Source organism: Akebia trifoliata, chromosome 8 (genome assembly GCF_017979445.1).
Source record: "Akebia trifoliata isolate Shusen 1 chromosome 8, ASM1797944v1, whole genome shotgun sequence".
Taxonomy (NCBI): domain Eukaryota; kingdom Viridiplantae; phylum Streptophyta; class Magnoliopsida; order Ranunculales; family Lardizabalaceae; genus Akebia; species Akebia trifoliata.
In genome coordinates this window covers 1,738,557-1,882,735 of record NC_141382.1, presented here as the reverse complement: position 1 = coordinate 1,882,735, position 144,179 = coordinate 1,738,557, and the positions used below count along the sequence as shown (strand labels likewise).

At 34.8% G+C, this 144,179-nt stretch overlaps 8 protein-coding genes and 1 pseudogene across 14 annotated transcripts in view; 6 read left to right on the top strand and 3 right to left on the bottom strand.

Annotated features, from left to right (window-relative positions):
• Positions 1-5,206, top strand: part of BGAL8 (beta-galactosidase 8) — an 8,191-nt gene extending 2,985 nt beyond the window's left edge. The window contains exons 11-19 of the mRNA XM_086451975.1: positions 644-808; positions 1,624-1,829; positions 1,925-2,034; positions 2,667-2,776; positions 2,972-3,085; positions 3,320-3,418; positions 3,571-3,782; positions 3,866-4,202; positions 4,930-5,206. Coding sequence (XP_086308101.1) covers positions 644-808; positions 1,624-1,829; positions 1,925-2,034; positions 2,667-2,776; positions 2,972-3,085; positions 3,320-3,418; positions 3,571-3,782; positions 3,866-4,202; positions 4,930-5,037 — 1,461 coding nt within the window. The 3' untranslated portion in view covers positions 5,038-5,206. The remainder of the gene's footprint in view (positions 1-643; positions 809-1,623; positions 1,830-1,924; positions 2,035-2,666; positions 2,777-2,971; positions 3,086-3,319; positions 3,419-3,570; positions 3,783-3,865; positions 4,203-4,929) is intronic.
• A 3,319-nt stretch (positions 5,207-8,525) lies between these two features.
• Positions 8,526-35,565, bottom strand: LOC147395364 (protein transport protein SEC24 C-like). The gene is made up of 25 exons (XM_086451974.1): positions 35,311-35,565; positions 33,642-34,464; positions 32,757-33,014; positions 32,472-32,546; positions 32,253-32,351; positions 31,812-31,923; positions 30,374-30,501; positions 22,622-22,741; positions 21,102-21,182; positions 20,266-20,343; positions 20,055-20,147; positions 19,857-19,911; positions 19,121-19,197; positions 17,343-17,414; positions 17,084-17,167; positions 16,431-16,550; positions 16,236-16,304; positions 15,206-15,283; positions 14,920-15,058; positions 12,193-12,357; positions 11,275-11,420; positions 10,981-11,160; positions 9,412-9,500; positions 9,280-9,311; positions 8,526-8,976 (listed from the first exon to the last, which is right to left on the bottom strand). Exons 2-25 carry the CDS (start codon positions 34,404-34,406, stop codon positions 8,861-8,863), a joined length of 3,231 nt encoding a protein of 1,076 aa, XP_086308100.1. The 5' UTR covers positions 34,407-34,464; positions 35,311-35,565; the 3' UTR covers positions 8,526-8,860.
• A 12,678-nt stretch (positions 35,566-48,243) lies between these two features.
• On the top strand, positions 48,244-50,980 carry CCR1 (CRINKLY4 related 1). The gene has a single exon (XM_086451793.1). The coding sequence runs from the start codon at positions 48,358-48,360 to the stop codon at positions 50,662-50,664; it is 2,307 nt and encodes a 768-aa protein (XP_086307919.1). The 5' UTR covers positions 48,244-48,357; the 3' UTR covers positions 50,665-50,980.
• Positions 50,981-59,622: 8,642 nt separating this feature from the next.
• Positions 59,623-73,923, top strand: LOC147395362 (serine/threonine-protein kinase GRIK1-like). Of its 3 annotated transcripts, XM_086451374.1 has the most exons (14): positions 59,623-59,778; positions 59,989-60,133; positions 60,322-60,493; positions 61,073-61,435; positions 62,335-62,409; positions 62,494-62,538; positions 62,935-63,009; positions 63,875-63,962; positions 64,105-64,229; positions 68,347-68,442; positions 72,231-72,297; positions 72,399-72,514; positions 72,631-72,709; positions 73,524-73,923. In XM_086451374.1, exons 4-14 carry the CDS (start codon positions 61,109-61,111, stop codon positions 73,670-73,672), a joined length of 1,242 nt encoding a protein of 413 aa, XP_086307500.1. In that variant the 5' UTR covers positions 59,623-59,778; positions 59,989-60,133; positions 60,322-60,493; positions 61,073-61,108; the 3' UTR covers positions 73,673-73,923. The 3 variants fall into 3 exon arrangements, with proteins under 3 accessions (XP_086307500.1, XP_086307502.1, XP_086307501.1); XM_086451375.1 differs by having other exon boundaries at positions 59,670-60,133; positions 60,368-60,493; XM_086451376.1 differs by lacking the exon at positions 68,347-68,442 and having other exon boundaries at positions 59,667-60,133.
• Positions 73,924-76,161: 2,238 nt separating this feature from the next.
• LOC147395361 (F-box/kelch-repeat protein At5g60570-like) lies at positions 76,162-78,726 on the top strand. Its single transcript, XM_086451378.1, has one exon. It carries the CDS (start codon positions 77,150-77,152, stop codon positions 78,248-78,250), a length of 1,101 nt encoding a protein of 366 aa, XP_086307504.1. The 5' UTR covers positions 76,162-77,149; the 3' UTR covers positions 78,251-78,726.
• Positions 78,727-100,157: 21,431 nt separating this feature from the next.
• Positions 100,158-104,143, bottom strand: LOC147395360 (patatin-like protein 6). The gene is made up of 3 exons (XM_086450414.1): positions 102,351-104,143; positions 100,316-100,613; positions 100,158-100,241 (listed from the first exon to the last, which is right to left on the bottom strand). Exons 1-2 carry the CDS (start codon positions 103,461-103,463, stop codon positions 100,344-100,346), a joined length of 1,383 nt encoding a protein of 460 aa, XP_086306540.1. The 5' UTR covers positions 103,464-104,143; the 3' UTR covers positions 100,158-100,241; positions 100,316-100,343.
• A 6,457-nt stretch (positions 104,144-110,600) lies between these two features.
• LOC147395359 (uncharacterized) lies at positions 110,601-115,873 on the bottom strand. Of its 4 annotated transcripts, XM_086451282.1 has the most exons (8): positions 115,517-115,871; positions 115,319-115,421; positions 115,087-115,111; positions 114,725-114,845; positions 111,671-111,749; positions 111,411-111,485; positions 111,250-111,320; positions 110,605-110,883 (listed from the first exon to the last, which is right to left on the bottom strand). In XM_086451282.1, coding segments are annotated over exons 4-8 (348 nt in total). In that variant the 5' UTR covers positions 115,087-115,111; positions 115,319-115,421; positions 115,517-115,871; the 3' UTR covers positions 110,605-110,881. The 4 variants fall into 4 exon arrangements, 2 of the variants coding, with proteins under 2 accessions (XP_086307410.1, XP_086307408.1); XM_086451284.1 differs by lacking the exon at positions 115,319-115,421 and having other exon boundaries at positions 110,601-110,883; positions 115,517-115,872; XR_015180754.1 differs by having other exon boundaries at positions 110,612-110,883; positions 111,250-111,485; positions 114,725-114,835; positions 115,517-115,870.
• Positions 115,874-125,469: 9,596 nt separating this feature from the next.
• On the top strand, positions 125,470-128,696 carry LOC147395358 (uncharacterized; annotated as a pseudogene). The gene is made up of 8 exons (XR_015180692.1): positions 125,470-125,656; positions 125,751-125,979; positions 126,184-126,574; positions 126,655-126,792; positions 127,523-127,681; positions 127,750-127,900; positions 127,978-128,154; positions 128,305-128,696. The product of XR_015180692.1 is annotated as an uncharacterized LOC147395358 (transcript).
• A 3,628-nt stretch (positions 128,697-132,324) lies between these two features.
• Positions 132,325-138,297, top strand: LOC147395357 (putative disease resistance protein At4g27220). The gene is made up of 2 exons (XM_086449762.1): positions 132,325-132,432; positions 134,982-138,297. Exon 2 carries the CDS (start codon positions 135,137-135,139, stop codon positions 138,290-138,292), a length of 3,156 nt encoding a protein of 1,051 aa, XP_086305888.1. The 5' UTR covers positions 132,325-132,432; positions 134,982-135,136; the 3' UTR covers positions 138,293-138,297.
• Positions 138,298-144,179: the final 5,882 nt, after the last annotated feature.

The window sequence follows — 144,179 nt, the reverse complement described above, 5'->3', positions numbered from 1 at the left end:
ATAAGCCTCAATATCTACGGACAGTAATTTTATATCATGTGTTGGATGCAACTGTCACGGCAATCTAATTATCACAGGAGAATTAAGGATTTGTTGGGTTGTGTTGATGTGTGATTTTCAATGGGAAAAGTATTAGGTCATGTAGTTCTCCTTTACACTTGTATCTTTTAATATGTGATAGCCCAGATCTTACTTTTTTTCTTCTTGTCCTTTCTTTCCATTAGATCCTTTTCCCTCATCCTTCTAGTCTGATTGTTTGGAGAGTTTCGTGCGTTAAACCTTTAGTTTATCTCTTCTCATCATACATAATTTTAGTCCCTTCTCGTAATTTATCTTTACAGGCAGGTTACTTTCAGGGTGAATTCTGGACTAGGAAATGAGAACAATCTACAATGTTTCTTTCCCAGTTTCCTATAATACCCCTTTTCATTGTTTTGATAGGCCCATGATTTGATACACCCGGAGTTATTTTGGTAAGGTATGACACGACTCCAACCCATTCGACCAGGGAACTAGAATGTCATCGAGAAGCAAGTGACAGTGATAGCCCTGTGCAATTATTTGTCTTTTAGTGTACACTAGTGCCTTGAAATGTTGTAATGGCTTGAGTTTCAATAATAACATGGATCAATTTCTATCTCAGGCTCATGTCTATAAAACAGAATCAGGAGTATGTTCTGCTTTTCTTGCCAACTTTGGCACTCAATCTGATGCAACTGTGAATTTCAATGGCAATTCATACCATTTACCAGCATGGTCTGTGAGCATCCTGCCCGACTGCAAAAATGTTGCATTCAATTCTGCAAAGGTTTGCCTCAATAACTTTCGATCAGCTCTAGTACTTTACCACAAAATTCCATGATGTCAAAGGCATTTGTCTGATGAAGAAGCTAAGGTTCATATAGTTTTACCCAAAAATTATTTTTTCTCGAAAATTCTCCATCCCCATCATTTTCAACTGTTTTGTTTGTAACATTTGAGTTTTGAATGGAGAGAATTTTCTTGGGCCCACCCAAATAAAAAAAAAGTGTATTTTCTTTGAAAACCTCCAATTATTTTTCGGTTGCGACCAAATAGCAAAAAAATGCTTCTTAAGGAAAAAATTCTAAATAAAAACTTTCTTGTCCTAAAATTTTTTCGAAGCAACTGTACATGGTCTTAATGGCATGGCTATCAATCTCCATGCATGCATGCTTTTGCATGATATAATAACAACATGAAGCTACCTCTGGAAATGGATCACTATGCAGGTAATTGTGTCACTCATGGAGTTGTTACCTTATGAGTAGGGTACTTCGGTATTTTGATATTATTGTTCTTTTGTGGGTGGATAAGATGCATAATATGTTCCCTTACCCTCAATTTCAAGCATTCGTAAATGACAACACGCCATATACAAATGTGTCCACATCTGTTTGTGAAATGCATTTGTGACACATGTTTACACGGTACCAAATAGGCCCTTATTGGTTTGTGAAGACCTCTTGTATTAAATAATAAGATCTGATATGAGAATTCATACTTAAAAGATTTGGTAAGTAACGTTTTAACATGAGTATTTCAAATAATTTGTTTTAAATACTTAGGTGCCAAGGAGGAAATGAGATACTTGTTCTGTGACAGGTTAACTCCCAGGTTATAAATGCAAAATTCAGACATCAGCCCTCGGGAGAAATTACTGACTCTTCTGGAGCGTTCCAAACGTCAGACTGGGATTGGGTTAACGAACCTGTGGGTATCTCAAAGAGTAATGCATTTATGAAACATGGATTGGTGGAGCAAATAAATACAACAGCTGATGTTAGTGATTACTTGTGGTATTCATTAAGGTATAGAAGGCTATCGTCAAACATGGTTGTTACTTTTTTTCCTTACTGCGTTGTTATGTTTGATATCAATTGTTTCTTGATTAATCAATTGGCAGCACTGAAATCCGAGAAGACGAGCCTTTCCTTCAAGATGGAACTCAACCTGTTCTTCACGTGGAATCACTTGGACACGCCCTTCATGCATTTATCAATGGGAAGCTTGCAGGTAATGCTAAAATAACAATGCAGAGGAACCTAGTTAAATACTATAACTAAATGAGTCACGATCTCTCTAAATCTATGGGAAACTGCAACCTCAAATCTTTGGATGAATAACAATTACTCTGTTTAGAAGAAAGTCAATGATAATCGATGAACTGTTTTTCATTACTGAGACACTTAGCAGTTAGAGTTTTGATAGGATTTTAATATGTTTTTTCCTTATAGGTCATGTTGTAGTGTCATTTTTTGCAACATATTGTGTAGTTTCATCAATCAAAATATCATTAGCATACATGTAACCCACAATACCTTGTTACCTACTTTAGTAATGATCAAGCTCAAGCCTGTATCGATTATGCAAGCTAAAAAATCAGCCTTTTACAAGTGGTTGATATGAATGGGCAGTCTTTCCTTCATAAGTTCACTGGCACCAAGAGTCTCTGACTAAACCATACTAATTCTAGGATTCTATTTTTTTAGCTTAAATATATAATAGCTAGTTGGCTATGTCAGTAATTGTACGAAGAGTTCTTGCACTCCAAATACTATGGTAAAAATTTTCAGGGCTTGGTTTTAGACATTTAGTGATTAAAACCATACTAATCTTTGTCTTTTATTTTTAACGGAATTTTGTAGGGAGTGGATCAGGAAATAGTGGGAATTCTAAGGTGACCCTGGAGAAGCCCATTACGCTCATACCAGGAAAGAACACTATCGATCTCTTGAGCTTAACAGTGGGATTGCAGGTTTGTCCTCCTCCACAAAATTAAGATTTTTTAAATGTTTCTCTAGGACAGTAACCATAATTGTATCCATGCATGCATCTTAAGGCTCCTTATCCTCTACCTTTGTTGTACCGGTTCTTTATCGACCTTAATTTGTAATCCAATTGAAGAATAAAATCCAAAATCTATTGTCTAACGCGGTCTTGTTTTTTCCAGAACTATGGAGCCTTCTATGAAAAAACAGGTGCCGGAATCACTGGTCCTGTCAATCTAAAAGGCTTAAAAAATGGCACCACTATTGATCTATCCTCAGACCAGTGGACATATCAGGTCTATTTTCCTATCCCTCACAATCACTAAATCAATCGACTCAATAACTTCAATTTGTTGAAGAGGATTTTAAGATTTCTAAACTGTATTATTGGACTTCGTACACATATGTTATACAAACATGTTTAACTCATGATACTCAAAGATTTAGAAAGTGAAGAAACGTATTCAGGTTGGGCTAAAAGAAGGCTATAATCCTCGATTCCTCTCTTATCTTTAGTTCTGAAAATGCAGGTTGGGCTGAAAGGTGAAGAATTAGGTCTGTCTGCTGGAAGTTCTTCGCAGTGGAACTCACTTTCTACCCCCAAGAACCAACCCTTGACATGGTATAAGGTAAATAAGCGCTCAGTTGGTACATTAGTCATGATTTTACATGATTATTTGCATCTTATGCGTATATCAGGACACATGATCAAGAGTAATTACTGTATCTTTAACTGGGAATGTTAGGTACTAACACTATTATACCATATTCGTTACTTTAGACAAGCTTCGATGCCCCTGGTGGCAATGATCCAATTGCAATAGACTTCACTGGAATGGGAAAAGGTGAGGCATGGGTCAACGGACAGAGTATTGGTCGTTACTGGCCTACTTATGCCTCTCCCCAAAGTGGTTGCACTGATTCCTGCAATTACAAAGGACCTTATAGTTCAAACAAATGCCTCAAGAACTGTGGCAAGCCATCTCAAAAACTGTAAGAATTAGAGTTTTTTGCTTTAGGAAATTCCCCAATGTTTCATCAAATTATTGTGGTTATAATCTCATTTGATGTTGCAGGTACCATGTTCCGCGTTCGTGGGTCAAACCAAGCGGTAACACTCTGGTCTTGTTTGAGGAGAAAGGTGGGGATCCCGCATTGATAAGTTTTGCTACAAAACAGGCAGAAAGCTTGTGCTTGAGAGTGTCGGAGTTACATCCAACCCCTGTAGATATGTGGGATTCAGAAGTTAAAACGGGACAGAAATCGGGTCCAATGCTTCAGATGGAATGCCCATTTCCTAATCAGATTATCTCTTCAATCAAATTTGCGAGTTTTGGAACTCCTCAGGGGGGCTGTGGGACTTTCAGCCATGGTCGGTGCAGTAGCAGAATGTCTCTTAGCATTGTACAAGAGGTAACATCTACTTAGAATGAACTTTTATCACCTTTTCATTTTCTTAGCGTTTGGAACAGTTTTTGGAAACGGATTCTAGCTTCCAGCCCTTGAACTGGGTTTGGTAAACTTGACGTCTGGATTCCATAGAAGCCAGAATCCAAAAGCAGCCAGAAGCTACCCCATGCCAGCTATTGGAGTCTGGCTTCTGCTGGAAACAGGATAGATGTTAAACAAAACGAGTTATTTTACGAAAATGTGCATTATATTTAACTTAATGAACAAAATGCTCTGAAATGACCTAAATGTCCACGGAAACTGCTTTTCACCAGAAGCACCATATAGCTTCTGAAAGCTTAAAACCCCCAAAAAAGCACTTCTCTGAACACACTCACCAAACAGTGGATGTCACAATCACAATTCTTAATGAAGCGATTCCATAGAAGCACTCAGCTAACCTGGACCTTAGCTACTCAGGTCATTGGGAATCACTTTCATGTAAGACCCTTTGAAACGTGGTCGGTTTCCATGCTGACCCACATCTTAGCCGCCTTTTTTCTGTTTTTTTGTTTTTGGCATTTCCACTTCTAGCTCCCCAAAACTGGATGACCTTTGTTTTCTAAATTTTGAGGTTTTGAACATGAACCTGGTTCTGGTTGAGTTCCTTCAAACCAGGACCAATGTTCAAACAGCTTCTTAATATTTTGGTATTGTTTTAATTTTTTACTTATGTGTGAAAATTCAACAGGCTTGCATCGGATCAAAGAGTTGCAATCTTGGAGTATCTATTGATACATTTGGAGATCCATGTAAAGGAGTCACAAAGAGTCTGGCAGTAGAAGCTATTTGTACATGAGAGAGCTTGTTGGTAAGCTTTTGGCCCTGGGGCTTTAAGCAAAGCAATGCCCCTAGAGGTGTATAACTAAATAAATTTCATGAAATAAAAGGAGTACCCCCCTCCCCCTGGATCCAAAATGAAAAGAATTAGTTTAGAACTCGTTGGATTCAGCAGTGAGTTTCCTTTTCAATGTGATCGGACTAGGGGTGTTGATGTGGGCCCTGTGGGCTTATTTTCAATTTCTGATTGGGTCGTGCCTATTAAAAAATTAACGAAACCCAAGTTCGGACCTGACCCATCGACACACCTAGTTCTTGCTAGCTTTTAGTGCGTAGTCTTGACCTTAGCTATTTGGTTCATCTGTTGGCATGGTAGAAATTTGGGTTTGTGGTTCTTCATTCTAAAACGAACTCAGTTTCTTAGGGGTAGGAAAAAATAATTTGTTTCTACTGTGATTCATTAGGTCAATTTGCTAGTTCTGTTTTCTTATGTACATAGCTCAAGCATGTAAGTGTGTTAATCAAACTATAATTATCAAATATTCATATTCAAAAAAGCATGTGAAAAAAAAAAAGTAGACTAGACAGAATGAATAAGGTTTCTGGTAGGATTTTGCTAGAAAATAAAAATTGTAAGAGGGAGAGAGGACGAAGAAAAGAGCAAGAGAAAAGCCCTTAATTATTTGTCATTTTGATTTGTCGAAGTAAACATAATGTGTTGCAATTTAGTGCAGTTTTTGATACATTATTTATAAGAGTCATGCTGGATTGACCTCAAGCAGGAACTTCATATGGCATTTCTTGTCATGAAAGTGGATAGGAATCATAATAGATACTTTTTCACTCCCATCTCGATGAAAAGCATCTATGGTTCTCACACACTTTCACGTGAAGAAGTGCGATATGGTTCCAGCATGAAGTCCTTGAAGCATTATTCTATTTATAATGTCAAAAGTCTCTTTTTGTTGTTATTAATAAGAAAGACTAGTTAATCTATTTTAATATTGACCACCACCACCACCACCACCACGCCAATATGACAAAACCTCACTTCACCTCTTTACAGAGAACCTGTTCCGTAATGCAAATATATTGGGGCATTATTGCAGGTACACCTAGCAGGGTCTGAATCGCATAATATATCAACTTGTTATATTTGATTAAGTATCTGAATTATAATACCACACAAATCTGATCCGAACTTGACCTCGCCTTTTCAGAAAGATCTCATCTTCAACTCTCTAGTTTAAAACCCACCCATTATTTTTCTCCCAGAAGCCTGTCATTTTCGAACTTTTAGACCACTAGAATAGATTTTTTTTTTTTTTTTTTTTTTTTTTTTTTTGAGACCTCAGTTTTCAATCTTTAACCAAAAAATAAGCTCACCCAAAAGTCCATCAACTTCAACTTCTACAGAAAAAAAATATTATATTATCAAAAGATTTGAAGGGAAAGAAAGAGAATTTTATAGTTTAGGGAGGAGAAAAAATCAAGGGTTATGACTGAAGGTTGAAGACTAAGGCACTTGAGTCATTTTCTCTAGTCTCTCTCTCTCTCTGCTATGTCACCAGTTTGAAAACACAGCTTATCTCAAATATTCAATAACACCTGGAGGAGAGGGGCATGGAGAGAGAAAGAAGATAGCATGTTTCCATCAAGAATATCCTTATAGGAAATTGAAGATGGGACTCAATACTTCTGCAATATCCTGTGCTATTTTTATTTTTATTTTATTTTTTCCCTTTCAAATCACAGTACATTTTAAAAGAAAAATTTGGAACTTAGGCAGTGTTTGTTTGTGCTATTTTTCAACGTTTATTGTTGAAAAAAATTAAATTCAGTAATTTTTATTAAAATAGCGTATTTGTTTACTTTATATTTTCAACGCTTATTACTGAAAATAAGTGAAAAAAATTCAGTACTATTTTGATGCTGAAAAAAAGTGACACGGACAAGTATGCCCTTCATTTTTTTTTAACATGGACAAGTATGCCCTTATTCTTAAAAGGATATTACCTCTTATATCCTATAAATAAGTATATAAGCACCCCACAAATTAATAAACCCACACCATAACTAAATTATTTTATCTTATGAGTTAAATTTTTTGGAATAAGTTGATTTTTGGTGAGGATGATCTCCTCATTAGTATATAAGCACCCCACAAATTAATAAACCTACACCATGACTAAATTATTTTGTCTTATATGGGTTAAAAGTTTTGGAATAAGTTGATTTTTGATGAGAATGATCTCTACAATGAGGAGATAATCCTCACAAAAAATTAGCACATCCTGAAACTTCTAACCCTATCAAAACAAATTCGAGAATCGTAAATCGTCATTTAAAAAAAAAAAATGATTTTTGACGAGTTAAAAATTTAAAAATGGACTGATTTTTAGTGAGGATGATCTCTAGATCATAGAGACCATCCCCACTAAAAATTTACTCATTCCAAAAACTTTAACCCATATAAAATAAAAAAAATTGACTATGGTGTGGATTACCTTTATTAATTCATAGAGTGCTTTTATAATTACACATCCTTTATTTCCATCGAAAATTATTCATCCAAAATAAAGTTCTTCTAATGTTGATTTCAAATTTTGGTGATTTGTATGACATTATTATTTTTAATTTGAAATTTGCGGACTTTTTTAAATAAAAATTATTATTTATAAATTGAAGATTTGAGTATCATTTATTATTTAAAAATGAATTGTATTTTAATTTTATAAGAAATAATATATTTTATTATGTTTGATAATAAATGGGCATTTGAAACATGCAAACAATATATAATATGATTGTAAGGGTAACAGAGACAATTTACCAACTTTAGCAATGTGTAATAAACATGATTCAGCATCTAAACAAACAACTTTTTTAACACTTAAATTCAGCGCTTATAAGTTTTAACACTTAATGCTATTCAACACTTAATTTTTTCAGTTTAACAAACAGCACCTTAATCTTCACGCACACATGTACCGATAGATTAGGTACGGATTGGATCAGGGTCCAATCTATTAAGGATAGGATTAGACTCGGAACAAATAAAAAAAATAAATCAGGTTTGAAACTTACTGGGTCGAGTTTCTATAAGGACTTAACATTACGATCCAAATCAAATCCAATAACAATCAGATCAAAATAAATCTGATTTGATATACACTATAAATATACTCTCTATATTTAGACGAAATATATAAAATAATTTATATACTCCCTCACATTTTAATGGATTGGAACATGGATTCAATCGAAAACTGATCCAATAGGTTATCAAAACCCAAATCCTTGATCCAGATACCAAGTTATAATTCAAGTCTGATCAGATCCATTGACGGTCCCAGTCTGACCCTTTTAAAACCTTTTTAGCAAGAATAGGGGCCCACATTTTGGAACCTCACTTGTAAGCATTTTCTCCACTTCCCCATAAAACTCTGGACTAAATCCAGCCTTGGTGCTGAAAATTTGATGGTAATCTGAATTCAGAGCCGCTAATTAACAAATAACCAAAACACGGCTCTTTCTGTTACTCAAGACTTTCTATCTTACAAAAATTAAAATAGCAAATCGGGAATTAAGCAACATACTTGATATCTATTATTATTACTTTTACAGTATAATACTGGGAGCACCGCCAACTCAACAACACTATTAAGTCCTATAACATCAAATATCTCAATGAGTCAGGCAGAAGAATTACTACCTTTAAAGAACGAATGAACAAGCCCAACGTTTTCGTTCTCCATCTTCTTTCCCATTTTTATAGATCAAATTGTAAATAAAACTCTGATATTGATACTTGACACCAAAATTTCACCGATGGGGAACCTTCAACTGTTCACTCCCATTTTGGCTTGGATCTGCCGGTGGACATGTATAAGGAACTCAACATACGAATGACTTGCAGGAGTCTTGTCTTCAATCATGTATGACAAAAATAACATTCCTGCACCAAAGTACGAGATCACGTGAGCAGAATTATCAGAAAACACAGTAAATGAAATGGGAAAGTCTTTGTGAAGATGACTCTTCCTCCAGGCAAACGGTTAAAATGAGGAAGGTCAAGACACCCAACCAACAGGTCTAACTAAGGGTATCTATCTTAGTCAACCAAACTGGAACCACTGGGCTGAAATATATTTATATTGACCCAAGGAAGATTTTAGTTTCAGTAAGCCATTGTATTTGTGTTGTATTGTTGACCATAGCGTTCCAGAAAAGAAAAAAATGAATATAAAGCTGAACTAACCCGACGGATCTCCTCTCTTGCACAATTGTAAACTGAGGAAAAAAAAAATCTAATCAATCAAAGAGAACAATGCATTTATACCATCACATGCACTGAAACTCTTATAAAGTTAGGTTAGAATGTCGGACATACCGAAGGTAGGAACATCTCTGGCGTCTTATCTCATTGACCAAATCATTTAGTTGCTTTGATAACTTGTTATCATATTGCTGCAAGACAAACTGAATAGACCAAAATACATATGTTACTGAAAAAATAGACTGTGCATCCTAATGAAAACAATCCATTCCTTAAAATGTTATAAACTACACGCATTATTCCAAACTAAATCTATTGAAATTGATTTAGTTTCCAGAGGTATGTTGAACCAACAACAGTTGTATTGTGTTGTTGGGTGCAAAAAAAAAACAGCTGGCAGAAACCATTTTCGGCTGAACAGAACCAAGGGAGCAATGTTAACAGTAGGGAAATTTTACAGATGTGAGCTTTGACATTCAAGCCTCTCCAGCTAAGTTTTACTGATTTATTTCAACTGAATCTAGAAATGAAGGGGTAATTCAGGGATTCTAACAGGTATGATAAGGTAAGAGCAGTAAGGGTACTCATATTTAATGTTTTATAGCATTCCCACACGTGCAAACCTGGTATTGGCTTCCATTGATGCCACATCAATCCTAGGCAATAAGCAACCGGTATAGCTTGTACTCCAACAACTCCTTCGTAGGGGGAACAAAAAGTAACGACAGAACCACTGTAGTGCTTGCGTTTCTAGAACTGACATGACATCCAACAAATCCAGGAATCTAATTGGGTCCAGTTTTGCTAGGATCACTCCATTTCATTAGAGCATGAAGGTTTCATCCCTAAACTTTTAAGTATTATCTCCAAATAAGTTATTACAGCCAAAACAACAATCTCCACTATGATCATTCACAAGTAAACTAGAAGAAAAATAAAATTGTGAGAATGTTTAAATATCAGTAGTATTTGCTTACTACTGCATCCAGCCGATAACTTAGAAACCAAAACAACTCAGGTAATGATAATTCACAAATAAAGCTATTGCTGATTATGAAAACTCACCAATGGCATTAAGAGTACATATTCTAGCCAAGAATTCATAATCTAATAATTTCAAGCTGAATTAGTTTATTTATTTTCTTGATAAGTAAGCCGGGGTCAAATCAATGGACTCAATGGTAAATGAGGAAAGGGCAAAACCCCAAACAGTGGTAAGCATAGTAAAAAATTCCGATTCAGCAATAATTTGGCAGGGGTCAGTTCATTTTAGTTCAGATAGATCCGGGAATGTCTTGTAAAAAAATTGGGAAATTTGTGGGGATCATACAAATGATATCTTTGGGTTTCTTCCCCAAAACCCATGAACTTCAATCTCCCTAAAAAAACCAATCCTGTTATTTAGATTTGAAGGTTAAAGAAGGCAGAATCTTGAGGTTTAAGGAGGCTGGAGGCAATTAATCAGCACTTTGCCGGTTAATTCATTGATTCACATATTTAAGTTGATTGATCCCTTACTCGGAGACCTTCTCCAAATTTCTGGGGGAAAATCGCTGAATTTTGTGACATGATAGTTAGGGGGGAGGAGGAAAAGCAATTTCAACAGTATCATTGAAGAAGAAAAATAAGATTATAATTGTCAACTAGACATTCAATGCTATAAATCATGGTAGTGTAATATACCTGGGAAGGAATTTCGTCAATGGAAGGAGTACCAAATAGTTGACGTATTATATCAGGGCTCACCTCATGCCCAACATAAATCAAACCATCCTCACCGGTTTCTAAGAAAAAGATTCCATCATCTGTTAGATTCTCACTGGAAAGTGGAACAGTAGGGGGAATAAGAGATCCACCACCATCCTGTAGAGTCCAGAGAAATATCACATGTGAATTATCCAATCATCGTTGAAACGTAATAGTTGGAAATTAAATAGTAAAAAATTTAAAAAGGACTAACCAAGCAAGTATCTGTACCTTCGGAAGAAGATTATGGACAGCCATCATCCTTGGATAGACCAGAGGCACAGCCAATGGAGTAGGAAGGGAGGTGACACGATTGATCCAATAGGACCGATCATCTATTCGTCCATCAGTCCGCAGCGCTATACTCTTAACCAATGCTGAAATAGATGCAGGAAAAAACAAAAAAATAAAAATGTAACGGATCCAGAATTTCTTACCAGAACAAGGGTGAGAAAAAGAAAACAGAGATCAGTTTCCAAGTAGCTATTCAGAGTTAATGACCTTTCTACTCAGCGAGTACTTGTCTTTGAAAATCAAATGACTTTTGGCAATTCTAACATGTTTGAACAGAATGTTAGTCCCCACCCACACCCTTTTTCCCCACATTGTAACAGATTGGTCGAAGATTTCCTATCAGGAAGCCAGATATTGAGAGCTTTTATTTATTTATATTTTGATAAATAAAATTATATTTTATTGAGAAAGATGGTTGAGTTGACCAGCTACAGTAATAAAGAAACAAAAAGGGCCAGCTATACAAAAAAACAGTCCCATCTACCCACAATATCTTTAAAGAGAAGCCCTCTAAATTCTTTGAAAACCTTACACCAGAAAAACAGAATACTTAAAATTGGCATAATGAACTCATTCATTGACTCACCTTTCCCCTCAAAGAAACGATGGTTGCACTCCATTTATCATTTAGAAAAAAATCAGAATAGAATGGTAGAGGAAAATGTATGGGTCAATAATAAAAAAATCAACAGACTTTTTCTTTTTTCTATCAGTAACAAAGATACTATTAAAATAGAATAGAGGAGAGAGAACTTCGAAAGCTCTTCCCATGCCACAGGTATTAAGTTCCACCATTGCTGCCTCATTGAGTCCAAATAATTTAAAGATAGGATCATGAGAAAAGGAGAAAAATACCTAGGGTATATAGAGGCAAAAGCTTAAGCGCCTCGGGAAGAATTAGCTGTCCAGAAGATGATACCGTGGCACAAAATTTACGATATGAGTGCAGAATGTTGACACAGAGGTTAGTTATTTGATCCAGGACTTGGATACGAGGGGAGGTAGGAATGTCGTTTGCCACTGCACAAGAGAAAAAAAATGCAAAAATATAAATAAGTTTATTAACTCTGGGAAATTGCATACATAAAACAGATCCGGCGAGATGATATTAAAATCACCGGGCATTAAGAACTACCTTTAGAGTTTAGGCATAACAGCATAACAAGGGACAACAGTGGATAGATACTACTGCCTTTTTGCAGGTCACACAAACCAGATACGAGACCAACTAATACTCAGTTTTTAATGTCAAGTCAGATCTGCCCCATGAAACCATTGCCACCATAGAGATGCAACAGTCCAGGTTCAGCAAAGTTTAAGGTTCGAGATACCAATTGACCCAGTACCATTGCTACAATAGAGATGTAACAGTTCAGGTTCACTAAAGGTTAAGGTCGGTGTAACCCAAACCCCAAACCGATTCAATGGGGTTGGGTTACCAGGTTTAACCCAACCCATTGCCAGCACTAGGCATGACATAAAGAGTGAAGTTTCTGGGATATATTTCAATTTGAAGACTAAATCAATGTTTTAAAAGGATCTAGAAACTTCATCTTGAGGCTCACACAGTCGCTCTAGAGCGAGGCTCCCGAAAAAGGCCTCAAGACATTTTTCCCCTCAAACAGATAGGTGAATGTCACAGAAGATTTTTTTTTTCTTTTTTTCTTTTTGTATCGACAACAATCTCATTTGGTTTGATGGAGAAGATAGATCCACCTTCTTATATTTCTACACATAGTGTCCGACTTCAATCATTGATGATAATAGGAACTGAACCAAAGGAAAAGTTCAATTCAGAGGGAAAGAAGAGGTAGACATTGGAACAAAAATATCATTTTCACCTTATTTGAAGAGGGTCTGAATAAGCTAGTTGCATCTTAGGGGCGAAGAATGCCTTTTTGGCACCTTTTTTTACTAAGGCATAAACCTCTTAGGGATATGTCATTTGTTTTCTCTCTATTTCTGTATTATGATTACAGAATAATCCTTATAAATCCATCCACATTCTAAGAATTAATTTACATAAAGGTCCTTAGGTAAGGAAGTATATATTACATCTTTTTACCTTAATCTCTACAAACTCTACTTGATTTGCAACTCCAACAATCTATGCTTCTTCTTCAGTTTCCTCTTCCATTACTTTTACTTCCTTCCAAGTTCTATTTTTCCTACTCTCTAAATCTACACCATTTTCCTTTAAAAAAAAAAGTCAATGCCATCTCTTCTACTAGTTTTGAAGAGGCATTATGCTTTTTCATTTACACTAGTTGTTAACAGTAACACTAAGCACTGATCTTTGTTTGAGGCAATAAATCTTGAAAAGTTGTCAGTATAAGAATATGGATGTAGTTCAATTTTAGTTTGATTTTAATGAGTTTGTAATTTTGATTAGGAAATTAAATTTTGGAACATGAAATTGTGAATTTTCTTCTTTTGTTTTACTTTCTTTCCCCCCTTTTTCTGAGATCTACTTATCTGTATATGCAAGTAATTACTTTCATTTTTTGATGAATACAATAATTTACTTTACCTGGGACTTAGGTTTCAGAAGGTCCTTGAATGATTGGGAAGTGCCGGAGGTCTCAAAGTTATTGGAAAGCCTTGATAATGTTCCAATTGGAGACGATACTAGGTTTTGGGTTACTAAAAACAAAGGTTTATTCTCTGTGAAAGTTTTATGAAGATTTGAATAGGAGTGGTAATGCTTCCTTCCCCCGCATAGTTGTATGGGGCCCCAGGGTGCCATTTAAGGTGGCTTTCGTTGTGTGGACAGCGGTTAAGGAAAGAATTCTTAAGCTAGATCAGTTGAGAAGAAAGGGATTCTGCAGCCCGAGTTATTGTCATTTGTGCTTGCGTAACAAGGAGTCGGTTAGTCATGTTCTTGTGCATTGTCCTGTGGAATCACTTCTTTTCCTTGTTCAGAGTGGAGCGTTGTATTCCGAGTTCTTTGAGAGATGTTTTTAGGGAATGGTCGCAATTGGGGATGAGTTATCGTCATTCCAAGAGGAGGCTTTGGAGTTTAACTCCGTTTGCGATTATGTGGGGTCTTTGGAAGGAGAGAAATGCTAGAACTTTTGAAGGGAAGGCCCAATCAAGAGTTATACTTTTCAATCCTTGGGTTTCTTTTTTTTGGTGTAAGATCTTCAAGGAGTTGAGAGGTTTTCTTTGAGGACTTTCTAGTTCGTTGGGATAGTATTTGTAATCTTTCAATGCCGTAACTTCTTTTGGAGCCGTGGTTCTTTTATTGTTTTTTTTTTCCTTTTGTAGGTCATCTTGATCTACCGCTTGCTCTTTTTGTTTCCGTTATCTATCAAAAAATAATAATAATTTACTTATTTACAATGCATGCTCAATTAGGCTTTATGACTTGCACCTTGCCTCAAGGCTTTGGCTAGTTAAACATCTCACTTCATGCCTGGACATTTAAAACACTGGTCTAAATGACAGAGACATTGATAAAAATAAATTTCTTAGATCAAACCATGATTTTTTTTAACAACTTGAAATACTTATATTGAGAACATCTTTGAACTAACCCTCTGCACTAAAACAGGTGATATTATAAAGTACAGAATCAGTCACCTTGCTTCAAGAAACCAGCAAATTGAGTATCCAAATCAGCTGAACGGAAGAGATTACTGAGCACAGCAGTGCAAGGAAGTGATAATGTGGTAACTCGGATTCTTCGTTGACCATACACTGTTGTGTAAAGAAGCGCGCACTGGACAATGAAATAAACAGTAAAATACAATTTGAAAGAGCTTTCTTTGAAGATCACAAAACTGGTAGTTTCAACAGAACATCAGAATGAATTATAGTAAATGCAAAGAAAATGGTTGATGATTGCAAAAAACATTTCTAGTTGTACCTGAAAAGCGCATTCGGAGCCCTCTAGAAACTTATCATCATGTTTGAAGGTTACCATTATAGTTTTGTCACAGTCAATCTGCAGTACAGCACACAAGCTATCTTATAGATGAAACCAAGTGTTCAACATTGTGAAGAATTTGTACAAATATAATCACAAAAATGTTTCGAATATGATTAGATGCATCTGCGAGATCAGAGATCCTATTCATCAACTGTATAGCAGGTCCAGAATTATTGTATTAACCATGGGAACACACTTGAATTAGAAGAAAACATGGCTTTATACAGAATTGAATGGAGAAACAGGATTCAGTCGGCCGACCCCAAATTTTTGGGATAAGGTAGAAACTAGTCAAACTTCCAAAAAAGTTATGTTAAATTTATACTTGAGTGGCTATTCAACTGCACTGTTGCTAGAAGCCACAAAATGGGGGGAAATTGCAATTGATTCCATTAAACAGCATTAAACATGAGTCTTATTTCTGCTGGGTAGGTAAGATAGGTTTAAGCCCCAACAGGATACATTAAAAGAAACCACAAAGATTTACATCCCCTGGCATCTTCTTGTATGATAGTTGTAAATAGGACAGGCACATAAAAGGAAGAAAACAAGATATCATTAATATTTTTTTTTGATCAGTAAGATATCATTAATATTGGTGAAAAAAATAGAAAAGAGACCTATATTCCCATGTTCTGCATGTATTCTTAATTTTTTTAATATTTAGTTATGCAAGTTTCCAACGTTTTAGATTAGGTGTCACATGACATTTTTTTATAGGTAAGTGTCACATGACATATGTATGCATAACCCAAAAAAAACCACCAAATCCCATGGATTTCACAAGAATATGAATCTATTTATGTCCCCACTTATTGCATCCCTTTGCTTTTAAACAGGTTTCATGTACTTGATAATTGTTAAATGCTCTATTCTTATGGCTAAAGTTGATTTAACTGTTGTACATGTACAATTTTAAGTGCTTCCAGTCATGCATTGAGACTATTACTATAACAGGAATACTGACCGCAGGAAGATCGACATCAGTAGGAATGCGTTTGCAAAAGCTTCCATAGTACTCCTGAACTTGAAGACCCTTCAAAAGAAAATAAATTTATCAGACAAAAGAATCATAATAACCTACATCTAAATTATTAAACAGAAGTCAAAACACATAGTAGTGATAAAAGTTAAAAATAGGATTTGTTAACAATGATCTAACCTGGCTACATCTAACGCGCATTACTGCCTCAAGACCTTGAGGTCTTGTGACGTTCCATCTAAGGTCATTGTAAAGCTTGGCTGAATCAGAAATAGCTGAAAAGGGGTGGTAGTAACATACCTTCAACAGGAAAAACAAACAAGTAGGTCACATATAACAGAACGAAACATCTGTTAATGAACTACCAGAGAATTTACCACACTGGAATGGTTATGATTTGTTGTAAGCATGCACTTGCTTCTAAAGATCGTCTATTTTGGAAGAGCTACTGGTCACAAAATCTCTTTAAAGAATAGTCAAATATAACAAAACAGAAATACATAGGTACGTGAAAACAGAATTGTCAACTTAAGAAACCACTGAGCAACAAAAATAAAAATATATTAGGGGCAATGATGACCATGGAGATTTTCCACTCATAATTCCCAGAATCTTGATAGCGTTGGACTCTTCAACAAATAGATAATAACGCTATGATGAAAATTATCAACTTGTTATTAGAAAATAATTTGTGGATAACTAAAAATTTTCTGATGCAAGCATTCTTAGAGCCTAATTCAGAGAAAGAAAACTATCTAAAACTTCCATGCTCTTAAAACTTCATTCTTTTTCAATAGATCAGAAAGTATGGAGTAGAATAGCAGTAAGAATACCTGACCCCCAGTAGTTCTTGGGATGACAGAAATGGAAGCAATGTCCACGTATGTCTGGGTGGTAATGAAAATATCCACACAAACCTGTAGAATTGTTGTAGTTAGTTTACAGTCAACTTAAATAAGGTATAAACACCATCCGTAGGTTTCACAAATGATACAACTCGTTGGGGTACTCAAGAAATCAAACATCATATAAGAACAGTATTCAGAACAATATTTTCTTCCTATGTACGAGGATACTAAATTTCTGTCTCACCTGATACTCGGCAAATTCTATTGCCATAGCTTTTAGAGTCTTATCTGCAGGTTGGAGTAACTTGTGGGCCTCCTGAGATCAAACAGTGCAGCACATTTTTAATAAGAAATCACGAAATCTTGGCAGCAAAGTTAGTGATGAAAGGCATTTTGTTATTTGATCAAAATCACAAATATGGACTTTCTATCAGAAAAAATCTTGGACTTTTGTTGATCGTTAGTAAACTAGCCACAATATTTATTTAGTTAGAAGTTAAATGCACCATGCCAACAAAACATACCTCTAAACTTTTTGCGATCTGATCTAGGGCCAAAATAAGCTAAATGCATAGACCAGTAAGAATAAAGATCTTACATACTAGCATTCAGAACTAAGGACTACAATCATGTATCGTTTGTTTGTTTCAGCTTTTCCAAAAACCTCAACACCCCACCATTTGGAACATAACGGTACATTCACTTTAAATCATTAATTTTAGTTTATATTCATAAAAAATATAGATAACTTTTTTTAAATGTTTAAACTGACGGTTAGAATTAAAAATCACATTTTCAAAATCAATATGCATCAGAAACAAACATAGAAACCTCGGAAACATTCTGAAATACACACAATAACCTTGAAATAATGCATTTGATGCACATATCATAAAAGTCTTTTTTATTTGATTAAATGCATCTAGTTATGAGATTTTTCTCACAGTTAATTTAGTATCAAAACATTGCATTCCAAATATTTCAATGCCAAAGCATTCAAGTTTCAGCAAAAGATTTTTCTTGTAGTACCAATATGTATCGGGCAACGCAATTAAGAGCAAAAGGCACACTTAAGAGCAGAGTCCTGGCATCTAAGGTGCAAATTAGGCGCTCGTCTGAGTGAAGCAAGGGGGCAATAAAATTATAAAAAATCAAAAAATTAAATAGAGAAAGATAGGTTTTAAATTTTTGCAGTTATGACAGCATAAATATGAGTTGTATAAACAAGTTAAAGCACCAAATCATAATAATCAATAGCACACAAGTAAAAACTAACAATATGATCAAAATTGAACAAAAAATCATACAAGGAAGGAACACTTAGGAACTATAAATTAAATTAAATTTTAAAGATTAAAAATATAAACACAAAGTCACAACCAAAAAGCAAAAAAACAAAAGCATGATACATGTTATTATGTGTGTATGTCTAGATCTATCTATACGTATATACATGTGTGTGTGTAGCGGGATACATGTTATTATGACGTACCAGCCAATAAACAACAAAAAAAGCAGGATGCATTGCAATACTTTTGAAATTTCAAAATGTTTCATTCAGATATGTCCAAAAACAGGAATGTTTGGCCGAAACATTTCGAAACGGAACAAAACTTTGAACTATGTTCTGAATTAAAGATCGAAAGAATGTCTCAATAACACAAATATCTTTTGTTAAATCATTAATTAAGAAACTAATATTTTATGCTAAGTTCTTATACACAAACTAAGATAAGACAGTCTACATGATTGATGGAGTAAAATGCCATAGAATAAACTCAACAAGAATGTGGTCGATTGGATGAAAGACAAAGAAAGACAAAATAAAAAATGAGCACCTTTGAGAGAATCTGGGAGCAGAAACATTTGGGTTAATGTAATAGAAAGAAGGATGATATGGTTTGAGCATGTACAATGATGACTGACGTCAAACCAACATCAACAATGTTGATCTTGCATGTTGTTATGATCAAAACACAAGCAATTAAAAAGCTAATGGGAACAAGAAAAATGAGCCCTCACCTTCTCTCCAGCAGAGGCATTTGTTCTTCCATCAATTTCTCTAGCAGAAAGAGCTCCAAATCCAACTGACGGCAAGACTGCAGATCAATTGAACCAATCAGCACAATATCAAATTTTACCTCTAATACAATAAGTTAGCTATCTTCAATTATCATTTGAGATGAAACAAAAGAAAACTTAAACAAGATCATAAAACAAAAGGATGAATTAAATGAAAGACTTTTTATTGGTAAAGTAAACATTAGATTAAAGGACGAAAACAGAGAAGTAAGAAACTAAACCAACCTATCTTTCATGAATTTTGAGCTGACTTATACTAGAAAACAAAAAAAGACGGTACCACAAGAATGGGATAAACATATGATTAGAAGTTCCAAAAATCAAAGTGGTATATTAAAATCTACGATTGAAAGCAATTTCCTTTAACACAACCGCACAGCTCTCTATAAATTATAGACAATATTTGCACACAGTTGAGAATAAACACCAAGCTTCAGCCAAATGATCATTATTTTTCTTAAAGCCTTATCATAGATAACTTCATTTATCATTAGAAGTTTCTTTTATCAATAATTGTAGGACTAACCTGACTAACATAGTTGGGCAAGAGTTGTTCTTTCAATAACAAGAAAGCTTTATAGAAAAAGAATAGAGGAAAATGTAAGGAATAGAAGCAGCTAAGCACAATACTAAAAAAAACAGAAGTTACATGAGCTAAAAAAATAATGCAACTTGCCTGACTGAAATACAAGAAGTTTTCCTCCTGTGTTTTTCATTGCCAAAAAAGCAGCCTGAAATAGTGTGTACAAAATCAAATAAAAAATGATCAGAGCTACTAAGTGTGTAATGCTGATTGCAAAGATCCAATAGTAAACCACTGAAAGATAAATAACAAATAAAAATAAGGAAAATGCCTAAATGCACTAAAGCATGCCTTCGTAGCAGCACCAAATGCAGATTCAGTAACTCTATTACTCTGAAACATGGTTGGAATGTTCTCCAGCAGTTGCTCCAGATGTTGACGGCACTAAATCCTCATAAAAGAAAGTGAAATTACTACAAATATGAAATTGGAGAATTTCTGCTACATAAATATACTTTTTGAAAGGCATTAGGAATGTGAACTGCAATGTTAAGTTGCTAACCTCAGCAAGTTGAACAATAACATCAGTTTGAAGAGGAGTGTAAACATCTTGTACATCAGGGACAATAAGCATCAAGGGCTGCAAAGGTAACATCAAATGGTGAATTCTAGCTCTCTCTCTCTCTCTCTCTTACTTTTTTTATTTTTTTTGAGATGACACAAAACAATACAATGGTAAATTAGCAAGGCATTTACAGGGTAATAAGGATATTCAAGGAGTGATTTTGAAGGTTTGTTGGGGTATGATCGGTACAAAGGTTTCTAATGAAGGCAAGCAATTTTCTCCAGATTTCTCAGGGTTTTCCAACCATATATTTCTCCCCATTGATTGTCAACAGCATCTAATTGAGCACTTATGGCACTCTATTGTGAGTTCAGCCCTAGTTTGAATTTCAAACTCCAAACAAGCCACTCTATAATATTCTAACAACAATATTGTCACCAACAGATTGGTTAGTCACGAATCAACAGGCATTTTTTGCCTTTACTATGACGAAAAGTCAGCTTTCCACGAATACTATTATAATTAAGTAGGTTCAGTTTGTGAAAGGAGGAAAAAAAAAATATCTCATTGAACTTTTTTGATAAGTAGATATCTTCATTAAACTCGAGCATTATAAAATAATTTAGTTAAATAAATAATATTAAATTCAAATGTTAAGCTATCTTACCAAGAATCTTCTATGCTACAACTCCACAACAAAGACAATAGAGATGACATTTCATTAATATAAAAAGCCTTCAAAAATCATTATCCTTAAAATAAATTCTTAGGAAGATGTTCCCAAATCAACATCCCTAAGAAACCCAGTGCTACGGTCTAAACTCAGTATTTACCTGTTGCAGTACTCTTTTCAAATTGTAAAAATGAATGGTCGAGTCAAATGTTGCAATGCCAACCATTGTCCGGGGACCTTCCTGCAGAGACAAGTCATTCAATCCGTAAATTAATTAAACTTACATGTTGACTTGTAGTCTTGCTCTCCTTTAACATTACAAGAAATGCAACAAAATGTTATGGAAAATCATATATACATAACACAATGAAAAATAACTAAACAACATTTCATTGCATGAATGCATAGAACAATATATAATGAAGTAATGGAATACTGTAGTGGGTGTAAAGGAATATGTTCAAAACCATTTTGGGTTTAAGGGAGTATGTTCAAAACCATAGGTTCTGCAGCTGCTCACAAGAAAATTAAATTAGGCCAGAACCTTACATAAAAGAAGGTATTGGATAAGACTAGTGGGTGTAAAGGAATATGTTCAAAACCATTTTGGGTTTAAGGGAGCATGTCCAAAACCATTGGCTCGGCACCAGCTCACAAGAAAATTAAATTAGGCCAGAACCATACAAAATCTCAGAAGGTATTGGATAAGACTGTGATGTTGCTGCCTGATTGATGCTTCACCAAATTCAACCATTGACTAGCACATGTATGCATTTTTTCCCCATGAACCCAGCAATCTTAAGAAACCAAGTACCCATTTTCAGTTGATGCTACAAGTTGAACACTGAGCGTACAATAGGGAAAAAGGAGCAAAAGGATGATAGTTTCAAAGGCTTTTTCTTTGAGGATTTTATTTATAGGTGGGAGTTGGTTTGTAAAGGGAGAGATTAAAAGTCATCGATTTGAAGGAGTGAGTCTCTAGAGAATCTAATAGTGTCAGTTTTGGGCTTGTTCTTCTTTAGGTGTAAAGTGTTTTATGGAGTTTAGGGGGATCTTCCTTGAATACTTTTTGGTGAGGTGGGATCAAATTTGTTGTCTTGCAGCCTCTTGAGTTGTTTTCATTTATATTATTTCTTTTGGCCGATCAACTCAACCGCTTTAATGAAATGATACTTTACCTATCAAAAAATTAGAAGTCATCGTCTTTGTTGTACTTGTTTCTCTTTGAGTACATCTTCCTCTTTTTCATAAAATTTCCACTTATCGGGAAAAGAAAAAAAAAAGTATAATTTCAGGTGTACACCTGAAATGTGTTTTTACCTTCATGACTTTGGAAATGGTAATAAACATTCATCACATTCTTTCTCAACAAGCAGCAAAAGAAATATGCATTCTAGAAAGATATATTGAGATGAAATACAAGCTGCTCTGAGTCAGACACAGAAATGCCCTTCTTTATAATGGAGTTTTTTACTTGACCAAAAAATACAGTACAAGAGACTACGGAAGAGAACCCCTTCCCCCCTCGTACTATATATTTCTACATATGCCAAGAGAATCAGACACACACTCTAAGCAAAAAAATAAAATGTCATCACAACCTGTAACTTTTTTTCTTCTTTTTTTTTTTTTTTGATAAATACATATAACTTCTTCGAATAGAGTTGATTTCAAACTTACGGGAAGATCCACAATAACTTGGCTGATTGCACTGCATGCTGCTGCAGTTGCACCCGTTTGTATAGCATTCATGGATACATCAACAAGGAAGAAAAAGACTGCTGGCATTGGATCACGGACCTGGAATTAATTGGAGGCTTTCAGTAAATCCAATGTCTTGTAAAAAAAATTGATGAATAATGTCTTATAAATTGAATAACAAGCAAATAATTTTTACAAGTTACAACCACTGCCATCATGTAAAAAACCAGCAAAGAATTTTATTGCGTGTGTGTCTGTGGTATAGAGCACCTTCACCAACTAGTCTTGCAAAGCCAATGGGAGATTTATGTCAATTATGATTAAAATACTAAATATCAGACCTACCACAGATCTAATGGTTGAAGCTACTCCCAACTCTGAATTGGAAGTAATGCCATGGTAAATACTAAGTAAGCATATCAGTTTCGAGCAGTGTTCTTCCTTTCCTTCACACCTTTGTTTATAGAGTGATTTCTCCCCTTTTGTTAAGTCTTTTTCTTTATTTTTTTCTCTTTTTTATTCTTCCTTCTTGTACCTTCAGGGACCACCTCAGCTTCCTTTTCCTTCTGGTTCTAATACATTTATGCTTATCAAAAACAAAAACAAAAAAATAGCCCACAAGAAAAAAAAGTGCACTCCACTTCCTCGCATGTGTGTCATAATTTCCCTTTCCATTGCTTATGCATTTAAATAGTTTTCCAATTAAACCAAGTTCAGCATGCCTCTTCCCCTACCCATCTGCTATAGTCAACTTCAAGTATAATAGCCAACAATGCCATATTAGTGTTGTCAAATTCAGCTCCAAAGAAGATGATCATTAAATTTTTATAGTTAGCCTTCAAGGCATCAATTAACATTTTTTGGGTAACTGAAGTAGGTCTGGAAGAGTGAAAGCCATTACAAGGTAAAGATACAGACTCATAAGTATTTCTTCACAAAGACGTACACAATACACCACATCATCAAAGCCATGCCCCAAAAAAATAGGATCGGCGGAATGAATCATGTTCTTTCAATCAACTCTATTTAGAGTCGTTTTTTATTGCAAATGTGTTCATATCTGCTTTCACACAATCCATGTTCTTTTGGGTGTTCCCCTTTTTTCTTTAAGAACCTTCAACCTGCACATGACCAAAACGTCTCACTTGACTTTTTCTTAAGTTTACCATTTATTACGGCTACTCTTGCATTTCACCAGACACCTCTTGATGCAGGACCGTGAATGTTAACCTAGGATGATCAATCTGAGATAATAATGAATTAACATGAGCAATGCAAATATAAATCATGGGCTCTTACATTCATGGCCATGTAAAAGAATCCAAGAGATAATCAAAACAATCCTAAGGTTCATCACAATCCCATAGTAATAGCTATTCAAGTACTAACAATAAATTCTAATGATAAGGTTCCTTGACCCAGATTTCAGAGGAGGTGACGGGCTTGGATCAGACAGAAGGGTATTTAGATGGGTATTGGGATGATAGAGGTTTCGAGGTTCCAAACTTAGACCAGGGGGAGGAATTACTAGTCCAAACTGAGATGGAGACAGTAGAATGGCTAGTTAGCCAAGCCTTGAATATAGCGAAAGAATTTGGAATAGTACCTGAGACAGAAGACAAGGATTGTTCGCTTATCTTAAGAGTAGTTATTGGAGATTCAAAGGATAAAGCTCTTCTTGAGTCAGAATTGCAGGAGATGAGTAAGGATAGTGGAGTGGATGTTGATAATTTGGGTTTCGATGTGTTAGATGGTCAAGAAATTCAAACCTTCAGGGATGGGCCATCGAATGAGGTGGTCGTGGTGGCTCCCATGGAATCGGTGAAGAGGTTAACTAGGCCAAAATTGGCCAAGGTGGTGGAACAACAATAGAGTTGTTAGGTGGTTTAAGTCTGGGTTCGTTTTAGGTTGCTATGACGATTAAGATTCTGTCTTGGAACGTTAGAGGGTTGGGGGATAGAAGGAAGAGGGCGGCAGTAAACGCGGTTATCAGATCGAAAAGGCCTACCTTAGTTACTATTCAAGAGTCAAAGCTTTCGGTATGCGAGGACAATGTGATAAAGGATCTTTGGAGGGGGAATATTGGTTGGGTCGCTCTTCCGGCAATTGGGAGTGCGGACGGAATTATTATGATGTGGAACAAAGAGTCCATTCAAGTGATCGACAATCTAGTGGGGGCTTTTTCTATTTCGATTCTTTGCAGGTGCGTGAATGAAGATTTTCAATGGGTTTTTTCAGGGGTTTATGGTCCCACAGCGTGTCGGGAGAGAATACAATTTTGGGAAGAGTTAGAGGACATAGCGGGGTATTGGGATAAGCCTTGGGTTCTGGGGGGAGATTTCAACGTCATCAGATTCACCACCGAGAAAAGTGGGGGGCAGAGAATAACTAAGGGGATGAGAGAATTCAACGCTTTTGTGAATAGGTTTGCCTTAATGGATTTACCCTTGCTTGGCAGAAGATTTACGTGGTCTAACAATCAAATTGAACCCAGGATGTCCAGACTAGATAGATTCTTGGTGAGTGTGGAGTGGGAGGGAAAGTTTAGTAATGTGATTCACACGGCAATCCCGAGTATAGTCTCGGATCACACTCCTATAATAATTGAGGCGGGGCTTTGCCGATCTAGAAAAACTCCATTTCGATTTGAGAATATGTGGCTTATTCACCCAAATTTTGCAGACTTAGTCAAAGAATGGTGGAGTGAATGTTCAATGGTGGGGTACCCAGGTGTTGTTTTTAAGAATAAGCTCAAATACTTAAGAGAGAAATTGAAAAGATGGAATAAGGAAGAAGTGGGGAAGGTAGAGTTAAGAAAGGGGGAGATACTGAAGGAGATTGAGGATTTAGATTATAAGGAGGAATTGGGTGAGCTAGATCTTGATGAGAGAGTGAAAAGAACTGAGCTTAAGGTGGAGTATCAAAGAGTGGCTCTGATGGAGGAGATAAGCTGGCGCCAAAAATCTAGGATCCAATGGCTCAAAGAGGGGGACAATAATACTAAGTTTTTCATAAGGTGGCCAATTACAATAGAAAGAATAATCAAATGGTCAAGTTGAAGATTAATGGGTTGATGGTGGAAGGGGAAGAGGATATTAGGGAGGGAGTAGTGAGTTTCTATAAAAAGCTTTATAAGGAGAAAGAGGAGAGGAGACCTCGGCCGGACAACCTTGAATTTGAATCATTGACTGTTGAAGAAAGGACGTGGTTGGAAAGGCAGATTGGGGAGGAGGAAGTGAGATTAGTAGTGGCCTCAATGGGGGGGAACAAAGCTCCGGGACCAGATGGTTTTACAATGGAATTTTTCAAGTTTTGTTGGGGGATTATATCCGAGGATTTCATGAAGGTGGTTTGGGAGTTACAGGAAAAAGGTTGCCTAGACTATGGCCTAAATAGTACCTTTGTGGCTTTGATCCCAAAGCAAGTGGGAGCGTCTGATCTGAGTGACTTCAGGCCCATTAGTCTAGTGGGATCGGTGTACAAAATTATATCCAAGGTGTTGGCCAACAGATTAAAAGAGGTGTTGAAGAAGTTAATCGGGTCTGAGCAAGGGGCCTTCATTAGGGGAAGACAAATTCTGGATGGTGTGTTAATGGCAAATGAATGTTTAGACTCCAGAATCAAAGACAAGAAGGCGGGGCTAGTAGGAAAAATCGATATGCAAAAGGTCTATGATCATGTGAGTTGGGATTTTTTGGAGTACATGTTGGGTAGGATGGGATTTGGATCTAGGTGGATTAGGTGGGTTATGAAGTGTATCACGTCAGTTTCCTTTTCTATTTTAGTCAATGGCAACCCGGCAAGGTACTTTCGAAGCACCAGGGGGTTGAGGCAGGGGGACCCTTTATCCCCATTTTTATTTCTGATTGTGACTGAGGCCTTGGGTAAATTGTTCAGGAGGGGGGTGGAGATAGGGAGGTTATCTGGTTTTAGAGTGTCTAGAGAGGGTCCGTTGTTATCGCATCTGCAATTCGCAGATGATACCTTAGTTTTCTTAGATCCTTCTAGACAACAACTGAGAGTTCTCCAAGTTTTATTATGTTGCTTTGAAGCAATTTCAGGTTTACACGTCAATCTGCAGAAAAGCAAGTTGTTTGGTGTTGGGGAGGTGCAGGATCTTCCGGTTCTAGCTACAATTTTGGGGTGCAGGAGTGATATTCTTCCATCGTCCTATTTGGGATTACCTCTAGGGGCTCCGTATTGCAGTAAAAACATTTGGGAGGGAGTTGTCGAGAAAATGGAAAAGAAATTAAGTACTTGGAAGGCCAAATACCTATCAAAAGGGGGTAAGGTGACATTGATTAAGAGTACTTTAACGAGCATTCCAATTTATTTCTTATCGATGTTTTCGTTGCCCCAATCAGTAGAGGTTAGGATTGAAAGACTGATGAAGAATTTTCTGTGGAATGACAATAATGATGGTAAAAAGTATCATTTGGTGAATTGGAAGATAGTTTGCACTCCAAAGAAGAAAGGAGGTTTGGGGATTCGGGGGCTAAGACTTACTAATAAAGCTCTCCTGGGCAAGTGGCTTTGGAGATTCGGGGAAGAAAGAGATAATTTGTGGAGGAAAGTGGTTAAGGCAAAATATGGAGAGAAGAGATTTGGGTGGTATAGTGAAGAGCCCACCGGGATTTATGGTTGTAGTGTGTGGAGGGGTATAATGAAGGGTGTCGAGAAGTTTGAAAGGGAAGTCAGATACAAAGTGGGGATGGGGGACAAGGTTAGATTTTGGGAGGATCTATGGTGCGGAACTTCAACTCTATCTACTCAATTCCCATCCTTGTACGCTTGCTCGCTGAAAAAAAATAACTCAGTGAGGCAATGTCTGATTCGGGATGGAAACACGGACTCTTGGAATCTAGGATTTAGGAGGAATTTCAACGATTGGGAGTTGACAAATGTTACATCTCTGCTAGATCTCATCAGTTCAATTCAATTCAGAGATAACGAGCCAGATAGAAGGGAATGGATCAAGGCCAAGGATAAGAAGTTCTCTGTTAAGTCATTCTATTATTGTTTGTTGCCGGCGGGTGAGGTATCTTTCTATCCATCCATTGTTTGGTCTGCTCCTATTCCTTCGAAGGTGTCCTTCTTTCTTTGGCTTGCCTCTTTAGGAAGAATCCTCACCTTGGATAATTTGATCTATCGAGGGTGGATAACCCCAAATTTTTGTTTTCTTTGCTCTCGGGATGGAGAGTCTATTAACCACATTCTTATTCATTGTCCTTTTTCTCGAGGTATTTGGATGTTTTTCTTATCCCGTTTTCAGGTGGATTGGGTACTTCCTTCATCTTTTTGGGCGCTTTTGGAGGGTTGGAATTTAAATATCTTCGATTCTAGGAAGAGATATCTTTGGACTATCCTACCGTTCGCAATTGCTTGGGGTCTTTGGAGAGAACGCAATAACAGGGTGTTCCATAGCAAGGAGAGCTCGTCTCACACGGTGACCTTAGAGATCTTGGGTTTGCTTTTCCTTTGGTCTAAGTTGAGCAAAAACTTTGAGGGAACTTGTTTCCAAGACTTTGTTTTTAATTGGGATAGCATTTGTGATTTGTAGTCCCTTGTAGGGCTTGTTCTTTTTGTACTTCTTATGTCTTTTCCTTTCTTGTTGGCTAGTATCTATTGTAGTTTGGGGGCTACCTCAGCCTCCCTTCTTTCTTTTTATTTATAAAATTTATATTTATCAAAAAAAGTAAATTCTAATGGAAAACAAGTCTTCCTCTAGCTTAAGGATTCAGTTAGATATTCAAAATAGATTTCTAGACTCAATTTCAATGTAAAAAATAGCCAAATAAGTAGTGTTAATTTATTGGACGGCAAGTTAACAAAGTTTGGAGAAGTTGTAGGCTAAAAAACAGAAGATGATTAGGTCTTTGGGTGGTTTGGAACGATGTGGTTCAAGTGTGGAAAGGTTAGGTTGGGTTTTTATGGGTATTAATTCGGTTTCAATGGATGAAGGAATTTCGATGGGGTTTTAGGTTATAAAATGGTTTGGCTAGAGTTTATTATCTTTTAGAGATCTAAATGAAAATTTTAAGAGAGAAACTGAGAAAGAAGATGTTAAGAAAACAATAAATACCAACTCCATAAAGAAATCGATAGAGAGAAAACGAATGTTACCTTGGACTCAATCCAAAATAGCATCACACCATGAAGGGGAATATCAAAGCTCCAATCTCAATTTTAGTCATCATTATAGTTTATTAAACCTAATACAATCTGTTAGGATTATGCCTTCATCAACCTTAGCAGTTTTTCAAAGTTGAAATCGTAATCTTTTCACGGGCAGGAAGAAGAGTCTTTGGCCCTTACTCCCCTTTGCTATTTGTTGGGGTGCGTGGAAGGAAAGAAATAGGAAAATTTTCTCCAGGGTCGAAAGTCCTGACCCCGATGTATTCTTGTTGATTCTTGGTCTTCTTTTTCATTCATCCAAGTTGGATTGGACATTGAGAGGGTATTTTTTTAGGATTTCATGTTTAGATGGGATGCCATTTTTGTGTGTGTAAAGTTGTCTTTCCTTTTTCTCGTATCTTCTTTTTTTTGGCCGATCCCCTCGACTGCCTTTTTAATGATATTGCTTTACTTATCAAAAAAAAATCAAGAATCCTAATTAAATTAAAATTCCAAATAAATAAACTAATCTCATAACTTTCTCTCTTCTAATTTTCCAACCCTAACAAACTTAAATAAAAGACAAACTAAAATTACTAAACTGCCCCTAAATATTATATTAAGACCATAGGCCAATAAAACATCAAAATAAACCCAAAAACATAAAATTAAAATCCTAAAACAACTCAAAACTAAAAATAATAATTAATCTAAAATAATCCCGAAGAATAAAACGATAAATCCAAACCCAATTAAGTGAAAACCTAAATAATTACAAATCTTTCATCAGAACAGTTGACTTGATTTGCGTTCCGCATTACCTCTCCTTCCTTCTGTCCTTGCCACCCACCACCTTAAGCTAAGAAGTTGTTGTCAACAGCTTCAAAGTCAATATAAAGAAGGGATTGATCAAGAGGCTTCCAATCATCTGATTCATCAAGAAGCAACTCATCAACTTCACAACTGATCTTGAGGAGTGGAGGGCTTAAAAAAAAACCACATCCTCCAATGTACCCTCTCATATCATCTACTTTCTTTCCCTACATGACCATTTAAGTCCCCTCATACAAGTTCCTTCTTTCCATTTGGAATTCCTTGAATGAGTTCGGCCATGTCTTCTAATAAATCGTCCTTTTCTCCAAATCCAACTTGGGGATGAAAAAAAGCTAATTATGCTCATTATAGTATTAAGTAATAACTGCTTACCTATTATCATAATACTAGCAAACTTTTTCTTCAAATCTCTAGCTACTATTAAACCAACACGGTCTTTATTTTTAACTTTTCCTATATTGCCAAGATAGCAGCCATAATTTCCTAAGCTTTTGCCCCTTTTCCGTGTGTCTCTTTTAAACATGCTATGCTATTTTTCCTTCTTTTCATTGTATCTACAAACTCTAAGTTCTTGTCTATTAAGTTTCCACATTCCAATATTTCCAAGTTTCTAGGTGCACATATTTTGAAAGTAGCTTTATAATACTCTTAAGAGAGAATGAGATAGAGATGCAAATTTTCCTACCTACCACTCTGTAATCAAATGCATAAACAGAACAGTCAAAGGAAGGAAGATACAGGGCTAAGCCCGCACTTGTTAAATGAAATTCACAAAATGCTCACCATGTATTCCTTTGTAGCAATAAACTCAACTGTTCCTCTGCATAACTCGGGCCTTTCATCAGCATCTCTACGCCTACCATCTGGTCCTAAATTGCAGTGATAGTCACGAGGAGTATCATCGGTAAATCCTGCATAAGAAAAGTTGTACAATTCATAAGCAAAAAACTAAAGGAGGAATTGAAAAGTATTTTTGTTTATCAGGAATTGAAAAGTATAAATATGAAAAGACAGAGAGTCTATAAATAAAGTTGTAATGTATATATCTTAAATTCCTAATTAAAAAGGAACTGATCTTCATCAAATTCACAGGAATTATGGACCCGCTGATATAATCCTGGGCTTGCACAATGGTAGTATTTCTTCGAGCCTTGGGTCCGCTCTGCTACAGCTCCCCTTGCTTGAAACAACTCACAGAAATTATAACTATTGACAAGTTCATGATACAACTTGGAATGGGCTATCTTAGGACTCTAACTTTAGAAGCAAGTTCAATGACACTGTAATACCACTTATGGTTGGCCTCGCTGATCAAATATCCAATGTAACCATCTCCCCAAGTGAGGAGAATCATTGAAGCTGGGATAACACTAGAGACAAAGCTTTCTCAATCAAATCCTCGGTGCATATAACTTCCTATTATCTTCTACCATTGGGAGCAAAAAATCCTTTTCATGGTATCTTTTTTCGTACAAACTGTTACCTGGAACAAAATTCTAACCTTGGATAGTATTATGGCTCACGGTATCATTTTAGTTAACTTTTATTCATTGTAAAAATCTTCCAATGAGTAGATCAACCATGTTCAAATCCCATTGCAATGGTGCTGGATTATGTGATCTAATTTCATGTCAGTGTTTTACTATTATTCTTACCTGTTACCCACCTTTCTCAATTCACTTTCTTTCAGAGTTGGCAATCTCAAACTTTTTGGGAGATGGGGAAAATACTATGGTACTTATTGTTGTTTTTTTGCTTGTTGGGTTTGTGGAAGAGAGCAACAACCAAGTCTTCAAACAAAAGGAGAAATATGAAAGAGAAGTAATTACAAATGTTTAGGGACTTTTATTGTTTATTTAGTGCAAATTGTTTGAAGAATTTAAAGAGAGAGAGGGGGGGGGGGGGGGGGGCGGCGGCTTGAAGATTGCTTAGATGGGATGAGAATTGTAAGGTAGATAGATGATCGTTTGTAGTATCTGTCTTGTGATGAATCATCTTGACCAACACTCTTAACTTATTAATATATATCAAATTCTATACCTTTAAACAAAATTATAAGGTAATTTTTAAACCAAATAGGTAGAAAACGAAAAATAATACTTCGGGAAAAATATGCAATCAACAAAAACAGAGTGGGGTTTCATTAACTCTATAAACTTTCATTTTATTTTTTTGTTTAAAAGAACAAGAAGAAACAACATCATAAACCATTAATACCCACCGCATAAATTACAAACGAATTTCCTTCCTTGATCAATGAACTTCATAAAAGGATTTATGTACCCTTTACAACGAGAGCAACGAACAGGTCCGCTTTCTCCAAAATCCACAACCTATTATGAGAATTATCTAAAAAGTTTAGTCAATCACTAAGACAAAATATGGATGAAAATAAAGATAAAATTGAAAATAAATTTACTTCCACAATTTTAAAAATTAATAGCTTCATAAATTTAAATCTAGGTCAAGGATGCTTGCATTTGAAAGGAAAAAAGAAATTAGAGCATCAAAAAAACTAGTTTCTGTGGTGCTATTGTAGACAACAATTTTTTGGTATAGAAATGTGGTTTTCAGATAAATGGTTGGAATAAGTAGAGCCCAAAGTTAAGAAGGGGAAAAGATATAACAAACAAGAATCATAAGACACAAATATATTTATTACTTGGATTGGTTCCTCTGATGGATGGGGAAGAGCCAACGGTTGGACCATTAAAGCCAACTGCATGCTTGATGTTGACAAAAGGTCACCAGTGCATGGAATCTGAAAGAGAAAAGGGAGAGAAAAAAATGGAAGAATTCAAATAAGAGTCCAATGATCCAAAGATGTGTTATAAGAATAATAAAAATAGCTGAAACAACAATATGTGAATCTCTGACGCACCTGATTAATAGTACACCTCATGTAACGTGGACTGCAGTTCCCAGTGTCCTTGACAATGTAATCAATTGTGGCAGGCTTTATAAAAAAAATAAAGAGAGAGAAAGATAGAGGTGAATATTTCATTCAGATAAGCAGTACAATAGACAAAGGAAAGCTTTATGTTTTTCGCCAAATATCATTACCCAAATGCTTGACATCGTAGGGCATATTCTTCTAAAAGTGATGTAAACTTAAACCATTTTGTGTATTCAATTCACAGAAAAGAAAATTTAAAAAAAAAATTACCGGTGGAATGTTGGCTTGACCACCCTGCCGAGTTTCAAAAACCACCTCAGAAGAAGTAGGAAATGGGCGCGGGATTTGATTGGGATCAATTTTGGATGGCATCGCTGCTGAAGCTCCGACTAATGGCATGTGACCCATTCCAGGAGGTAGGTGACCCATTGCAGGAGGTACCCCAGGCATAGATTGACTAGGCGGAGGGAATGGCGGCATGCCATACATCCTTGGTGGTGGCATAGTACCCGGAATTGGTGGAGGTCCCTAAGAGCAAGTATGAAAGATAATCAGCACCACAATATATTTCTTTAAAAATTTTACTATTATAAAGAGAGAAGGCGGAGTAGAAGTGGTTCAATGCGAAAATTTGTGTGGCCATAAATACCCCCACTTCTATAGTTAAATTTAACATAATCAAGGTCATTTTGGTTTTTTTTTTTTTTTTTTTTTAAATTGCAACCTACGACCGTATAATCACGTTGCTCAATTTTCAAAATTACGAAAGTATCCTTTTCACTATTTAATCTTCAAAAACCCTTCAATCAATATTTTAAATTACAATTAAACCCTTTTGATACATGTGTGTTTGCACATGCCACCTTCTAGTCCAGGACAATAGAATCAGAGAAGTTCTTCACATTAAAGTGAAAATCAACAGAAGACTTATGTTTGATTTGATTACAATGAAAGTTGCATTGTAAATTTGGCTCCTGGGTCCAAAAGGCTCAATTTTCATGAATACAATGCAATTAGTTCCAAGTGCCCTGATCTTTCTAAGTTTTCCGTCGAAGTAATCACGTAGAAGAAAACAATAAACATCTCCAATTAAGAATCAGCTTAACGAAATCGAATTGAAATATCAAATCATATCAGAAAAGAAAGACAACACACCTGCAGTGATTGCATCTGACCCATCTGAGAACCAAAGGGAGAAGCCGGTGTAGGTGGCATGTCTTGACTTGACGCAGAAAATGGTGGTAGAGGTTGCGAGGCTTGACCCAATGGAGCACCAAATGGTGGACTTCCCGGAAAAGGGCGAATTGTTTGACCAAACTGACCCCTAGGCACAGCCACAGGAGGAGGTCCAACAGGTGGATGCTGAGTATTGGTGATAGATGAGGGGGGACCGCCTGGAAAAGTCCCACTCGGAAGCACAGGAGGCCCATTAGTCAATGGACCTTGTGCATTTGATGGTGGGTTAGAAGAAAATGCACCAGGACCTGGCCATGCACCTAAATTTGGAGGCTGAGAAAATGGAGGCCCTGACGGGCGTCCAGATGCCAAATTCTGTGACAATGTGGGCTGTGGAGGGCCAGCTGTTGGTGGGGCCATTCTTGGGAAGCCAGATGGTGGGGGCCCTGGGCGGGAGACTGGTGAAGCACTAGGAAACAAAGACGGAGGGAGTGATTGAGGGGGAACTGACGAGGGCACCGAAGGGGGTGCTGAAAATGGAGAGGACATGTAAGGTTGGGGTGCAAAGGGCGGGGGTCTGGTAACAAATGAGCCAGGTGCCATGGATGGAGGGCCTGGAGGACGATTGATTTGTAGGTTTTGCATGTTATCAGCTAGATTATCAGGTGCTCTTTGATAATTAGGGTTGTAATTTGGGGGTGGATGACCCGGTCTTGGTACCCCAGGGGGTACATGAGAAGCCATGGAGAATCAATAAACAGACCTGAATTCTTTTATCCTCCGATACAACTTCGGGTAAACTCTGCAAAAAAAAATGATGGAAACCTTTGTAGATCAGATAAAAGAAATAACATAATGTTAATAACTTCTGAAGCAAGATGAATATGTGTTGTCCACGTGATTTGACCAAAACTATAATCATCTACCCAAAAAGCAATAAAATTGTATATGGGCTTTGATCCTTTGATATGTATCTATGACGAACTGTTGCAAACCATTACAGAAACAATTCGATCTATTGGGGGGGAAAGGACACTGATTTTCAACCATTTCTAGAAATTCAGATAAATTTCTAAATTGCTGCAAAATTAATAACAAAGCATTAGTTATACATTCCTCTCATACCACAGAAAGATATATATTTTACAGGAGTAAATGGATTCAAAATAGGAGGAGCGTGGTACCAGAAATCTCTAGAGCAAACCAAATATTAACAACAAAAATCAACAAAATTGGGGTAAAATGATAACCATTCAAACTCCTCAAATTCAGCAGTAAAACCTAATACAGCTTCTGCAACTTTTAGAAAATAGGGAAAGAATGAAATATTTATAGAAATTCAATTAGAAACCAATAATTCATCTAAAACCTACTGAAAATCAATTATTTTACAATTTAATAGAATATAATATGTGAAAAACTGAGCTGATCCGATCCTAGAACTGATGATTTCATTGTTGAAAGGAACAAAAAATATATATATATCGATAATCATCACGAAATAACAATATTTGACGGATTCAAATTTAAATCTGCTCCTCGACAAACCAATCAAAATCTTACACAGGAATAACGAATTGATAACCTATACAAAGAAAATGTTTCAGATCCGTCCTTTAACATCAAAAAATTGACGAATTTAACTTACCAGATATTAAATCTTGAGTAATAATGGATGCTACAAGGGGAGATCTGATAACCAATCTCGACTGTAGAATCGATCAACAGCTTTGATGTGAATTGCAGATGGATTCAGGTTTGAGTTACAGTGATCGTAAATCTTGCGCTTTATCACCAAAAACTTCCCCTCTCTCTCTCTCTTTCTCTCTCTCTCTTCTCAAATCGCGAAGTGGGTCTTCTGTTGGCCTCGCGGGGAGAGCTCCAAAAAGGCTGATCGAAACTCATATGGCTCTGACGCAGCTGTTCGGTTTCGAAACTCGACTAACCTAATTGACTCTACCAAGTTAAATCGGGCGCCTTGAGTCTGAGTCTGACTAATCCTTATGCTGGTGTGTTTGCCATGTTGATGCTGCCCATGGTTTCAAAGTCTCGGTTAGGCGTCTCTAATTATACAAGAGATCGAGTTGTCTCGGATGAGTCATATTGTCTTAAACGGGATAAACCATTTGACTCCATTTATAATTATTTATTTTTATATAAATAATTATAATTTTTATATCTCATCTCATAAGGATAGTAACGTTGGAGAATGATATATATAATAATATCAATTAGAAGATTTTACATTATAAAATTTTAATAAATTATAATATTTATGTTAGGTTAATTTTCTTATCTTGATTAATGTAATCTTTATAAATATCTTATCATGATTCATGTAATGTTTATCCAAGTATTATCAATAAAATTAGATTTCTACCATGAATATGAAAATTATACAAAATTTAATCATTTTAATCAAAAATTTCAAGATCCCATTTGACTTGGTTGAGATTTTAAAACTAACATTTGAACTATCTCGATTGTCGAATAAGACATTGTGTGAGATGATTCACTGTGAAAATCTGTCACGTTCGTAAGTAATATCAAGGTGAGTCACCCAAACGAGATTTGAAACCATGATGTTACCTAGTGATTCTATTCGACCATTTGGACTTGAATATGTTGTTCTAGAATGAACTTGATTCATAAAGAGTGTTTGGGTCATTAGTCTTAGTGAATGAGATGCAGTGAGATGGATAGGGCAATAATATTGACAACACTAGCCAATTCATGGCACAGGTGAGAGAAAATGTAGCAAGTTGAACTTGGTCGGGCATGTTTAGACCAAGATAAGGCTTGGTCAATTCATGCCCATGGAGACTTGGTATTGGGGTGGGCAAAGTTAGAGACTACCTTGAGCCTCGTTCTCTAACAAACCTAGGTTCCATATGTTTAGGGTTGAAACCTATACGGGTTGGCTAGGTCACTAGGCTCATCTCCAATGACAAAGACCTTAGCTCAAGCTCAAGTCAAGTTGCATCGAGCCTGAGCTCAACTCAAGCTTCAGCTTCTAAACTTAGGTTATTAAGCCAAGTTAGGTGTTTCTGGACGCGTTAGGTTGGCTGAACAAACCTAATGTTATATGGCAATAGACTCATAAAAATGCTAAAAATTCTTACAATAATTATATTTAGCAAGAAAAAAAAAACTTTAAAAGTAAAAAAAAATGTGTAATTGATGTAAAACACTTATATATTATAATATAACATTGGGATCATATTGAGTTGGATTGCCCGAACCCTCAACCCAAGCTCAGCCCTAATTAAGATCGAGTTAAATTCTAACCCAGACTCAATTCATATGTTACATAACTCAGCCTAAGCTCGCCCATCAAGTAGGTTGCTCCCGGGCCAGCCCACCCAAGCTGCAGCCTTACATATGTTATATTTGACCAACAAAAATGCAATTAGCCCACTTTTAGAAAGTCTAACCCAAAATAAAATAAAATAAAAGTTTTAAAAATAAAAATTTGTGGTTTCTAATGAATCATGAATAAAGAAATGTAATCCTTCTTTCACTCGTGATCTTACTTTTCATAATGCTTGTACCTAAGGTTTTTGTATTTTTTGAATGAACAACGGTTTAATATGTCTACATATCATGTGAGTAAAAACATATACTTTAGTGTATGTTTTTTCTTTTTCCAGATGATGAAGTATTAGTTGATGAAATTAGAGATGGACTTTTTCGTATCTTTTACAATGATCATCATGATGAGAATAACTCACATGTGGTTGGATAGTCCGAAATGCCGTACATATGGCCCCATGCATGAGAGTAAAACTAGATAGATACATGAAAAAGAAAAATTGACCAGAACCTTTGAAGTGGAGTCGTAAAAGCAGCAAAGCACATTTTTATGGTACTGATCAAGATTTGATCGTCTCTACAATTGCCAACTATTTTCTATTGCCTTTTATATATCAAGAGAATAAAGGGACACAAATCGCACGATATCTTGGTTATTCAACTCTAAGTCCTCTTAGTATTATTGGGACTACCTCGAGTCCCATTGTTGACAGTCTTAGATCACATTTGATAAATGCTGGTACTTGAAAGAGAAGAGCATGGGTGTCTCGGTTAGACCAAAGTTTGGCTATTTTGGTCCAACCTTGCCCATAACTTATGGACTTGGAAACAACCAAATCCCGGTTTGTGGTAAGAAAAAGCAGGCGCAATCGAAACAAGAAAACAAATCGAAAAAAATACACACACACACACACAGATTTTATGTGGTTTCCTCTAGATTGAGATACATCCACGGATCACACCAATTTCACTACAAAGAAAAATTCACAATTACAAAATACACCCTTTGACAAAAAAAGAGAAATATAAAAATCCCAAGAAACCTAACTAGGGTTTTACATAGTATTAGCAAAATTACAAAAATACCCTTGGGCAGCGTAAAGGCATGGCTTAATTTACAATACATCCTTGTTGATCAGTACTATCAAGTTCCGCACACCACAACAGTTTGACCCACCAAACACCTGGGCACTTAGTCACCACCTCATCTTCTGTTGGCGTGGGCCATCAACTCATCGCTCTTGTTCTCCTTGACAAACATTAACCTACCATATTAATGGGTTTGGAAATGCAATGTTTTCCAATTGTGGGCTTCTATTGGGTACCATTTTTAGCCATGTTTAAAAAGGTTCGTTTGAGGCCTGAGCCAAACCATGCTTGGCCCAGTCCATAAACATCCACTGAGAAGAGAGATTATCTAGAATAAAGATTTAATGCAAATACCGTGGAAGCAATTATTAGAAGAAATTTCTTATGTAATAGGGGATGTAAGAGAGTTGTATAGGCAAAAAGTGAATGAACACCTTTTTAAGTCACCAGTGGAGTGGGTTTGGATCAGATTAGTACCAAATTGATATGGTCCGATGAGAAATTTATTAAACTTGAACTCAATAACATCTGTCATTTTAAGATCCAAACCCGATCTGATATAATGAGTCATTCCAAGTCCGATCGAATCTAAATTAATCTAAGTATATATATATATATATATATATATTTTTCATACGCATTATTGGATTGGATCCCTATCGAATTGAGACATGGTTGATTCAAAATAATCCGATAAGTTATCAAATCTAATCCATATTGAATTGGGCCCTGGTCAAAGCCCAAAACATTGATATGGACCGAAGTTATTAGTTGCCACTGTCGAAAGTGTAGGAGAGATTTTTGGGAAATATGGTGAAAATGAAAAATCACCAAATTCATCTCTGTAGTTATCGTATATAGAGGGTGATACAAGACCTCCCTCTCCTGACCAAAAGAAAGACCCAATCCCAACTATGTAGTCATTGTTTGATTCTTGGTTAAAGCTTAATGCTCCTTAGAACCCCTTCTACCAATAATAGAGTGATTGCCAGGACACTGGGCTGGCATGGAGGTGTGAATAGAATCATGGGCATTGTTGACTCATAAGGTTCGGTGGATACCTCTACATCAGCTCAGTGTCTAACACAGTGTCTTGCGTAGTCACTTTAGCATTTTCCTTTCTCTCATACCTAATGTATCTTCAAAAGGATTATTTCGAAGATGTGTTAAGTGCATTGATCCTTATTTTTTATAGATGTTTAAAAATAAATTTTTATCTCCACAAAAGATATTATGTATGACCCTATTACTCGACCGATTTTCTAATCCAACACGGACATGATCCACTTTTTTAGTTGATTAGACCGAGTTGACATTTGACTCAGCGAGTTGGTTCCATACAGTTTTGGTGGATGAAACACATTAGTTAAAAATAAAAAAATTTATTGTTTTAGAAGATTACATTAAAAAAAACACACAAAAAAACAGATGAAAAACAGCTCAAAATGACTATATCGAACAACAAATCTTCAACAAACCAATCCATTTTCCTGACTTAAAAGCTCATTGTATTGTGTGCCCATCAAGTGGAACAGAGAGACACTTGACTTAGTTTTTGCAGGGAAGACCAATTCCATTGGCCCAACATAAGCCGCTTCCAACTCCCTTACAGCCTGTTGTCTTCATTTTGTCTTGTTGTCTCTATGGATTTTCTACGATCCACTGGGGTTGTCAATGTGAGGGGTTGGGACCATGTTGTTAACAAAATGGCACCAATTAACTAAGAAATTTATTAGACTCGGATCAGATCCAAACCCGGTTGGATCCATCATTGAAAGTTATACGTTGTTAATATATTTCGAACACATTTTTGGATCCTCGTTGAATCGGGGGGATGATTGATTTATAGTTGATTTGATAAGTTATTAAATTGGATTAGGTACGTATTAGAACCTAAGTCTTTGATCTAGACATGTATTTATTGGATAAGAATAGAATGAATTTCAACTCTAATTATTCAGATCCATCTACAATCCTTCCACATCCATCAACCAATAAATGATGAAATTGGTGAAATTGTTGAGAAAATGGCTTTTTGGGTAAAAAGTGATTTGCATATGTATATGGCTGCATACTTTCTAGGAAAAGTGAATTGTTTGGAAAAATGAATTTTCGTCTTAGTTGGAAAATGTTCTCTCACCCAACCCTTTTTAGAAAAAAAAAAAGTTTTGATTTTCTCATCTCCTAATGCTATTCTCTCACAAATTTCCCTCTTTTTAATCTTTTTTTATAGGAAAATACTGAAGTGACATTCAAAATGAAATTGATTCATACATTGCTGGCCCACATTATGTACGAAGTCATAAATGCTTTCATCGAGATACGAGTGAGAAGAATTTATAGTTTTGTGCACCTCTTAATGTGTGAATTAATGTCATTTTTATATGCAATCAAAGAATGCAATTCATATTCTAAGTTAAATCATTTTTTTACTAGAAAATGTATATGCATTATTAAAAGAATAATGCTGAAGTGACCTCTAGATTGGACCTCACATCACACACCCTGAGGTGAAAGTGTATGATAGACAGGGCAGGCATGGTGGGGTAGGAGTATCCAATCGACAATCTTTTTGGCTTGACCAAAAAGTCTTACGTCCTCCAAGTCACACGGTGTTTTAACAGAAAAAACTTCTTCCGCAATTCATGCGTTTCTGTTTTTATGACCATAAATTATTTCTTGATTTTCATTTTAAATTGTTCTTTAGACTTTTTATCAATATGAGGTGACGTAACACAGTATATAATACTCGTGATTCTGGCAATTCAATCTTCCGTTTGTAAGGCTTCAATCAAAAATAATTTGATTTAAAAAAAAAAGACTTTCTTCAAGATACGAGTGAAAAGCATCTATGGTTCCCATCAACTTTCACGTCAAGATGTGTGATAAATGCAATACAAATCTCTTACCGTCATGGTAGTTATTCGAAGACCATCAATGATAACATTAAATTAATTAATTAATACCAAAATTAAAAATAAATCAATTTTCAAGAAAAATACAAAATTAAAGAGAGTGCAATTATTAGATGATCATAATTTAACTATTCAATAAAAAGTAGAAGGAAACCAATGAGAATCCCTCGTCTCGTCCAAAAAGAAAAAGAAAGAAAATCAAGAAAGAAGGTTTGAGTATCGATACTTTTAGAGACTACTATGATATCAAGAAATTCTAACACTGATATTTCAATTTCATCGAACGGATCCTTGAACATCCCAAGAAAAGTTATCAGTGTTAAAATAAGAGGTGTTCTAAAATTGATTCCTAATGCTTTAATCAAACCCTTTGTACATTATAAATTGGAAGAACTTAGACGTGATTGAACTGATATAACCCTACATGTTTCTCATTATTATATATCGGAGACCTGATGGTATATCTTGAATCAATTCCTCGTATCAGATCCAAACCCGATCAATGTGTGGGGTTGGGACCGTGTCGTTACCAAAATGGCACCAATTAGCTTAGAAATTTATTAGACTCGGAACAGATCCAAACCTAATCGGATCCATCATTGAAAATCCAAACCCAATTAAAGAAATATACATCATTAATATACTTCGAACACATTTTCAGTTCCTTGTGGAATCAGGGATGACGATTGATCTATAGTTGAGTTGATAAGTTATTAAATTGGATTAGGTCCTTATTGGAACCTAAATCTTTGATCTAGACATGTATTTATTGGCTAAGAATAGAATGAATTTCAACTCTAATTGTTCTGATCCATCGACAATCCTTCCACATCCATCAACCAATAAATGATGAAATATATGAAATCTTTGAGAAAATGGCTTTTTGGGTAAGAAGTGATTTGCATATGTATGGCTGCATACTTTCTAGGAAAAGTGAATTTTGGAAAGACAATTTTTCATCTTAGTTGGAAAATGTTTTCTCATCCAACCCTCGTTAAAAAAAATAAAATATAAATGATTTTCTCATCTCCTAATGCTATTCTCTCACAAATTTCCCTCTTTTTTGATATATTTTTAGGAAAATGCTGAAGTGACATTAAAAATGAAATTGATTCACACATTGCTGGCTCACATTGTGCACGAAGTCGTAGATGCCTTCATTGAAATACAAGTGAGAAGTATCTATGGTTTTTCACAATGTGTGAATCGATGTCATTTCTAATGTCACTCGAGCACGCCTCATTTTTATATGCAATCAAACAATGCAATTCATTTTCTAAGTAATTCATTATTTTACTTTAAAACACATATGCATTATTAAAATAATGGGTCTCGTTCAGCAACAAACATTTTGGCAAAACATTTTTCAAAACATGGGTTAGAGGTTTTAGAATGGGCTGATTTTTGGTGAGAATGATTTCTACGGTGAGGATGATCATCCTCACCAAAAATCAGCCCATTCCAAAACTTCTAGCCCCAGTTTACAAGTTGAAAAATCGTGGACCGTCCATTTTTTGTAAATCATTTTTTATTGGGTTAGAAGTTTTTGAATGGGCTGATTTTTGGTGAGGATGATCTCCTCACCATAGAGATCATCCTCACAAAAAATCAGCCCATTCCAAAACTTCTAACCCATGTTTAAAAAAATGTTTTGCCAAAATGTTTGTTGCTGAACATTTCCCTAAAATAATAATGTTGAAGTGACCTTAAGATTGGACCTCACATCACATACCCTAATGTGTAAGTGTATGGGAATTAGGGGCGGAGCCAGAATTTTCTTGTAGTGGGGGCAAACCATGATTAGTTGTATAATTGAAGAACTTAAAGATGAATGGTTTTAGGGAGAAATTCATAGGTTTTTACTGAGAAGTTGAAGAAAATGATATTTAGGTCATTTCCAATGAGTATATGAGAAGGCCAGATCAAGAGGCAACGTCATCAACAAAAAATATAAGGGGGGCAAAATTTTGAAAGAGGTGAGAGTGTGGGGGCAAATGGGGAGAGAGGTGAGAGAGTGGGGACAAATGGGGCATGTAATTAGTTAAAAATATAGGGGTGTCTCACAGTTTTGTGGGGGCAATGGCCCTCACCAGCTCCTTACTAACTCCGCCCCTGATGGGAACCAAAGACAGGGCTAGGCATGGTGGGGTAAGAGCATTCAGTTGGTAAACTTTTTGGCTTGACCAAGAAGTCTTATGTCCTTCGAGTCACACAATGTTTTAATCGAAAAAATTTCTTGCGCAATTCATGCGTTTCTATTTTTATGACCATAAATTATTTCTTGATTTTCATTTCAAATTGTTCTCTGAACTTTTTATCAATATGAGGTGATTGTAACACAGTGTATAATACTCGTGATTTAGTCAATTCAATCTTCCGTGTGTAAGGTCCCAACCCCAAAAAAATGGTTTTCAAAAAAAAGTTTTCCCCAAGATACGAGTGGAAAAGCATCTATGATTCCCATCAACTTTCGTGTATGAGGTCCAATCTTGAGGTCACTCCAACATGACTATTATTAAAAATGATTGTATCTCTCATCTTTTCCCTTGTCACCTCAAAGTCATTTTATTTTTAATAGAATCTTAAGTTCTGAAGATGAACAATATGATTATTACAATACAAATCTCTTACCATCATGGTAGTTATTTGAAGACCATCGATGATAATATTAAATAAATCATATAACACCAAAAAGAGCAAGGAGGATTTTCAAGAAAAGTACAAAATTAAAGAGAGCGCAATTATTAGATGATCATAATTTAACTATTCAATAAAAAGTAGAAGGAAACCAATGAGAATCCTTTGTCTATTCCAAAAAGAAAAATCAAGAAAATCAAGAAAAATGTTGCTTAAACCCTTGTTGAGTTTGAGTATCGATAGTTTTAGAGACTACTATAGTATCAAGAAATTCTAACATTGATATTTCAATCTGATTGAACGGATCCTTTGACGTCCCAAGAAAAGTTATCGGTGTTCAAATAAGATGTGTTCTAAAATCAATTCCTAATGCTTTAATCATGCCCTTTGTACATTATAAATTAGAACAACTCATATGTAATTGAACTGATAATACCCTGCACGCTTCTCATTATTATATATTGGAGATCCAATGGTATATCTTGAATCAATTCCTCATAGATTAGTGTTTCTCCTTGCGTGTTGTGTACAATCCAGGATCAACTTGTTCCTTTAAAGTACAATACTACCATTAACAAAATGATAAATCATCGAAAGAAATTTACATTAATTCAATTCATCTCTTCTACCCTAGTTCGCTTGTCTTATAGGATGGGTGTAGAAGTGTGGATCTCATATATGTTATCTTCTTCACCTCTCTTATCATCTCTGATGTTAACTTTTTATTAGTTATTCTCATTTTTTTTTCCATATCCATTGTTCTTCTATCCCCCATACTCTTGTGTGTCTCTCTTCTATATATTCTCCATTCGCTCTTTGTCTTTGCTTTTCTCATTCTTCTCTAGAAAACGAAGATAGAAAACAAAGTATTAAACCTTGAAAAAACACTTTCTACACGGAGTACTTTGACCTTTTCATGTTTTGGATTAAAAAAAAAAAAAGATGTGGTGGTGGGAAAAAATAGAGAATAGTTACCCCCATCATTAGTTATAGTTGTAAAAATTAATTACTGGTGTGTTGTAAATAAGATTGGTGTGGCAATAGAAGTTATCTATTTGTACCTCAAAGGTATTGAGAGGACTGGGTCAACAGCTCTTTTCCTTGTGGATTGGCATTGTCAGCGTCACATGACCAAGGAGGTCCACTAAATGAGACTGAGAATTGATGAGTCAATTTGCCACGTGTACAAATCTATCGTTAGTACTATAAAATCTTCATCAGTACAGTCGAGAACGTCAAGGATGTTTATTTGTCCTTCACACCACGTAGATAACTTAAAGTTTGTTGGGTACTGTAAAGTGTAAATGTAGACATTAATTTGCACAGTAAAATGTTGATTCTTCGTCTCAGTTGGTGAACCTAAAGTCATGAGTAGATTCCACAATGGCTGTCAATTCAGGTCCGGATCGGATCAATTGAATCCTAAACCAAGCCCATGACAGTTGGATGTTCGGAACCGATCCTTGTTTGGATCAGGTTTTCATAGTATCTAGATATAATTGATCCAAATCAACATGACAACAATTAGATTGAATCCAATTAGATCAAATCTGATTTGATATGCAAAATATAAATAAATTATATTTTTAAACAACCTGGCTAGCCTTCTTAGTAAGATTTCAAATCTTAGCAAGAATCATAATGTCCCACATACATTAAATTGGCAATCCAACACCATAGTCCTATATAGATTTCAATTAAAAAATCAGATTAAAAATAAATACATAAAAGCACCTTTTTTGAGATTTGATCAAATATGTTGAAAATGGATGGCTATTAAATTTTGAATTTTAAGATTAAAATCTAACTGTGTAAATTATTATTATTATTAATATTTATTTTTTCAAAATTCATAGAATTTTGTCTTCTATTCATCTTCCAATAACACCCTTCAAAATTCTCCCCATCACTATGTATTAATTTTTAATTTTATTGTCTTTCTTTTTCTATTACTTTCCAAAAATGTCTTCCAATTTTATTGTCTTTCCTTTATTAATCCCCTTTCAATAATACCCCTCAAATTACCTTATTGTATTTTTTCCTCTTTTATTTTTTTTATTTTTCAATAGCACCCCTTCAACTTTATTGTTTCTGCACTACTACCCATTTTCAATAACACCCTTCAGAATCAGATCCTTTCTTCTCGTACCTTTTCACATTTTAAAATAAGAAAGTGCCTTGTAGCACTCTATCCATAATCTAGTAAGTGTCATGTTGAAGACAAATAATACCACAACTCTTTAAGACTCGTGTCTTGGATGAAATAATAATAATAATAATAATAATAATAAAGACTTTCTCTAAGACTAACCAAGGACTTCGAAGTTGATAGTCACTGAAATTTCAATTTAAACGATTGCTAGTCTGTCGATGAGGCGTGGTCTCTATTGTTGAAAAATGTTATAGAAAACTATTAAAAAATCACTATAGAGGTCATAGATAAGAGTTTTCTTTGTGATAGTGCGAAGATGAAGGAATCTAAGGCGCCAACTTATCTAAGGAAGCGTTTGATTGGATTATAAATCCCGATTCGTGATTATGATCATGGATTGTCAACATTAGATCGTAGAAACTAATTTTTAGAATCTAAAATCTCATTTGAATAACATTATTTCTAAAAACTGATCTTGTGAAAAAAGTACTCAATTACATTTCTTGATATTGAAATGCGAGTAAAAATACATGTCCCAGAAGTTGAAAATAATGGATTTTTGAGAGAAAACAATCAATGAATTTTTTTTAAAAAGAGATGAAAAAGATGACAATTAGGCCATTTTCTATTGTTTTTTTTTTCAAGTGAATTCCATGTTAAGGAACATTTTAAGATTACAATTATCCAAAAAATTATGATGATTTTGTATATAATTTTTTTTAAATTATTATCGTTGTTGTTATTATTCATAACTATAATTATAAATAAATATACGTTAGTATTATTTAATATTATGATTATTGTTTTTTGTTATTATTACTACTACTATTGTTATTAATTATGATTTTATTGATATTATTATTAGTTATTATTATTGTTAATCAAATTATTAATATCATTATCGTTAAGGTAATAATAATATATTACTGTTGTTGTTGCAAGTTGTATTTTAAGATCGTTATAAGTGAATAATCTACGAGAATCAGGAGAACACAACTTGAGAATTATTTATGAATCTTCATGATTTTGATTTATAATTTTGAAAAAAATCTCCAAATCAAACGATGCATCAAATTCTAGAATCCAATTATGAATTAGAATCAGAATCAAACTCCCCCTAAGTTGGTAAAGACTTATGGGGTGTTGATCCCACAACCTAGGTCTAAATCTGATTGAACCCACAATCACATTGTCTTCTAATTACCTTCATGCCTAGCAAAAATTAAAAAAAGGGTATTACGTCAAATTCTTGTGATCACAAAGAAAAGACCACGGTCAAGTGTCCGTGTAATCACTTTGAGCATCTCATTAAAACCCAAAGGGGTATATATATTATATATAGATAACCTAAAATACCCTAAAAGTAGAAATTCTAATTTTAAATCCTCGCCTACAAATAGACGTTAGTGTACGCGGGACCCACCCATGTAAACCTGTCTCCTACCCCCAAAAGCTTAAGATATTGGAATCGGCGTGTTTGTCGCCATCCGTCACAACTTTTACCACAGTTGATTAGATTTTGATTAAAACCAAAAGCAAAAAACTTTATAATGCACTCACCACCCAAAAGTTAGGCCATTCAGAAAGTTACAATAATTGGATTGGACGGTCGTGATTTTTCAGTCATCTCAAGTGGTCGTGTTGTTTTATTAAAGTGGTGGCCCACTTATCAAAACCGTCGAAGTGGAGAAAAAACTTTGCTGTCACATAGCGCTTCAAATTTTTTGACGAATCATCCCTTTTGAATGACACGTATACCTCTAATTGAATATTTGAGATGCCTTATATTTTCAAATTGTAGACAGACCCTTCACCAGCTCATCTTTTATAATTAATAAAAAATGACTTAAATACACTTGATTTTTCATTCTAAAACCAATCTTCGGAAATCACATAAATTAAATGATGACAATGACTTTTAAATTGAAATAGAAACAACGACTGATAGTGATGCTGATGTGGGCATTGATATCGTTTTACACGAATCATTATAAAAAAAAAATAATAAATTTACTTCCTTTGACGTTACGCTCCGATCTACACTGATGTGAGTCACGTGGTAGTGATGTAGAAAGAATCATAGAGTTTTTTTTTTTGAGACATTAGTAAAAAATCTATGGCTCTGCAAACACTGCCACATCAATATATTTCAACATTTTTCTTAAATATTCGTAAAAGTCTTCTTCCTACATTGACAAAGGTTAATAATTTCGAAAAAAAAGATTTACTCTAATTTTAGAAAAATATAAGGAGGTATTTCAAATATTCATGAAAAGGTAAGGGTGTCTTTTAACAAAGATTACGTGTCATCCTCATGTATACGGTCCCCCGAAATTTTGAGGTGGTCTGGTGGCTTCAAAGTGGGTCTCCATATGCTGTACGAAGTGTCTGTACGACCACATACACTGAATCATTTTGAGTGAGACTCTAAAAGTTCGAACTTTTTTACAGTTATTTCACCATGACTCGTTTTGTATTCGTTTAAAAAAAAACAAACCAACCTGCAACTCTCCAGTGGCGACTGACGAAGAAGAAGTATTTAAAGTTCATGAAAAATCAGAGAAAAAGCCATCAAAAAGCACACTGACCGATGGATCTCCTAAGAGGGTTTTCTTGTTCTTCTCAATCGTTTCCTTTACTTCTTCTTCTATTATTGTTAATGGCGATTGGCGTATTTGGATTCGGTTCAATGGGTCCGATATCCGCTTCGTTTGGTGACAATGGGTTCTTCTGCGCCATTGATGCGAGTGGGAAACAAGAGGTTTTCTGTTGGGAGAAGAACAGTTCTTCATCTTCAGATTCGGCGTATTTTAGTACTCTTCCTCCAATGGCGGCTCTTACAGGTGGTGAGGGTTTCATGTGTGGGCTTGTCGCCAATACGTCTCAGCCGTATTGTTGGAATTCGATTAACTCAGGTTCAGATCTCGTTCCCTCGATTTACCAAAGCACTGCTTATTCTCACATCGCCGCTGGAAAGAATCATGTTTGTGCTGTTAGAGGATCTTATTATTCTGAAATCGATTCGGGAACCATAGATTGTTGGGAAATTGGTCGAAAATCGAGAGACGGTTTGAATTCTGTTTATAATTCTTCTTTTTTAGATCCTTCTGTGAATAATCTCGTTTTGAGGAAGATTGTTTCTGGTGAGGACTTTAGTTGTGGTGGAGTTAGAGAAGGGGGAATTGTTTGTTGGGGACCCAAATCAGCAAATTTGGGGGTTTTAGATAATTCGGATACTTTTGTTGCCCTAGCTTCTAGTAGGCATTCTATTTGTGGAATTTCAGGAGTTTCTAGTGAGGTCAAATGTTGGGGCGAGGCAGATTCGTTTAGTAATCCTCCTGTTGGAATTCGATTCGTGGCTTTAACCGCTGGTGCTCGCCATTTTTGTGGGATTCGTGAAGATGACCATGGAATTGAGTGTTGGGGCAAACATGATTCGTCGTTGGTACCAAAGGGTTCAGGGTTTTTGGCAATCTCTTCGTCGGATATAATCACATTTGGTGTTAGAGAAGATGATCTGATTCTTGATTGTTGGGGTGTCCATGGGCCGTTGCCTCCTGGTTATAGCCCTCCATTGCAATTGTGCAGTCCGGGTCTTTGTATGGCGAGTCCGTGTGGTGAGGGTAAGTTTGCTTTCAATGCGAGCATTCTCAGCGTGCAAGATTTGACGAGTTTGTGTGTTCGGAAAGATCTGAAGATATGTTCTCCTTGTGGGTCGAACTGTTCAGAAGGGTTCTTTCCTTCTAGTGTGTGTAGTGAGAATGCGGATCGAGTTTGCACGGCTTGTTCACTCTGCCAAAACAGTTCTTGTTGGGGTATTTGTCGGCTTCATTCATCATCTGAAATGCAACGTGAACAACGACACCAAATTAAGAAATTAGCTGTCATCATCGGAGCTTCGGCTTCAGGTTTCACATTGGTCTTAATTGGGTGGTGTCTTCTTCCCCGTATGATCAAACCAAGAGAGGAAGAACAGAGAAAAAAGCAATGTACATCTTGCATAGGCAAGCCCGAAGTGGAATCAGACACAAATGTTTACGCATTGCCCCCTCTATCAACAACTCCATGTGTTGGTACGGCTCAAGTGTTCCGCCTCTCGGAACTGAAGGACGCCACCAATGGGTTCAAGGAGTTTAATGAGCTCGGTAGAGGAAACTACGGGTTTGTTTACAAGGCTATCCTTTCTGATGGGCAACAAGTTGCAGTCAAGAGGGCCAACGCTGCCACAATAATCCACACAAACAGCCGAGACTTCGAAGCAGAACTTGAGATTCTATGCAAGATTCGGCATTGCAACATTGTGAATTTGTTGGGTTATTGTGCAGAGATGGGGGAGAGATTACTTGTATACGAGTTTATGCCACATGGCACACTTCATGACCACCTTCACTGTGGGCTCTCTCCTTTGAATTGGAACCTTAGGTTGAAGATCTCAATGCAGGCTGCAAGAGGGCTTGAGTACCTTCACAAGGACGCTGTGCCGCCCATTGTCCATCATGACGTCAAGTCTTCGAACATTCTCTTAGACTCTGAGTGGGGAGCACGAATTGCTGACTTTGGGCTTCTGAGCACGAGCAACAAGGATTTAAAGGGAGATTTGGAAAGTGATGTGTACAGCTTCGGTGTAGTCTTGTTGGAGATCCTAAGTGGAAGAAAAGCTTACGACAATGATTATAAACCTCCGAGTATTGTCGAGTGGGCCTTGCCCTTAATCAGACAGAGCAAAGCAGCTGTTATGATTGATAGAAATGTGGCTCTTCCTCGAAATGTGGAACCTTTACTTAAACTTGCCGAGATTGCAGAACTTGCAGCGAGGGAAGATCCTAGTCAGCGTCCGACTATGTCCAATGTGGCAATGTGGTTGGAGCAAATTGTGAAGGGAGGATTGACATTGTAGCGGCTTCAAGTGAGTACTGTGCCCTCTTGTAGTGGTATATATTTGTTGTGAACTTTCAAATACATGTAAATTGCATTGCTTTACGTTCTTTTTTTGTTTCACAAAGTGAAGGAGATTGTAATTGTTGCGGCTAGGATTCTGTATTTGTTTATTTGAATGGTAATTCTGTATGCCCGCTGTGTAAGCATTTGGGCAACTGTGCTTTCATGTATCTACTTTTTCTTTACATGCAAAAATGGGTGTTGATGCTTCTTGTAAGATGAACTCTTTTGTACAAGGTTGGTTTATTGAATAAAGCAAATTCATGTTTCTGAGATATTAAATCTGTTTCTTGTCACTCGAATCCATTTGCCCAAAATCTGTGTGTGTGTGTGTGTTTCACAGTTGATGCTAGGATAAGCTTTTCTTGCTACATCAATATGGTTAAGATACACATGGATTGTTGAGTTCATGGCAATGGATAGGGTCCTCTGAGCTTCCTATCATTTAATTTGCTTTGCAACCTCTCTATTAAATTATAACCCAAAAAACCAACTTGGCTGTTACAAAAACCACAAGGAGGTGTGCAACTTGGGTGGGACCCAAGCCGGGTCCAATGGGCACAACCTGAGCTCGGATTCAATATGTATTCTAAATTGTAGGTCTTGGTTCAGACTTTAACCACCATTGAAGGTAATCATGCACAGCTTGGTTTTACTGTTTCTGACTCTTAGGGTCTGTTCTTTATAGAAGCCAGCTTCAGCTCCAGAAGCTGGCTTCTGGAAGAAGCAGAAGCCCAGAGCCTGAAAAGCCACATTCAATAGAAGCTTGTTCGTTACAGAAGCACAGAAGCCAAAAAAGCATGTTCGTTTGACAGCTTTTTATTACTGGATTCTGGTAAAATGACCAAAATACCCTTAATGTTGATAATGCACCTAGAATGCATAAAAAATAATCAAAATACCTTAATAAATATAAAATTACACCAAATATATATATTATAAAATTATAAAAATAATTATTTTTAATTTAAATAAATTTATAAAATTTATAATTCTATCGAAATTTCGATAGCATCTCCTCTTAAAAATGGACATATGAAATTTTCCTGATAAAAAAAAATACCTATATAATACAATGCATAATACATAATCTATCCTCCACGCAATATCTCATACACATTAACATTAAAAAAAAAAAATCACATAATACGCACATCAACATGTTTTAAACCATTATACTTTATCATTGTTGAAAGATAAATGTTACTAGTAACATTATAATAAAAAATGATCAGAATGCTTTAATAAATATATAATTACACTGAATATATATATAATAAATTTATATTATAAAATTATAAAAATAATTATTTTTAATTTAAATAAATTTATGAAGTTTATAATTCTATCGAAATTTCGGCAGCATCTCCTCTTAAAAATGGACATATGAAATTTTCCTGAAAAAGAAAATACCTGCATAATACATAATCCAATATCTACATAATATCCCATACACAATCCAATATTTACATAACATCCCATACACCTAATGTTATTAGAAAAAATCCAATAAAGCTTGACTCGACGAGGGCGTTCCCTCATTTACTTGGTGCATGTGATGTGCAGGTGTTGCATGTGCCCAGGGGAGGGTCTCATATGCCCTGGCTCATCCACAGACCTTTAAATGTATACTATGTTTAGAAAGATTATAAATTCAAACTACTATCTTCATGCCATGTGATTGTGAACTAATATCTTAAAAACAATGACCTTATGAAAATTTGTGGTCCAAAAAATTCAACATATAGACTTGTATCCATAGCCTAAAACTGAAAAGGAATATATACAACTGTGCCGTCAGTTTATTAGGAATAAGTCTACAAAGTTATGGTTCATTCACATTAATATATAATTGAAGAAAGGACCTCAAGAATACAATACATAAGAATAGTGTAGATAATGAAAATAGGAATAGTATGGATAATGATTCAGATGGCTCTCAAAAATGCCTAATATTTTGGGCTACCTAATAAATTCATGAGATGTAGTTATTGTTGAGAATCATGAAACAGTACAGGGATGGCCTTTCCTTGATTGAAATTTCAATTGCCATATTTTTGTATCATAATGTCTCATTCAATTTTCTTAGATTTAACAAAGTGCCCAAGCATAGGAATTAGGTTCGAATTCAGGATAAAACTCATGGAATAAATGGAAAATTACTACTCAAGAATGGGATGGTTAACATGTTGCATTCAAGTCTTGGTGATTTATCCCAAAAAATATAAGAGATAGGTCCCTTTAATATTTTCCTCCATCGAAAATATTTTACGAGGGTATGTTCTTGATGGGTTAATGGAACCTCAATTAGAGACTCAATATGGCATAATTAATTTATTCTAATTGGTAGCAAATTCTAAATAATGATTGGTTTTAAACACATTTAGTAATAAATGGTGCACATAAACATAAAGAGGTACTGATCATATCTAAAAAACAAAACATTTCAGCATTCTTCATCATAGGCTTCATGGACAATGAGATGAATCCATTTCAGCATTTCAGCATTCTAAAAAGCAAAACATTTAAGCATTTCAGCATTCTAAAAAGCAAAACATTTCAGCATTCTTCATCATAGGCTTCATGGACAGTGAGGTACTGATCATATCTGAAATGTGATCACTACCTCACATTTCAGCATTCTAAAATATAGAACATTTATATGGAGTCAAAGGGTCCTAAAAAATTAAAAAAATCAAACTGACCATTTGTTAAGCCTTTTGAATTAGGCCAAAAATCGAACTGTTCATCGAGCATATCTGAAATGTGATCAATACCTCACATTTCAGCATTCTAAAAAACAAAACATTTATATGGAGTCAGAGGGTCCTAAAAAATAAAAATAAAAACCAAACTGACCATCCTTTTGAATTAGGCCAAAATCGAACTGTTCATCGATCATATCTGAAATGTGATCAGTACCTCACATTTCAGCATTCTAAAAAACAAAACATTTATATGGAGTCAGAGGGTCCTAAAAAAGAAAAAAAAAAAAAACCAAACTGACCATTTGTTAGGCCTTTTGAATTAGGCCAAAATCGAACTATTCATCCAAGTGGTGAGATGAATCCATGGTTGATCATGATTCATGAACAGTGAGTTTGGAAAAGGAGTAAAAAAAGGGTCTTAGGACTATAATCAATGGCCCTAAGCTGAATAGTAAACATGATTAATAGCTTCTAAAAAAGTATGCCTACTTGTAACCATGTTCAATTCATAAACTAGAAACAGAAAAAAGATGAAAAAATAAATAAATTCAGAAGAAAGGGACATGGATGAACTAATTCAAAGAAGTCCTAACAAAAAGAAAAAGAAAAAAAAAAACCAAATAAGAAAATCTAGGTTTAATGAGATGGAAATTTGAGATTGAAAATGATAAGTGTTCGTTCTTATCAATTTCTCGATCGACTCCATTCCAAGAGATTACATTGTAATCGATTCCAATAAAAAGGAATCCAAAACCAAGGTGGATACCCATTAACATAACACATATATCTCAAAAAAATCAGAAAAAAACTCTTAAAAATATAATCAATGAAAAACACCCAAAAACCAACATCAAAATTCTTTAAAAAAATCTCTATAACAGAACTTAAATCAGATTTTAAAAAAAAATTTGGAAACTTGAAAGTGAGATGAAAGAAACTCACCTTTGTTCGATTTGAGAAACCCTAATGGCACAAATAATATTTTGAAAGCCTGTAGAGAGTGGGAGAGACGTTGTGTGAGTAAGAGATTAGCTTGAGAGAGATGGAAGAGAAAAGATTGTCTCTTGCAATGAGTTTTCGGTTGAAGTAGAGTAGACGATGCTCTTGGGGAAGAAGAAGAGACTACAGAGAGGAGTTGGCGGAGTTGATGAGTAATTTTGGGGAAGAAAAAGGGATTCGAGAGAGGAGTTGGGAGCTACAACGAGAGTGACGCCGTCTGTGCTCTCGTTTGTGCTGAAAATCGATCGAACGAAGTGTTTTAGGTCTGTACTTTCGTTGAAAATTCAAGAAAAGGTGAAGGTTATTTTGGTCATTACACCTAAACCGTTTTTCGGTGAACGGCTTTGCGCAGAAGCAAAATAGAAAAGCCCCTCGTTGACGACTCTTGATAAGAGCTGTATTTCGGCTTTTTTAAATATTAGTCGGAGTTAAAAAAGCCTAAACGAACGGTGTTCATCCGGCTTTTTCGGCTTAAAAGTCAAAAAAGCAGACGGAGCCGGCTTCTGAAGTTGAAACGAACAGCCCCTTATTCTCTTTACTTTTTAGGCTTCTTTTTATTACGATAAGGACTCAGGTCTCTCGTATCTTGTTACAATTATGATACTTGGGTTTCCAGACACCCTCGTAACTGTTCTTCTTACTCACTTCCATTCACCATTACTTCGAGGTTCTTTTAGATCTCAAACGGACAGGAAGTTGCCACGTGGAGAGAGAATCATGAGAATATTATTCTTCTGGTACATCCTCAAACAGATAAAATCATAATTGATAATGTCAACTAATAAGATGTTTCCACGTGGCTATTGAGATAAAATAAATATATATTAAGAGTCATACGTGTTGCTTTTTTGAAATCGATAAAACCACTCGGTGGGTGAGCGGATTAGCCGAATAGCATGTACATCGTCTGGTCGACTCCTTGGGAGGACTCACACTGAACGACACGTGGAAGAATCTGAGGCACTCTGTTCAACATGGCTGAGAGGCTAGTTTTTCAAGGAAAGCTTAAGGAAATAACAAGAGGATCAAGGCAAACCCAAACAAAATATTTTCTAGGATATTTAAGATTCTAGAATCTTAAGTGAACTACCAGATCAAATTAGAAGGAGATCAATATCTAGAACAATTGTAATATAACACAAAATCAACAAGATAAACATGGAAATATCCTAATTCAAATAGGATTCGAGAATATACGCATAATTCTTGAAGAATGAACTTACTACTATGAGAAGAACTCTTGGAATCGATGATTAAAGGTATCAATACGCATGTATACGACTTTTCACTTGTGCTCTGATTCAATCTTTCTTGTTTTTTTATTTTGCTAATTTGATCTTCAGAGGATCTTAATCTGAGAATCCCTCGGGATACAACTCTGGCGGCGGGGTAATTTCTTTTCACCCACATCCACCAACTTAATGATTTTGGTATCTAGGTCACTTACCACCCTAGATTTGTCGGGATGCGATGGGTATATTAGATTCTTTACCAGCACTTTCTCTACCATCTTCAATCTTTACACAAACTACCACGAACTAACTTTACACAAACTAACACGAACTAACAGAACTTGATGCTTTGAAAACAAAACATGCCAATAAAATATATTCGTAATAAACTACATGTAGACACCCAAATTTGAACGGGTCTCTATGTAAAGTGTTAAAAAATACTCAAAAATTGGAATGGCCCCAAAGCCCAAACCTAAAAAAAACTTGTCTAATTTTCTAGGGTCCCTTTTGCTAGACCATTGAGCTAATAATTTCCCTCTTTTCTTACCATCATCACCTCAACTCTCAACACAATTCTAATTAAATTCAATCCAACCCAATCAAACTCAACCCAACACCTAAGTCCCTTGGATCTAAAACCCAATCCAAAATCTAAGCCTAAATCTCAACCCAAGCCCAATGATTACAATCAATCACCAATGATCATCAAAATGGGACACATGTCATTGCCACAACCCACCTCTCTAATTCATCTACTAATTTTATCACATTTATCTAAAAAGCCTATCTACCCACATTCTCTCCAAATCCCTCATCACAATCACCCCACACCCCTTTTCCCTAATCAACTTACTTAGCACACACCCTCACACCTTTTAGAAACTTGTCACTACCCTCTCCACTCTAAAAAAAATAATCAACAATCACCTCCCTACACCAACATTCTTGTAACCAAAATCTACTCCATTCAACTCACCTAATGTTCAACCCAAATGAGTTAAAAGATCAAACCCATTTAAATCAAAAGTAACCCATTTACATCCCCTTTCACATATACCATTCCCTTGACCTTAAATTTCACATACCCCACCCATAAGCTTCATGCCATTGTCCACTTGTTTACTCTTTCACCTTATTTTACCCCTAAAAATTACCTCAAAAAACTTATAAAATCCCCTCATTCTCATCACAAATCCCCATGATGCTTGAACCCTCCCCCAAGACTTAAACCTCCTACCAAGTCTCAATACTCTCTCCCTCTCTTTCATAATTTCTTCACTCGTATCCATCAACCATAAAATCTCTACTCTACAAGCGTATTAAGACTAAGATCAAGAAGTTTATTTTGAAAATCAAGAAGAAGACACTAAAGAAATCAAGTTAAGAAAGGTAGAGTAAGGACTAAAAAATAAAGAAATAACCCTCATTTTTCTCTCCTCTATAACATTATTCTCTTTTATTTCTTCCCTCTTTACTTTTTATTTTTATTTTTCATTTTTTAGAACAACCCTAAGATGTGATGCAAACCTTCATCTACTTTTGGTAGATTGGGTTTTGGTTTGGTCGAAAGAGTAGAAGTTGAAAAATCTTTTCAAAATATTTTCTTAAAAAATTCTCACACTAATGCACACACCATTAAAAGATTTGAGACTAAGACCTTGACCCTATCCCTATGGAAATGAATCCTTGACCAAAGAGTCTATATTTTTCAAAACTGTCCAAAGGTATAAATCATAGAAGAGCCACTTTCTTAATAAGGATGCTTTCAATGGTTTAAACCACAATCAAAGCCCCTCATACTTGAGGGCACAAAACCAATTTTTTCGACATTTTTATTTATTTTTTGAAATCGATCGAGTCCGAAGTTACCACCAATGTTGGAAGGAGTAGAGTGCCTAACACCTTCCCTGTTATCTAATATGGACCCCCTTGCCTTAGATTTTAAGTAAACCGATATCTTTATTCGTACGAGAGTTACTATAAATAAAATATTTTTTCGAAAACTATTTTTTGGGTGCTTATTCACATCCTTTTTTAAAATAGAATGGTGAAGACTTCAAATCCAAGTAATATAGATCTTTGGACTTAAAAATATCATGTCTACATTGCATATTAATAATTCAAAAGTTTATGTTTTCTCATTTAATACTTGTGAAATTTTTGTCATGGTCATTTGAAACCTTCTGGCTTAATTATTCTTTGAGATCCTTAGCATATTTGAACTACAATAGGGTTATGGTAAAGGTTTAAGGTAAATTCAAAGGGTTTTGAATTGCAAAATTTAATTATGACGGGTTGTAATTATGGTTAAGGGTTTAAGTTTATATGGTAAAAAGTTTAAGATAAAGAAAACAAAACAAATGGGTTTGGGGTTTTAAGAATTCAATAATAAAGAATTTAAAATTTTTTAGTAGAAAGCTAGAAAAAAATAGAAGAAATTTTTTTTTACTTCGCCATTAAGGGAAAAAAAGGAACGTACAACCATGATGATTTAGATGATATGACTGTATGAGTTTGCAAAAGCATATTAACAATGAAAAACTATCCCTAATGAAGTTCATTTATCCAAAATTAAGTATCTAAAACCCTAAATTAACTATCCAAAACAAAATACTCAAGTCTTGAATTTTTTACTTTCTTTATCTTTCAGTTGTTAATGTATATTTTCTTGAAATCAGATCGAATGTTACAAACTATTTATTTTTGACCTAGGATATCCGCCTAAGTAATCCTTAGGGCATGTGCACCCTACTAGGTAACTTATAGGAAAAATCTAGGGTAGCCCTAGCGAGAGATTTCAAGCTCAAAACCTCTACTATGTAGGCGTGGTCTTGGCAATCTCACTCAATACCTCCTCTCTCTGAGGCATTGTCCAATAAGCATAAGATCAGACCATTGTTGGATTGAATTTCTATCAGATCTCAATGTTAAGATCTAGCTTTAATCCATTGACAATCAAATTGGATTTGGATTGGTGCAAATCCGATTTTATACATACAAATTCTAATAAACTTTATATATCTCAGCAAATATATAATATAATTTATCTACTTTCTAACATGTTGTCTGATTTGGATATGGTTAATTCACATCCAATCCAAGATCGAAAACTTATCAGATCAGATCCTTATCAGAATCCAAAACATCAATCCATACCTGAAGTTATCAAATCAGAACAAATCAAATTTTGGGTCTAATTCGATCCATTGACACTCATATCAATTGAATTCGATTTACACCATGTAAACTTTCACGAAATTATCTTAAAATCATTCCTCGTTACGAAGTTATGGTTTAACATCAAAAGATTAGGCATCAATTGCTTAATGTGGACATTTCTCTTTGGTGGTTGGTTTGATTTTTGTACTCATCCAAGATAGAGGGATTTTGTCCATTGACGGTACCATCGAGGAAATTCAAATTGAGTAACATGTTCTTATCATTGATCTTACTATCAACCCAAAAATCCCACACTTGATTAGAGAATTTATTGTTGTCTATCATCTTAAATTTAAGGTATAATAAAAAAAAATTCTAAATGCAATACCAATCGAAATTTCTAAATTTCTCATTCAGAATAAACAGTAAGTACACCTGCAAAGATTTTGGTTGTTTATCTTTTGTCGAAAGGGACAGAAGTATCGGTATGAAGTCCATTAATGAAAGACCCACCTTGATTAGTCTAGAATGACTCGAATCTTAGTTGAGTCAATCGATTTTGCTATTTGGTATTATAAATAATTAATATTAAATATTTATATTGAAAAATTAAATATCATGCAAGTATAAATGTAATGTATTAAACTTGATTTAAACGTCGGAGATAAAAAAATATATGAGGTAGTGTAACGGTGGGGTCTGTTACTTAATATGTTTGAACTTACAGGGCCGTTTCGAAATTACCCAAAAATATTCCTAACATCCAGTGGACCCCACGAATATTCGTCGCATCTCTTGACAGACGTCACAACCGCCAGCCAGATTCGGTTTTTCTCGCCATTGTCTTTAGCTTAACGTACGCACGAAAGGCATTTTAGAATCCTTTCTAACATACGCGGCTAGATGAACAAACCTGTTCGCGTTACGCTCTGATTCTAGGGTTTTTAATCTCCTCGTTTCCGTCCTCTTTATGTATATTTTCTTACCATTTTTTCTTCTACCAGCGATGGATTATTGTAACGCAGAAACTCTAAGATTTAATCCAACTTTCTCAATTAATTTCTTTTCCCGCATTTATAGTTGTTTATTGATTGATCGCTGTTTTTAGCAGATGTCGGGATTGAGATTCTCGCTCTAGAATTTTAACTGGGGTTTCTTTCTTTCCTATTTTTTTTTTTGAAGAATCTCCCGCCAAATCTCGTCCGTTGCAGATTGATGGATTCAGGGTATTAAATTGTTCCTAATGCGTGATGATCTAAGGTTCGAAATCGCTTGTGGTTTCTTAGCTAGGGTTTCAATAATTTGCTTCTTTCGTTGTCGAATACAGGTAATTGTTTCTTTCGTTATCTCGTCTATTATGGATAATTAACCTTTCAACATCTGATGTTTATCTCTACTTGATGATATTGGAAATTTCTAGGCCAATTTTGTCCCTTTTTGAAACCAACCAAATTTTATTCTTTTGGGAGTTTATTTATTATATTATATTATATATTTTCTGCGCTGTTGGAAAAGGTAAAATTACTGTTGGTGGTGGTTGCTGTTCATGAAACAAACACAGGGTTTGTTTGTATAAATTGGTAGAGACTGGAGTCTTCGAGATGTTAATGTTGAATCACAACGGAATCGATTTCATCAGCTACTTCATTCCTTTGTGCGAGTGGCATCCTCTAGAGTAACAAATCTGGTTCGTATCTGTAGTTTCTGTTATTTCGTTTTTTTTATTATTTATTTTGCAATCCGGATTGATTTTTCAATCCCATCTTACAATCAGGAAAGTCAGTTGGTTTGACAACTTTGAGGTTGTGGGGTCAAGTCGAGCTTACCCATAAAAAATAAAATCAAGAAAGTCAAAACAGCCCAGAACATAATTTTTGATATAACTTGAGTTAAATTGTGACTGTATAGGAATAAGTAACCCTTCTTAATTATTTTGTTTATGAATAACGTAATCAAATTGGTTTTATTCTTCAAGGAAAACTAATTTTTTTACCCTATCTGGGTTGATTTTTCAATTCCATCTTACCATCGAGAAGGCCAACAATTTCTGGTATAAATTGAGTTAAATTGGGACCTTATGGGAATAAACCTTCCCAACTTACAATCTAGAAAAAAACATCCCAGAACACTTTTTCTGATATCGCTTGAGTTAAATTGGAGCTTTATGGGAATAACCCTTAATTTTTTTATTTATGAATAACGCAATTCAATTAGTGTGTGATGCTTTAAGGAATTTCTGAATTTGAAAATCTGTTTTGTTCTACAGGGTTGAATTATATTCTGGCTTTTATTTGAGTTCCTTATGTTTTGCAAGAGTAATTCCATCTCGAGAGTGACAGAAATGGGCTGTTGTAGTTGTTTTGGATTCATAAGAAAGGCCAAAAAATCATTGAGGCTGGCTTCTGGCTCCGGTAATCTGTTTTCTCAGGAATTTTTGTTGAATGATAATCAAGAAGATGTGGATGTAGTTTTATATAACAGTGAAGCTACCAATATCCTACATGAGAGTGATGGCGAGTTGAGAAGCCGCGCCAAACGTTCTGAGGAGATTCTCTTATTTAGAATACAAAATGGAATGATCTGCAGGGAAGTTCCTGTCAAGGAAACTTGCCAGCTTATTCGTTCAGAGGTAAATAAAGTGATGCACTTAACCTTATTCTTTAAGGAAGACTTGTTAGTACTTGACAAATTTTTTTTTTTGCTTATGGTCTAAGCAACCTAAAATTGTATCGTTTACATGAGCACAGTTCAAACACCATGACCTGTAACTGTGGGCTATTTAAAATGGTAGTTTGCAAGGTACCAAGGGAGGCTTTGATTGTTGGTTTGAGAGGGAAGCCATTCTCGTATGATTGGAAATTCTTACACTTCGCCACATCTTATTTGAATTGAACTTTCGCAATGCTCACGAGCATCATAAATCAATATTTATTCCTTACATGAAAAAAAAAAATATATAAATAGGAATATTCCATCTTTCGCCTAGTTTCATCATGTCTTTGTCAGATGAATTTCGTCATCCCCATGAATAGTTTTATATGGAAAAGGGTATCATCATAACTCACGAAATGCATCACACGCATGCTATTTTTAATTGAATCATCAAATCACTCTTTGAACTCTAATCATGGGTTGTTTATAATATCCAAACTTCTACTTTTTTTGTTCCTCTTCCTTTCCTTATGGTACTTGGCCTACCAACATTGAGATTAAGACGAGGTATTATCTGTAATTTTTTTTCTAAATATATATTTCTCCGAAGACGTTATACTTAACATGTCTGAAACATGATATCATGTAAGCTTTCAATGCTTATATTTCCATATCATTACAATAGTTAAAAAAAAAAGATCTCATGTGTTGAATATGAAGAATTTGCCTGAACCATAGATCTTCTCTATTGAACTTTCATCACTACCCTTTTAACTTACTGAAGGGGTTGGGGTCTTCTGCTGACGTTTTCTATAAATTAAACACTTGTATATTAACTGTCAGACCGTTAACAATTCACTTTGAATGTGTGGTCAGGATGAAAATGGAAATAAGATGATCAATGAGTATGTTCGAGAGTGTAAGATCGGTTCTGGAAGCTATGGAAAAGTGGTAAATGTAGTTCCATTGACCTTATATTTGTTTTTTTCCTTCAAGGAACAGAACTTCCCACCTTTTGCATTGTCAATGCAACAGGTTTTATACCGAAGCCAAAAAGATGGACTGCGCTATGCGATCAAGGTAGTGTACTAGTGTTTCTTTTCCTCAGTTTAGAGATGTGCATATTGTGTAAAGATATATTTGTTGTTGTCTGTACCCTTTGTCCAGCTCTAAGTGGTTGTGTGTTCATTTTAACCTCCAGAAAAATAAGTTCTCTCACTGTGTGATGTTTGATTTGTGTTGCCTACCCCAAATATTTGGAATAATGTGCTTATGATGATGATGATTTCTTCAGTTTTCATGAACTTGTAAATTAGTTTTAGTTATTGTGCTTGAAAAGGCAATAGGCTGGGTATTTCATGGGTGTATGTTGGCTTTTCATCTTTAATTGTACTTAAAGATGCACGAGTCAAAAACTTAAAGTAGTTCTGTGGGACTGCTGACGTTTATAACTTTTGAGTTCTATTTTCATTGCAGGCTTTTCACAAGTCTCATTTATTAAAGTTGCGAGTGGCACCTTCTGAAACTGCTATGACTGATGTTCTTCGGGAGGTCAGTTCTCTTCTTTTGGTTTTCTGACTTCTTTCCTAGTATGGTGAGACATTCATAGAGATGCTCCACTGGTTTTACTTGTTTTTTGATATGTTACTAATTGTTGAGTCTGGGCTCTGGGCTGCTCCTGGTTTGTCCATTGGTTGGATCCCTGGTATGTGCATCACTTGTATGGCTTTGGCATGACGCTATAACACAAAAGAAGAGAGTTCCATTTCTAATATTATTGCATTTGGCATTACGTCATTTTTTTTTCAGACTAGAACTTGAACTAGTCTAAAAAATGCTTACCATTGTACACTCTAATTGGATGATATTGGAGTTGTGAGTATCAATGTGTCTAAAACATTGGACATTGAGAAACGTATTACCTTTTTTACACTGGTATTACCAATATGATTAGCACCTCCATAAGTACTAAAATTATCCTCTCCATTATTGCCTAAAAATTAGAAACTACAGACTGGAGTTATATCTCGTCGAATGCTTAACAAATCGGTCACAAACCCAAGGTCATCCTCCTTCATGACTTGGGGTTTAGGGCATCATGTTTCTAACCCTCTGCCAAAAACCCTCAAAGATTGCACATTGTCAGCCAGAAAGTAGCTGGCTCCTGGAAGCTGTATCTGACACTTCTCCTGAGTAATGGATTATATGAAGATCTCAGAGCTGTGACAACTCCTCTAATAGTATACCCAAATATCTAGGACACAATTTTAGCATTGAGTTGACAATAGTTCTTAATATTTTTGTAGATGTTATGTAGCACCAGTAGGCCATCTACTGTTGGGATTTCCTTCTCTCTTTTGTTCTCATCTTAAATGGTTGTTTTGCGAATCATGCCGGGATTTCCTTCCTCTTGCAGGTTTTAATCATGAAAATGCTGGAGCATCCTAACATAGTTAATCTCATCGAGGTGATTGATGATCCCAACACTGATCACTTCTACATGGGTATTTCTCAACACTTTCTTTTCTGTGTATTTTTTAATCAATATAACCTTTATTGCTTGAGAGCAATGGTTAAGATTAAATTAATGAACTAGTTGAATAATAAATGCTTTTATCCTAACTGTAAAAGTTTTGTTTTGTCTAGTTCTTGAATATGTGGAAGGCAGGTGGGTTTGTGAAGGTTCAGGTCCATTGAGTGGCTTAGGGGAAAGTACTACTAGAAAATACCTTCGGGACGTAGTTGCTGGGCTCATGTATCTCCATGCTCATGTATGATAATATTAAACATGCTTTGTGTCTAGTGTTCAATTTTTCTTTGATTTGAGTATTTTTCTTTTGCACTCTTAGGCATTGTTATTTCTTAACATTTGCAGACTGTATAATGTTTACTTGCTGCACAAGTTAATATCTAGAAGAAAAATCTATGATTCTTGTTATTTTGTTATGCCAGTCATTTTTATCTTACAGTCATGCTTATCATTCTTCATATAAATAAGATTAGATTCTGGTGCTTATGAGTGTCACTAATGTAGGACAATGAGGGAAGAAGAGGAAATCTGGGGGTTAGGGAATGTGGTTTGGAATTGGGTTAATGATTTGGGTTACGATAGAGGAAATCCAAAAGGTTTTGGGTTGTGGGGTTAAAATTTGACGTTTTGCAATTACGACCACAGTCCCAATGGCCATATGTTGAAGCTAAAGATGTAAAGTTTTGATTAAGGTTTGGAGGGTAAGGATTAAAGGTTGTGGAAAATGGATTCCAAGAATGCAAGATTCAAGAAGGGTTTGGATGGGTTGATCTCTCATAAAAAAATGGATTGAAGAAGATAGAGATAAAAAGAAGATTAAAGAGAAAAAGATAATAGATTTACCCTGAAATCACCCAAATGATATTCATGGTATCTCCCCATTGATTGCACCAACATTTAGAACAAGAAGAAAAAAAACTTCTGTAATTTTTTTTTCCATTCATTCTCTCTATTAAAAAATCCTAATACAATCTATAAACAAAGAAAACCAATCTAAGAATCTTACTAAAATTAAAATACCAAATAAATAACCTAATTTTGGTAACTTTATTTCTTATCAATTTCTGACAAACTTAAATGGGCCCATAAAACATGAAAATAAGCTCCGCAATGTAAAAAATAAGTCCAAAAAAATGTCTAAAACAATCTTTGCTCTTCAAACTTTGATGTCCCCATCAGTTACCCGCACTGTTCATTGTGCTCCGTTGTGAGCAAATCTATATGGGATTTGACGCAAGGTTTGTGCTGTTTGCCAAAAGACAAGAACATGGAGTAATAGTTTAGCTTCAAGCCAGAGAGGTAAATCATCAAGTCTATCTTACACTTAAACAATTTATGGAGTTTTGTGAGAAGATGAAAAATCTCCACACAGTCTTTATGAATTTCATATGATTATGTATTAAATTTTGATTAGCATAGAAATGGAAACATTTTGTAGAAATAGTTTGACCGGTGTGGAAATTAATACCTTTTTCTTGAAAATTGTGAAAATATTATGAAATGGTAGAAAATTTAACTAATTTTTCATTGGAAATGTGATAACACACTTGTAAGTGACCAGACCTTATATAGTTTGGAAAAGAAGGTGAATCATGTTATACTACTTACTGGAATATTTGATAGTTTGATTGCCAAAAATTATTATATTCTATATGGAAATGATAATAGTAATTTCACATTAAATATAAACATTTTAATATGCAAAATACTTGTTGAAATGAACAAACTATTAAATATTACATTCTAGCATTACATATTTATTATTTATGTTTAACTAATTAGAACATGGATGATTTTCTATTATGAATAAATATTATATGCAATTTACGTTTCATTTTTACAATAATTTTTATGATTTATTGATTTGTAAAATTTATCAATATGAATATTTTTTTTTCAAAAAAATAAAATAAAAATTGTCCGACCTAATATTTTTCTTAAAATTTGCATTGGAATTTTTATTTTTTTACATGGTCACATTTATTGTTCACCAAAATATTTTGCAAAAATAAAGTGATTTCTATTGATATGGGGAATGCTAACGTCCAAGACCTCATGGAGACGGTAGCATTCTCTACCACATTCACTTTTCAATAACACCCCTCCATTTTGTCATTTAGTGAAAAGACAAGGGTATGTTGGTCATTTTAATTAAATGCTTATCTTTTATCAATCGCCAAATTATTTAAGACAAACCAAGCATTTAAATTCAAAGGTCTTGTTAAGGGCACACGTTAAAGTGCAATAAATACAATTTGAAAATTGGAATATGAGGGTATTTTGGTAAAAGAGAAGTTTTTCAAGGTCATTTTCATTACAAAATCCAATTTCTGAAGTGCATTTATTGCAACGTGTGCCTTGAGGACGAACATTAACAAAATCCTAAATTCAAAGTCTAAAATTCCCTTTGTATTTATTACGTAAACAAGCATTTATTGTTTAAAAGACGAACACACGTTTCTGTTTTCTACTAAAAGACAGTACATGCAGGGGTATTATTGGACAGTGAATGTGGTGGAGAATACGAACGTCCCCATGAGGTCTTTGACGTTAGCATTCCCCTATATATATATATATATATATATATATATGAAGAAATCGTCGGTTAAATTTCATGTCGAACATTTTGGAAATATAAATATTTACATTTCGTGGAAATATGTTGAAATTTAATTCCATTTTGTGACAAAATAGAATAAAGTCATTGAGTTTATTAGGTGATGGTGACCCTTATCAATAGTACTATGTCGTGCATTAATTTGGCTAGACGACCATGGTCAATAGTGCTATTTCAAGCATCCTAGTTTTCCATCCTTTTTCTGCTATCCATACCCAATCTTAACAAAAGAGTCGGTAAACCCACTGGATATTTGAGTAAAATAACAATGATGGATCTTTAAAGATTCACTTCGTCGATTGGAAACCAATATGTTCCCCCAAGAAGGGAAGATTGGGATCCGAAATGTAAAAGTTATGAACATTGCTCTATTGGGAAAATATCTGTGGAGTGTAAGAATGAAGCTCCATAGGCTAATGCAAAATGTGATTTAGGCAAATATGGTAGTGGAAATCAAGGTTGGGATAGCAGAGGAGTTTTATCTTCATTTGGGTGTGGAGTATGGCAAGAGATTCTCAATATTTTAGTTGATTTTTAGGGAGGGATGAGTTTCAGGATAGGAATTTGGGATGACAACTGGTGTGGAGACTCCCTTTTATGTGATTATTTGTTTGGTCTTTATAATATTTCAAATAAGAAAAACATGGCACTGCATAACATTTTGGTAGATAGATTGCTAGGAATCTAGGGATCTTTTTTTCATATGGAATTTCAATGATTGGGAGGAGAATTCCCTTTTGCTAATTTTATTGGTTGCATGTCTGACACCCAAAGGAATTATTCAAATGAAGACAGTTGGGTGTGGATGCGTATCTGACACCCAAAGGAATTACTTAAATGAAACAACATCCATCATCTAGGATATTAGAGTCCCCGCTTTGAGGTGGCTTTTTGTCTAAACAACCACTCTTGATAAAATTTTGACGGTTAACCATCTTCGATCCAAGTGTTTGAAAGATTGATTAGTGTTCTTTATGCAAATTTAGCGGTGAATCAGTTTATCGCCCTCTCCTTAGTAGTCACTTTGCATCCCGTTTTTGGTTCCACTTAGCCTCGATATTCTAAAGGTGGCATAGCATAACTCTTAACTTTAAGGGTAGAGTTTGGTGTAGTCACCCTTCCATGATATGTTGGGCTATATATATATATATGTGAAGAAGAAAGAAGATTAAAAGGCATATTTGAATTTTTCAAAAAATTACATTGTATCTTCACTATTTGCTTTGCCAAACCCAAGGAAAAATTCAGTGAACCAGAATGCTGGGTACGCAAGTTGGTTGGTACAGGTTCATTATATTCCACTAACCGAATACAAAGTACAAACTGTACTGCCAACTTGTTTGTTTCGTACTGGTTTGGGTTTGGTCTAATAGGAACGAATCTGGTAGTGTATCTGTACTCATTTGGTTAAATTTGTATGATGTTAGCTAGTACCTACACTTGTTCTATACTCCCATTTGCCTTTGACCCGTAGATCAGTTGGTTGAAATATTGAAATGCAACTTGGAGGTTATTGGTTCAAGTCCAGCTTACCCCCCCCCCCCCCCCGGACGCCCCCACACCCCCACCCCCACACCCACACACACTTGTTTACCTGTGATTTACTTTTTGTTGTTTGTGGTTTATGCTGTTCTTGTACTAAACCCAATATGCTTTTCCCTGTTCCAAAATCCTGTGCCACCTGTATATGAACTTGTTCATATTGTCAAATCCTAATTTTTTTTCTCCCTTCAATCCACAGAACATAGTGCATGGGGACATTAAACCTGATAACCTTTTGGTTACAAGCACTGGCACAGTGAAGATAGGAGACTTCAGTGTCAGTCAGGTCTTTGAGGTAATGCTTACTTCTTTTCTGCTAAGGTTGTGTGTGTGTGCGTGTGCGTCATCTTTGAAAAGAGTTTTCACATTTGTTCTGGGGGTTCTAATTTATCTTGAATAATTGTTAGGACTCGAAGAGGCATGGTTTGAAGAATGATATGTAATACACAACCGACAAACTTATCCATGACACTAGCTTATTGATTAAAATACACCAATAAATGCATATTAAATTTCACCATTCAAACCAGAATTGCTTCCTCTTGGATGATCTATCAAATTCTGAATTAGTGTTAAAGCTTTATAGTAGCAGTTCCTTACAGGACTTCTAGAATCGTGTGCACCATTGGTACGATGAAATACAGAGAGTTTCTTGTTCACTTTGTTTCATGCATCATTAGTAAGGGCCTTTATGAAGAAATGACACCCTCATCAGAACAACTACCATGAACCTTTAAAGCTGTTTAGAAATGCATAAATCAGGGGGAACCTGCTGTTACAATGTTTTTTAAGTTTCTATACTTTGTTATAATATTTTTCTTCACTGATTCGGAAAAGGTCCTTCTGTTACAAACTATAACAGTTTTGAAGTTTATAAAGAGCACTAACAATATTTGCTATTGTTATTTAAGAATAAATAGAAGAGACCATGTGTGTTCTTATTAAATAGATAATATGGCTAATCCACTGGGATGTTGCTAAGTGATTCAGTTAAAAATTATTTATGGCCTAATTCTTTACAAAATCCTAATCAAAGAAACCTTACTAATAGCATTGCCATACACATGAATTTTAGGGGTGTCTACTAGTTACACCCAACCCACAAATACAATTAGTCAGCTAGGTTCAATATCTCCAATAAATAAGCGGAGAGTGGTTATTCTAGTATCTAAATTTTCATTAAATGGACAAAATTGAAAGACCCACCCTTCTTAAAAAAAAAAATACTAATTAACACAAGGATAATATTCAAAAATGAAAATTGAAAAATATTACAAATGAAGAAGGCTCCTATCAAACTAATAAAAAATTAATAAGCACATTGACATTGCATACAATAAAAAATAATTAAAAACCAAAATTTTAATTTAATAAATACTAACGAAAAAACCAACTAAATCCTATATAGGATTTAAAAAACCTTGCTTTAAGATTCAAATCTAAGTTAATTAAAAAAAATCGAAATATAAATAATTCAAAGAAAATAAATTGATTATATGAGATTCAAATGACGTGAAAGAGCGCGAGGTGGAGAACGAGAGAGAGAAATTATGAAAGATTTTTAGGAGGGAGGGTTGGGAGAAGTTAAAGGAAAAACATAAGAGAATATCTGAGGTAAAAAGCTTAGGATTTCTCCAAGATTTTTTATTTATTTTTTCAATTTGGGGAAGTGTTATTTATTTTTTTTCTTTTAACATTGAACCGGCTGGATCTATTAAAGATTTTTTTTTTTTCCTTTTATTTCCAAAGTAGTTGGGTGGATTTGGGAATTCTTAAGAGTTATTTTGGTAACTTTCAAGTTTCATTGTGGAACTCTTTAAGGTTGTTTTCATTTAATTTTATTTCGGAACTTTCCAGTGCAAGGGATTTAGATTTAAAAAAAAAATAATTGGGAACTTCTAATAAATGTATCGATGTATTAGATTTTTTATCTTTATTATGACAAGGACCTATTTGTAATTTAAGATATTAATTAAAGGGATTTTGAAGATTACATAATAAAAAGATATTTTTGTAATTTTGAAAATTTAACCAACGTGATTATAGCCTAGGGACATGGATGATATTTTGATTGCCTTTTCAAAACTAACCAACTTTATTATAGACAACCAATTTGATTATAGGGGTGTTGGATTACAATTTGATTTGTTTTTATTTTTACTAAAAGGACTCTCATTGTATTAAGTTTGAATGTAGAGGTGGGGGAATTTGTGGGATCTAAATTTTGTTGTCAAACCACTTCTACCCCACCTTTTCTATTTCATTACAATAGTTAAGCCTTTTTTTACTTCCAAGTTTCAACATGGGTTGGGAGAATATATATATATATATATATATATATGGGAAATGTTCAGCAACAAACATTTTGACAAACATTTTGGCAAAACATTTTTCAAAATATGGGTTAGAGGTTTTGGAATAGGCTGATTTTTGGTGAGGATGATCTCTACGGTGAGGAGATCATCATCACCAAAAATCAGCCCATTCCAAAACCTCTTACCCATCAAAAATGGCTTACAAAAAATGGACGGTCCACGATTTCCCAACTTGTAAACATGGGGCTAGAAGTTTTGGAATGGGCTGATTTTTGATGAGGATGATCTCCTCACCATAGAGATCATCCTCACCAAAAATCAGCCCATTCCAAAACCTCTAACCTATGTTTTGAAAAATGTTTTGCCAAAATGTTTGCCAAAATGTTTGTTGCTGAAAGGGACCCTATATATATATATATATATATATATTGAAACTTCCAATAAATCCATCTTCTAAGTGATGTGGACAAGTTTTAAAAGTGGTTTTTATTTTCTGTATCTTTTAAGAACTCCAAATTCCAACGTGTAAGTATTTATTAAGATTTTTTTTTCCAAACTTTCTATTGTGGACAACCTTAAGAAACATTTTTTTAGGGCCTTCTCTCATGGTGGGCCTTAGGCAACCATCTTAATTGCCTTATACTTGAGCCGGCCTCCGTGACCGAAAAAGTTCTGAATAAAATGGACACTCACAGATCTTGTTTGGCCCTATCTATCATGTGCATTCTGCATACTAATTAGTGTCGATGACAGAATATAAAAAAAACTCCGAAATTAGGTGTGTGTACTGCATGCCATACTATATTAGTGTTTCCTACAGAAATGACAAACCAAAGGTAAGTGTGTTTATGATCTGCTGCATTAATCTATGGTACCATCTGGAACGTCCATTGTTGTTTTATGATCACCTATTTTTTGGTGGATTACAACAGTTCTATTGTTATTTACAATATGCTCACCGTCAAATCAACTACACGTGTTTGGATTTGTTAGTCCTCCCCCCTTTTGGATATGCTCAGTTCTGATTGAAAATTTGGCTAGTCAAAGCTTTCGGATATGGACCACAGTGCTGCAAAAATATTTGCTAGGAAATACCTAGAGAAAGTGGATTGATATGCTACCTCTACTTTACCTCAGATAATGGTATGCATAGAGAGCCCCAACAAAAAAATGCTCCGAAGCTGAAGTTGTTACTGTGTTCTACCTTTTCACAGATACTTAAGTGTTTTGGAGATGATTAAGCCACAGATGTGTGAACTTTAGATAACTAATATGGTAGAGAACTACTGCGGAGGATACTTAACATGGATTCCATACGAATCACTTCGGTGCTGTCTGTGTGGTAATATCAAAGACCTGGAATCAAAACCCTGTCTTCACACATAAACCTATAAAAATTAAAAATGAATCATGAGATTTGATGGAAATTAGTTGATATACACGTATAAATTGTAGAAGCCAAGAATTGGAGCCTATATTTTTGAAATTTCAAGTTGCAAGTCACATTTTATTTTTGGGTTAAGAAGCTGGATTCGAATCCACCTCCTTAAAGTTGCAGTGCAATATGCCAACCAACTGATCTAGGGGTCCAAGCCAAGTAACCATTAATTTATGTAGATCATAAATGAACATTTAGCGAATGAGAGCCTAACAACTTTCCTCTCCCATCATTTGAGTCCCTCGGGACAAAAGCCTTGTCATATTGCATGAAGGGCCATCAGTCTTGGTGTCTGTCCTTCACTCTCTTAATTGCGTATTGGTTGTATAGGATGGAAATGATGAGCTTCGACGATCTCCTGGGACTCCTGTTTTCACCGCTCCTGAGTGCTGTTTAGGTGAGAGATCTATCTGGAAAATATTCTCTAGAAATTCATAAACATGCCTGAATAGTGACGTCGTGATATTCTCCATCATGGATTTTCTTCCTAATCAACAGGTCTAACCTACCATGGTAAAGCTGCAGACACATGGGCTCTGGGTATTACCTTGTACCGTATGGTGCTTGGTCAATACCCGTTTCTTGGAGACACATTACAAGATACATATGACAAGGTGTGCTATTCACTGTTCTATGGTATTTGTTCTTGATTTTGCTGCTCATCTTTGTTGAACTTTGTTTGTTATAGCATGGTTCTATATTTATAAACTATTCTTCTCATCTTCTCCAGATTGTTAATAACCATTTACTAATCCCGGAGGGCATTAACCCACAACTGAAGAACTTAGTAGAGGGTCTTCTCTGCAAAGGTCAGTGACTTTTCTGCTTGACATCCATTTCATAGTTTAGCAGGGCATTTGGTTTGGATTCTAGAATCTCTTTTTCCATATGTTTCAATGTATCTCCCTCTGAGCTTAGAATTCTTAGGGGTCTCTTATATTGCTTTGAGGTGGTGTGACTGACTTGCCTTTAACCACTCTTAAGAGAAGGTCTTTGGAATCGGGCTGTGCCTAATATTGCTGGTCTAGCTAAGTGCCCTAGGGTGAGGGGTGTTGTGCAAGTTTACTACCATTTGCAATCTTGTGGCGTTTTATTGCTGTAAATCAGTATAAGGATTTCAGGGGGTGCTCTTATGAATATTTTTTGTTTAGGTATGATATGATAAAGTTTGGAGTTGTAATAGGTGTTCGGTTGTGGGTGATTCTTTTTTTCCCCCCCTCGTTTTTCGTTTTTCTTGTTTTGTTTTCCTTGCTTTTCGATGGTCTTCTCTTATCTGGACCCCTCTATTACTTTTCCTCTTTCTTTCCAATGATTTCTTCACATAGGAAAAAAGAAAAAAGTCAAAATGATAAAACAATGCAGGGCCCATTCTTTTTTGCATTTTTGGTAATTTGGCCCCTCTTTTGTAGTGATATTTTGATCTTTAACTGTAGTCGGTGAAATGTTATCTTTATTATAGTCTGAAAATCAGTTTTCATTAACCGACCCAAAATCAGAGTCTAGAATTCTATTTTAGCAAAACCCAATTCCCAACAAATTTTGCATAATTACCTTTTTACAACCCGAAGTCACTATTATTTTTCCCTATCTAAAAGCTTTTTCTTGGCACATTGTGTACGACAGATCCGAAACAGAGGATGACTTTGGATGCTGTTGCTGAACATCCCTGGGTAGCTGAAGACGGACCCATCGCACAGTATTTATGTCTGTGCAAGCGTAATAGTTTCCAGCAACAAGAACCCGAGGAGAGTGCGAAAATGATGCTTATATGACCAATCAATGCTATTTGTACAGTAGCAAGGCTAGAATTATAACTTTTGAATCATTTTGATCTGAAGGAAAAACAGGCAAACTCACAACTTTTAAGGCATAACAGAAATGGTGAGATGTGAGATTGATAGATCTGTTTGAGATGCAAAAAAGTTCCAGAAATTCCATGGTGGTTCATAATCTGAACCCAACTGGGGAGAGAGATTTGATTTTTTAAGATAAAACTTGAGATCTTTGATTTGCGTAGATGAAACTTTCTTTTTCAATTGTGGGATGGTTGCTAGATAATTTCTGCCTTAGATATTGATCATGCAGTTTGGAGGATTTTTTGAAAAGGGTTGAAGATGAGGGCATTTTCATCTTAGGGAATAGTGGTCCATAGGTGGGAATTTGCATATCTATATTACCCGACGTTTTGTTTTGGGTCAATTGAAGATAGGACTATTAGTGGATCAAGTCAGATCCAACATACCTCTTTTTAGATCTCATAGAGGAGTCTTGAGGGTTTGGAATTCGATGAGGATCCAATCTCAAGACTTATTGGATCGGTCCTGGATCAAACATGCCAAGATTCAAGTCCAACAGGTTGCATTATAGTGAGCCAATATCAAGATCAACTGATCAAGGTCATAAGCCTTCTCTGGGTCAGATTATACGGTTTAATAGACTTATCTTACGGTAGTGCGTGAGCATTTTTATTGTTATTTAATGGTTCACTGATATCTTGGAAGGAGAGCCATACCTGAGAATAACCAATCTGATGTTAGGATTGTAGGTGGGGGCCAAAAAGCTTAAATGGTGAGAATTGGTGGGAGTATGACACGTGGCAACACAGGGATGTCTATCTCAGACCATCGATGGTGTCGAAGCTTTTTTTTTTTTTTTTACACCAAATTAGGTTAATGACGTCAGAGCACCTTAACGCCAGCTGTGGTAGTTAAGAGCGTACTGACATCATTCTGTTGTATTATTATACAGACATAAATAATCCCATCTCGGTACGAATTTTCATGGAAAGTTAGTTTCGTTATCTGATGGTTAGAATTGCAGATGGCTGTGGTTAAACGATAATTTATGTGGGACACTCAGATCAGATTAGTGGGTCCTACCACGACCATTGCGACGATGTATGATGCCGTTGATGGTTGATGGGAATAAAGAATGAAAGCCAAAAAAGTTGTGGACGTGGCAAAATGAAGTCGTGAGCGGTAAAAGTTAAAAGTAAAAGGTTGGTGTTCTCCTCATGAACAATCTTCTCTAGGATCTAGACTAGGGATAGTCCTCTACATTCGAAATAGTACGTCCATCCAATGGCAGGAATTTTACTTCTCAGGTTTCAAGGCACGTACATCAAAATCAATATTGAAAAATAATGTACGAGTTGACTGTGATTTCACTCACTCACTCAAAAAAAAAAAAAAACGATTGGACGAAATCGTTATCTTCCCTTTAAAAGCCGAGTTTAGTTATCTATCTGTGAGTGAGTCTGTGATCTCTGCAGTTGCGCCATACCATAGTTGCCCAAAATGATAAGTACCATAGATCTATCTTGCTGGGAGGCCAACGCCAGGGGCCCACTAAGCAACAACTTTGACAAATCAGTCTACTAGGCCCACAGTTAGTATCAACTGAATAGAGTTATTAGCTTATGTTATAACAAAGAATCGTGATAATTAGACTATCCCACGTGGCACACTTAATCAACTCTCCTGACATGACAAGTTTGGAACCGTATATAGGAAAGCACAATTTTGTATCCTAAGGCATACAGATCTATGATTCCCCAAACTTGTCACGTCAGGAGAGTCGATTGGGTGTGCCAGTGGGGTAGTCCGATTATCACGATTCTATAACAAATCTAAGTATGGTTTTAAAATCCAGTTTCTCTACTCTCTTTCTCTCACCGATGTGGAGTTGATGGGTAAGCCGGACTTGAACCTACAACTTCAAAGTTGCTTTGCAATGTGTCAAACCAACCAAGCTATTGGTTGAAGACGATTTTTTATTATTATTTATAAATAGACAATATTCAAATTATTAAAAGCTATTTTTGCATTAAAAACAGGCAAAATCCAGTTGATTCCATCGGTTTTCATTACTAGCCAATCTGTAAATAGGCCCAAGTACATGTGGGCTGGATCGAACTAAGGTTATTCGACCCATTTAAGGCCTGGCCCTAACCCAGCCCAGCCGACTAATAGCCTCACCCAATAGCTACCAGGAACGATTCGTTCCAGACATCTCGAGTCCACTCCAATCTCGGACGAACGACAGATCTAAGAAGCCATCTTATTCCGTCTATAACGAAGATTAGGATTACGACGAAAGCGATTCAACATCTCGCTTTCGTTACCGGTTTGACTCGTTCTTCGTCGATATTTTCAACGTGGTAAAAACCCAAGAAAGAGATGTAGGTGCGAATGAGTAGGCGAAGTTCTTTTTCTCTTTAGCTGTCTTTATTTGTTTTAATTTTTATAATAAACATTTCTTCTTCTTTCCTTCTCTAATCAATCGGTTCTCTGTTAAGATTTACAAAACCACCGCCCCAACTCTTCATCCAAAATTATGCCGGAAAGTTGTTTCCCGGAAACCTGATTCACAGGATCCGATCAAGGTGTCAGATTTCCCGGTAACGGAGACTCTTGGTTCGTTTTTTTTTTTTTTTTTTTCCAATCTAATTCGAGAATTACGATTTATTTGTTTGAATTCGTTTTCGAGATTTTCTTCAATTTGTAAAATATATTGTTTTTTTTTTGTTGCTAATCTCGTTATTCGAATCCTCTGTTTCCGGTTAATTTGGCCAAAAAATTCGCGGTATCTCACCGGGATTCGTCAATTTTAAGCGGATATCCGGTAATTAATGTCAGATTTAGATCCGATCTAATTTATTTTTGATCGATCTCTTGATCTTATTTCTTCGTGAAATTCTTCAATTTCAGCCTGAGAACGCTGGAATTGCGATCTTAATTCTCTCTTATTGCGTTTGGGATCTGATTCTTCTTATTTTCAATCGATTCATACTTTTTGCCTAAAGAATCTAGTGCAAATTGAACAAGAAAAGAATTAGTATTTCGTTCTGAAAATCCTGATTTCGGTTAGAGAATCGTAGATTTTATCTGAGTCGTTATCATTTCTTGTCTAGTTTGATATTGATTCTAGTGAAAGTTTTGATTTCTCTGTCATCTACGTATCATAAATCCATAAGATCTGTATCTGGAGTATGATGGAGGAGTTTTCTCAATCGAGAATTTTACAGAGGTTAGAGGGTCAATTTATTAGATCAATTGTTCGACCAATTGATCGATAGAGAATTATGGTGAGCAAAGTCCGGAATCCATTTTCTAGGTTTTGAGAAGGAAATTGAGAATTTACCTGATGTGCCTAGAAAATGATTAGGCCGAAGTAACAATTCAATTGTTCATCCTCGATGAATCTCTGACTTAACTCATTGGAGAAAGGAATAATACGTGGTTTCAAAGATGGAATCACAGAGAAGAGATTATAATGGCCGCATCCAATCCTGTTCTGGATCATTTGATTCCCTTCTCCCTGGTCTCCATGATGACATTGCTCTCAATAGCCTTGCTTGGGTGCACCGGTCGGATTATGCTTCTCTTTCTTGCCTCAACACGAGGTTCAATTCGTTAATCAAGAGTGGTTACCTCTATGGATTACGAAAACAGATGGGAATTTCGGAGCATTGGGTCTACTTGATCTGTGATCCAAGAGGGTGGGAGGCTTTCGATCCCATGAGAAAGAAATGGATGGGTTTACCCAAGATCCCTTGTGATGAATGCTTCAATCACGCAGATAAGGAATCTTTAGCTGTTGGCAGTGAATTGCTGGTTTTCGGCCGAGAAATGTTGGATTTCGCTATTTGGAAGTACAGTTTGGTTCGTCAAGATTGGGTCAAATGCCAGGGAATGAATCTCCCTCGTTGTTTGTTCGGTTCGGGTTGCTTTGGTTCAATCGCCATTGTTGCAGGAGGCAGTGATAGGAACGGGACTGTCTTGAAATCAGCGGAGCTTTATGATTCAGAGTTGGGTAGTTGGGAGCTCTTACCGAATATGCACTCTCCACGTAAACTGTGCTCTGGGTTTTTCATGGATGGAAAATTCTACGTGATTGGTGGGATGTCAAGTCCTACTGTCTCGTTGACTTGTGGGGAGGAGTTTGATCTTCAGACCAGGAAATGGAGGAAAATTGAGGGCATGTACCCTAATGTCAATAGGGCCGCTCAGGCCCCTCCACTTGTTGCCGTTGTGGATAACGAACTCTATGCAGTTGAGTACCTGACAAACATGGTGAAGAAGTACGACAAGGAGAAGAACAGTTGGGTTGTGTTGGGAAGACTTCCAGTCCGAGCCGATTCATCAAACGGTTGGGGCCTTGCTTTCAAGGCCTGTGGAAAGCAACTTCTTGTTGTTGGTGGGCAGAGGGGCCCTGAAGGTGAGGGTATAGTGTTGAATTCTTGGTGTCCGAATTCGGGTGTCAAGGATGGAGCTTTGGAGTGGAAGGTTCTTGATGTGAAGGAGAATGTTGGGGTGTTCGTCTACAACTGTGCTGTGATGGGTTGTTGAGCTCTCTAGCTAATTGGTTTCACATAATTGAAATAATGAACATTTGCGATCTAACCTGGCCTCTTATCTGACTGACCATAATTGCTTGAAGTTCGGTTAGTCTTTCTCATATTGAGAACATTTTTCTCTTAACAATTGCTGTATTTGGATATGTGCCCGGTTTCTCAATCAAGCAGTCTCATGGCTTTTCAAGGGACCAGAGTAGGGTGCCTCTGCCTTATCTGTGAAGTTCTATTTCTGATCCAATACCAATTATCTCTTTTCCTTGGAAATGAAAAGTTTTATTGGTTTATTGACTTGGGTTTTGGTGGGAAACACATCTAATGTTACTGTTTCAGGGATTTATGTGCTCTCTGATGGTTTATTTTCATCTGCATTATTATTTTCTAATTGTTTATTTTACCTTAATTTTGTAACTGAATTTTTTTTTTCCTATCGAATTTACAATATCTTGGTTTCGAACCAAACGTTAAATATGACTTGGAATCCCTGAGGATGTGAACTGATTGGACTTGGAAGAAATTCTACTACTCAATCAAGATTTGGGCTTTAAAATGGCGATGCATTGATCTGTTTTCAAATTTAATTTTTGCCACGTTTCATTGACACTTCAAAAGGCCGTCCTACCTATGTCAATGACGTATCTTGGACTTGTCTTTGTTGTACTCGGGCAACATTATTTTCGTACTATCGTGAATATCTGGGATTTTTTTTTTGAGAAACTCAGTTAATTGCAGACAGTCAATCAAAATACTTGATCAAGTTTTCAAACAGTAACTTATGCTTAGGTTTGTAGGTGGTTTGCTTGGTTGATATTAATTCTCAGATTCGTACGGCTTTCAAGCATAAACGGCATTTTCAGTTCTTGCTCTGCTTTCAAGAAGTGGTTATTCCAGTTTGTTAGGAAAACATGAATTTAACCTCACAAGTTACAACTTCAAGGTTGCAATGACAAGTACTTCCCAATACAGCTACAAGATCATCGCTAGTATTATCACACTATTACAATAAGTCAATAACCATAGATAGTTGTTGTTATGTGTCCCCATATCTAATATATGGGAATATTATCTTAGGGGATAATGGTGTGGAAACTTAAGTCATTACCTTTTGTGGTCAAAACTGTGAGTGCCAATTCGTAGACTTCATATAAGTCTGGAGAATGTTCTTCCAGACCGCCCTCGAACAACCATCAAATTATGTTCTGGGAAAATCTTGAGTTTATGGATATAGAGATCCATGTCAATCATTTTGCTGTTGCTCCCCACCTTGTGCTAGGATTGAATTTCTACGTTGGAACTCGGAACATTGAATTTTGAGAATTATTTCTCTTTGCCCATCAGTTCAATACCAAACTAGAAGCTAAGTCTATTTAGGATTTTCTTTCTTGCATGATATGTGGGGGGAAATAACCTCTCAGAACTAGAGGTTTGGGCCATGAACTGTTGAGGTCTCTCCTGTAACTGTTGTTGCCTCAGTCTCCTCATTGGAAGGAGGTTCTCGTCAATTTCTCCCTTGCCCTTTAGTGAGTACAAGAGCCAGATATCTTAAGTACAGGCTCAGAATTGATCGAACTCACTTTTTTCCCCCTTTTTCCTGTTTTAAGTCTTTGATTTTTTTTTAACATTATAGTTGTAATTGTAACTTGCATGGTTGAAGACTTAGGGGTGTCAACGGATTTTTTAAAGCAAATCAAACTTTTGACAATTATAACATGGACATTTTGTTTATAAGTTGAAATTGTCAAGGAATGGGGCATATGAATGGACGTTTATGTTAAAAAAAAAAATTATAATAATCCAAAGTGGAAAATTGGCCTCCATTTTGGAATGGACTTGTCCAACCTCAAATGAAGTTAGGAGCCGATCCCATCAAACATTTGACTCATTATTATTATTAACCACCATCAGCATCATCACTTGAAATGATGTGTTTATCTCATCAAGAAGTGAAATATTAACCCCCAAGAGTTTGGTGAGATAACCAAAACCATGTCTCAGGAAGCAGAGGTCTAAAGCTCGAATCCTTTTGGGGGACGTCTTGAGTTTGAGTCCACGTGTATTGAATGGCATCCTCAATTTGCAGACTTACCCTTGTTAGTTGCAAAACTACCCTTACTATGCTTGATGTGGCACGCACAGGAGAGTCTGCAAGCAAAAATTCTGTGTTCAAAAAATATTCCTCTAAGAGAAACCAACCATTGAAATGATAAACAGATTATTGTTTATCTTAGAACTACTAGTACTAATAATAATTATTTGCAACAGATTGAACATATTAAAAATTAAAGTTTCTCCAAGAAATCTCATCCTCTACGCGAACCAGAAATTCATTAATGGAATCTAGTTTTTTTTTCTTTTGGTCAATTTGAAAACATTGGAAATTGCTCTTTAAGGAGCAAATTCCCAACAACAATCATCCCAAAATCTATCTTGGATCCTAAACCTCTCCAAAAAGGTTATTTTCTTGCAGAACTCAAGAACTTTAGAAACACCTTTCCACACCTTGTAATCCAAATAACATTTTCACTGCCCTGTTTTCCCATTACTAAAGAACCTATTAGTGCTCAACATGAAATATCGGCAGTGTGGCTTGGACAACATAGGTTGACACCATGTTTTTAGCATAAAGTAGGACAACAAATTTATATGTCTAGAACGATAATGTAACTTGATAGCTAAATTTTACACTTACTGCCCAATTGAAGTCAATATCAGTTCTTTCAACATCCTCTACTAATGCTAATGAGCTTGACCAAATAGGCTATATTAGAAAACCCAGTTGAACTCAGAATCAATTTGGTCTAGTTGTTTAAACAATGCTACTCCATTTTCTTAAAAATCCCAACTCGCGATCAACCAGTTTTTTTTTTTTTTTTTTTTAAGTTGATTTTTATGAACATAATCTAATTCAAACATAAGAAATCTAATAGTGAATGATGAGACCTGATCAAATCATTTTTAAGATCATTCCTTAGGTGGAACCTATGAAATGATTGTACCCATTTAATAAAATTTTCATGGTTTTATTATTTCCATATCCAATTCCAACCTTGATCATCTAAAAAAAAAATGCTCAAATCCAATGGTCATAATCACCAATTCAAAAGGTGTTAGATAGGCTGTATGGATTAGCACATCTAATGAAACAGGGGAAACACACACTACTTGAATGAAGATATATAGAGTTTTTTATTGGAAAAAAAGAGATAAATATTTTAGAATACATGCATATAACCAGTAGAAGAAAAATCCATTCAATATGAACATTGTACTCACATTTTTAGTATTAATTTTTTTATCCTTTAAATATTCTAAGGCCACATTAATTGAAGTAATAAATTTTTTTTGTTTGTTTCTTAATTGCATCACCTCAAAACTATTCATTATTCTATTTGAAATAAAAGTGATATATTGGAAGAAATTGAAAATTAATAAAATTTTAATATATTGGCGAATACCGTAATTTTTTTCTTTTAGTGTAATTAATTTCCTGAGTTATAACATTAAAAAAAAGTGCTATGTAACATCCATCATATTTTTGGTAAAAAACTTAAAGTTACCCAACCAGCTGGTAGTTATTTAAGAATCAAATTATTTAGTTATTTATATAAATGGTAAGCAAAATGATGTGTTTTAATCTTTAATTGGGGTAAAATAATTTAAGAAATTGGATGTAATAAGTACAAGTTGGACTGCCAATAGCAATTCGATTTAACAAAACCATCTCAGAACTCACAACTTCACTTTAACCATATGTCATCAACTGTTCTATCTCTGTAAACACATAATTCGTCATCTATGATGATTTTGTTTCTAGTTATTGTGATTCTGCTTGTTGTATTCTATTATATCAGTCTATATATGAGGAGTATTTATGAAAACGTGATAAACTTTTGACGAATTTACAATTCTGGCTCACTGACCAAATCGTGAACGATGACGAATTTGGAGGTTTTAAGGTGACTACTTCGCAGGTTTAAAGTGACTATTTCACAAGTTTTGTTATTTTTAGCGAAGTAATCACTTTAAACCCAGCGAAATTGTCACTTTATAACCTCCGAATTTGTTACCGTTCACTTTTTGGAAATTAAAATGAACGGTGAGCTGGAATGGTAAATTCAGCTCACGAAATGGTAATTCACCCTATAACTCTTAAAGCTTTAACCATCCTCTTCACAAAGATAATCTGTTTTAATATCATTAAATTAATGGGTGGCATTCCACAGCTAACACTTAGGAAGACAACATAGAACCAACATTTTCTTCTATATGGGTTAAAAGTTTCGGAATGGATTGATTTTTTGTGAGGATGTTTATGGTGAGGATATCATCATCACAAAAAATCAGTTCGTTCCGAAATTTCTAACCTCATCAAAGGTGGTTTATAAGTTGGAGAATTGTGGACAGTTAACTTTTATCGTTAATTTGTAAACCACTTTTGATGAGGTTAGAAGTTTCAGATTAGATTGATTTTTTGTGAGGATAATCTCCTCACCATAGAGATCATCCTCACAAAAAGTTAGCTCATTCCGAAACTTATAATGCATATAAAATGAGACCCTAAATTTATTGTTTTACATTTAAAAGTGACGTGTATAATTAAGGATGGAATCATAACTCTTATCACCTCATCGATTATTATATTTACGAATAATGATAAACTCACTAAAAAATCCATTCAATTGCATAGAACCATAGATATTTTCCTTTTGAGTCCCAAGGAAAAGACCTATGGTTCTATGCAGGGATTTACAGTGGGGGACTAGCCCCCACAAGAATTTTTAAAGTCTACGGATTAATAAATTATTATCGGTAGATAAAAAAAATACGTCGTTATTGCTCTCCCAATATTTTTTTTTCACTCTTAGTTTTCCCCACGTTTCTTTTTCATTCGTAGTTGCCCCCACAAATTTTTTTCCACTCTTAGTTGCTCCCACATGGGAAAGTTCCTGGCTCGGCCCGATTACATACCATGCACTTTGAGTGATTTATATATTTTTATAATAAAACAAAAAATAAATATACTTTCAAATTTAAAATACTAATAATAATTTTAGAATACGTAAAATTTATTTATATGACTCATCTATACAAAGTTTTAATACCCCATCTTTTATCTTGTCTTTCCTCAACTCGTCCAAGTCATCTCGTTTTGGATCATGTGAAACCATTGAGATCAATTTAAAATTATGAATTGATTGCTCATGAAAAAGGGTTAATGGAAAAAAACACTTATTATGATCATTAAAACAAGAAATCCATGGTTGGGACTCGGGATTTATATCTCAATAATACAAACACCTGTGAAAAAAATCCATTGTATTAAATAATAATAATTATAAGGTGATTTGAAGATGCGAACTGATCATAATCTTACTTTTATATAATAATAAATTATAAATATTTAGATCATTAAAAATATTATTATTATTATTATTACTAGAAGGTGGCATGTGCAAACGTACACGTATCAAAAGAGTTTATTTGTAATTCAAAAATTAATTAAATGGTGATTTTGAAGATTACATGGATATTTTTGTAATTTTGAAAATTAACAAACCCGATAGGTTAGAATTTTCAAGGTTTTTGACCAAAATGAGTTTGATTATATTAAGTTTCAATGTTAAGATGGAGGTATTTTTGGAATCCAAATTTTGTTTTGAACCACTTCTACTCATTATAATTATAGGAGTCTTGATAAACTGATGTGGTTGACGTAGTATGTGTATAGACGATAGATCTTTTTTCCTTATGTATCTTTCTCTTTGGGATACACTAGGAAAAAGGGCTATGGTTCTATGCACATGCCATGTTAACCGTGTCAGTTTAGCGTGTTAGATTATCATTAGTCTAATAGTACTAAAGGTAAACAAATATTTAGATCATTATGTGTTAACGCCACATCAGCGATACAATAACATCCCACCCTTAAAAAATTGGCAGTTCATTTTTAAAGCCGTGGATATGATGAAAATAACTTCTTTTTTTGATTTTTTTTTAAAATCAAATCTAAATCATGATAACAAGAGGGCTGTGATGTTATTTTCTTACATTATGGCTCTCTTTCATCCATGGAGAGAGTGCTACAAGGAGCTACGAGATTCTTACGCTACAGAGGATCTATTTCCGTTAAGTCTCCCATAGAAGACGATAAGAATACAGTTTCAATAGGAGAAGATGTGAAATAATAAGATTTGTCCAGTTGACCCCAAATCTTCTAAATAAATCTTTGATGATGATGCTATTTGCAAGTCCCTTATCGAAAATCATGGTTCGAGGGGTATGTCATCACTTTCCTTAAAAAACATAGGGATGGCAACAGATCGATTCGGTACTAGATCAGTGTCACTCCGATCTGATCCAGTTTTCTTTTTATAAAGATGTACCCGACCTAATCGGATTAATGAATATGTGAATCGAATCTGATATGTTTCATTTCATCCATAATCTGGAATCGATCCGATCTAATCCGAACACATTCCTTATTTTCAAATTTTCAAATTATCAATATTCCATTTTTTTAAAAATCTACTTTCCTACTATAAATATGGAGGAAAATAAAAAAAGACTAAAATGTTTTGTATTTATAGGAAATTAAGAATAAAAAAAAAAATTACTAAAATATGTTCAGATCGGATTGGGATAGATCCAAAATTATTTAGATATATTTGGATCGTTGCCAGCCCTATAAAGCATAAGGGTATCTCAAATATTGACAAAAACCTAGAGAGGTCTCTCTAAAGTACCCTAATTATTACCAACATATTATCAATTTAAAAGTAAAAAATAATAATACTACTTGAATGTACAAAAGCACAGTTGATGATGCTATTTGCAAGTCCCTTATAGAAAATCATGGTTTGAGGGGTATGTCATCACTTTACTTAAAAAACATAGGGATAGCAATGGATCGATTCAGTACCAGATCAGTGCCACTCCGATCTGATCCAGTTTTCTTTTTATAAAGATGTACCCGATCTAATCGGATTAATGAATATGTAAATCAAATCTGATCTGTTTCATTTCATCCATAATCTAAAATCGATCCGATCTGATCCGAACACATTTCTTATTTTCAAATTATCAATATTCCAATTTTTTTAAAAAAATCTACTTTCCTACATTAAATATGGAGGAAAATAAAAAAGACTAAAATGTTTTGTATTTATAGGAAATTAAGAATAAAAAAAAAATTATTGAAATGTGTTAAGATCGAATTAGGATAGATCCAAAATTATTTAGATATATTTGGATCGTTGCCAGCCCTATAAAGCATAAGGGTATCTCAAATATTGACAAAAACCTAGAGAGATCTCTCTAAAGTACCCTAATTATTACCAACATATTATCAGTTTAAAAAGTAAAAACAATAATACTACTTGAATGTATAAAAGCACAGTTGAAATAATGAAATAAATAAAAACTTAATTTGAATATTGTACGAAAGTACAGTTGAAATAAAGGATAGAATATAAAGTAAAAGATAAAATCAATTATATTACTGTTTTTGCACTACTTAATTGAAAGCCAAACTCTTTATTTATTAAAGAGAGAAACTAATTGATATTTATTAAATGAATAATAAATATAAAAAAGATAAAATGAGAAGGAGAGAGACAATTCATTAGTTGTGTTTTTTGACAGAGTAGAAAGAGATGATAGGAATCCAAGTAGTCCAAGCACTTGGAGACAAATCGGTTTCAGAAGAGAAAAGCTACCTTTGCTTTCCAACCCAGAAAAAGGAGATCTCAAAAACCATAAGTTCAGGAAATTGCGTGGTTATTCACTCAACCCGACTACTTCTCTCTCTAAAATAAGAGGAAATGGAGTGCAACTCAAACAACAGAACTTCTTTTCTTTCTATCCTCACTAAATTTAGCAGACCTTCTCTAAGTTTGGCGACGGTTTCACTAGAAAAGTAGGAAAAAAGGAGTAGTAGTTGAGGTGGAGTGGTTTCTTCAGCTGTGATCATTTTTGTGACAACTTAAAAGGTTGGTTGGTTGGTTTTTTGAAAGCAAATATTTGTGGGGGCATAGAAGAAAAGAACCCATTTTATTCAGAATTTGAGATTTTCTTTCTTTTAATTTATGTTGCATAAATACCCATTCTTCCTTCTCTTCAATCCCGACTTGTATTGGTTTCCCTTAGCTATAATGTAGGAGGTTGTTTCTGGTACATGCGGGAGTATGATAATTCTTGTGCAGTAGAATAATGATTATTGCCATGATTGCCTTTGTTATTCTTGTGATGGATGATGATGATGGAGGAAAGCATATTTGCATGAAAGTCTGTATGTAGATATCTGAGTATGTGCCTGTGCCTGGCTCCCTGTATGCCATTTACATGTTTCCATCAAAGATTTGATGGTCTTAGTAGCTGGCGTGCCTGGAGCCATGCATATTGCAAGTTGTATGATATCATGATACATGTTACACCAACCCCATGGGATTGGCCTAGTGGAAAGTCGAGCTTTGATAAGATCAAAGATTCTCGGGAAGGATAGGTCAAGTGTCGAAACCCTATGAAACAATGAATTTATTGAGGTCACCTTCAAATTCCGATTGATCTTTGAATCAACCAGCTGTCTATAAGACTTTCCATGAGAATTTGACAAGGAAAAATAATGATATGTGCTGTCATTCTCTCTCTCTCTCTCTCCAACTAGTGGTCCATCTTGGGAATCTCCAATCATGCATTGTAGTATAGGCTATTATATCATGTACAAAATCATTAGTCTATGGATTTAGGGTTTTGTTTCATCCTACATTCAATTGAAAGTCAGGTCAGTACATCTCACTGTAATTATTTTAGGTTGAGAGTTATAGAAGGTTGCGGTAGAAATTAAAAACAATATCTATTGGATTAGTAGTACTAATAAACATTTCCTAAACTAGAAATATCTATAAGTAAGATTTTCTTTCTTTCTTTCTTTTTATTCTAGGAAAAAATGCTGTGTTTTATATTTGTATTTGCATCCATTCTTTAATAAAGTTATTTTTCATCCAAATTAGAAAATGCTAATTGAAGCTATTAACCCTATGTATCTTTCCATGGCATCTACTACGATTTTTCATTTGCGATGAGCTACACTAATAAATAATAATAATAATTTGGTTTTATATTACACTTATCAGATACTTTTCTACCTGAATTTGAAAAAAATGAATCTAAAACCTTGAAATTAGTTGCTTTCATATTGTAAGATGCCAGGCTACAACAACAACACTGTCTTATCCTAAAGATTCGAGGTTTGCTAAACAAATCCTGTTCCTCCTTTGCAAGAATGTCCAAACCAAGTTTTTAATTTATTATTGAGTATCCTAACAAGTAAAAGGAATAGATTTAAATGTTTTAATAGGATTCAAATTAGGGGGTGACAGATTTTTACATTGACTGCCACCGCGTCACAATCATCCTCTAGTATAAAGCATAGCGACATCAATCCGTGATTTTTTTTTATAGGAAAAAGCGTGATTGAATCACGATTCTAGATCAAATCACAATTTTTTCAGAAAATTAGTCAAGTTCTTAAAAAAATCTCTGATTTTCCAAAAAATCAACGTTAATCGTGATTCAATTGATGTATTTTGAAAAAGAAAACAATCACCAATTATTTAGATTTTTAATAGATGATAAATGTTGATACAAGAGAAGATGAAGAAAAGAAAATGTAAGAGTAATAGAGGAAAAAGGTAAAGAGACACTTAAAAAATGAAACGTGTTCTTTTTAAAGGCCAATACGAACTTGACCAAGTGAGAGAGAGAGAGAGATGGGCTTAGCCAGCTAATTGGGCTTGAACCCTGAAAGGGACTTGGGACTAATAGCTTACGTACATTCTTCGGCATAAGTTGGCTCGATAGCAACACTATGTCTTTTACAGTACATCTAAATTTTAGTAGTCACAATCGATAGCGAGAGTAGCGGTGGCAATCAATAGCAGTGATGGGAATTGTAATGGTGGTAGTTATAAAGAGTGTTTTAGTTGGATACCTTTTTGTATATGTGGGCCGGGCTTTTTGATGAAAAGCCCATTAGGAGACAGTGAAAACTTAGGAGGATATTTTCAGCGGGTGACGATGTTTTGGCATATTGTGTTACATTACATCATATGCTCTATTATTAAAGAACCATAATACTTCATGTTGCTTTCTAATTAAGAAGAGTTGAACTCAAGTGTGTTTAGTTTCAATGAGGTTTCCTAGTGATTCAAAAATTGTCGAAGAAGCAACAAGATGCTTCTTTTGTCGTTTTTTGATCATAAAGAAATGATTGATATTATTAGAGATATTCCTAATCAATCCATTTGCCCTTATTCTTTGAGAATCAAAGGATCATTTTCAAGATTGATTCATAGATATAATTATTTGGTGGATTTGATTCAATCTGAGTGTGAGCTTTATAATTCATTTTTGTCCAAACGTATGAAATGTGCCCTTCCCTTCTATTTCTCACTTATTTTTCTTTTATTGTAATCTAATAGAAAGTGAATTTATTTATATCTAAGTTTTTTATTTTTTATTTCTTTCGGAGAGTATTTATTTATATTTATGTAGTGTATGGTCATATTTGCTATTTACTAATATCCCTACAATGACTGTACCTCAGATAGCCCTTTTTGTAGAAAAACAAAATAGGTATTAAACCCAAGGGGTTAGTTCAATGGCAATTTCAAACTGATAAGTGGTTAATGCTCGTTGGTCATGAGTTCAATACCTAATATGAGCATTAATACCTTAAGGTAAGGGCCACCCACAAGGGTGCACCTTCACTTACCTGCTGCGCGTTATGTGTGGGCATTGCACGTGCCCAGGGACTAATCCTTGGCCAAGACCATGGTCTATGGATTGGGCAAAGCTCAGATACGGATCTGGTCTATTGTCTACATGGATACTTGATTCTCAGGAAAAAAAAAGGTATTTGACCATATTTGTAAATATTAAAACTACATGGTTTTTTCGAATGATGAATTTATACGAATATAAAAATGATGTTTTGAGTTTCTTACGAAAATCAATCAGCTTCAACCTCCCTAAAAACCCTATATTATTCTTTAAATTTGAATGTTGAAGATTTCTTTTTCTCTTTTTTTTTTTTTTTTTTTAGGGTGAATGGTTAAATGTATTTATATTGAATGATTAATTGATAAATCATTGAATAATTTGTCAATTCTCTGATTTAATTGGATTGTCCCTATTCGGAGAATTTTTGGAGAAATTTGAAGAATTTTTTGAGTAATTAATGCGTGCCCAGTATCATAACCTATTCTATTTAATGGTCCAAACCGTTCCAACAATGAAATTAGCGAGCTCAGGTCAGGATGGTTGAGACCCAACTCAGCCATAAATAGGCGAGCCACACCTAGACCAGCCCTATACTTCAGCGGGGTCCAAATGGGCTATATGCATGAATTGGGCCCTCACAAGCTTGGGTTGGGGTCAGGTGGTTGTTATTTCTTTTTAATTTATTATTATTATTATTTTGAGTTTTTCAAATATTCGATGGGTAAACTCGACTTGAACGCACGACCTCAAATTATATTCAAGGTTTATTTTTTATGAAAGAAAAAAAAAAATTGAAAACCATCACATGTCCTTTGAAATTGTTTTTCTTCAAAATGGGGCGAATGTCTGCAAAAATGGTTTGCACTGAATGTAAGTTCATTATTTACAATTTATTCTCTTTCGTTTGAAAATTATACATTTATTTCGTACATATAAAAAGAGTCGTGCTGGGGTGACAAAGGATTTACTGTGATTCTCCCAAGTCTGATGTGGACATGCATACATAACTGTAGATGATTTTTACTCGTATCGTGAGGAAACACATATATGATTCTGTGCACATTGCACGTCAGATTTGTGAGAATCCCCATAAATACTTTTTGTCATTTCAGCATTTTTCATAAAAATATTCTAACAATTAGTTTGGGCATTGTTTTAGGCCCTAGTCAGGCCTGGATTTAAGGGGTTGTATTTATGCCTAACCCCTTCTTTGCAGGATGGATATAATGTTCCTATCTCCTAACTCTTCTTTTTGAGTGGGCCGGGCCGGTTTAACGGGCCAATATACGCAATTGACACCCGTAATTGAAATAGGTGGATCACAGTGTCGAATCAAACAATTATCCAAGTATCTATTCATTTTTTATTTTTATTTTTAGAAATGAATTACTGATGGATAATGTGACGAAACAGATATATTTATGTCCCACATTTGTCTATATTTAATTCTTCCTACCCAAATATACGAAAAATAATTCAAATAATCTTTAGTTGGTTAGATTCATATAAGTACCAACATACCTATTCTATGTTTATCCTTCAAAATTTATCACATATCTCGAAAATCAATCAGTCCATTTATACTTCAAATAGTGCAATTTAAAAGAAGAAATAACTAAGTAAAAATAATAAAAAAGGGGAAATATGGAGTGTAGAGCATAATCAATACATTTGAAGGTCAATTAAATCAAAAAGAAAAAAAAGACACATGTGTAATTATAACGAATGAACTACCCATTTCAGAATCCACCAACCGTCAAAATAATATTTATCACAAAATCATATTACACTAAATATTTGATTAAGAAAAATAAGAATCCCCAACACACTCACAAGTATGCACACAAACGCATAAGAGAAAAATGAAATTGACTTCACAGAAATAAGTTAACGTTCATGCATTTTATATTAAGATACTGCTTAAATGATCATTGTATATCAAGTAGTTTTTAATACATTCATTTGTATTTAGTTGACTAGTTGTGTCTTGTAATCTTCTAAATAAATCCTGAAATATTAGGTAGATTGGTGGTATGATTGACGAAAAATTGTTGTGGCATGATAAATTCAACAACCTCAATTATATTTCTCATTGATTGTCACCTCCAACTACATTTTCAATGCAGAAGAATATCTTAGATGTTCAACAAAATCTTTAGTTTACTCCAATATCTTATTATTTTATTTTTGAGGTATTTAAAAATATGAATATATTAAATTCTTATTCTAAGTACATCTCCAACTAGTCTCTTCTACAAATTATCTTTTTTGATTGATTGATTTAAAAATTTCAATTTTATCAAAAGACATAAAAATATTTTAAAGATACATAGACAGGATGGAGACGCTTTTATGGAGATTTGGAAGAGTAAAAATACTACGGATTTGATATGAAAATATCACACAATAAATATGTTGGTAATCCCTTATAAAAGAGATGTTTCGAGTGATATTGGCATTGGACAACTAAACTCATAATGATATGGTGAAGCATAAATAATTTATGTTATTTTCATCATTTTAGTGTGGTGAAGCACAATGATATGGTTGATCCGTGATCTTTCATTCTAAATCTTCGAGATGAATGTAAAACTAATTCACAAATTGACAAAAAATATTGTCATTTGTGTAGGATTTTTTTTTTTTTGGTTGTAAGAGTGATGAGGGGTACGGTAATGATGGACTTGAAAAAAAAAAATGGGACATAGGCTTCTATAGGTCAATAAGAACTTGATTAAGGAAAATTTTATGCTTTAGGGCCTTTAAAGGGTTGTTATCAGTCCAAGCAGCCCAAAATAGGGGAGAGGGGTCTTGTTAACGTGTGCCCAAAGGGCAAATGCTAAAGTGCAATAATTACACTTGCGAAATTGGATTTTGTACCGAAAATGACCTTGAAAAAATTATTTTTTACCAAAATACCCTCAGATTCCAATTTCCGAAGTGTATTTATTGCACTTTAACGTGTGCCCGGCAAATGTTAACAAAATTCATAAAATATCAATAAAAATGCAAAATAAGTTATTGGGCGGGTCTGCTCGATGGGCCTAGTTCCCAAGCTCAAATTCGACCTTAATTACAAAATAAGTTATTGGGTGGGATCACCCGATGGACACTGCTCCCCAGCTCGAATCCGACCTTAAACGTGGTTTGGCCCAATAACGAAATGGGACTAGGATTACTCTCAAATCTGGTTCATGATGAGTGGGCCAAAACACTGCCCAACAACTAAACATGCCCTAAAAGGTATGACATTATCATTCCCAACATTTGAAAATTACTAAGCATTTCATCCACGGTTACTATTACATTGATGCAAACCATAGAGGAGAATATGCCTTAGTTAGACCAGCATTATTTTTTCAGAATAAAATACAAACAATAAAGCCCATCTAAAAGCTGTTCTGTCCCAAAACATTAGAGGTGAAAAAAAAAGAAAAAAAAGATGTGTTGATGACCGGGTTCACTAATTAATATTAGGGGTGGTAATGGGTCGTGTCGTATTGAGGTACGAGTGTCATGAAAATTTATCAAAACCAAACCCAACCCATTTAATAATCGTGTCAAAAATTTAAATCCAAACCCAACCCATTTGTAAATAGGTATACCTTACCTGACTTATATATGACATGTTTAAATTTTTTTTAATCTTTATTGAAAAAAATAAATTTCATTTCCACCATAAAAAATAAGATACCATTACTAAAAATAAAGCCATACAAATATAAATCAATATCTACTAATATAAATTAAGTACCACAAAATAAAAAAACTATATTTTAGCATAAAAAAGGGGTAATTTAAAAAATTCTTAAACAATTGTTGATATATTTAAAATTACAAAATAATGATATAATAACTAAATGTGTGAAAACTGGTTGAGTGTGTTGATGCCCCTGACTTAGACCCAACTCATTTAATAATTGTGTTAGATGTGTTAACACTATCATAACCCAAATCCAATTAGATTTGACTCAAATCCACTAATTTTGTGTTTTCGAGTTGTATTCATGGGTCGCGTTAAGATTGCCACCCCTAATTAATATGATAAACATATAGTCCAATGACCCAAAAGCATAAGTTGTTGGACAAAGTATGATTCTATTCCTCCACCCACATCAGACACATGTTGCCTTGAGATAAGAATTATATAATTGAATCCAGAGCTGACAGACAAGATGCATATGATGCAATCTTGGAAGTTGGGAATATTGATGAATGATCATTGGTCCTTACAAAGAATGATCTTGAACAACAAAGCAGTAAAAAAAAAAAAAAAATCCAGTAACAAAATATCTCGTTAATTGTGAAAATTGTTAATGTTTTAACGAAATTTATATTAGAAAAAAAAAAATGTGTGTTTCTCGTTTCTCTCCCAACTCAAGTAAAAAAAGAAAAAGAAAAAGAAAAAGAAAAGGAAAAAAAGAAAAAAAGGAAAAAGAGATAGAATAAATGATTGGAATAAGTTATTTGTCTCCACAAAATTATGATTTTATCACCCATTATAGGTTTTGAAATTCTGGATGAGTACAAGTAAGGGTGATCCCAAACCAAGACTTAGTAAACGAAACAAAAGATCAAAAGGAACCCCATTGATTCTAAAGTCAATCTACTTAAATTAAATCAAGAGAAGATTTGAAGAAAACTAAGAGATATGAAGTTAAAAATATTCAAATGAGAGGTATTTAACATAAAAATATATATATTATGTATGTGAACATTTTTGTAATTTGATCAAACACTTATTAGGTATTTCATCAAATACCTTCGAAGACCTTGTTTGATAATGGCAATGAAGGATAACCCAACTAATTATATCAAATGCAAAAAAAAAAAAAAAAAAAAAGCAACCCTACAAAGAAAAAAGTAAAAACACAATATCAACAATAAGAGATTTTATGTGATTCACTCAAAGATTACTTCCACAGAAGTATGAGAGTTGAAGCTCAATTTCACTATGAAGAAAATGAGGCAAATCGATATAAGGAAACACACTTATATTACTTTGCTTCACCTTCTTTTAGGTCTCAATCTTTATAAACTTCTTAGTCTCTCATCTCTTGGGTTTCTTTCTTTCTTTACTCTTTTCTCTATAAAAAACTTAAACTTGAAGTTAGATTTCTTATAATAAAAGAAAACTAAACCCTTTTTAGAAACACCATATAAGTTACAAGTCCAACTTAAATTACCTTGGATCAACCCAAAAAACACACATACTTTGATCAAACCTAATTGATTTTGAGCTGTACTTCAACAAAAAATTCATTCCGTTCATCTTTGAGATGATGTTAGATAGGACGTACTTGAATGTCAGAATGATTTTGGCAGATATATCCCATCAAAAATATGTTTTAGGTGGGAACAAATTGAAATTCAAATGATTTTGCACAAATATCAAAGTTTATTAATCTCCATAAAACACCACATCATTCATAGAAGAAAAAGGTAAAAGATGATTCCTCCAAAATCTAAATTGATTATGAATGAAAACAAGATGATGACAAACATATTTTTATTAATACATAAACTAATAGAGTATATGGTAGTTAGACTTTACATTAAGAAATAGCCAAAATGAGGCCCACATTTTTCTTAAGCTTTGATGAGGAATGATGAGAACAATTTAAAATGTTGGCAGAACCTACTAGCAATAATGAAATATTCTCTCCTATTATATCATGTCGACACCTACCTCACCATGCACGAGTGAGCTTAGCTTATTAAAATTAATTATTTAATGTAAAATGTTCATCAAAATGGATCTATTTGGCTCTAGTTTTCAAAAACTCAATTGGATCGTGAGCAGATGCAACGTGGTAACAGATTACCTTGGCTTTCTCGTTCACATTACCTCATAGATCGAGATGACTTGTCTGAGTTGCCTAACATAAGAAGAAATTAAGCCGAAAAAATGTGTGGGAGGGCTCAAATTCTTTTATAAGCAAGTGGTTAGTAATTAAATTAGCAACTAATAGGTGAAGGCAGGTTTTAAACTCAAGTCATGGTATCAACATCTATGGACCTTCCTACGAAGAATAAGAATAAGTTATAAGTATGGACAAATATAAAATAAGTTTATTCATATTATATGTGTGTAGTCTTGAGATAAGTATTACTTAATGAGAACATAAGAAGAGGATTTGGGTTTTTTTGGATTCTTAAATGATAAATTATAGGTTTGGATGTTTAGAAAGGTCGAGATTATTCTTAAACGATTAATAACGGTTACAATGGACAATCCCAAGTATCAGATCAATAACTAAATCAGAAAAATCCTATCCATTCATTGAAATCATAGTAATTATATCTAAACTCAACATGTCCAAGTAACGTGGAGTAGAGAGAGATCTACTTTGATACCATGATAAATTTAGGGGTCTAACTCAAAATCAATTGGTAATGAATGGAGAGACCCCATAACTTATAAGGAGAGAGACAAGGCATGAATGTTTGATGTGGGACTAAACTCAATAGTCCGCAACATAAACATTTAAAAATCTACAAATAAAAAGCTTTTAACTTAAAAGAACGCTTTCGATTTCTGAATGATTTAAAGTTTCACTCCATTTCAAGATTAGATTGTTAGTTTACTATTTGAGTTGAGGATAAAAATATTTTCACAAGTATCCCTACCAAGGAGTGGCACAAATCTCAAGAGTCCTTGGTCTCGACCCCTTGGCCACCACTTAGGCTTTCGAGATAGAGAAAAATAATAAGATTTCAATGATTCATGGCACAAACATTCTTGAGATTTATGGTTCTTGACCATCCCCGCCTAACACTCTAATCTATATTGATATAAATTGAAAGGTAAAGGAGATTCCCTAATAATGGAAAAAAGCATTATTTTATGAAAACAAGATAATGATTGACCATATTTTTATACCCAAAAGGATAAAAATAAAAATAAAAATAAATAAAAATATAGATATTCTTTTGCCACACCGACTTTTACTTAGAGCATCCCAATTCATATGACATGACTAAGATATTATCACATATCTTGGGGGTGCTCTTAGTAAAAGTTGATTTAACAATAGAAGCTCTCTAATAAATAATAACAATGGAGTAAAGTTAAACATTGAGTTAAGCAAGATTTCAAAATTTGGCCCACTTTGTGCATTACGTGTTAGCCAGGCTACACGAGGAAACTTACATATTCTGTCTTCTCAATTTATTATTTTAAAGCTGGGATGAGACATGATGAGACCAAATTAATATGTTTAAGGAGGCTACCAGCAAATATTTTTGAAATAATCTCTCATGCAACTACCTATTAATTTTGATGTGATAGAAGTAGGAAGGTATCAAATCTTGTTTCGAGCTAATATTTCAATGAAGAAAAATCAAAACTATCTTATTCTCCGTCACAACCTTCGTATTTTGATAAAATACATAGACAAAGATAGAACATGTCTCATGTGTTACTATTCTAAATAATATGGACTGATATAATAAAATTAGATATTGGCACACGTCCAAAGTAATTAACAGAAACAGAGTTATAGGCATAATTGAATAGAGGAACATGATTTAATAACAAAATCCAAATCTTTGCCATAAGACTTTGTAACGTTCGTGGGAACAAAATATAATACAAAATTTTGGGACATACAACATTTTTTTTTTTTATTTAAATTATTAATAATGATAATTTCTTTGCTTTGAGAGGGGTCGTCGAGAATTTAGTAATATGCTTTATTTGACGAGCGATTATTCCTTGTTCATATCCTTTCATTTAAAAAAAAAAAAAAATTCCTTGTTCTCTTTGATGGTGATGAATTGATCAAAATTCTTAATAGTGTCGATTATGTACAATTATTTTCGGTCATTGAGATGGATTCTTTGTTTTACATCATTTTTGAATGAGTACTGATAATCTGACTTAGTCATGTGGCAACTCAATCGACTTATCTGACGTGACATGCTCGGGAATTGTAGGTGTGCTCTCATTGAGATATAGAACTACAGTTCTCCATAAAAATGTGTAGTTTTATATCTCGAGGAGAGTACATCTACAATTTTCGAGCCTATCACATCAGGTAAGTCAACTGAGTATGCCATATGCCTAAATCAAATCATCACGACTCTTTAAATTTGGGATCCATTTAAGGGATCATATACAAATATGATGTGGCACTCCCCCAAACTTCAAATAGCAATAGCTTACCAGTTAAGGTAAGATTACTATGTTTTTAACTTAAATACTTTTAGAATCATTAGCAAAGAACGTCTTCCATGCCATTTTTAATCCATCTAAGTATCTAATACATAAGATGGGAAAAGAAAATTTAAGTTTCTGTAATTGAAAATTGTAAGCAAGACTTAAGATCCATTAATATAATAAAATCTGTTACATGGCCCAAGAAGGGGACATCTTTATAGTGTATGTCAGTAATTTTAAACGCTGAGACATTTCAATAGCAGACGGTTATAAACTTTGTAATGATATATATATATCATAGAGATCATCCTTGCCAAAAATCAACCTATTTCAAACATTTTTACCCATATAAGACAAGACGGTGTGTCGCAATGTGAGTCGTAATGGGGGTTTATGGAACCGACCCTATATATATATATAAATATAAAATATTGTAATTGCAGAAAAATCACTGAAAATCTTAAAGAAAGAAAATTTATTAAGAACCAACTATTTTGGATTTAAAAGTTCAATATAAAAAACACAAATTCTAAATTCACCTAAGTCAAATCAAAACTTCCTACTTCCAAGTTCATCGTGCTTAAAGGTCAAGAGAAAAGGTGCCACATATGGTTAAGAATCTTATATGAATAAAAAATTATAACAAAAAAATATTTAAAACAATAAAAATTTATTATGTTATTGCTCTATAAAAGAATAGTGAAAAAGAGAGACCTCATCCCCTTAAAAAAATGACATTTTTTCTTAAGGTGTAAACTTTTTTAATTGTTTCCAACTAAAATATAAATCTTTGAGAGAAAATAACATCTTCTTAATGCCACGAAACCGAAGATCAACTTAAGCTCTAACACTACTATAACAATAGTGCACTTTTGAGGTGGTAACATTGAGAGGATCTAAAGATCAATCGGACGATCATCATAGTTAAAATACAAAATCCAACGATCAGAATAAAACTCATATCTTGAGACTTTAACTAAGGGAATGGCATGTTTGTTTATGAGTTTCTTTTCATGAGTCTATGAATTGCAACACTCAATAAAAGGGGGGAAAAATAGATGCAACTAAGAAAGAGCCCAATAGATACAAACAAAAGCAAAATACATCGACAACCAACACTTCCTTCCCCACCATTCTTTAAGATCCTAGGGGTGTGAGAAGAGTAATTCCTTGGATTCAACAATCAGAAGATCATGATCATTCACATGTCCAACAAATGCAAGGCCCAATGATAAGTCTAAAACAAAAAAAGGAAAATGAAATTTCTTAAAAGATGATCCATCCTCCCCTTTGGCTATATCTAACTCACAAAGCATCGATACATCATCCATCCATCCATCCATCAATCTCTTCTTATGAGATATGGTCGGTGGCTAATTAAAAGATCCCAAACTCAAGCTTTCCCCCACCACTAAAAGATATAGTGGAAAGAAAAAAACAAAAAAATCAACCAAAGAAGTTTTCTGGGCTTGATGGGTTAACCCCACCCAAGTTTATGGACATAAGAATGTAAAAAGGTGAACATGAGAGGAATGAAAATGACAGAAAAGGGTAGGTTGTGGTAGGAAACAGGTTTCCCCTAGTCTCATTTGAAGGCCATCCCTGTTCATTTTGACTTCAAACTTTTCTCTCTCTCTCTCTCTCTCGGATGGAAAGTTGGAGGGGACACCACATTTGCTGGTCCTCAGGTGGGCAAGGAATCCCAAAGAGATTTCCCAAGTCCCACTACCTTTCAACAAGTGCTCCCTGTTTTTTTTTTTTTTTTCTTCTCTTTCTTACTCATTCTAAAGTAAAAGCTGCGGTCTTACTTTTTATTGATTTTTTTTCCTGCAATTTGAAAAAACCAACAAAATCACTCAGTTAGCCCATCAATCAAGTAAAAAAAAAACATCTGTAACATAAAAGCAGTAGACGTGAAGAGCAAAACATGTAGTGAAAGCAAACATGGTAATTTTTTTTCGAAGTATGAGTGACTCTCTTTTACCTTTAATTATTTTTCTGATATTGGGTTGAGAGTCAGTCATGGTCAAGGCTTTACCATATGATAAAATGACCAAAAAGACCCTGATACTCTCGCATGGAAGTTAATTTTAGGAAGAGTACAGATGGGAGAGGACAAGTGAAGGGGTAAATAACTTGATAGATAGAATGACTGAATGGCAAATTTGTAATAATTACGAAAGTGAGAGTTTACTGAGAAGCGTGTTTGTGACAGAACAGAAGAACCGGAAGACTAGTCGCCTTCAAACTTTACAAATGCGTTTGACGAAGTTCATCAAGCATATACGGTTAAGATGAGATACAAGTGGGAATCCCTAAGAATATTTGCTAATCTCTCATCCACGAGTAAGCAGTCAAACGACACCATCATCACACACAATAGGCCAGGTGACCTTTATTCCGGACTACGGACAGATTATAGATACAAAAATGATTTTCTTTACGCTTAAATGACGAAAATATCCCTGGTCTTTAGGGTTTTCGCCCTTTAAAATGACCAAAATGTCCATGAGCTTTTGTTATAATCCTTGTCGGTAGACCGACAACTGAGGGACATCCCTTCCCCCACAGACCTCACAAGTAAAGTTCACAACAGCGGATTGTTTTGAGCCTTTGAACTAAGGAAAAAATGATTAAAAATATCCAAAGATTCAGAAAAAGACATTGAGAAAACTGTTTTCCTTGAGATGCTCTTTTGTTTGTTCCAAAAAACTAAGCAAATATGGCCGAGTGAGACTCGGACTTGAAAATTGTTCGGTGATTTAGATCATCTCTTTGGGCTTTGAAAAATATTTGAGATACTCCTATGATTTCTTGAGATACTAAAACTTCATCGCCTCTAACTTCCCCAAAAGTCTAATCTTGTTCTTGAGATTCCAAGGTTTTAGGGGATGGAATCTTGAGCTTGCAATTGAATACACAAGAATTCTTAAGAAAAAAAAAATGCTTAGAAGAATGGGCATTACCTCATTTTCTAGATGTCTATCAGTTTTTAAACACAGAGGGGTATCTCAAATACTCGCCAAAATCGGGAGGAGGGCAGTATCTAAATCACACAAAATTCTATTGAGAATAGTTAAATGAAACCTATTAAAAGAGAAAAGAGTAAGAAAAACTTACTTCCTATATTAGTTTGGAGGTCTTTTTTCTAGGTGGGTTTTGGGGTAGCCTGCTTGAATGCAACTGTGGGAGCTATTCTGCAACTCCTCCTCTGATGCTCCAGCACTAGTTCTCCAGCAAACCAATCCAGCTTCTCGAAATTGGTTTGCTCACTGAACCTCTTCCCTCCAAAGAGTACTGACTCAACATTCTTTTGTTTCAGCATCTCCTCTGCTACTCCAACCAGCATATTCACATTGCTGGGACTTGGGTCATAATCCACATTGACTCCACACCTAAAAGAATTTGACCCATTTGCCTGCAATATAACGGAAGAGAAAGATTGTGTTTAGAAAACTCAAAAGCATGTAAAAAAAATAAAGATTCAATAATACATATTCCTAATAGCTTTATGCAAATTGATTAGAATCAAAGCTAAAGAGAAGATTGCTTAACAACAAACTAGGTACAAGGGTAAAAAAATTACGGCAATCTCTGGCGTACACAACATATCAGGACCCCCAACATCGTCTCTTGGGACCATATTCATGTATTGAAACATAATAATTAACGAAACAAAAACTTAGTCAGGATGACACCACGCGTTAGTTGGTAGGAATCCTAATTACTAAAAAACCACTTGTCACATTGACTTCATTTGTCATTTCTAATAATCTTTATATCATTCAAACTACGTACGGTACAATTAAGGAAAAATTTTCTTTCAAACGCATCGATTCTTTCTTTATTAAATAAAAAACTATGTCACACCAGCATAATCATCAATGAAAATAACGAAGTCAAAGCAGTGAAAATTAGAAGCAATTAGGGAAGGCCCCCAAAACATATCAATAGCTAATATTGCCTTTCAATCTTGAGCAATGTGGGATTACATCATAGCATGCTCCCGAACATAATTGGTAAGAGTAGACGTGAAGCAAGCACGGAAAATGAGTACAATTTTTTTTTTTTGAATGCCAGCCTATACTTCGTTAAATTGATAAATGACTTGATGTTGTAGTAAAAGTTACAAAAACCCTATTGGAGTAAGCTAGTTTGCTAATAAGGTTGTTCATGCAATGTATCTCGACGTGTAGATGAGATTTTACTTTCACATTGGGTAATGGGGCAAATTGGAAGCAAAGTAATACAAGGTCATGAATATCATGTACAATCATTAGTTTTCTATCACTCAACTAGAAAACTCAAATCCAAAGAAGTGAATTATTTGAGAAGGTTAAATGTGATTGGGCAAAAACCATCAAATTTGGTCCCCTTCAATACGAGGAAAGCCACCCGTCATAGAATGGAACAGCAGAACCATGGTGCATCCAAGTACATTGACAGCCAAATACAACCCCTCGTGAAAACTGCTTTTACACTAATTTAAACATGACACCAAGAGAGAGGCCCACTTCCAAGTCTCATCTACAAGTTTTAGCAAACCCAAACCCCAGTAAACCTACCTTTTCAGCTATTGTGAGGAAAACAGCATCTCCAACGCTACACCAGAAAGAAATTTACCTTATTTTTTTGGGGACAATTTTCTAGAGCAATTTTACCTTTATTTACATTTTGTTTAGTTCCAGAGCACTAAAAAAACAAAGCTTCTATGGGAAATATGTTCAGTACTTTTTTTTTTTCCAACTCTGTTTCTTCTTCAACCCTGAAACTAAATAAAGATCAAGCCAGACTCTTGTAAGACTAAAATTTATCATCCAATATGAAGAATAGTTTTAACGAGATGAGAAGCGTTAAAAATAGAAAGGAACACAAACTGAAGCAAATCCACGAAAATCACGTGCAAGTAGACCAGTGGAAACGGAGAACAGCACACTAGTGGCAGCACTAACGTACGCCGTGGGACACATTCCCCAATACTAAAATCCACATTTAACGAGGCAAACAAATTGTACGAGACCTAATACAGCTTTAAAACGACAAATCACGGCCCGTTTCACGTAACTGGATTATGCAATTAAAGTGAAACACACAACAATTCACCAACTCGGCGCACGTTAGATAATTCCTAGTAAAATTGAAATTTGCAACGAACCTGAATACGGACGTAATTGCTGCTTCGGCTCTGTCCGAACGCCATGGCTACAGAGTGGTCGACCAAATCTGCTGCGCCATCACCAGCGATACGAGCCATTGGTCTCGCCCACTCCTTGGCCTTCCATCCTTTGACCTGGTCGTAGTCATAGCTGCCCTCGAGAAGCTGACCGCTGCCCAAAGACAAAACCAACAGGTCTTCCACTCCTCGCACGAACGGAAACTCCTGCTTGTTGTGTAGCACGTGCGTAATCGCCGCTGCTGCAGGGTTGTTCATCGCTAGTCCTCCTTCAACAGCCACGCAACGAGTATGCCCGTCGACCGACCGCATTGCAACCGGTTCAAACACGGGCGGTTCAGCTGTTGTCGCTCTACAAACCTCCCAAAGCCGAAAATCGAAGCTCTCTGTTTCGAGCGCGTCGGCTCGAGAGAAGAGAAATGGCGCAGAGCTTGAGAGATCGTAGCAAGGTATCAACACTGGTTTCAATGTGTCTTTGAGAGTCAGATTTCGCCCGTTTTCCGAAAACGCTTCTTTCATCACTCGTTCTAAACCGGCTGTCGCTGAACCGCTGGAACTGGTTCTAAAAAGCCGACGGAGAAAACGAGAACCGGAACTTGAACCGGAGGAAGGATGAAAGAATCGTTTCCCTTGCTCCGCCAACAACTTCCACGTGTCCTCAGCTTTAAAAATCGGACGATTATCTCCTTTTGTGGCGAAGAGCATCGCTGCGAAAATTCCTCCTACGCCAGTTCCAGCAGCCACATCGAAATAATCGGCGATTCTCGTTTCTGGATTTCCCGATTTCGTCTTGAGAGCTTGTTCGAGGTAAGCTAGGGCTTTGCCTGAGAGAATCCCTCGCATTCCGCCTCCATCGATGCTGAGAATACAGATCTTACCTCTCTGGTTCTTGATTGAAGAAACGCCATTATCGATTGCTGCTGTTCCTGCTGTTTCATTCTTGTTTTCGATCGCTGGAGAGATCTGTTTTGGAATCCAAAGCTTTTGATCATCGTAGCCGAAGAGAAACTTGCTTTCAAGGATGGAGAAGATCTCGTAACTGAGCTTATCTGTGTCGATGCTTGGTTCTTGCATTTCAGACGGATCGCAAGCCATTTTTGTAAGGAAGCTAAAGGAGATTGTTTCAGACTTTATTTTAATCTTCGTAAAGGTCGCCAGATACTTTGCATGCTTAAACCTAACTCCTTCGCCTAAACTAATGAACTTTAGCTTTGAAACTCTCTTTTTTCATAGGTTTCTAAAGATTAGAGCATCAAAATCCTTCTTTCTATCCTAAAAAAAATTCTATTTCTTAGACGATTCCATCAGATTTTACCTCTCATCTCCACAATCATTCACCTTTACTTGGAATAAAATCTCATTCACAAATTTCTCCAGATTTTTCTCGCAATCTTCACCGATTCCTGCATATTTCATCTTCAATACATCCTCCACAAAATCTGAATAAAAACTGGACCTATCGAACAATCAATCCTCGAGTTTAAAATCCTTTCTAACCTAGAGTCTTTTCGCGATCAAGAAGTGTTCGAAGAAATCATTCTCTCGAAGTAAGAGCAGTTTCTCTATCTCTTCGACTCTCTCTGTCTCTTTTATCTCCTCTTTATAAAACTAAAGGCGATAGGTTAAAGCAATTAAAATATAAAACAAAGAAAGAGACGGAAGCACAAATGCAGGAGTTGCAGAGCATGTCTGCGCTCAGGAAGCTTTAAAATCTGAAGATTTTCAGCGCTTCGGACCTTTCTTGAATCATTTATCCTCTCTCTCTCTCCTATCCACGTCACGGTTTCCTCTAACCCCTTAACCTTGGTTTACAAACACCCGGTCACCGACGCTTGCAGGGTCAAAATTCGGTCACGCAATCTAATCCAACGGTCCATTTTTGTTGAGACCCATTCTCTTATTTTATAACTGAAACCAACGGTTGAAATGTAAATATTATCCCGCCATTTTGTCGCCTACCTGTGGGGTCAAACGCGTGGTTAAACAAAAGAAAAATAGTTGTGGCGCTAATTACGCTAATTTTTCTATGACGACATTGCCCTTGTTCCGTTTTGGAAGGTCAGATTCCAGCGCACGCTGATGGCAATAGTGGGGGAAGCGTTACCCGCCAAATTTAATTCAATAAATTCCATACCCCTGATTTTGGATAAATGATTGAGATACCCTCTTATGTTTTAAAATTGATTTTTCATCCAAAAATCTATCTTAATCTACTTCTAGGGCATACATTTGTATCAATTCAACCTTCAAACCTGAAGACTAAGATAGAAGCAAAGACAATTTGTACTCTCTTCGTCGACGTCGATATTCTTTTGGTTAAACCTTCAAACCTGATGAATAAGATAGATTTTTTTCCAAAATCGAAGGCAACTGATTTTTAAATATAAAAAATAAGGTTTTTGGCAAGTGTTTGAGGACAATGTTTACATGGAGTAAGCATTGTAATGTTTTTGAATTTTGGATAATAATGTTTGATTTGTTAGTGAAATCGTAGGTGTGTAGGTATGGTAATGGATGTCAATTTTCTTATAGTACAACCAATTATTAAAATTCTAAGAGATACTGGCTTTTGACGTCGAACAAGGTCAAAGAAGGTGACAGATTGAAGTAAAGATCAAATAGGTTGAAAATATGACAAATGCTAAAGTGACTTCTTATGACACTGTGTTTACGTGAAAGTGTATTTAGAATCATGGATGTTTTTTCTTGAGATATGAGTTAAAAGCATCTATGGTTCCGTGCATACTTCCATGTCAATTCAATGTTGAACTTAATGGCAATCACTCTAGTATTTGTTCTAAAAAACTTGTCTTAGAGTTTGAAAATAACCTTTTTGTAGAGAAAGTTAAGATTTTTTGGTGGTAGTTATTGAATATGAGGACAAACCTTGGTCATTTTATATTAGTCTCTTAGAGAGGGCTGTGGTCAAGGGGTATGTCGGCACTGTGAGAACACAAGGGGAATTCACAAATATTTGCCAAAATCTCAAGGGGGTGTCGCCAAATCACCCCCACAACAGAATATTCTCCATTACTACAATCCATAGGTAGGTTGCGAATGGTTTGGTTGATGTCAAGATGATTTGATTTGATCAGGTTTTCCTTTTACTGGGTTTTCACAGACGAGATTATGGCCTTATGGGACCACCAAAATAGATAGGTTACGTCGTAATATGCGAAATACTTACGTGTTTGGTTGGCGAAAGAAATGCTACGAAGACACTGTAGCAAAGTCATCCTGACGTTCAAAGTGATTGATGAGGGATCACCATACATACATGGTCAAGTGGAGCCCACACCTCTTTTTTAGTAGATTCTCTTATTATATATCTTTTATAATAGTGCCAAATATAGTCAAGTCTTGGACATTTTGTGATTTATTTATTTTTGTAAAATAGTGTGTCATTTAAGAAGTTTGTCTGCAGTACTCTCAGTAAATCCCAAAGAACCGTCTAGTGTGTGGACCCAGCCCTGATAAATTGATTCATCCTTGGATCCATGGAATTCGAAAATTTGGTCTGAGATATTTGGCTTGTACAATGTAGAATTCAACTTTGATTAACATCAATTTACTGTTGATAATATTAATGATTCTTAATCCAATAAGGTGTCCCGTATCTATAAAATAGGATAATTGTCTCCCAGGCATGTTTTAGTTGGTGTTTAAAACACGTTGGACTCCTAATTAAGTTGTTCATGCATCCAAGGTATTTGAATTTAAAAAAACAAAAGTGTCATGTAGACACCTAACATTTTATAGGAACGGGACATCATTCTGGATTGCAACTCAATATTGATTGTTTAAATTTAGATAAAATTGCATACATTATTATAGGATGAAAGTAGTTGGGATCCAATGGGGAGGCATGAAGTGACGTATTGATTCTATGGAGTGAATGGATATAAATTGGAAAATGCTAAAATAACGTTGAAATTGACATTGTTTCACATATTACTAGTGTGGATGTGTGTACGGAACCATAGGTGTTTTCATCGAGATAAGAGTGAGAAGCATCTATGGTTTTGTGCATACCAATGTGTGAAATGATGTTAATTTCAATGTTACTCCAACACGACTCATATAAAATAGATGGTAGAATCTCAAGAAGGGTTAAACGACTCAAATTCCCAAGGGTAAGGTCTCAATGCATACTATCCCAAATGCTAAAATCACCCAAGCATGCTACGTTTTGTTAATATGTAGGTAACAATCAAAAGAAAATGTATGAAATATTCATTACTTAAGTCAAAACTTGATCAAATTCTCGATTAACTTGATAATTAGAGTATAAACATTACATTTAGAAAGGAGAAACACGAAACATGATTCAAATAGATCCACAATTAATTTTCACTTGCTTCTCTTTCATAGAGGGATTGCTACCAAGCTCCTACTAGTAATGCCCAAAAGAGGTGAGACAATTGCCAACTTCCCATGGCCATGTCCAGGCTCCATACCTTGATTGTCTAAGGTTTAGTTAGTTTGACCAAACATAATATGTATGAGATGAGGGAGCACAAGCACGATCAATGTTCTTGACATGTGACTCCTTGAAGAGGGATCTCAAACTCATCTTGATTGAAATTATGTAAAATTAGGATCTTGAGGAAGGATGTGTGGGGGAGTAAAGTTGTCTATGGTTTAGGTAAAGGCCTAGCCCGTCGAGCAACCCGATAACTTATTTTAACATAATTATATTACTCAAATTAGAAAAAAGTGATGTTTGAAAATGTGTTCGACCCGTAAATTGACATGAATAATTGTGGGTTGGGGAAAGGCTAAGATGTTGAGGCATGATTAGCACCAATCCAATTCATTGCAATCCTAGTTGGGAGGGAGGAGCCCGATCCTATTTCATTGCAATTGGGAGGAAAACAAATTGCCTAAACCAACTTTGCTACTTGACATTATGCAGATGGTAGAAAGTGGCAAGCGTAAAAAAAAAATTAGTTGAGAGACATGGTCTTGGGTAAGTAAAAATAAATTTGACACTATCGAAGTTACTTGGTTAAAAATAATATAGAAGTAATAGCATATAATGGCTCTAGTTGTAGAAGTAATAGTATGTAATGGCTCTAGTTAGTGAGATTTATGGGACGAGTAAGTGGAATGCACCAAGTCAACATGATTAACATGATGATTAGGCAAAATGATCTTGATTAACACGATTCATAGAGACATGATTACCTTGACGGGACAATCAATGCGGCACAAGAATAAGGCTATAAAGGAAGAGGACCATCGACATAAAAGAGGCAAGCGCTATCTCTCAAAATGATTTTGTTACTCTCTTGAATTGGATATTAACTTAATTGTCAGAGTCCAATCAACGAAGTTACTATCAAAAATCAAATATGATAATTCGTTTTGCAGCTCTGCACCAACAAGTTGATTAGGTTTGTGGCAGGATTTTAAGTATTATCCCAATCCTAGACATTTATTTTTTAGGAATTCGATGTGATTCCTCATTGTTCAAAATTTGGAGTCACACTATTAGTAGGAGGATTTTTTATGATCAATCATACCTTGAGATCACAAGTAGGACATGAATTTTCTTCAAAGAATCTTTCATTGAGTTTGATATTATCCTTGTTGGACGACCATGGTACCCGCCAAATAGACATCAATTCTTAAGTTAGCAAATATATCAAAATGTCCTCTTATACTAATGATTCCTCACTTAGTTATAGAATTCACTTTTCCTTAACCTTGATTTAGTAATTGGTTTTTTATACACCTTTCCTTCCACTAATTATCTAATAATAGGAATTCCTTTTTGTATGTTTCTTGGATCTTCGTCATTGATTATGCCTTTAAATGATAGCGATAGTTTTTTTTTTCTCCATTTAAGGGTGTTCAAAACCAAGATGAGCTGATCATATCCTTCTGTGGACACCCATGTCCATTCCTTCGACTATGTTTGATGATTCTCAAGTAGAGGATTGTCCCTCTTGTAGCACCATAGTACTTCATAATTTTTTCATTCCCTTTGCTCAAAGTCTTATTTTGCTTGTTTAATACAAATCTCAAGATGACACATGTACGATTTTTATTAAGTTTATATTTTTACGAGTAAATATTTTTTTAAAGATCCTTTTCATCATCACACATTTGTTTTTCTAGTGCTGTCGATGCGGTTGATCATGCATATTAGGTACCAATTTTTTAGGAGTTGTGATAATGTGACTCCTCCGCATGGCATACTAATACTCTCCTGACATGGCATGTACTAGAATCATAGATTTTTGCCTTTGTATACATATCTGTACATCTCCATAAATATATGTAGTTATGTATCTTGAAGTAAAAATATCTATGATTCTAGCACATGCTACATCAGGAGAGTATTTTGAGTATGGCACATTGAGGAGTGAAAAAATCATTATCTTTTTTTAGTGAAAAAAACAAATACATTATTTCATCAAATTAATCTCAAGTAAGACTATTAAATGAATAATCATAAATAAAAAATTATTAAATGAACACTCAAATGAGACTAATCTTTCTTCTATCTTTTAGGTATTGTGTGCGCTTAAACCACACCCATATGCTAATGCGCACCCATTAACTATGCACAAAGGACTTTCCTTCCAAGACTTTTGGACGCAAGTACGTGCACACCATGTGAGAACGAAGTGCTTATAACGCGTACTCTCGTAGCACCATTGACTCCCAAACCAGCTGCATCTTTTATCCTAAATCCAAGTTTGAAAAACTAACATGAAGACCGAGATCTGAAATATTAACTACAAACTTGGCGCACGTTAGCTATGTAAAAGAATAACTGCCCTGGCTTTTCCAATTCCAAAGCTCCGTATAATTTGAATCTCCGTTATAACGCCGTTAGTCAGACAAACGGAATATACATCAGTTCTGTCAGGTGTTTTGGATGAAAATAAAATAAAATAAAACTTGGAATGAGCAATAATAACCCCTCGTGCATCGAAGCAGTCTTTTGTTCTCACTTGTGTTTATTAAGCACTGCTACCCACCACCATAGATACTGCCTGAAACCCCAATCAATCATTTTTTGCATGGTAGAACCTTCAGAGTTCAGATTTTTTATGCCTCCACCTTATTACCTTCCTAACCGCCACGTCTCACCCCATACCCATCTCGCCAGATCCATTTTTTTTTTTTTTTTTTACTTTTCCTTCTTCTAATTGAATAGGCCTAAGTGACTAAAAATAATTTATCATTCTTACACATTTTCACGTCAAGAAAGTGAGATATGATGTACGATCTTGAGATTATTCCAAAACAGACTTTTTGTGTGTGTGTGTGTGTGTGTGTGTGTGTGTGTGTGTGTGTGCGCAAAATGGTAGATTTGTCTTAATACCTTTAACCTTCTCAATTTTTTTTATTCACAGTTATTCGAGATCGACCAATCACATAAGCCCGGGTATATTGAATGATATCCCCACTTTACTAAAATTACCATCGTTAGACTTGAAAACTAGGAAGAAAAGGCCCGTGGGCAAAAAATCTCTGAGTCTTTTTATTATTGGGGTTGGTTATTGGTTGCTTCTTTTTTTTTTTTTTTTTTTGATATCATGGGTATCTCACACTTTGGATGAGACTATTCCCACGGTCACACGCACCACCCTCTTAGTAAATCTCACGTGCAACAGGTTGAGTCAGGGTGCTTCTTTACAAGGATGATCTATCACTAATATAATATTTTGTTGGATTGTATTCGAAATGAATCCTAAAATCTATATCCAAATCATAAATCATTCTACTAGATCATATTTTATTGTTGATTTGATCGATCATTGCTCCCAAGGAAGAAGCACATTACACTACAAAATTTTAGGTTTTTAGCGGGGGTCAAAAACCGTCGCAAATACCAAAAAACCGCCGCTATTATTAATAGTGATGGTCACGTGTAACGCCACTATAGGTGGCGTCGCTAAAAATCATATTAAGCCCTATAGTGACGGTCAAAAACCGCCGCTAATTATTGTAGTACCGTCGCTATAGATGTAAAATGAGGCCTATAGTGACGGTTAAAAACCGCCGCTAATTAGTTGTATTACCGTCGCTATAAATGTAAACCATGTACAATTTGAACGCCTATAATAGCGGTAATGACCGTCGCTAATAAGATTTTTTTAATTTTTAATTTCTTTTATTTTAAAATTATTTGTAATTAAATACCTATTAATTAAACAAAATTACTTAACAATCTTTGGATACAATGCACTTATAATCAACCAGAACTAATTAACTTTAGAAATTCTCATAAATTACAAAGGAGGATATAGTAACTTTTGATACATCTCAAGTCTCAACCAAACAAAGCAACCACCTCATTACAACAACTCTATAAAAATAAAAATAAAAATAAAAAACCCTCTTCTCTTTGTAGACTCTTAGATAACAACATCAATTTTAACTTACAACATAAAACCTAGTAAAAGCATAAAAGAAAATATGAATAAGAACACAAGTTCTTTTATCAGGACCTTCAAATGGTTCCCAGGTGCCGTTTAAATCGTTGTGCTTTAAATTCCTGCAATCACATTTTCAAACAATCAACTTCCAAACAGTTATCTATATATATTATGAGGATACATATAGTTCATTTAAGTAGATCTGCAATTTCTTCTTTTTTTTTCTTGTATGGTAATTATAACAACCAAGTTCGGATTCAACAGTTATGCAATGGGGTTCAATTCAGTTTAATTTGGACAAATCAAGAAAAAAAATTCACAAAAATTTTGGGGATTGTACAAAGCCTCATAAGATCTTTGGCACAAGTTCCAACTTGTGCCAAAGATCATGGAAAATCTAACCCATAACATGTAATAACATATGCATTGCACTTAGATTCATTGTGAACTATTTCAAATTATTTTGAGAGTCGGCAGATACTCACAATATTTGTAATTGAAGGGAACTGAACAGGTGATGTGGTACTTCTCCTCGAAGTTGACTATCTTCCATGGCCTTGCATGACAAGATTTATAACTTCAGGAAAACAGATTGAAACCTTCTTTTTTGTAAGAGATCTTGTGAGATGTAGAGGGAGAGAGATACAATGTGGTCAAGGATTCTAAGGTTGAAAACAATGGGAGAACATATGATGTATCAAAACTATTATTGCCCATATCCCTGCAAAGCACAAATAATGTTCAGTTGGTGATGAAGAAGAACATTACTTAGATGATATTAGATAAAAACTTATGATAATACAATTCTATCTCAGAAATAGAATTTGGGTTAGGAAAGAATCTTCTTTGCTTCCACTCTTGTAGTCTATTCATCTCGATATAATTTGTAAAGCTGTTCATACTTACACGTTGTTGAGGAGGTACATGCCTGTTAGATTTGGTGGAGTGTTCTCCCAAACATCCTTCAAGGAGTTTAGAGCAGCAACTACACAGAGAAGCAAAAGGGTGTACACTATAAGCCTAGTAACATATGAAACCAAGGTATTATGTCCTGGGTTTTTCCAAAATATAAACGATGAGATTTGACATTGATTTTCCTTATATTCGAATTTTAAAATCACATCAAATGCATGCATGATTGTCGAATCGATGTTTAATAGACGATGCATTCGCTACAAGAACAAAATGACACTACAAAATGAAAAAGAGCATTCTCCATTACCCCACGATCATAAGGCTGCCCACATTGGGGCATTGCACAACACTACTCTTGGGAAAGTAAAGCCGAGTCACGGCATAAATCTAGGTCCCTGCAGTCATTGCAGTAGCTGCAAACAGAATTATGTGGTTTTTTCTTCTGAATTTTGTAATTATCAAAAAAAGAAGAAATGGTTTTACATGTTTCCATTTAGAATCTTTTTGATACAAGGTGTGGGTGTAGGTTTGTTACAATCATCAAAGAAACTCAACAATTCTTACAACTTCACTAATGGAAATAATCAATTAGACACATATCAGTACCAATTAACCAACCAACCAATATTAAACCAAAATTTACAATTCAGTTCTCATATTGCATCCCATGGTATCACAAAAGGCTTGCAAAAATAACATCAATTGACAAACCCCTTCATTGATGATAAATACATATATGCTTAGTATCATATGTACAAAAACTGTAATCGCTCTTACTTACTACCCCTGTATTTACACATATTTTTTTCCTTCTGATTTATGTCATTTTGTTATGTATATAGAAATGGCATGGTGTCATAGGCAAAGAAGGAAAAGAAGGTAGAGGTAGGTTTGGAGTTTGACTGGTGAGGCCATTACACTTGGCACTGCAGCCCTTGTTGGATGAAGTATGTAAGAATGTAAGAATGCATAAACTCAAAAATGTGAAAGAAAAAAAAAAAAAGAATTTTTTGTTAATTTAACTATGATATATGAACATACATACAAATATATAAATGAGCTTGAATAGTTTTCTGTGGATGCTAATATAGAAGGATGGTAGTGAACATGTGGTATGAGTTAAAGAAAGTACATGTGGGGTAGAAGAGTGAAAGAAACAGCTTTGAGTGGTGTAGGAATGGTGTATTTCTAAATTATAAAAGAAGATAGGTTTTAATAATAAAAAATTAAGTTGATGCTCCAATGGTCTAATTTTTGGGTGTTGGATCAGTTTAATATGCGATGGCATGGTGGCCTACAGTAACATAATGACATGTGACAACTATAACAGGGATATAAGATTTGTCACAAGTTCATCAAACCCATCATCAATAGCTTATCCCAACAAATTTGGTGACAATAAGGGTTAGTAGATTCAATAAATATTTGTAGGATCTGTGGATCAGACACATGGCCTCAATGTTTAACCATGGTGTTCTTGTAGTCTAGTGTAGCACTAAGACAAGAAGGAGTACCTAAACCATACGATAGACCTTCCCCCTACTTCATATGAAATCAAGACATCCCTAAATTCCATCAATTAACAAGAGCTTTTTGTGGAATAAGTAAATGTCCCTAAATATCATGGGAACAAGTTATTTTAAGGTTGTCATTTCCCACTTCATGTATACTCTTCTTACTTGGGGTGAAGTTTGCAGTAGGAAACTATGGCCACTATATCGAGAACTTAATTGGAATCATCCCACTTTCATTCTATTCTTCAGCTATGAAATTTATGAAACCTATCTATCGGATTAGATTGTTATTTGCTCCTGGTGTGCTCGACATTTGATATCATATTCCACTTACAAGCAGTGAAATATCTGTTTCTTGTCGACTAACATTGTACATATAGTACTACCCACCATGAAGAAAGCTACTATGTATATATATATATATTATATTTAGTCTATGTTTTGAAACCACAAGCCATAAAGAGCTTGAGATGAAAAACTTCAGCTGAAGTTTCAACAAGTGTCTAAACTTAACAGAATAACTACTTGGGGCCGATGTCCTTGAGAGCATAGATCTGCTCCCCTCCCATGGCAGACATCACAGTCACGACTAGATCCTTCCCCTCTCCGAAACCATCTTTGATCTAAACATTATATCAAAGAGATAATAACATCAAACAGTTCAGTTTTAAATTAAAAGGCAAATAACTTGTCATGCTTGCAGAGAAAAAGCTAAACTTTCAGAAGATGCCACAAATAATATAAGTACAGAATGAAAAAAAAAAAAAATTATATATATATATATATATATTGTTGTTTGGCTTCCATAAGATGTGCACATAAACCTACTTTCTCAAGCCAAATTTTTGGAAGCATATTTCGACCAATCACCCATTTCCCCATAGCCCTAAATCATTCTAGGAAAGTCCTAACAATCCCAAGACCATAGCTAACTTAATCATTATAGGAAAATCCTGATCCCAACCACGTTACTTTTGGAGAGGACAAGACCAAACACCATCTCAAAACAATATATCAATCCTCTAAGAAATCTAAGCTGGATGGGAGAAGCATCTACCAAAGTTGATATTTAGTTGGTGAATTGGAGGTGAGAACCCATTGGACTATCTTCATTGACCAAAGAACCACCCCCTGCCCCCCCCCCCCCCATCCACATTCTTATTAACCCATCTAACTATATATTCAGCAGGTATAGAAGATTTCCATCTTAGACATCTTGAACTCTTGAAACCCATTCGACACAACATGAAGTCTTAAAAAATCCAGTTCATGTAATTATAGGCTTTTCCATGCTTTCACTAGCAATTGAGATTCCACTTAAAGATATGAACTAAAAATCCTAGTAAATTCATAGCTATCTAAGCCCTTATCACAAAATTAATAGATTACTTCATTTACAAATAAATAGTAAAAGATGAAGAACAAGATCATCAATATATATATATATATATATATATATATATATATCAGTCGTAGGGAAAAAAATTAAGACGATATTTCGAAATAAAATTACGAGAGAACACCCATGTACCTGGCAAAGCTAATACTCCAGAAGAACTAGAAGCTTGTTGACCTTGATCTTGTGGAGTTGAACTTACTTGACTACCAGACTGACTTGACAAGTTTTTTACTGCCCCATACTCTGCGTGCATCTTTAAATTGAATCACACATACATCAGGAGGGATGATACAGTTGCAACTAAAAAAAATATATTCCTTTTAGTGCGATAAGATCCTACCGAACTCAAACTATATATTATTCAGCTAAAATTGAGAAATTCATGCACCCCAGAAACATTTTTGACAATTTAATCCATCTATCAAACAGTAATGAGGAACACTCAGCAGTAATAAAGAACAATTGAAGTGACAAGTACTTAAAAGATCACTAACCTTGTAACTGATCCGAATTTTTTTACTGAAACAGAGAAAAAAGAATGAAATTAGTACTTAAATTAAAATCAGATCCAGTTAAACAATAAAAAAGGGTCTTAAACAAACGCAGTCATCAAATAGTAGAACAAATCCCTAAAAATAATTTGTTGAATTGATAAGAGAAAAAGAAAGAGGTTGAGTGAACAAGGAAGATAATTCGAAGAGAGGAATTACAGAGAAGAAACATCACCTCTCAGGATCTGAAGGTGCGAGGTGGCCATGGATGGGGGAGAAGAGATCAAGAGCTCTTTTTAGGGATTTGAAGCTCAACTTCTTTAGGGATTGTGGTTCCACTGGTTTCATTTAATCGAATGAGTAGATACATACACACACAGAGAGAAAGAGAGAGAGAGAGAGAGAGAGAGAGAGAGAGAGAGAGAGAAGATACCTCTTCAACAAATGCAAAGAGGAGAAGATGCAAAGAGATATACGCCATTAGAGGAGAAGAAGCAGAGAGAGACGTTCGTCTTCGGTGAAAATACAGAGAGAGCAGAGAGAAGATGCAGAGAGAGCAGAGAGAGACGATCGTCTTCAACTAATTTTCGCCATTAGAGGAGAAGATGCAGAGAGACATTCGATTCCGAATCAAATCGGTAATTTTCGCACGAAGGGTTTTGGAAAATTTTCTACGGAGAAGTGATTTGATACGTAGGGAGTAGCGATGGATAAGTGAAAAACAGAAACTTTAGCGGCGGAAATTTTGGCCGCTACTAATCTTTTGTCGCTAAATACTCATAATTTTGTAGTGTTAGTTTAAGAATATTACTTTTATAAATAGGATTTTGGTATTATTTGAAGGAACACGTAGTTAAGTTAAAATATTCTAAAAGAACGAGAGAAAGACCCAAATAAATGTGGCTTATAACTTGTAAAAGTAAGGGAGGATAGGAACACAATTGCAATGATTGGTCACATGACTTTATATAGAATTGGATGGAGGAACACAATTCATCCAATCAACAACAAAGTTGTAGAATTATATATATATATTTCTATCACTATAAATTTTTTTATCAGATAAAAAAAATAGGCTAAACAAATGACAAATTATAAAATACAAAAAATTTCAATTAAAAAAAAATGAAAATTTATCTCCTATAAGAAAGATGATTTATAATCACACCACACATTAAGGGAATTCTAACCATACATTAAATTTTTAATACAATTGTAAGACCCATCTTCTATCCTAATATGACCCATGACAATGAGATCTATGAAAGGATCCTTGTCCCGTCTTTCCTCCTTAGGACTCATGTATAAAGTCTAAGAGTTTGAGTCTTGTTTCGAGTCTTCACAAGGCAGTCTGAATACCCTTAAGATTGGAAAGAGTGCATCACTGGATAACTATCAATTGATCACGCAAAGAACGAGCCAGAAGTAGCACTTCCTTGTAGAACTCACCCTCTAACATGAGAGATTGCACATGACAATGACCATACATTAATAGATATATAAGACCTCTTTGCAAGCCATTGATGACATGCATTAGGCAATTCTTCCTAAATGCCTTAATCCCAAGAAGGCAGCACCACAAGGTAATCATGACATGTAGGGACAAAGTAATTCTCATATAGTGAAAAATATTACTATTAAAAAAATATTAATCATTATAAAAATAAATCATATTATAAGTAAAGATCATAATTTTCTTTCATTAGATTATATTAATTTTGTTAATTTAATTGAAAGTTTGGAAAACTAACCCACATTATTTACTTTTTCTTATCTAGTCTTTTACACAAGTGATGACAAGAAATCAAAGAAGAGATGGACTGATTCCTAACTATGTCGGCTACGTCAAATATTTGTTCTTTCGTTCAATTATGTGCGTGAGAGAGGGAGAGAGAAATGGCTCTTTGTACAGCCACTTTTATCAGGTGTTAATGTCTTTTGACTTGTTAGATGGTTGTTATGAAGCCGTAGAAAAATCTATCCAAAGTTGTAGATTTGACAACTCTATTTTTTTTTTCTCTCTTGTGCTGTCATGTTTGCCGTTTCGGTCAAAATTGGCCCATAACGCAATCACATCTACTGTCGTTGTCTGTCTCTAACCGATTCTGACTCCAACACACAAGCATGTTAATGCAAACTTTGCTATAAAACTGTTTCATTTTACATCGAAACCGAGGAGTGCGTGTTATCATCCGCGATTGGTGGATAATGTAACAACGTCACACGAAGGTCAAGACTATGTTTACTGGTTGGTTGGATGATTACATCGGTTTGAAATCGGGTTTGAGGTTAGTCGTTTGTCAATCAATTTTGAATCCACCCGATTTGGATAAGATATTTAAATCATTTATGTTAATATCAAAGAACAAGACTCAACCACCAAGGAAATCTCGTCAATTTTGAAAAGAAAGAGGTATATCTTTAATATTGACCAAATCTTAAAATTTTCAAAAGAAAGGTTAATTCTAATATGAGTGGTGATTTTTTTCACTTTAGAATTTTCATTCGATCTGTACTCAACTGACATGATAAGGGCATAAAATCATAAATCTTTTTTTTTTCTCGAGATATACAAGGAAAAGAGCAATGATTCTGTACTTTTATCGTGTCAATTGAGTAAGTGAAAATTTTCAAGTCAAAAAATCATTATGGAATTTTTTTATTATTATGATGAGAGTTTGAGATCGTTGCTAAAATTCACCAAAACATGGGGTTTGATAGATTCGTGGGGTTTGATAGATTCGTTGAAGTTGATAAACTGACTACAGACCGACTTGTACAGGTTCATTGTTAGGTATTATATTAGTGAATCTGATAACATAGATTCAGGTCATCTTAATTTCACACAAATCCTTAAGACATTCCTATGTTTTGAAAAATTGAATGATCATACTATAGTTTGATCAGTAGTTTTCTTATGAAACATGTACCATAAGTAAAACTTTCTTTGAGACTAAGAGATTCAATATTTTAAAAGAGTTATGAACTTAAGTTGGATATTTTGTGTGAGAGTGGCATAGCAAATTATGTAGACTCTTTCCGAGGTGGATTTCCAATGGGGCACTTGCCTCACAAGAGTTTTTAAAATTTATAAAATTTATGTGTTATTACGACTGTCCTGCCATCTAAGTTACATTGAATATAAAGAATTTTCTTTGTAAAAAGAACATATTAATAGTAAGAACTATTTATGATCCAATGAGGTTGGAGCCAAAGCATCAAATATATTATTAAAATGGAAAGATATTATTCAAGATTCTTGAGAAAAATATGTCCCTAAAATTATGCAGTCATCCCTAAGAAATTAGTGTTTTTTTTTTCATCCCAATTGGGCATTTTTGAGACTATAATTTTCTTAAAAATGAACTAGCTCCATTTCATTCATTTTAAGAGAGAAGTAAAAAAAAAAAAAAAATCTTTAACATCAAACCAAAGTTATGCTTTTGGCACCAAATTCCAAATGCTCTCAAAAATGGTCTTTTATTGAAGTTGAAATCAAGATAAGGCATAATTAATTGTCATGTTTGGAAAAGACTTGGCGACGACTTTTTCTCTTCCCTTTGACCTATGATCTTGACAAATGATGTACTACAAACCTAACATTTGAGATAAGCATTTTCTAGGGTCCCCATCTTTCATAGCCTAGCTATGACTTATTTCGTAATCTATAACTCCTCAAATTAATTTTGTCTCCTCAAATTATTTTTGTCAAGGATATTTGGTCAAAGCAATTATTTGTACGGACTCCATAATATAAGTGAGGTGGTAATTTATTTTCAATTTTTTTTTTTCGTTTTTGAGTAGCGGATCCGACATGTATTTGGGCTTTGCCCAGTCCATAGGCCATGATTTTGTCTAAGGATTAGTTCTGAAGAACGAGTAATGCCCACACACCATACGCATCAGATAAGTGAGCGTGCATTCTCATAAGTGATCCCAAGAAATTAATGCTTATACTGGATATCGAACTCATGACCTATGAGTATTAATTGCTTATTGGTTTGTAATTGTCATTGAACCAACCCCTCAAATTTATTTTCTTTCAAATTCTTCTTCTCATAGTAAAATATTCTGGCAATACTCTTTTGTTGCATAGACTTTACAATTATATTCCAATAATTTAGTCAATCGAATTTTAGTAGAATTATAAGATATAGACAAGTGAAATTATGTACTTTTACATTTGATGTCTTAATTTATATTATTATTATTATTTTTAATAAAATAGATTAATATGAAACAAGTATTAATCAACTGAAGGGGCCAATTTAGCTAAGTTATGAAGGCATTTGTAACGTTGATAGTACGACTTGGGTTCAAAACCATTTGAACCCTTACCTCTACTAACCATTGACCCCTACTTGCCTAACCTACTCATACAAAAATGGTAAGGTTGATGCTATGTTTTAAAAATTGAATCAATGATTAAATAAAAAATTATCAAAATGGTCTAATCATGATTAGATCTAATTCAATTTCGGTGGATCAAATTAATTCTATTAAAAAAAATAAAAAATATATTCTTTTTTTCTTAAATTATTTTCTGTCAGGTGTTTTGGATGAAATCCTCCAAAATAATGAAATAAATCTGGAAGGAGCAAATGATAAAACCCCCCGTGTGCATTGGAATAATGTTTTGTTCCCACTTGTATTTGTTTATTAAGCACTGCCACCCACCATAGGCTCAGGCTTTGTCGTTCAATCATTTAGATTTTGATGGAAAGAAATAATACCAGGATTTCAAGTTTAAATATTAAAGAATAACGTTTGAGGTGTATATAAGCCAGAAAAACACTACATTATAAAAAGAGTTGTTAAATATGATGCCTTCTGACAAATACCCCCTACGCTCTCATCACAGAACTGTAGATCATTTTAACTCAGGATACACAGAATCATAAATATTTTTCTTGTGTATCCCAAGGTAAATGATTTACGGTTCGGTTCTGTGATAGGGGTGTAGGGGGGAGCGTCATACTATCATGGTTCTGAAAAAAAAAATGAGGCTGTATAACAATGAACTTTATTTTAATTAGACAAAAGTTTAAATTGATCAAAAATTTATATTAATTTAAAGTAATGTAATTCTCTATGTAATTCCATTTAAGACTCATATGTTCACTCGATAACAATTATAAAAGAGTGGTGATATTCTGACTCCCCCCATTGACATACTCCCCCTACGTGGCATTTTACAGAATCGTAGACTTTCTTTTTTTGGGATGCTCAACAGCAAATCCCTATAAATATGTGTAGTTGTGTATCTCAAGGAAGAAAATCTACTGTTCAGGGTGGGGGGAGTATGTCAGAGGGGGAGTCAGAAAATCATTATTCATGATAAAACTAATTTTTCTTTCAGTATTTAATATTTAGTGCACATGGGAAGTAATCAAATTGTGAGAGTACTGATTCCTGACCAGCTTAGTTTTACCAAAATAATAACCACTGCATGTAATGTCTTTTGGCCTTTTAGCAGTAAAATCGTGAACCCCCTTCTACTCTCTCCCATGTTATGTCGCTTCGATCAAAATTGGCCCATAACGTTATAATTGTTTACCATTTATTGTATTTGTCTCTAACCGATTATGACTCCGACACGCACACACGTCGATGGGCTATAGAATTATGCTGTCGAGAATTTACAAAAAAAGTCGTTCAATTTTAAAATTTTAAATGGAAAGTGAGGAATGTCAATAGATTGGATCCGGGTTAGATCAGGGTTTATCCAGAACTAATCTTTGTGGATTGGACAATTCTCACAGGTTTCCCACACTTTTTTGGAATGGGACTAGTCCTAATAATTGCATGTTTCGACCCCACAAAAGTTTTTCAACATTCCATAGGTTAAGTCAGGTGACCACACATTTTGAACGACTAAAAGGACCAAACCATTCTCATTATTTTTAGCCTTGAGCCAACCCACTACAGGTTTTGGATACACAAATATTTTAGTCGTCACTAATTGATAGGTGAAGGCAAATTTTGAACCTATATCTTGGTATCAACGCTAACGTACTTTAACTAACTTAGCAAGTTGATACATTGCAAAACAACTTTGAGGTCGTGTGTTCAAATCTAACATACTTATAAAAAAAAAATAAAGATTATCAAATTAGATTCATATTGGATTCCAAATCATCGATTTGAAGTTATTGAATCGGATCAGATTAGATGTCAAGTTTGATACAATCCATTGACAACCCTATTACCATGATTGATGCTATGGTAATGACATGTGACCAACTGATGCTAACACAAATCTCGTGGTCAAGTCAATTGTGGACATCTAAACGATTTGAAAAGTGCTGAAGGGAGTTCCTATAAGACATTGTGCTAACGTGGCAATGTCCCCGTAACCATAGATTTTTTTTCCTTGTAATGAGTGCGATACGGCTATCATTGGATCCGATCAGACCTGAAATCTGATCCGTTCTGATCTCATAACTTCGGATCTGGATTGATGTTTTAGATTTCGATAACGATCCAATCCGATATCTTATTAGACATTAGGACCAGATCTGGACCAACCATGTCGCACTCCAATAAGGACCCTATCAGATAGTATGTTAGAAAGTATATAAATTATATTATTCATTTATTGAGATGTATTCAGTTTATCTAGACTTTGTATATAAAATCAAGTTTGTCCCAATCCGATTATAATTGGATTATAATTGGATCGGATCTGGATCTTAATATTGAGGTCCAATAAAACAATTTATCTACTTCGGGAGGTGGACATTGTCCACAATCTCTATAAATCTATAAATATAATGTCGGATCATCTTGTACGTAAATAAAAAAACAAAATCATGAACACCAATAAAATCTAGGAATGTGGTGTCTATTCAAAAGCACTTCCATTGGAAGTGCTCTTTGTGCCCAATTGTTCATTTGATGGGTTTTTATGACGTAGTGATTAAAAAATAATTTTTTGGACAGTTTGATAAATATAATAACTTGTGATCTATCTGATTGATTTTAACATCTTAGACAAATCATGAAGAGAATTTTAGTTATTAACTAAAAAACTAAGTGCATTATCTTCCCATAACTCGTTTATATTTATTTTCATGAGTTTTTCCATTTGGTAGGAAACGCTTCTCGAGTTTGTTACTAAAAGTTAATTTGTTGCCAAAAGTATTCTTAAGCTACCAAAATGCTTAAGAAATGCCCTCCAATTAATCCAATCTAAAGTTGGGTTGGGCTTGAGCTGATGCCTCGGACTATCCATTTTAATTCGAACCTTGCTCTAAGTATACATTTTTGTTTTGTTTTTTGCTTTGACGGCTGTACTACCAACCACTCTGCACGTGCCAACAATTAAATATAATCATTAGTAGAGGGGTATGTAGGATTCGAAGGTGTGACTGGGATATGTTCACGACACATTTTGACATATTACATTATAAGACATTAGAGAAGGGACGTGCATGCAATGCAAATGTTGCTTGGGCAAAACTCCTCAAAATCATGAGTTCTTCTTGTTGCACAGCTTGCTATTTGTTGAGAAAATTTATAAAAAATAAAAATATGTTGTTTTATACTATTATATACAAATGATTGCAAATGCATTAATTGATCTGGCAAAGTGCTTTTGTAATTTATTAGATATATCGAAATCTTTATATTTTGTGGTTACTATATAAAGATAATCTCTATTTTACGAAAGTAATCTGGAAATACACTTGCCTCGGGTCATACGTTTTAGAAGATCAAATTTAACTTCCAATGATTGAAAAGTCCTATTGTGACCTCATCATAACCCAAATATAGTGGGATATATAATCTTTATTTAAGGTAAAACAAGGTTAAGCCTCACATTATTGTGGATGGTAGTGAATGCGAGGAGGATCCAAAAGAATGTTGAGGAAACATTAAGGGCAAATATGAATTTATTCTCAATAATAAAAGATTTGGCTTTGAACAGAGTGGAATGAAAGAACGAGATTCGTTTAGTTGACCTTATATATTTGAGAATAGGATTTGTTATGTTAGTTGTGGCGAAGGTGAGGAATTTTTCAGTTTTTTTTAATTGACTTATGTTCTTGACAATGTATATTTCAACAGTAGAGTTTAGTTGTGAAAGGTAGATCATATTGAAGACAGGATACCCAAACATTTGCGATAAAAACATGGATGAGGATGATGATCACATTGTTCTTTCATGACTAAATGGCTCACCAAACTAAGTTGCTTAAAACCTATAGATAGCCTAAACAACTGTTTGCATCGACTCCATAATGCATATGGGACCATTTTTTAATACATGCCAATTGCATTTTGTACCCCATGGTTTTGAAATTCGATGAGACAGCTCGACTGAACTGAACCTCAAGTTAACTTGGTATATAAGTTTGAAAAGGATCGATTCTCTAACACTCTTCCATACCCGATATTATGATTTGCTCGACACACTAAGCAATATGATTTTCGCTAATGATTTTCTGACACGAAAATTTTCACTCAGTCTGTACTCGGCTGATGTGGTAAGGGCACAAAACCGTTGATCATTTTCCTTGTGTATCCCGAAAGAAAAAATATCTATGGTTCTGCGTCCTTGCCATGTCAACCATGTACAGACTGAGTGAAAATTTTCGAATCAATAAATCACGACTCTATGATTTTTATTTTAGGAAAAGGCTTCGGAAATTAGGTTTGAATGTGACTATAGGATTGATGCAAGGACACAAATGGGCTAAGGCCAGCTCCATATGCTTTTCAACTAAAGGTTCCCTTAAAAGGAAATTAGGTTGCCGAACCAATACATATTCAACTGTGGGAGGGCACATGACCTAGCTAGGCCGGCTAATGCAACCCCAATGAACCCAAAAAGATAATAATTAATTGCTATCAAGACGGTTACAAAAGACCAATCCTTTTATAGACACGTGGTTCGACGAGTCAACGTATTTTTGAATCCAATTATTGTGATATGGTAAATTTTTCATTGGATTAGCCAAACTTTAAAGCGTGCTCACATGAACCGAACCGAATTGAACAGATACAATGTAATTGCTTTAAGAATTGTATTACGCCAACTAATATTGGATGAAGACATTGTTTGATGATTTGAGTGTCAAACGTGATGAAATATAATGAAGTACTTCAATCCACAAAGAGTCTATTTGATTCTTTTAGTTACATTCTCATCTCCACTAACATGAATATTTATCGTTTTGTATGCTTTCTTAGAACATGAATACTTGACGATTATAATTTGGTTAATTTAATTGGGCCAGATGTATAATCCAAGTCTGGTCCATTTATAGATTGGCCCGGGAATGTAGAGATAGCCACCCAAGGGGCCTGTACCTAATTTCTAAGACAACCCTCCATCAAGTGGGCCTAGTCCAGGTTGGTTAAGTATTTCTTCCTACGATCTCTTTCTTCTTTCTCGTTTTTTTTTTTTTTTTCTTCTTTCGAAGTTTCGCTATTGAATTTCACTCTTAAAATCCAAGTCAATTATTGAACCGGAATTTATCATATCATATCGGTTGGACAGTTTTTGGATTTGGTTCAACATGGTCGGACCAATTTATGTTTATTAACAAAATTAATCTAAAATTACTTTTATTCATTTTCATTAAAAAATAAATCATTTGAAAATTTTGATGGTCACCCACCGAAGTGATTTTGGGCTTAAAATGGATCGGACTTGGGCGATCTGAATCCAATTTTTACTACAATAAACCATATTTGAATGATTTTACTTTCACTAAATTGTTTGATTTAGTTCAGTTCGGGGTCAGATAATTCTGAAATGTTCAACAAAATTTCTGCTATTCTTCTTAGTTAATTTCTATACTATTCCACTTTGACATTATAATCCTTTTATTTATAAGAATTCAATTCATATTGTATTACTTTACCATTATGATCCTTTTATTATGTAAGAATTCATGTTGTATTAAAGTAGTTGATAAGAATATTTTGAAAAATTGGTAAATTTTGGATTTTGGATCAATCGAATTTCAAATAAAATGCGACCTAGTTTATGTCCATAGTATGGTCCATTTTTTCAGCAGATTCTTGAAGATCTAAAAGACCTTACTCTAATGTGGTTAAAGGACCATATTTGTGTATCCAAGGGAGGATGAATTAGATGTGAGGATGTTTCACGTTCTTCCTTGTTTTTTTTTTGTGGTAACAATACGTTCAACCAACTTTTTATTTTGATCTTCAATAATGAAAGTTGCTATTGCCACACAACCATTTACTAACGCCACACCAACTGTGTGCAATTATATAAGAGTTGGTGTGGCAATAGTAGCTCTCTTAATAAGTGATCACACCATATAATTTTGATTGGCACTCATTCAACCTGTGGGGCCCACTCCCAAGATATTTGGGGCAGGTGTTTTACATCTCTTCATTCATCCCTCCACCTCTCTCTCTCTCTCTCTCTCTCACACACACACACACACACACACACAACATCAGGTATGGAGATGGAGGTGCAATTCATGTCTTCCTTGTGTCCCAAAGGCCATTGGAGAAGTAGAAAGACATCTTTGTTTCAAGCATGGAATCATCAACAAGGAATAACAGCAATCAGCTTCAAAGCCAACATGTATGGTTTAACTTCCACACAATTAATCTATATTTCTGATTTAATTCTTTCCAACTTCTCTTCAAATTCTCACACTGTTACATCTCTTTATCAGCAACAATGGTGGCTGTGCCACCCCTTTACTACACCAGAAGAAGACTTCATTAGTCAAATCAAATCAGAATTTCTTTAGAATGAGAGCTATTAAGAGTACTGAACATTCAAAAGATGTTTCCATAATTGGCTTAGAAAAGAAGGGCACCGTGATCGGTGCAGTTGCTCTGATAGTTGGAACTAGCATTGGCTCCGGTATACTAGCCATCCCGATGAAAACATCCCCTGCGGTACCCTACTCCTTATCACTCTTTCCACGATGTACACGCGGGCATCGGCGCGTGTGCACAAACAAACACATGTGCGCACACTCATACACCTGAGCAAGTGCACATACGTACATGCGTGTGTGCGCACACAGGCACACACATGGATGCATGGGCACACACACATTTTTCATTGATGAAGGTTTTGCCCATTTCTCTGAAATACAGGGATTCATCCCAAGCGCGGTAGCAATGATATTATGTTGGGGTTTTCTCCTAATTGAAGCTCTCTTGCTTGCCGAAATTAATGTGAGTCTCATGAGGAAGAAAAAGAGGAAGAGAAAGGAAGATGAACTCGAGGTCATCTCCCTTAGAACCATGGCTCAAGAAACACTTGGAGAATGGGGTGGGACATTAACCACTATTAACTACATCTTCTTAGCTTACACAACAATGGTGGCCTACACGTCTAAGTCAGGCGAGATCCTTTATCATTTGATCAGCATCCCACCATCCATCTCAGGCTTCTTCTTCACTACTCTCTTCACCATTCTCATCTCTGTTGGAGGGACCCGCACCACCGATCAAGTAAATCAATGGCTCACTTTTACCATGATAGGTGTGTGTCTATCTATGTATGTGTTCAAGTCAATGAGTGACTGAATGTGCATAATCTGATACGGTTGAATGAATGTACAGGTCTACTAGTTGCTATTGAGGTATTGGCTGTTATGTCTGGAGGATGGTCTGGATTAGAATCGTCGGGCAATTGGGGAAAAGTTCCAACCACAATTCCTGTAATCATCTTTGCTTTAGTTTATCATGATCTAGCACCAGGTAAAAATGAAAATTGTTGAAATTTGATAGGTTGATTATGCCATGGGAGTGATTCCGTATTGTTTATTTTGATAATTGGGTTTGTTCTGTGAGCTCAGATCCCTAGATCTATCAATATATGCAACAAAAAACAACCAAGAAAACACGAGGTTTACATGGTTGGACTAAGCCTACATCCATGGATGAGAGTTTCACTAGTATTAAGATGACTGTTGAGTGTATATTTTCCTCCACTCTCGGAAGTGTCATACCCCAGTTAAGCCCCGTGAGCCTCTTATATTCATAGTTCTCCCCCTCTCCCCTAGATCGGTCTTTTTGGAGTAGTTGGTTGGTTGCCATGCTATCATAGCGCTAGGTTCATATAGGTCACGGTTCGATTCTTTCCACCATTATGGGTGAGGGGGAGTGTTGAGTGTATATTTTTCTCCACTCTTGGGTGTGTCATACCCCAGATAATCCCTGGGACCCTCTTGTATTCATAGTTCTCCCCCCTCTCCAATGGATCAGTCTTTTGGAGTAGTTGGTTGGTTATCAAGATTCCCAATCTGAAACCAACTCTCCCATGGTCCAAAATGCCATATTTTCTCTTACGTCAAACATACCTATTAGAATTTCGTTGGGTCGGGGGCTCCAGTTCCCTATAACAGAGGTTCCCCCAAGTTAGGTATTTAATAAACAGTTTCCAACGGGACCTTAATTTAAGACATCTTACCCAACACTTTTGTTGCAGTTATATGTGCCTACCTCGATGGGGATCTTGCACGTATAAAGGTGTCAATCATACTTGGTAGTCTTGTGCCGCTGTCTGTTCTGCTTGTCTGGGATGCAGTCACATTGGGTCTCTTGACTCATGCAATCAAATTGTTGACCCTATTGACTTGCTCATGAGGTAGACTGTGTGATAAATGGATTTTTCATGTTGAATGAACATCTCCAACAATGCTCACTCTGGTTCAGGGTGAGATGGAGTGGAGTTTCGGCTATGGTAGAGGCCTTCTCACTTCTTGCAGTTGGAACATCTTTAATTGGCACTCTATTGGGATTCTCTCAGTTCTTCTTGGAGCAACTCAATAACCTTTCATGGGATTCTTCCTCAACTAAAATAAAAGTAAATTTCTGTATCGTTCCCTATCTAATTTGCATTTTTATTTTTATTTTTTATCTTTAATCTTCATCTATTAGCAGAAATCTGAGGAAATTCATGAATCAAGTGTTCTAAGAGATGAAAGCACTTTATTTGGGCTGAGAAAATGGTGGGGAACTAACAAGCTTAGCGTCACAGCAACAGCAATGGCTGTCACTCCACCTCTGTTCATATCAACTACAGTTCCGGATGTATTCTCCACTGCCACTGACATCGCTGTAAGAAATAGTTAACACACACTAGTTTAATCTACTAGATATGAGCAATATATTTACTTGACAATTTCCCACAAAGTGGTTAAAATGAATAATTTTCACAAATAAGAATTTCAATTCTTTGATAAATTAAATAGTTTGTTTGTCGACTAGGGGGGTTATTGTATGGCGACGTTATATGGAGTCCTCCCACCAATAATGGCATGGGCTATGCACACAAGACTATCAAATGATACACGTAATGACAAAGTTGATGATAACATCGAGGATATTGAAGATAATGGTGGAATGGAATTGTCTAGAGTGATGCCCGCACTTTTTGGGGTAGGACTATTTGCTTTTGGGATAGTAATGGAACAACTACTTCAAGATCTCTTAGGGTTCCTAAGGTAAGCCCCTTCTCGAGGTAGACAAGACAGCTATCCTTTTAGGTGTATTTCTCTCTTTTGTAAATTTTTAGTACTTTTTTATAATTTGATCATCATTGTGCACACCTAATCTGAATTACTGTGGTCGACAAAATGAATCTAAGTTCTTTTGTGTCATGATTCTTTATTATTGTATTAATTAGCAGTATTTTCAAGTGATCACAAAACATGAAACGGTTTTGGTGTGTGAGGTGCATGAAGTTTGGCAGGCTCACATTGATCAATGGGCTTTAGCACATGAGATGTTCCGACATTTGGTTCGTCAAAGAATCATACTGTTTCACTGCGATCTTCTGATTTTTGTAAAAAAGCAGTATGAAACAACATTGAATGCATGCTACGTAATGTCAAAATATTTTGATCAAACTGTCTTGATTTTCCTCTAGACCGAAATAACGATTTTATAACTTGGTGATGATCATGTAGATAATAAAATAGACAAAGAAATGCTACCCAAACTGAGTGTCTACTTGAACTACATAAACTTTTAACATTGTGAATCTCCCATTTATAAGGGACTCAAGATACTTTTTGGGGAAATGAAAAACCAATATTATTTGACAGTAAAGAGGGTAATTTTAACATACCCCTCTTGGTTTTGGTGTATATTTGAAATACCCTTGGGTATTCATACACTTGTCATCAATGTCTGAGAGACCATATGAAAATGATAAAAATACCCTTATCATCAATGTCTTGCCAAAGCCCAACATGGCTTGCAAGCTCCCAAATTGCTTGTGCACAAGAGGGATAACTCATGGACAAACTCGACATGCACGGGACAGACCAATGGTACACTGTCAGCAAACTAACTCAACTGAAAAAGAAAAGGTGTATATATGTCAGCTACTGATATAAGAGAATTACATGTCAAATGAGTTTCTTTTAGTTCTAAAACATGCCAAGGATTCAAAATGACCAATACAACCATTAAGTGTGAAAAACAGAAACAACATGCATCCTTCCTTCATCAAGCAGAAATTCAAAGTTTTAATATGAAAACCAGGCAGATAAGTCTATATAGGCAGGAATTGGTTCATCTTATTTATAACACCTAACCCAAGAAACAATTAAATCCATTTTATTAGCCACCAATTATTACATCATTTGAGATGGAAATTTGTTATTTTCATAAGATGAATTGAAATAACTCTCGAAGTAGCACTCAAGTGTGCATAAAATCCTAGATGCTTCTTCATGAGATACAAGTGTCACACACTCAAAAGACAACTGATGGTTCACTGCTTCACAATGTGAAAAAATCCCAAATTTGATGGCCTTGGGCCGTCAAATTTCATAAAATTCGACATAGCGAAAGGTCGAATTGGTGTTGAATTTTTCATTGTCAAATTTGCTTTTCAATGAGCCGAAACTATCAAATTAATGAAGAATGAGAGAAATTCAACAGCTCTAAGCCATCAAATCTGGGAACATCAAGAATTTCGATGGTCTTAGACCGTCAAAATTCAGTTTCTAAATTTCCTGCACCTTGGCCTGTCAAATTTTCTATAGAATTTTCAAGTTTTCATGTAGTGCCAGCCCGAGTGCTACTTTGAGTGTTATTTCAAGTCACTGTAAGAGAACTCTATCCATAAACTGAGGTCTTTGATGTTCTTCAAATGAAAATGTCTTGTTGGACACTTAATTGGACTCATTAATCCATGACATTCAAACCAACTCCTAGACACAAAGAACAAAAAATTAAGATTCTCATAAACATTAGAATTGAGTAACAAAAATAATTAAACCAATAATTATGAACCAGCCAAAGAAAATTTATCAAATTTAAGAATTAGAAGTTACCCATCAAGTTGAATGTATATGCATGGGTCCAGAAAAAAATCTAGTTATTGGGTTAGTGCAGATCAAAGGCAATGGTTAGGCAAGACTCCTTAACTGCTGTTCATCTTCTTCAATTAATTTTTTAACCTCAAACAAGGTTTTAGGTTCTCCATGAAAAACTAGTATTTTTTCTCCCATTCAACCATTGCTTTAAAGGAGATCCCAAACATTGTTCGAAAACTAGTGATTTCCAAGAAAATTTTCTCTTTATTAATTAGCTGCAATTCACATTTTGCTTATCCTCACATTAACCACACTCATTGTTAGCGGTTCTTCATCAAACACTTGACCATTCTGGGAAGGATTATACAAGTTTAATAGGGATCCAATTTTATTGGGACAACCTAGGAATATCGTCCCATCTTGAAAATCTTGACGATTCCATTCATGAATAGATTCTGTCGCACAATTTTAACTCCTAGACTCATGATTTCTACTAATGTATATTACCCATCCACTTGGACTTTTATCAATTCAAATGCTTCATGAAGTCCTCTGCCACTTGTGTCCTACATTAGTTTCTTGTTAAATGCTCCCCCGAATGCTTGGGTGGTAATTCTATAAATAATAGCCTATTTAGTAAAAACAAAATCAACTAAATATCCTTTCACCTTAAAAAAAATGAATTAAAGTACCCAATATACTCCTATTCATTTATTCTATTTCACTTGTGTTTTCCAATGGTTACTTTGGTTAGAGTTTGTCGTTTGCAACAACAATTGAAGGATTCCATACTTATCATTTTGAAGTTGTAGGTATAACTTTTAATCCAAATATCACAATTTGACTATTTCATGTGGATCAATTAGTTGGAAATTAGCGACAAATTTGAAACTTGATGCATAACCTTTGAATTTTATTGAGAGAATATTTCGTCGTACTTGAGGTTCACTGCATTACTCCTACTACTTTATTCAATGAACTATAATAACCTTACAAGATGGAACAATTTCAATGAGTATAGCTCAAGATGAAACAAGTAATAGATGCCTCTATATTTTTCTTGTTTGTAGAAAAGGAAGATAAATACTTTGCCTCAAAGGAGGAGCTAAGCAAAGCATGAGATGCCATTTTACCTTTGCTTTAGGAAATTAAAAAAAAGATTATTAAAATTTTAAATAACATTTTTGGATAGTTTCTTGACATTCATATCTTTATTATTATAATGAGACAAGAGTGAGTATTCTTAATGTTAATCATATTAATCAAAAATACCTTTTGAAGGGGTGAGTATTGGAACTTTACATTATTGTGGGAGAAGTGTGAATGTATTTTTGAAATCTATAATATATATTTAAAAAAATTATAAATTGTGCTTAGATAATTCATTAATAAATTCAAAACAATCTTTATCTATATTATTGGTCCCTGATCATTTTAAAAAGGGAAAATTACTCAATAGACCCAACAAGAGTAATGTTTTCTAAATGCACCTTGAGTTTTAGGGTGGTATCTTAATAACCTAGTATGTAAATTTTTTCTAAATTTCTTTATGCCCTCTCATCCCAATAAAAAGGGGAACTGAAATTGTCCTGATGGACAATCCAAACTCTTAAGATGAATCATTTAAATAGTCAATCTTAAAATTTGAATCCTTGATCTGGATGATTTGAGTTATTCTGGCCAATGGGGTCAAGGGTATAAAGAAAGAAAAGTTTACTAAATTGACTATCAATCTAAAAATTAGGAGGGAGGGTGCATTAAGTAATTTTTCCTTTTAAACGCGCAGGCTCTTAAAGTGCCAATGTACCATCCTTAGCATCAAATCTTTAACAAGACAAAGCAACATAAGTAGATATGTGTAAGCAAGGCATAAATCAAAATCAAAATCAAATATTGCTTTTGAGGGTTCCTTCTCTACTCTTTTAGACTTTGAATCTCTGTCTCATTATGATAAATAGATGTTGATTTACTACTCCCAAAACACTTATTCTCCATAGTTGATCGAAGGAAACTTGCACTTTTCTTCTTCGTTTCTTTAAGAGAGATTGATTTGCTGAAAGTTGTCGAGGTATTCCCTTTTGCTTTTCTTTATTTCTGTTTCATATTTCCATTTAGATTTTGGGTTTTTTTATTTATTTTATGAAACAAAAAAAAAAAATGACGATAAACACTAGCCACATTACATTAAATTGAGCAATCTTTGATTCACTTGTCAAGTTCAACCATTGTAAATCGTCAAAATCAACACATAAACATGAATTATTGAGATCAACTTTCTAAATTGTTGAGATTGATGATTTAAATGATTGATCTCAAATACTCAAATGATTCATCACAACCATCTGAGTTTTACATTTTACAGAGGCTAAGGGGATTGATAGAGAGAGATTTTACCAATATGGATCGTTCGGTTGCATTTAGTAGGAAGCCCATGCCATATAAAAACTTGTGGCCAAAAGTTTATGTTGACACTTTACCTTCATTATACAAACCTCTGGATCCTAATTTATGGTATATTGGGTCTCGTTAACATGTGGCCAAAACTCACACGTTAAGAATCATTAAATTCAAGTACATATTGAAAATGTATTTTTCTATCATAAGCGCTCTCAATTTTTTTTATATTACTAAAATACTTATACCCATCATCCAAGGTGTGTTTAAAATGTCTTAACGTTTGCGGGTACACATTAACAAAATCCTAGTTTGTTAAATTATTTTCCCATTTATTAGAGTGATTCTATTTGCACACACCAAAATGGACAATTAATAACTGGGAAATTTTCTTGACACACCAAGAAACTGTGAGGACATCTCTTTTTTTCTTTTCTTTTCTTTTTTCTTCTCCTCCTCCTCCTCCTCCTCTGACCTCCGTCTCCCTCTTAATTTTTTTTTTTCTCGTCATCCTCCTCCTTTGATCTCCTTCTCTGGTAATTATTTTTTCTTCTTCTCTTCCCTCCTTCATTGTCGATCTCTCTCTCCTTTTTTTTTCTTCTTCTCCTTGTCTTCGTATCTCTCTTTCCCTCTCTCTTTTTTCTTATTTCTTGGTGATTAAAAAAAAAATGAAATTTCAAAAAAATAAGATAACTTGAAACCTTCTAAAATAATAAAAATTAACTTTTCTAAATTATCTATTAATTAATATAAACTTCTTAAATCCATTATAACTCAATTTGGATATTTATAAATACTTCTTATTGTAATATAAATAATAAAAATGAATTTAGACAAAAATAATTTTTTTTAAACAAATTAGAAACAAAACAGAATAGAAAGTTCATGAAGTTCAAATAGAAACTAACTAAAAAACTTCCAAATTATTTAAAACTAAAATAAACTAAACACATATGATTGAAATTTAAAAAAAAAAGTTGAATATGGACCCAACATGGTCAACCTGACCTGGGCTGGTCATACCGAGTTGTCTTGGAAAATCTAAGTCAACTAGACCATATCTACATGGGTTGATTCGATCATGAAAATCCTCTTCTCAAGAACAATATGTTCTACACCAAGTAGATGTCCTACATCAAATTCATATTGGGTTCAAAAAATCAAGTGAACCACGAACCCATCAAATTTTAATTGAGTTTGACGAACCAAACAATTAGGTAATTGGTTCGGTGATCCAAACCAATTTATTAATTATTTTTTTCATTATTTATATTTAGAACTTGGATTAATATATTAATTTGTTTCTATATAACTTAAAATTTTTAACATTATAATTGTACTTATAAATTGTAACATGAATTATATATATGCAAAAAGCAGCTTAGTAATATATATATATATAAAAGCAAACCAAGCTAGTGATCCAAAGAAATCCAAGAAATAAATTATCTCTTTCTAGAGTAACAAATCACGAACCCAAAATTGAACCTAGCGAGCCAAGAAACATAGGTTTGACATATGATGGTTTCACCGTCATAGGGGGGAAAGAAAAGAGTAATCACCTACCTGATCCACGATAGGCTGATCAAATCTTCAAAGTTATGAGTATTGTCATTCTCCATTCTCTATTCTCCATTGGTCTTTAGCCATCACAAATCTTCAGAATGGATTGAAAGTTACATAAATCTTTGAAATTATGGAATGTCATTATCTGTTTGTAGGAATGAATCGCAATGACCATTGAAAAATTCAAATAAGGTAAAAGAGACGAGAATGAATATTTCAGGTACTTAAATTTGTCTTAAGTGGGGCGGTATTTAGAAAGAAAGATTTTACTATCAAGTTGCTGCCAAATAATTTTTGGGTATTTTAGAAAGAAGTACCCCCAGCTCTTAGGGTCCATTCAGTAATTTTTCAAGATGTAAAACTTATCCCTGTAAAGAGGGAAAAAAAAATGGTGCATGCAAGAAGAGATTAAGAAACATTCTTTGCTATTCAAATGCTGATGTGTTTTTTGTTACTTTTCTTTGCCACATTGATGGGTGGTCGTAAAACTTCTCCTACTTGGTAAGGGAAGTTTTTTCATTAGTTTGTATAGAACTTAACCCAAAAACAAATAATAATAATAAGAAAAAGAAAAAAAAAATGTTGATAAAGTAAGAAACATTCTTTATTATTCAATTTCTTGATATGTTTTTTTTTGGTTACTTTTCTTTGCCACAGGTTCTTTTCCAAGGAAAAGACCATTGTGTCAAGGAAGAAGAGGTAAATAATATTTCCTTCGTTGGCACTCGTAATTATTTGCTTGGTAGTACGCAGTTGTCTTAGTTATTGCCTGTACGACGCATAAATATAACACTTGTTTTACCATAGAAACCATGGAATTTCTAGTTGCAATTGTTACTAAAGTGGGGGAATGTTTATGGGTTCCCATTGAACGTAGAATCAATTATCTGGTCTATTACAAGACCAATATTGAATACCTTAGAAATCAAGTGGAAGAATTAAAACAAAGGAAGATAGATGTACAAAATAGGGTAGATGAATCTCGTCGAAATTTAGAAGAACCCATCACAGAGGTACGACAGTGGCTCATAAAAGCAAATGAGATTGAAGGTTCCACAGCAAATGTAGGCAGAGAAGAGATTGAGAACAAGAGGTGGCTCAAGGGATTGTGTCCCAATTGGAGCTCTCGTTATAGTGAAAGTAAAGAAGCAATAAACAAGGCAAAGATTGTTAATGAACTCCTACAAAAGGGAAACTTTATTAGGGTGTCATGTGTTTTGCCTCATCCTCGTGTCATACCAATACCTAATGACTATGTTGAGGGCCTTGAACCCATAGAGCTTGCAATGTGTCAGCTCATGGAGGCACTACGTGATGAGAATATCAGAGTCATAGGGGTGCATGGAATGGGGGGAGTGGGGAAGACTACTCTAATAAAAAGATTAAACAATCAACTCCAAAGAAATCATCTCTTCGAGAAGGTAATATTCGTTACTGTATCCAGCAACCCTGTCCTGGAAGCAATTCAAAACGAGATTGCTGAGAGGCTAGGCTTGAAATTGGATAATGATCATTCTCTAATTCTTAGGGCTAGCAAGTTGGCCATGAGGTTGAAGCAGGAGGAAACGGTTCTTATTATTTTGGATGATGTATGGAAGATACTAAATATATTTGATGTAGGAATCCCTAGTGAAACTGACCATAGGGGTTGCAAAATTGTGTTGACATCTCGAATGGAGAGTGTTTGCCTCCAAATGGGAGCGCAAAAAAACATTAAATTGGAATTATTGCCAGACCATGAATCATGGATTCTCTTCAAAGCGAAGGCAGGCGATGTGGTTGATTATCCCACCTTGCAACCTCTTGCGAATCTGGTTATGAGAGAGTGCAAAGGTTTGCCATTGGCAATTGTAACTGTGGGATTGTCTTTGAAAATGAATAGGGATAGTATTATATGGAAAGATGCACTGAGGAAATTACGGAGTTCAATACTAAATAAACAAGATCACGTGTTTTCATCTTTACGATTTAGTTATGACTTTCTAAACGATGAAGATATTAGGTTATGCTTCTTGTTTTGTTGTCTATTCCCTGAAGACACGAACATTGATTGGAGATGTCTGTATTGGTATGGTATTGGGGAAGGTTTCTTGAAGGTGGACGGAAATTTAGAAGATGCATTAGACATGGTATGTGCTTTTGTCCATAGATTGAAGGATTCTGGCTTGTTGTTGGATGGTTTCGATGATGAGCATGTGAAAATGCATGACGTTGTACGGGATGTGGCCATACAAATCTCAAAGGACGATGGACATGGATTTCTTGTAAAAGCTGGATTAGGATTGGAACAGTGGCTGGAGTGTGACGACATTGATGAATATAAGAGGATTTCACTGATGCGCAATAACATTAGGGAGCTCCCTGTAGAACTAAAATGTCCCAATCTCCGAACTCTGTTATTACAAGGAAATGGATATTTGGAAAATATCCCAGACAATTTATTCAAAGAGATGTCCTCTCTTCGAGTTTTGGATTTAAGCGAAACTGGCATTGAATCACTGCCATCGACAATGGCGTACCTAACAAACCTTAGGACACTATGTTTGGGAGGGTGTCCTATACGAGATGTATCTCGACTTGGAGAGCTGAAAAAACTCGAAATACTTCTCCTAGAACAGTGCCCTATCCGTGAGCTTCCAAATGAAATATGTGAACTGACCAATTTGAGATTATTGGATCTTAGCTATACAGGTCATTTAGAAAGGATACCATCAGGGGTGATATCAAAGTTATCTCATTTAGAAATATTGGACATGAAGCATAGCTTTTCTAGATGGGATGTTGAAGAAAATGGAAGTGGACCATTAGCTAGATGTGCGGAGATAGCATCGTTGCATCGTTTGACAGCTCTAGAAGTGGAGTTCGAAAATGATAATTGTTTATTTCTGGACATGTCAGGCCCTTGGGAAAAATTAAATAGATTTTACATTAGAGTTGGCCAAACATACGGAATTCTTACTCGTAGCACCAGGATAATGTCACTTCATATGTCAAGTCCAATTTTGGCGGATTGGATTACGATGATGTTGGGAAGAACAGAGCAGCTATTTTTAGAGGGATGCAAAGATGTCAATTGTTTGGAACAATTGGATGCTGTAGGAGGTTCCAAGTCCTTGGAATATCTCCGTCTTTTATATTGTGACCAAATGGAGTGTCTCTTTAATTTTGAAAACAAGGTTCAACAGTATGCATTTGCTAACCTAAGAGTCTTAGAAGTGATTTCGTGTAACAAATTGCGCAAACCTCTATTCTCATATGGTCTAGTGGGAAGAATGCAAAATCTTGAAGAACTGACAGTGTGGGCATGTATGGAATTGCAAAAGGTTTTTCACTATGATAAACAACAAAAACATAAGCATCATCATCGACGACGACGACAAGAAGAGAAAGAAGATCAACAAAAAGGAGAAGGGCGTGATTATGTCATCCTTCCCAAATTGAGGGAATTCAATTTGTTTGATCTACCGAATTTGATAAATATATGGGGTGACGACGTAACAAATGGGTGCTTCCACAACCTTACAAGCCTATCTATTCATGATTGCCTCAGATTGAAGAATATCTTCACGTTGAGTTTTGCACGAGGTCTCCAACAACTTCATTCTTTAATGGTTTATGATTGCATTGACGTGAAGGAGCTAATTGCAAACGATGACAAGGAGGAAGAGGAAGAGTTGAAAAAAGAAGAAGAGTTGGAGATGTGTAAGAGTTTATTCCCCAACTTAAGGACACTGAGGTTATGCAATCTACCAGAACTAACATGCTTCTACCCTGGGAACGTGCTTTTTGATTTTCATTCTTTGAAAAATATTAAAGTCTCCGGCTGCCCAAAACTGAAGAGGATCCCTCCCTTGGGCCCTCTACCCAACTTGCAAGAAGCTGACATTAATAAAGAATGGTTCGAAGGGCTCGAGTGGGACGACGAGAACACCAGATCAAAACTAGAATCCAGGTACGTACAGTCATAATCTATATATATATATATATATATATATATATATATATATATATATAGGGTCACGTTCCTAAGACTCATATTGAGACTCACATTGCGACACACCGTTTTGTCTTATATGGGAAAAAATGTTTGGAATGAGCTGATTTTTTGTGAGGATGATCTCTGTGATGAGGGGATCATCCTGGCAAAAAATCATCCTATTCCAAAACTTCTAACCCCATCAAAATTGATTTACAAAAATTGGACGGTCTATAATTTTTCAACAAAAATTGGACGGTCTAGAAGTTTCATAATGAGCTGATTTTTGGCAAAGATGATCTCCTCACCATAGAGATCATCCTCACAAAAAATCAGCCCATTCCAAATATTTTTGCCCATATAAGACAAAACGGTGTGTCGCAATGTGAGTCCCAATATGAGTCTTAGGAACGCTGTTCATATATATATATATATATATATATATATGGGTCAGGTTCAAAGGACAACCATTTCTACACACATATAGACAACGTGTTTTGTCTTATATGGGCAAAAATGTTTGGAATGGACTGATTTTTTGTGAGGATGATCTCTGTGATGAGGGGATCATCCTGGCAAAAAATCATCTCATTCCAAAACTTTTAACCCCATCAAAATTGATTTACAAAAATTGGACGGTCTATAATTTTTCAACAAAAATTGGACGGTCTAGAAGTTTCATAATGAGCTGATTTTTGGCAAGGATGATCTCCTCATCACAGAGATCATCCTCACAAAAAATCAGTCCATTCCAAACATTTTTGCACATATAAGACAAAACACGTTGTCTATATGTGTGTAGAAATGGTTGTCCTTCGACCCCCTTTGCGACACACCTTTTTGTCTTATATGGGCAAAAATGTTTGGAATGGGCTGATTTTTTGTGAGGATGATCTCTGTGATGAGGGGATCATCCTGGCAAAAAATCATCCCATTCCAAAACTTCTAACCCCATCAAAATTGATTTACAAAAATTGGACGATCTATAATTTTTCAACAAAAATCGGACGGTCTAGAAGTTTTGGAATGGGATGATTTTTTGCCAGGATGATCCCCTCACCATAGAGATCATCCTCACAAAAAATCAGCCCATTCCAAACATTTTTGCCCATATAAGACAAAAAGGTGTGTCGCAAAGGGGGTCCAAAAGGGGGTCGTAATAACGTGACCCATACATATATATATATATATATATATATATATATATATCTCTCTCTCTCTCTACTGACCCAAGAATTGAAATCAACAGGAGGACTAGATGGAATGGGTAATAGAAGATCTGGAGGAGGAGGAGGAGGAGAAGGTGGAGACCAATTTCAATCTTGTTTTCTTTCGGGCAGGTGGTAACATTAAAACAGTTGGAATTCGCTGTTTTCAGAAAAACTGTACAAACCTGTTCAATCAATTCCATGATGCCACGTGTCCAAAGAAAAAATAAAATAAAATTAGTATAATTCAATCACTTTTATAACAACTCAACTCTTCGCCTAAACTAGTTTTTATAATATGCTCGTGGCATCATGTCATTTATTCATCACATCAGCTTAGCATTATTTTTCTGTTAACAGCAAATCAACGCTTCATACAATTTCTATTTCTATTCGGAAAATTATTTTAAAAAGGATTTTAATATTTACAAACAAAAAAAAAAAAATAGAATTTATTTTTTCAAAGGATAATTATAAAAAAAATACAAAAAAAAAAGTATTTATCAAAATAAATCGAATTTTTAAAATATTTTAAAAAAGATACAAAACCAGTGTTTAAAAGACCGGTTTTTCTCCTTCCTCAAATTTTCTCAACACATTCTCTCTCCTCTAATATTTAAAAAAAAAAAAAAAAAAAATTTTTTTAAACCGATCTTTGAAAGACCGATTTTTATCTCTCTTCATTAATTTCTCTCACCATTTCTCTCTCTTCAATTATTTTAAAAAAACAAACGAATTTTTTTTAAAAAAGCTTTTCTCTCTCCTTAAAAAAAATGAATTTATTTTTTAAAATTTTTTCTCTCTCTTCATTCATTTATTTCACCCCTTTCTCTCTCCTATTATTTAAAAAAAAAAACGAATTTAAAAAAAAAATAATAATAGGAGAGAGAAAGGGGTGAGAGAAATAAATGAAGAGAGAAAAAAAAAAAATTTTAAAAAATTCGATTTTTTTTTTTTAAATAATAGGAGAGAGGAAGGGGTGAGAGAAATGAATGAAGAGAGAGAAATTTTTTTTAAAATAAATTCGTTTTTTTTTTTAAATAATAGGAGAGAGAAAGGGGTGAAATAAATGAATGAAGAGAGAGAAAAAATTTTAAAAAATAAATTCGTTTTTTTTAAGGAGAGAGAAAAGAGTGAGAGAAATGAATAAAGAGAGAGAAAAACTTTTTAAAAAAAAATTCGTTTGTTTTTTTAAAATAATTGAAGAGAGAGAAATTAATGAAGAGAGATAAAAATCGGTCTTTCAAAAACCGGTTTTAAAAAAAATTTCTTTTTTTTTTTTAATATTAGAGGAGAGAGAATGTGTTGAGAAATTTGAAGAGAGAGAAAAATCAGTCTTTTAAAGATCGATTTTGTATCTTTTTTAAAATATTTTAAAAATTCGATTTATTTTGATAAATACTTTTTTTTTGTATTTTTTTGATAATTATCCCTTTTTTTCAAATATAACCAAAAATGAATTAAGTCACTCCACTATAGTGTTTTATACATGATTTTACCAAAAATGTCCTCCGAATGATTAAACTATTGGACTGTCTTGTGACTCAATTCATTTTTTTGGTATTTTTGAAAAAATAGATTCTTTTGTGTAAATATTAAAATATGTAACTATCTTTTAATTATTTGTTCCATTGTTTATTTTATTTTTATTAATTGAACATCTACAGACACACATATCAAAAAAATGCCAGGCCTCAAGAATTTTTTCAATCATCAGTTTCTTAATTAGAAAAAAAAAAAAAAATTTCACAAAGAACAATGCCTCTTGAATTCAAACCATAGTTTTAAGGAAAATTAGCAAATTGTGCAAGAAAAATGATCTTATCGACCAGAATAACTCTCATTCCAAGCTATGTACAAAGTCCATAAAAATGTGGTTTTGGTAAATAATTTTTGTTTTAAAACAGTCAAAATGCTATAAGGTGAATATCAATTTTTCTCCTATTGTGAGTGTTCAGGGCTTCAGGGGGAAGGTTACATGGATCAACCAACCCATCAAACAATAGAAAAGAAAAAAATTTCTTAAATTTCATTCGGGCCCATAGTTTAGAACTTATATTCAATATGGGGCGAGTTTCAAAAAGTATTTTTAGAGTTGACTCCTTAATTGGATTTGAATCTTCCTCCTTTGTTCTTTCAGCACTCCTATCGCGACCTAAGCAACACCACAACCCTTTTGGAGCTCCATGGACTGCAAGCGAATGTTATGAGATTGTCACAATGGCATCGTCGTATTCACCTTGTTTGCTATTCACAGACTTGAAGATGTTTTGGTGAACCATTGATCTCTTGTACGATCAAACGTACTAGGTCTGGGGTACAAACACTTAAAAGACTTGATTGATTTACTAAGTAGGCATCTTCAAATCTTTTGCAATTACTCTATCTGCTTTGTTGATTTGTTATCTTTTCTTAAACTTTTGCATTATTCAATCTTGGTTTTCCAATTGTGTGTAGATTCGATGAGTGGATTAGCAGAGGAGGATCGAATCAATGTAAGTTTAGTTCTCTTATCATTTCCACTCTTTAAACATTTTCTTCTTGAGTATGAGGTTTTTTCCTCTCTCACTGCTATTATTTGTATTTAATGAAGAATGTATCTTTTAGGCCCTGCATGGTTGCATAAAAGATATTTTTGTAGTGGAAATATTATTAATATTTATCCTAATTGGTGCCATGGCAACCTAGATTATCCTAAAGAAATTTTCGCCAAGGATATCTTACTATTGGGCTTAGTTTTTTTTTTCTTTTTCTTTTTTTTTGAAATTTATAACTTCATCTTAATTCTGTGACCTTCCACACCAAACATTGGAAAATGAAAATGTCAAAATAAATTTTAAAAGTATTAATTGAAATGAAATTTCCTCAATCCACACTCACTCTTCTCTCATTATAAAAATAAAGATTATTTATTTCAAAGGCATTTTTATAATTTAAAAAAAAAATATTTACTAATGTGGATTTGCATTGACATGACTTGCTCTTCTCTCAGTAGTTAATGCAAATGAAGAATCAACTTGTTCGGGAAAGTGGTTTCAAGTCAAGTGCAGACAAACAATAATGGGTAGACGATCACATTATAAATAATATAGATAAAAACATTCAAAGTTGGGGTGATAGTCACGGCTCTCGTTGCAATAATGTTGATCATTTGTTCGATGTCAAGATGTAAGTCTCTCTAAGTCTTTGTTTTTCATAATTTGTATTGCTGCCATACATCCTTTTTTTAGACTTTTCCAACCTCAAACAAATTTTGAGGCAGAACATGGAATTCATTTTTCCAGGGAACGCTGAGATGTGAAGGAAAATGTAGATTTTTTCTGGGGATTGAACGTCGGTGTTATCCTTCTTCCAGATCCTGGTAAAGAGATTCACAAGAACTACGCCATTTTACCTTATGGTCAATGTGGTGAGTCTCCAAAATATATATTAGAGTTAACCAATTGAATTAGCATTTTTGCCTACCACACATTCTTCTGCGTTTTCTTGCAATACAAGCTCATAGTGATTTCTTTAGCTTGCACAGGTAACTGGATGGTGGCTTGTTCCTTGGTTTATCACTCACAAACTACGAAGTACGATTTTAAAAACTAATGTTTTAGAGACCTAGTGAGACCACACATTCTCATTGGTCCATGTGTATTGAAGGATGTATCAAAATTACAAAAATACTCACATTATACATTTTGGAATATCCTTCAATACACATAAACTAATGGGAATGTGTGGTCTCCCTCACAGTATAAGCCAATCACGCCTTGGGTGCTCTTCGGATTTCGCACTAAAATTACGGATTTCTACAACGATTCCCCAGCATCTGTATAAAGAGGATTATTATGTGGAGTATAATGTTATGTTTTTGGGATTTTTCTTTCTTTTTTTTTTTTTTTTGTTTTTTTTTTTTACTCTTGTATGGTTTATAAATTCATAGCAAATTTGTTTTAGGGTTTCATTGAAGAATTTTTTTTGTTTTTTGAGAGAGGAAGTGAGATTGAGTTTGTAACCCGGATTTACAGAGATATAGTAAATGGAGCTCATCATCGGCCGTGGACGTAGGCAATCTTGCCGAACCACGTAAATAATGTGTCATGATTCTTCCTTGATTTGCAATTTTTACTCGTTAATAGTAAATTCTCACACTTATTTTTCAACAAACCGAAGTATGTCAATCCATGAATATTTGCACATAAAAACTCTCGCCACTCCAACAAGAAAATTCACACTAATTGATAGCAACCCTCAACTCAAGATATAATAATAATGAGAATGTCTGTCATGTAAATCATGAAAACAAAGTTCAGATTCGATAATATTTGGTGGAGCTTTAATTCGATGTAGAAGTTTCATTGAAAAAACTCAGGAAAACTTTGAGAAATACAACATGATTTTTTTGGATTTCTTACCAAAATCCATAATCTTCAATCCCCTAATCTTACCAAAATCCATATTCTTCAATCCCCTAAAAGAAACACCCTATCTTGTAATTGAGATTTGAATGTTGAAGAAAAATAAAATTTTGAGGTTGAAGGATAACATTTTTACATTATTTCACGCTATAAATCATTAAATGATTCATCAATCCCTCAAATTATTCGGCTAATCCCTTGTTCAGAGTATTTTTACGAAATTTCTGACTATAGTGTAAATTTGCCTTCTTAAGTAATTGTATTA

Coding starts and splice junctions, on each gene's coding strand:
- LOC147395359 (XM_086451284.1), bottom strand. CDS start 114,845: ATGCACGCAGAGTATGGGGCAGTAAAAAACTTGTCAAGTCAGTCTGGT. Junction 111,486..111,670: donor ATGTACCTCCTCAACAACGT/GTAAGTATGAAC, acceptor TGTGCTTTGCAG/GGATATGGGCAATAATAGTT. Junction 111,321..111,410: donor TTAGAATCCTTGACCACATT/GTATCTCTCTCC, acceptor TTGTCATGCAAG/GCCATGGAAGATAGTCAACT.
- LOC147395357 (XM_086449762.1), top strand. CDS start 135,137: ATGGAATTTCTAGTTGCAATTGTTACTAAAGTGGGGGAATGTTTATGG.
- CCR1 (XM_086451793.1), top strand. CDS start 48,358: ATGGATCTCCTAAGAGGGTTTTCTTGTTCTTCTCAATCGTTTCCTTTA.
- LOC147395360 (XM_086450414.1), bottom strand. CDS start 103,463: ATGGCTTGCGATCCGTCTGAAATGCAAGAACCAAGCATCGACACAGAT. Junction 100,614..102,350: donor GCAATTACGTCCGTATTCAG/GTTCGTTGCAAA, acceptor GTTATATTGCAG/GCAAATGGGTCAAATTCTTT.
- LOC147395362 (XM_086451374.1), top strand. CDS start 61,109: ATGTTTTGCAAGAGTAATTCCATCTCGAGAGTGACAGAAATGGGCTGT. Junction 63,010..63,874: donor TGACTGATGTTCTTCGGGAG/GTCAGTTCTCTT, acceptor TTCCTCTTGCAG/GTTTTAATCATGAAAATGCT. Junction 68,443..72,230: donor GTGTCAGTCAGGTCTTTGAG/GTAATGCTTACT, acceptor TTGGTTGTATAG/GATGGAAATGATGAGCTTCG.
- LOC147395364 (XM_086451974.1), bottom strand. CDS start 34,406: ATGGCTTCTCATGTACCCCCTGGGGTACCAAGACCGGGTCATCCACCC. Junction 32,352..32,471: donor TGAGGTGTACTATTAATCAG/GTGCGTCAGAGA, acceptor TTTCTCTTTCAG/ATTCCATGCACTGGTGACCT. Junction 9,501..10,980: donor TTGACGAAATTCCTTCCCAG/GTATATTACACT, acceptor TGGTCTATTCAG/TTTGTCTTGCAGCAATATGA.
- LOC147395361 (XM_086451378.1), top strand. CDS start 77,150: ATGGAATCACAGAGAAGAGATTATAATGGCCGCATCCAATCCTGTTCT.